Source organism: Chelonia mydas, chromosome 3 (genome assembly GCF_015237465.2).
Source record: "Chelonia mydas isolate rCheMyd1 chromosome 3, rCheMyd1.pri.v2, whole genome shotgun sequence".
NCBI classification, from domain to species: Eukaryota; Metazoa; Chordata; order Testudines; family Cheloniidae; genus Chelonia; species Chelonia mydas.
The window spans coordinates 167137149-167265577 of NC_057851.1; the positions used below are offsets into that span (position 1 = coordinate 167137149).

General features: G+C 43.3%; 1 long non-coding RNA gene across 3 annotated transcripts; it reads right to left on the reverse strand.

Annotated features, from left to right (window-relative positions):
* Positions 1–4138: 4138 nt before the first annotated feature.
* Positions 4139–73951, reverse strand: LOC119565847. Of its 3 annotated transcripts, none has more exons than XR_006289876.1 (3): positions 73831–73951; positions 36410–36480; positions 4139–5190 (listed from the first exon to the last, which is right to left on the reverse strand). It is a non-coding gene; the product is annotated as an uncharacterized LOC119565847 (long non-coding RNA). The 3 variants fall into 3 exon arrangements; XR_005224898.2 differs by lacking the exon at positions 73831–73951 and adding an exon at positions 63644–64062; XR_005224897.2 differs by lacking the exon at positions 73831–73951 and adding an exon at positions 63533–64062.
* Between the last annotated feature and the right edge of the window lie 54478 nt (positions 73952–128429).

Here is a 128429-nt window from a genome sequence, read left to right on the forward strand (position 1 = left end):
CTGTTTTGTGGGATCCTGGGCCAGAGCAAGTGGGGGCCCCTACCCCACCACTTCTGCCTGCAGTGTCTCCCCCCCCCCCACACACACACACGTTCCTGGGGAAATGGGGTCCAGGCGCAGGGGCTTGCCCTACTCTCCCCCCTCCCCACCCCCGGAAACAGTCCTCCTCTGGAGCGGGGTTGGGATGCAGGGGCTTTCAGGCGGAGTGCCGGGTGGGCGGAGAGGGTCAGGGCATGGGGGTGCCCATTTTTCTGGGGCCCCCCAATTGGCTGGGGGCCCTGGGCATGGGCCCAGTGGCTAATCCGCCACTGATTCTTACCCTTTATTTCCTCTCTTTTAACCAGTTATTGATCCATGAGAGGACCTTCCCTGTTATCCCATGACTGCTTACTTGCTTAAAAGCCTTTGGTGAGGGATCTTGTCAAAGGCTTTCTGACAGTCCAAGTACACTTTGATGGTTTGGAGACAAAGGTTTTTCTGCACTGTTCTATTTAATGTGAGCTTTTCTTTAGAGGATAAACTTCTCAAAGGGGAAGGAGATCATGCTTCCAGGTTCCACAGATACAGTTCCTTCTACATACATCTTTAACCCTTGTGCCTGTTTCCCTGGCACCAACCACCTTTGTCCCTGGACCTGCAGAAGGCTTCAAATGAGCTATTTGGGCACATAAGCCAACCTGAGCAGCAAAGCATGGAACTGAGTGTCATCTCTTAGCTGGGCCCATGGAAAATGGTTCCCAGAATGATGGTAATCCTGCACAGAATGCAGGCTATGCTTACACAACGTAACAATGCTATTTATAGTAAGACAGATATTGACATCTGAGTTTTAGTCCAGAAACCGTGCTTGTATCTCTCTCCATTTACATTAGTGCACCTTTGAAAATCAGGGTCAAGAAGGTGAACTTTTCTTTAAATGATCTCAAACAATATAATGCAACCAGCCTGATACCACTTTATGGCTTTTAAAAGAAATAATGTACCATGTATAATCAAAAACAATGAGATAAGGTGTTCTTGTGAATAGACTTACAGATATATGCAGACTATGGGCTTGGTTTTCAGCGGTGCTGGGCACCAACAGCTGCCATTGGTTGATCAGGCCTTATGTATATAGATACTCTAGCCCTTGATTTTGTGCGTGTAATCTGGTCCTAATCCAAAACCCATCAAAGTCAATGGGAACCTTTCAGGAGTTGATTCAAGCCTTTTGTGCGTACAATTACTTGTTGATGGAATTTTGCACCTGCATTTGAGAGTTAAACTCAGTGTATATCATTTTGATTTCTAACTAGATGACCGCACCTACAAATCAGGGACTTAGGCTTTGTCTACACTACACAGCTTTTAGCGACATGGCCGCGTCACTACAAGTTGGGCAGTGTAAACACTTTTTGTCGGCACCTTTGCCAGCAAAATACTTCCACCCCCTACAAGCAGGGTTCACGCTGTCGACAGGAGAGCCCTTCTGCCGACAACACGGGCATTCACACAGGCACTTGCCGCAGCAAAAGACTTTTGTCTTTCGGCGGGAGGGGGGCTTTTTTAAGCATCTGTGAACGACAAAAGTTTTGTCATTCAATTGGCAGTGCAGACAAAGTCTTAGAGATCTCAATGAACTCAGCTGTGCCCCAAAATAATGGCAAATCCAATTCACAAGTGAAAAAATTAAGGCCAGCTTTTCCAAATGATCCCACACTGCACCCTGTAATTAATATATGCATTTCACTTACACTTTTCTGTTGTGTACAAATATGCAAGAAGTAGAACAGAGGGAAGTCTGGTATTTTACAACACGATAGAAGACAGAGCATACACAAAGTGGTACACTAGCTTAGAAAGCTTCACAGATCAGGTGGGTATCCTATTCCTTGTGATTTATTGTTAGACCAATTCAAACAGACACCAGAACTTCGCTTTCAGGAGTTAATTTGCTCCTGCTGCTTATTCCTTAGCTGGTGTCATTCTTAGCATCAAAATTTCCAAAGCAACCAATCATGCTGGCACTAATTAAACACAATGGGCCTGATTCTGATCTCATTTATGTCAGTGTAAAATGGGATTAACTCTGCTGACGTAAAGAAGTAACACAGTGCAAGTTACATCTCAGGCCCTACGCTATGGTCAAGATTTTCAAAAGTAACTAAAAATTATTCATGTCTCCATTTTTTTTAGTGCTGAACTTGAGCCACCTTAAATTGGCCTGAAGACAGGGCCAAGCACTCATCATCTGAAAATCAACCCCTTTTAGGTTTCTTGAGTTGGGCATCCAAAAATCAAGGCAACCAAAATCAGTAGTCACTTTTTTAAATCTACACCATATATGATTACAAGCAAAGAACAGCCAGCTTGGACACCTAATACTGAAGCCTCTGAACAACAGAGTTTATGGGCCTCATTCTGACCTTCCTACCAGAGTTTCTCATGTTCACACAAGTATAGGTAAGATTATTCATAGATGTTTAAGGCCATTAAGATCATCCAATTTGATGCTTAAATAGCACAAGCCGTACAACTTCACCTGATGGTTCATACCTCAAGATCAAGAACAGGACCTGTTTTCATGCAAATATTTCTATGGAGAAAAACTGAAGAGAACACAAAATTGTAAAACACATCTGAATAGAATGTTCTTTAAACTTTCCCATGAAGTATCAGGGATTCTTTAAGATGAAATAAAAAGGTCAGTGACTCTTTATGATCATTCCCTAGCAACAGGTTCTAGTCTACAGATGAACAGCTCTTGATTGGGGCGGGGCAGGGGTGGGGGGAGAGATATGTGCACACCCTGCAAATCCCAACAGAGCACCTCTACTACAGTTAGCAAGCTGTTCCATCATGCATTATAGACTGATTGTGCTTCTATTCAAGTGCTACCACAAAAAAAAATAATCAAGTGTGGTAGAAGGAATGTAGAGCTCTCAGCAGAGGGAGGTATTGACACAGTGTATAACTGCAGGATGGGGGAATCACTGACTTGACTGTTTCAGTGCTTTGATGCAGTCAGGAGCTATATTCTTATCCACCTCCTCCTGTCTTCATTAAATAAATAAATAAATAAATAAATAGATAAATAAATAAGCAAGCTAGCTCTTGAAACAACTTTGCTGATGTAGTCTGCCTGCTTGCAGATGTTTGGTTTATATTACACTGGCAGTGAAAAGAAGGAAAAAAATGAGAGGGGAAAGGAAATAGAGATGTAAACTTTAAGGCCTTTGGTCACCAAAAATAGGCAGAGTAGCAGAAACTTGCCTAGTGTCCACGCTGCCAGTGCAACAGCACAGGGCAAAGTTACATAATATTTTCCACATTTATTTCAAGCAGGGCTACTAGCCAGCTTAATATTGTTCTTGGGAAAGCAGGGGAAGGCGGTTTGATTCTCTACGTTTTGCTATAAGATGAGGGAGAAATTCAAATGTATTGTAAAGAAATGTGTGTGTGATTACAGCTCACCCAACAGTCTTTGCTTTCACCTCCTTCATAATTTACTTTTAAAGGGCTACAGTCAGCTGCCGCAGCACAATCCGGATTGGGTAGTGTTTTACCTTCTACCTCCCGGTGAAAAATTGCTAGCTTTTAAAGCCATCTTCTCTTCTTCTTCTTCTCCTTTTTTACAGTGCTGACATGTACCAATTTGGAAAACATTTACCCTTCAGAAAACTATCTACCATATATACGCAAAACATGTACAATAAAAGAAAGATGCTTGAAAAGGGGGCATCAGGAGCTGTTTCAATTAGTGCAGTAAGGAGACTCTCTTTTGTCCAAAAATAGAAATTCTGAGGAAAAAAGGTTTACACAGATTTAGTAGACAAATGTTTTCACATTTTGTTTTTTTAGTTTAATAAAAGCTGCTTGTTTAAATTAGAAATGCGCTGAAATCTCAGATGTCCATCTGAACTTTGCCATAATTCTGGGTTACTTTGATCTAGGATTAGGGTGACCTAACAGCCCATGTTTTAAGGGACACCAGTCATTTGCTGTCTAACTGGCTGTGACCCATACCCAATATGGAGTTACTACAAAGGATACGATAAAAAAAAAAGTATGCTTTTCTGAAGTAAAAGTGCAAAGGATTAAATCTTTGATTTTGTACTATGAGTAAAGCATTATCTGCGGATGTCCCATGGAAATAAGTGTTGGCCACTATTTTTCATGGCATTGTCCTTTATTTCCTTGAAATGTAGCTGGTCACCCTAGTTGGACTTACCTGTACATCTAATTTAGATTTGATCATTGCATTTCAGGACTGCATCAGAATCAGCAGCAGCTGACACTGACTAGAAGAATGAATACAAACATAAAAGAAACCATTGGCCAACGTGGAGGACGTAAAAATGGGAAAAAAGAGCAAAGTCAAAAGTTGAAAGAAAACCTTTTGTTTAATAAAACTAAGGTGTTAGTAGTAAAACACAAGCAAATATATATTCATACATTCATTTCCTGTGCATCCTACCTCACCTTTCTACCCCTCTGCCAAGGGCCACACATCATCTGGCCCTCTTGGCATATCTGAATGGGAACTATTTGAGAAATGAGCTGAGACCAGCAAAAGTCAGACTGAAACCTTTCTATCTAACATAGGGATTTCTAATGCATCAGTCAACATAGCATCAAAGTATCAATACCATATCATTTACCAGTCAAACTAAACCTCCAAAGGGGACTACTCAGTACATAATGTTAAATAAACAAAGACAAAAGGATGCCAGCTGAACTCCAGCGTTTGTCATAATGTTAACCTGAGAAGTGAAGATTCTTTTAAACCAGGGCAGAGTTAAAACTCAAGCCCAGTTCATAAAACACGGCAGCGATATAAAGTGAAGTGTAAGGTATACACTTGATTGTGTGGGGTTTGTAATGTCTGTGGCAGTTCACTCTGATCCTCCAGACCACACTCTCTCCTTTCAGTGTCAGTCTCACCAATGGTTTACAGCTGTAGTTTATTGACCTTGTTTCAGTGAACTATTTTAATACTCCCATAAGGTAGTATTAATAGTGTAGCTGCGTAAAAGTTGATTTTCCTCTCCAGAGCCAAGCTTCGTGGCAACCACTCAAATGTTATCTGAGGTGAGGTTTTCCCATTTCCACTTCCAAAATTTTCAGTCCCAGCATGGGGCGATTTCACTAGAGACAAAACAGTGAATTTCCTTTCATTTGTCCCAAGGAAAAGTTTTGTCTCCTTTTTTCCTACAAAAAGGAACTTAATTTTAAAATAGAAAGTGAACATAAATGGATTAACAATGGTCAATTGTGACCAAACAAAGACACACTCCAACTTTGGAAGAGAGAATAAATATCCTGTTCATAAGCAATAAACTATCTGTAATACAATAAACAAGGTGATTATGTTCCATCACACAACTGTTACTGTGCATTCTTTATTGCTGTTTGGTGAGTCATTTTAATTGGATATTTAAGGATTAAACATTAAGAGTGACAAGAAGGAGGAAAGGAGAAGAGAAAGGAAAGCTGAGGGAGAGAACAGTAAGACAGAAAAAGTGGATAAATGAAAATAAAGGTGTTTGAGAAGAGAGGTTGTTTTGGCAGCCCTGGAAGGATATTTAGACTAGATAGGTCACCATGAGGAAAAAGGCTATTAATGAATGATTGTGAAGTACTAGGATTATGAGAATCACATACGTACCTAGATAGAGAAAGGGACATTTGTGATTAAAATACACTTTGTAGAAGCTCCCAAGGGATTGAAGAATTCATCTCGACAAGGGTTCCAGAGACAACTCAAAAAAGTCTCACGTAAACAGGTAAATGTCTTTACCTATGTTGTTAGTAACCTTACTAGAAGTGGGGGAAAAAATCAAATCTCACTATTTATGCTACCTTAGAGACTAACCAATTTATTTGAGCATAAGCTTTCGTGAGCTACAGCTCACTTCATCGGATGCATACTGTGGAAAGTGTAGAAGATCTTTTTATATACACACAAAGCATGAAAAAATACCTCCTCCCACCCCACTCTCCTGCTGGTAATAGCTTATCTAAAGTGATTATCATAGTAATCACTTTAGATAAGCTATTACCAGCAGGAGAGTGGGGTGGGAGGAGGTATTTTTTCATGCTTTGTGTGTATATAAAAAGATCTTCTACACTTTCCACAGTATGCATCCGATGAAGTGAGCTGTAGCTCACGAAAGCTTATATATATTAATAAATAAATAAATTAATAAATTGGTTAGTCTCTAAGGTGCCACAAGTACTCCTTTTCTTTTTGCGAATACAGACTAACATGGCTGTTACTCTGAACCCTGTCACTATTTATGCTCTGAGTTTAGAATTTTCATTTCTCACTGTTTAGGTAATGACACTCAGCGAAGACTATTCCACTGTTGTATATAGTCATTTTCATTGCCTGTTTCTCAGTGCTCTAATGTTTGGGTTTCCAACACTGCTGGGGAATGTCTATTTCTTTAAATATAACTGTTTTCATTAGTGAGTTGTTGTCATTGTGGGTTTTTGTTTTGGTTTGTTTGTTTGTTTGTTTTGGTTTTTTAATTGTGGAAACATTTAGTGCTGAAAGCTATTACAAAATTTAACTTATGGGCCAAATTTAAGTAAACAATGTCTTTAATTATTTCCCAGATTATTGTTGACAGTACCTCCTGCCTTCATTTATTGAAAGAAAAATGAGCTTGGCCTTCCCAATGGTGTGGGAAAGTTCTTTTAAAGGGTGCACCTTGGTACTCAGGTTGTGTTTCTGTTATACATATTGTTATTATTATATCATAATATTGTTATAAGAATTATCACTTACACAGCACCACAGATGTGCATGATACTCTAACAGCGATAAAACTGATAGACCCAAGAAGCTCCTAATTTACAGAACCAACCCTATCAATTGGTAAGGGCCCTCAACTTCTGTTGAAAAAGGGAGATGAGAGTACTCAGAGTCTTTCAGGCAACAAAGAGTGTGTGTGTATATACATACTCTGTGATGTACTGGAACAGGCCTAATAGATGTTGATAGGCCAACAGAGTGAAGGGGAAAGTAATAAGTTAATAAGCAAGATTACAGACTCCCTCACAGAAGGGATGCTCAGAGGGCACAGCCAGGACCAAGGTATGTGCAGTAAGGATGTTCAGGAGTTTGATGCCTCCAGCATTTTGTAGAATGTTCTTAGTTTAGCTCAAAAGACCTTGCAGGAGCCTAACAATATCTGTTTAAGGTTTTGTTATAGGGTAAGCAAAAAGAGGGTACTGGGGATGAGTGAGACAGGGGACAAGCTCCCCAAGGGACTTAGGTGCCTAAAGCCCAGTTTTAGGTGCTATTGTGATCCACAAAACACAAGCTCAGCTGCCACCTAATCTTGTAGGTTCCTAAACTCACTCAGCACCTTTATTTTGCTGAAAAAGTTCCCTACATACCTAAGTTTCTGCCTCTGGGCATTCACTCTTCTGTCTCAGGCAGGCATCCAGATGCCAATTTCTTGCCTAAGTCCCAGCATGATCCTCAGACCCAGTGAAGACAGGCATTCCTCTGCCCATTTCATCTGCAGGGCCCAATCTAGCAGGTGTGCTGGGCACACTAACTCCAGGCACAGAGGGCAGAAGAAAGGATGAGGCAGCCATAGCAGCAGCCTATCTCCTAAACTATGGGAGGCACCAGTTCAATTTTCCCTCTGCCTGATGTTATAAGGTAGGCCACCACCTCGTCCTTAGCCATTTTGTGTGCAGTTAGACATGTGCCGTCATTCTTGTAAGTAACCGCCTGGACACCCTTCCAGGAGCGGGGTTCCTCACTGTGGATCACAACCACACATGTACACCTCTCTCCCCAGCTTGGACTTAGGCATTGACCTCTCTGAGGGAGTGGGGCTTAGGAAACACCTCTCTCATTGGCATCTCCATTGGCTAGTTCACCTAGCATGCTGGATTTGTGGATCCGAGGCTTAGGTGCCCATCTCCCCCCATGCATTGTACAGGGAGCCTAAGTGCCTAACCCAGAGTTTGTGGATTCCTAGGCACCAGGGCACTGAAAAGTTAGGCACAGCAACACTCTGCATTGCCATGCCTTAGTCCCTTTGTGGATCTGGGCCGTGGTCTTTTTCACTCCTGGCATGAGGGAAGGTGAGTGCCCTACCTCTGCACTATGCTTCTAGCCCGAGCAAGCTCAGGAAGCAAGACACTTGGACCAGTCAGACTCATTAAAGACCACTCCCATCTAAGTGAGAAAAAGAGCAGAATCCACTATGGGCAATACCATGCAGTGATCAGATGTTTGCTGTAGAAATATGACAGATAGATACTATCAGGTTAGCGCAGTACCTCAGAACAACACATGTATGTTCCTGAGGCTACATTAAAGAACAAAACAGGGTAGGGACATTGACAAATATTTCACGTTATTATAGATGACTAAATTTAGTTTATTAAACTTTCTTAGACTTTTCTTCATGCTCTGGGCCCTGCCCTTGGCATCAGCACGGCCAAAACTTTCAATACCCAATTCACTTTCAGATGCACACATTTTAGTTTTCATTAAAAAATATAGTAAAGTCAGTAAATGTTTTATACTCACTTTGTTTTGCTCTTTTTTAAATTGAAAACCAAGAGTTAAAGCAAGTGCTATTGAAAGTTGCATCCACGTCGCCAGTCTCAGTTTCAAAACCATTTTTTTAATTTTAACCATAATATGTTTATTGTGGTAGATAGCAATCCTCCAGTCATCATAAAACATACCATAAAGACATCGCCACGTGCCTTAGAAATCAGCAGCTTTTATTTATGCCGACCCTCCATAAAAATCAAAGTCTCATTACAAAACCTCTTTCACTGTGTTTAGGTTGAAGAATTTTAGCTTGAACTTAATTTTGCAGCATCCAGAATTTTGCAGCACCTGTGCATTTGGTCTGTCCTCACAGAAGTTATCAACAGCCAGCCATTCTTCTGCTAGCATTTTTAAATGAAAGCAGACACAGGTCTACCTCTCAACTGTCTCTCTTTTTTAAGGACTGGCATTCATTTTGCTCACAAAGCCTGCACATATTCGGTTTACCATCAATTTTATTGTTGTGAATTATTTCCATCGGAAATGAAAGAGCATGAAATTGATCACATAGAAAGAGTCGTTGTAGCCATGCTGTTCCCAGGACATTAGGGAGACAAGGTGGGTGAGGTAATATCTTCTATTAAACCAGCATCTGTTGATGAAAGAGAGTTTTCAAGCTACACAGAGCTTTCGTTCTGTAGCTCCAAAGCTTGTCTCTTTCACCAACAGAAGTTGGTTCAATAAAAGATATTACCTCACCCACCTATTCTCTCTTATAGAAGGAATAAATCCCAATATCATTTTAAGTTTCCTGCATGAATAATTATTCTGTGTCCTCCACTTTGGGTCTTTGTCACTCTTTCTGTGGGAGATCCTGACCAAAGGGGTGGTCAGCCAACTTGCTGGAAAGTAGATTGGTCAGGAAACTACCTTTAATACAAAGGCAGTAGCTTGTTTTATTAAGTCTTAGCCTCTAGAAAGCATTTTTTTATTTGCTTTTAACCATTTCTAACTCAAACCTTTATACCTGAACTCACTTAAAATCTTGTCGCCTTTTGTTAAGAAAATTGTTTTAACTTTTAATCTAAGCCAACCCAGTGCTCAGTTTGATTTAAAGTGAATGTCAACTCCATTTAATGTGGCAAGCTGCTGAATCCTATATCTTTAAAGGAACAAGCAAACCTTAATATCTCCCTGAATGGCCCAGTACAGCCCTGGACATTGCAGAGCACACAACTTTGGGAAAGTCTGGGACTCGGGGGTGCTGGGGACCTCTTGCTAGGTGTAACTGAGGCCAGAGTGTGGCACTGGTATAGCAAGCAGGCTGCTGGAATCAGAATTGCTGCACCAGAGCTGCTTCACGCTGACACACCACGCACGCCCGTATGCTGGCTGGACGCATCCAGACAAGAGCGCTACGGCAGCAGAGGCACTCAGGGTTACAGGGCAGGCAGTGACACAACCCCTAACTGGTCTGGATTGTACCCCAGAACACCACCATGGCCCATGAGGATGGGTATCTCAGGAACAAAACTGCTCTCGCCAGATGGAAACAGCTCATGAGATTCTGGTGTCTTTGAACCCACATGTCACTCTGGCTTCACATCTAGACCTTAGGCAACATCCAATCCAGAGCCAAATCTGGATACTAGTGTTGCCTCTGTCCTGACCTGGAAAGATCATCTTCAGGGAGGAGAAAGGAGTTCAGTTTCCAGGACAAATTCAGAGGTGAGTCTAAGCTGTCTAAGGGAGTCAAGGTTGGGTGTGAGCTGCTCCTTCTTATGACTCCTCTCGGCAGGTGGTGACATCACTCTAGGGCAGCAGTTCTCAAACTAGAGTCCTGGGACCCCCAGGGGTCCTTAGAGACTGCACAGGGGGCCTTCAAACTTCCAACCCTCACACCAAGGATAGATAGGCTCTGCAGTAAGAAGCAGGCACACCCCTTTCACTGGTATCTGTAAGTATTCTTATACTCTTTTTCTTAAAGCATTACTAACCAGATGTGTTTATATGAAGTACACATATACCTTTGCCAATCAGTTTCTCAGCTGGGGGTTTGTGATTAACATTGCATTTAAAAAGGAGTCAGTCACAAAAAAAAAGTTTGACAACCTCTGCTCTAGGGCCACATCGTGACTGGGCCCTGTGTGGGTGTACAGGGGAGGAATCAAGGACCCTTCTTCCCTTTGTGTACCTCTTAACGGGCCCCTATGGGCACACATTGCCTCAAAGGGAAAAGAGGCAATGTACCATGCCAGTTCACAGGTCAAGCCAGCCAAACCATGGAAAAGACATTGTGTATGTCTACCCCTTCCACTTCCCCACACACTGGGCCGTTCTGCAAATGATTATGCGTCCCTGCAGCATAGCATCCCCCTTCATCCCTTAATCAGGCCCAATCTAGCCTTAGGCTCACATCCATTTATGACACATAAATTACACAACCATATACATCACCTCTGAATTGGGCCCACTGTGTCTGATGGCGTCTAACTCGTGTGCTGAGGGGCCAGAAGAGAGGAATGTAGCAGGAAAAACAACTGACAACAGAATAAAAGTGTAAGTTAAAGCAGACAACTTCTGCTCTAACTTACATTTCCCATCATTTCTTCATCTGTAAAAGCACTCCAGTTTAGACTCCCTTACACCAGGCTAAGGGCTGATGGATTTCATGCAGTTAACACCGGAAGAGATTATGTTCAAAAAGCTATTGGCCTTTTTTAAAAAACAAAACAAAAAACAAAAAAAAGAGAGAGAGAAATCTGAATGTTTGTTGTTCTTCACATCCATGCAATTGTGTTGTCAGAAGAAACTAAAAAAATTGAATTTTAAAAATATTGTGCCATACTCCATACTTTAATGTAATAAAAAGTTGGTCGAAAATTATTCATGATTTACTTTTTGCTGCTGATTTACACTCTACAAGTGCTTGATAACGTGCAAAGAAAGAACAGAATCCCTCTCCCAGAGAGTAGACATTCTAGGGCCCCATCTCAATTCATTAACAGCCACATCAGGGAACTCAAGTACAACATTTCTGTCCTGCAATATAGTTAAAACACAATTGCTTCTTGTCGCGTAGACGAGATCTTGCCATTCTCCTACACCAAGCAACAGACACGGACAGTTGGGTTGTATCATAGTATTGGGGAGGGAACACAGAACATGGTTAGGCCCTATCTGCACTAAAGAGGGAACCATATTTTCAACGTGTCAGATTGTGACAGCGTTGTAGTCAGGTTCTCTGACTCGGTTCTTATTATGACTAAGACGAGTGGTAACAGGCACGAGTAGGAGTACAGAATAATGCTGTGTACAAATTAAACACAGAGGACCCGATTTTCCTGTCACTTACACTGATGTAAATCATGAGTCAGCAGAGCCACCGCAGTGTGATGTCGGCTGCATTACACCACAGTAGAACTAGTGCAAATGAGAGGGGAATCGGGCCCCCAATCTCTAGTGGATGTTACAGCCAGAGACAGAAGGTGTCAAAATAGGGCAAAGTGCAAAAAAAAAAAAAAACCAACATGAGCAAAACCCAGCAGCGTCTCAGGAGTAGTCAGTAGCACACTTCCAATATATTAATTGTCCAGCTTGTGGAGGTCCAATTTCCACCCACCTACACCCCTACTCACAGATCCAGTTAGACTCAGTGGTATTCAGAGTGGCTCTTATCCCGTCTGCTCCAGTCCAGAGAAGGCTGCACCATCTACTTCTGTTCTGATCTAGAGCTACCTAGTCCACTGTGAAATTGGCTGTGTGCCTCCATCATCTGTGGGGGGAGGGGGTGTGAAGTCATCTCCACACCACCACTGCGAGTCCCATCAGGCCTTGCTGTATCTAATGACCCTGCTGGACCAATGAGCTCTGCCAATTCCTTCACATTCTCTGAGTGAGGAAGCCAGAGCAAAATAAAACCCATGGATAGAGTCCCTCAGACAGAACCTTCTGTGCTCTCCTTATTGAGCTTGAATCCTATTTCCAAACCAGAGTCCACTGCCTGTAGAGTCAGAGGAACTCACTCACTCCAGGGAATATCCTGCTCAAGTCCTAGGCCCTTTCATGAGTACAGTCACACTAACAATCAATTATTATCATTTATACCAGGGGTGGCCAACCTGAGCCTGAGAAGGAACCAGAATTTACCAATGTACATTGCCAAAGAGCCACAGTAATATGTCAGCAGCCCCCCGATCAGCTCCCCACCCTGCTCCCAGCGCCTCCCACCCACCGGCAGCTGCACCGATCAGCGACTCCCCCTCCCTCCCGGTCACCTGTTTCATGGCGTGAAGGAGGTTCGGGGGGGGGGGGGAGAGAGGAGGAGGAGCGAGGGCACTGCAGGCTCAGGGGAGGAGGCAGGAAGGGGTGGAGTGGGGGCAGGGCCTGTGGCAGAGCCAGGGGCTGAGCAGTGAGCACCCCCCCAGCACATGGGAAAGTTGGCGCCTGTAGCTCCAGCCCCAGAGTTGGTGACTGTACAAGGAGCTGCCTATTAACTTCTGAAGAGCCGCATGTGGCTCCGGAGCCACAGGTTGGCCACCCCTGATTTGTACTATCAAAACAGACAAATTCCAGCTAAAGCAACAAAACACTGTGGGTAAGCAACATAATAATATATGTACATGCGACTGCCTAGAGCTAGCTTTTCCCTTATATAGGGAGCACAGACTTCCATCCCTCTCAGCCTTCTAGCTCTGGGGCTTCCGCATACATACAGATATAATATTTTCCCTAAGCATATATATAGCTCTGCTAAGATACCTGGTGGTTTTGTCCTCTAAACCTTTACAGAAAGCCAGCATTGTGACAAAGTACTGAAATCACTATAACTTTAGATAGTAGCAAGGGGATGAGGCAGGAAAAGATCTGCAGAAGACATAACTCTTGTCGAGCAAAAGCTAACCAGAAAGAAATGCTGGGAAGGAAATGCACACCTGACAGAGAATGCTATGTGTCCTCATCAGAACCTGTGGGCAGCAATTCCTTTGTATATGGAGTCAGGCCCCTTGGAGAACAGCTATTATACATTGAGGTGGTGACTGAAATAAGTGTATTTCAGTTTGCATATACTCAACTCAGCTACGGAGATGAAGCAACCGTAGATGCTAATCATGCAACGTGCTTTAAGTGTGCTACGGATCAAGGCTCAGGTGCTAAAGGAACATAATGTACTCTAGAGCTGATCATCACATGCTGCCATTGGCTGTCTGCAGGTATCAGATGGAAACATCACACCACAGCTCAACCAAAGTTGCACCGATTCTTTCACAGCAACAGACACTTATGGCTCACAATCAGCATCAGTTATGTCCCCCAATCAAAGAACAGGAGTGTGATCATCTTCCTGCACTTGCAAAGTGCCTTATCTAGAATGCATGCTTTGTTGTGGGTCCTGTAAGGCAACCTTAATTCTGGCGTTTCCTAACTTTGCAACCTTAATAATGTTCTATTAATGTAGGGGGTTTTGTGTGTAATTTCCTAGGCTTTTAAAAAATGCAAACTAAAAAAACCAGAAATTCCATCACGTGGTATCATACTGACACTCTCACAGTTCACTAGCAGGGTTGGCACCTTTAGATCTATCCCACAGGCTTCTGCCACTTCAGCTAACAGAGTAACTGATAGCAGTGGAGGGTTACCAGCCTCTATGTGGACCAGCACTAGATGGGAGTGAGACACTTTGCCAGTGAGTTTCACAGATATCGGCTGACAACGGAGGAATGGTGAGACCCAGAAATCCTGGGTTCTAGTCTGGATTCTGGAGGGGACTGTGCTCTTGTGGACACAAACTTCTGCCTGTTCCCCCCAGTGTTGATCCCTTCTGCCTATCTTGTCCAACCTGTCCCTGTTCAAGTCCTGCCTGTTCCCCACCCCTGGCTTCTCATTCCAGTCCCAGTGTCTTTGCCCAGCCAGTCCTGGTCTTCCTACCTCCCAGTCCCACTCTCCCCATTGTTCCCAATCTTCTTACCCTCCCAGTCCCCGCCTATATCTCTGACTCCTTGTCTCCAGTCTCTTTTCCAGCCTAACCAAGACTTTCCCACTCCCAGCTCCTTGCCTGATTTCTGTCTCTTCCCGCTCCCAGCCTTCTGTACCCAGCCCCTGCCCCCATCTACATTTCCATCCTCACTGGCTCAGAGTCCCAATCTCCTGCCCTGGATTCCTCTTTGGTGTCAGCATCACACACACATATACACACGTACGTAACTACTTGTCTCAGTCTCTTTGTTTAACCAGTCTCAGTTCTCCCCTGTGCCCAGAAATGTCTCCCTTCCTCCTATCCTCATCCTCAATGGTTTCCAGTCCCAATCTCCCTTCCTGGCTCCGTCTCGGATCTCAGTATCCCCCATCCACTGGCTCCAGCCACACCCAGGCTAAGCTTCCCAACAGAGAGTCTGCGCAGGGCGCCGTGAAGCTCTTGTTGTTATACACAGACAGTTGGAGCCAGACCCAGAATAAAGCAGTTCTTGCAAGCATGGAGTGATGACTGAACACCACATGGTCTCAGGAGTAGCAAAGGAACTAGGAAAAGACACTGAGTGGTAGAATTGAGCAGTTAAAAGCCCCACCAGAATTTCAACTGTGGAAATGTGGAAAGCGAGTAGATGTTTAAACAACATTTCTTGTTGTACCTGCAAGCAAAAAGGAAGACATCCAGAAGATAGCCTTTTCTCTGACAGTAACCAGTTCTGAAGCACTGGATGTGTTTAACAGTTTTCAGTTGACTCAGACAGGAGTCCGGCAATGAAACTGTATTACAGAAATTTGAGCAGTACTGCACTCCACATAAAAATGAGACAAATTAGAGAGATGTTTTTAAATAGAGCATACAAAAAGAAGGTGAAACCACAGAACAGTGTGCGACTGATCTGAGGCTGAAAAGCCAATCTTGCTCTTTTGGGAGGCCATCAGAGTCCCTGATAAGACATGAGATTGTGATTGGCATCTGGAACAAAAAAATCAGTCTACTGGACAATTCAGAATTAACCCTTGACAAAACACTTAGAATTTGTCAAGCAAAGGAACTCCCCCAGTCCAGAATGAAGCTTATGAAGGGTGGAATGTGCTCTGACATTGTGGACATAAATGAGTATCCAAAATACTATAAGAAAAGAGATCTGAAGCAGAAAGGCTCAGAGCTCAAAGCTGGAGTCCAACAAAAAACAGCAAATGGGCCTGCAAACACCACAAGGCAAGACAATGCCCAGCACATAGGAAAAGATGCAAGAAAGGCAATGGATTACATCACTTTGCAAAAGTTTGTAAGCACTAGAAGAGTGTGTACAGCTTGAACAAAAAGCGTGATGATAGTACTACCAGCTGAGATCAGTTATTCATCGGAGCACTGGACAACGTTGCAACAGAAGATGATTGGACTATTAATCTGAATGCAAATGGGATGTTTATTACTTTTAAATTGGACACAGGTGCACAATGCAAGGAGTTGCCAGACCCAGTGTTATTAGTGCGAATGGAAAAACCACAGATATTGGAGGGTAACTGAGTAAAACCCAGGGCTTTCAGTGGTGAGGTTATGCCCTCTAAAGGCATATGTGAACTAAATATATGGGTAAATGACAACTTGGAAAAGATACAATTTGTAATAGTACCAGGGAAGAGTTCACGCAATACTGAGTGAAAAGCATGTCAAGCCCTTGGTCTCATCAAGAGGGTGCACTCTTTGGAGAGGCAGGGGTGAAAACAATTGAGGACGAGTTTGAGGACATCTTCCAGGGGATAGGGAAGCTCTCAGAGCATGGGACAGAGCTGAAAGGCACAACCACCCCAAAATGCATGTCTCCCAAGGAAAATTCTCCTCACTCTACTGCAGAGGCTGAAACGGGAGCTGGAGAGGTTCCTTATTCTGAGAATCATAGAGAGCAGAGAAGAACCAACAGAGTGGGTACGCTCAGTCATTGTAGGAAAAAAGACAGAATCCTTCACTTATGTAAAAAAGGAATATTTTCCACTACCTACAAGGGGAGAAATTCTGGGGGATATGGCTGATATCAAATATTTTTCTATGCTAGATGCATCACATTTGTGCGCATTCATTACCCCCTTTGGGAGACACAGTTTCCATAGATTGCCACTGGGGTTATGTTCAGCACCCAAGGTGTTTCACTGGAAAATACAATACATTCGAGGGTATAGAGGGTACTAAGGATTACTTGGGTGACATTCTGATGTGGGGAAAAACAGTAGAAGAGCATTGCCAGAGGCTCCACCAAGCAACTTTGGAAAGAACCAGAACTGCTGGCCTAAAGCAAAAGGAACAAAATTTCTGTTTAACAGAAGTAACGTGCCTGTGAGGCAGGTTAACACATCACGGTGAATAGACAGATTACAGGAAGGTTGAGGCCATCACCCACATGCCTGCCCCAACAGACAAGGAAAGGGTGAAAAGATTCCTTGGAGCGTTGAACGAAGTAGGGAAATTTGTGCCTAACATAGCCACCCAAACCAGCAATCTGAGAGAACTATACTGCAAACATGTCCAATGGACATGTGATGCCAATCTTAATAAAGAGTCTCAGAACCATGGAGTTAATTAAAGAGACCCTAGTCCTGAAGCACTGTGACGGTAAGAGCAAAACTAAGTTGCCCACAGATACCTCCAAGGAGAGTATTGGTAAAATCCTCTTACAACAGTAATGTTCAAAACTGGAGACCAATGGCTTCTGAGTCACAGGTGCTAACAAAAACTAAGTGTCAATCTGCTCAAACAGAGAAGGGGGCTTTGGCCTTAGTCCACGGGTGTAAAACATTTCATGTCTTTATTTATGGGAGGCCTGTGTTAGCTGAAACTGACCATAAACCACTTGCTGCCCAAAAGGGCCTGGCCAACCCCAAAGCCCCCCAAGTAATGAGGGGTGAGGGGTTCAGCTATAAATGAGAGCACACAGAAGACAGGCCCCCTGCTTTAAGTTCAGGTGCCTGACCCAGCCTGCAGCAGTCTTGAGCTACAATTGCAGGGAAGGCCCCAGGCTAGAGTATACTCAACACAGAGAGAATCTTTGGAGATTTTAACTGTGATGCTCTAGCTGGTCTCTACAGAGCATGTGTGAACTGAGATTTTTCAAAGTCTTATAACTTGGCCAAATTTGGGGTAATTTTCCCAAGGATGGCAAAAGGCACATCCCTGATGCAGTGAGCGTTCCCGTCCCAATTCATGGGGACACTAAAGCTTCTTAAAGAAAAGGTTGCCAGAATTTTTTAACATGGGCAAAACACATTTTTTTTACTAGTCTCATCCATGGAACTGACTGAACCATTTTAGCTGAAATTTTCTAAAAACAAAGCAGCCTGAAGCAGACACCTGGCATGGAAAATTCCAGCCCCAGTAGTTAAGGTCTGGCAAAGTTATAAGCAGCTGAAAACAAGGTCTTATAATGGGAAATGTCAGGCATCCTTAATAATAGCACCGCCTATAATGTCTCTCCCACACACACACACACACAAATACTACTTCCTGTATAGAGAATGGCTATACATATATATACACGAGAATAGCCACCTCTTCAGAAATAAGAAAGAGAAAAGTAAGAAAATCCATAAAAAAAGAAACTAAGAATACTTACCACCTGGAAGAGAGGGAGAGGCAGTAAGCAGAAGCCAGCTCCAAAATGGCTTCTTTACAGCTGCAGTTGCATATCTAAAAGGCCAGCCTCAGAAAATACAAGCAAAGCATACTGGGAAAAAGTTCTTCTAAGAAGGCAACTCTACACTAAGCGTTAGTAGTGACCAGGATTTGATCAAGGAAGGTGCTCCTACAGAGGGGGCTACTTTTGTGTTGTGGGTATCACCAAGGGCCAGATTTTCACAATTAAGTGTCACAAAATGACTTGTTAGGTTCTGAGCACTGTCAAAAATCGGTCTCTTATATAGGTGCCTAAATGGGAGCTGGGCTCTTTGAAAATCTGGCCCTGAGTTCATTTGAAAAATCTATCCTGCATTTTAATATATGTATATGAGAGACAGAGACAGGTAGGAAACACATGCTCAAGTGGTGAGGATCTGGCTGAATGAGTTTGCAAAGTCTGTAATGCTCATAGGTGGCAAAGGCACACATGTGTAAGGCAGGTCACTTCAGAGGAATGCAAAGCTTTATACCACTTCAACCATGCATTCCATACACATCAGCTATTTAAGAAAACATCATTTTAGAAATGTCTGCATTTAAAAAAAAAGGGGGGAGGGGGGACTGTATTGTGTCCTTTTTACCTGTGCAGCCAGGATCTCTTACTACCATGCCCTGAGATCCTGTATTTCTGAGGGAGAGTGAAAATATAACTAATACATTTTAAAAACTTTAATTTTTACCTTATAATAGCTTTTCTATTGTAACCTTTCTGCCAGGTGGTGTTGACAGCAACAAGAGCTGGGTACCATATCTAAAAGTTCCTCTTAAAATTACAAAACAAAACGGGCTCAAGCCCCCACTCATAAATCTGAGAAAACTAAACACCACACCTGGGCTCCTCTCCCCACTCAGGAGCACTGAATCTATGTCTAGTGTGGGGGGTGGAGGAAGCTTTTATCAGGGGAGAGGGAACTGGGAAATCACAACTACAATGACTCAAAGAATGTAAACAATAAGTAAACACTCACATCGGAGTATCTGGGTCATTGTCCTTTGCCTCAGTTTCCCACCTTGCGGTGTGAAAGTCCATGGAGGAATGTCCTTCTATCACACCACTCCTTCTTTCCCCCACTGCATCCCACTCACGATTTGCTGTCCAAGAACAGCAAAGTCACAAAATCCAGCTGTGTATTGAGGTGGGTTCACTCCCAGACCCTGGGGGTGGAGAGAGGTGAGTCCTGTCCTCTGTTGCCACTCATTGCTGCTGCCTCTGTCACTGCTGTGTCCTTGGTCCAGTCCAGTCCCACAGCATTACAACCACCTACCACAGCTATTAGTAATTACAGCTTTAGCTAGGATACCATGTCTGGCGGTTCCACCATCTAGCCCAGTTCTTAGTGATTTCACAGGTAGTGAGGAACCTCATTGCTACTACCTCCTCTATATTGTCTTTCACTAGAACAGTACCTCCCCATGAGAATGAAGGCTCAACCCATAAACCAGCTTATCAGTGACTTCAGCTCTAGTGATCACTGAAAAAAGACAAGGAGTCTCAAATGAGTCTGGTCTAGTCAGCTCTCTCTATAGCTTCATCTCTACCCCACCCTTGGCTTTACTTCACTTCCTCCTGCTTACCAAGTGAAGTTGAAGTTAGAGTGACCCCCGCAATTAGGGCACATTAAGTCCAGTTCTGCCACCCCTTAGTCATTCAATACGAGTAACAACACTTCATTACCCCTGTATCCAAGACTTAAGTGAATTTTTATCCCAAACAGCCAGAATTGATCACTTTGGAAAAATAGGTATGTCTATTGATCATCTAGACAAAGTAGGTGTGTCTATGCAAATAGAGTCTGCTCCTCAGGTGTTTTTCCCCAGATGGCAGGAGAGAGTTTATTCAGACCGCTGGCTTACATGATACCTTAAGGAGTTATAATCTTAACATTTGATACCTTGAGACATTCTATGGCTAGAAGCCAATGTTATGTGTCTCACTGGAAAGCTGGGAATCTCTCCTTTCTATTGGAAAAAGCCCTGTCATTTCTAATCCTGCAAGTTCCTGAGAGACCAGCCCTGAAATCTGTCACTGGTCTAGACTCGAGTAAAGTGCGTCCAGGGCATTGGACCAGTGTAGTTTAGGTAGGAACACTTCTCTGGCAGATGTATTTAGAGAATAAATGGCAGATGACTGTTTAGAATTTGGAATGTTTGAAATAGTCTCAGAGCACATGGATTAGTGGGCAGAGTGCAAGTGAGGCAGTCAAAGGCGCATGATAAATATAAGTTTTGGCCCTGCAATCTACTATATGGATATTACCAATGCATAAGTGCCTAGTATAAATAGATTAGATTGTCAGCGACAGGATATATAAACTTACACCCAAACACAAACTGTACAGGTTTTAAGCTATGGCCAAAACTGAAGGACATTTAGGCAGGCTTCACAGTAGCTGGAGCTGTAATGGGAGTTCTGTCAGATTCTTCGTGGGGCTCTGGAAGAGTGGCATGCTTCTACACCTTTTGAAGGGTGTGAGTTGGCCTTGCCCACACTCTACCCTTCTCTTCCCTTTTCAGATGGCTACGTCAACATGCAGACCTATGGATGTCATTTGGGCTTTTGAGTGCTCATTAGCTCTGAGAAACCAGACCCCCAAGGTCATAGCCTCCACTCCCAAGCCCCTGTGTGCCTCTCCCTTGTGCAAAAATGCAAGGACAGGGAGTTTCTTTGCATCCTCTCCCTCCACCCCACCTCTCATACATTCACATAGAACCAGGCACAGGCTGACCTTATATCTCTAGATGTGTTTTGTTGACTTAGTACATTCATAGTACAGATTGCATATATCTGTAAATATGCAATGCCATAAAAAGTTTGTTCTCAGCCCTTTTTCTGGAATGAAAAAAATGTTGAAGATGCCTTGACTGATAACATTTAGCAGTTTTATCTATTGCTTTGCGCAAATCATGATTTGTTAAGTCTTGTGACATGCACGGAACAGCAAGTCGGCAGGATGCTGAAAGATATGCTCAGCATCAGAAATTTCCCTTGATGAATGTGGAGCAGTAGGGAGCCAGAAATTAAGCAAACAAGATGCTCAAAAATATTTTGCATTTAACAATTAAAAATACTCAAAGCCCCTAATGATTTTGCTTTTCCAGGCCACATTTTGCCTTTGGAGATACTCTGCAGCATCTCAACTGTATTTCATTCTTAAACATTCTGTAGCCATTGTATTCCAGATGGATACAATTTGACTCATTATTCATATCTCCATAACTGTTTTCTGTGGCTCTCTGGTAGCAAGCTGACAAGGAGAAATGAGGTACTTGCCCAGAGTGGAAGTCACAAAATTAACATGCGTATTTTGGCATTAAAAATGTCTTTGCAGAGAGTTCACCCTTAAAATCTGACAAGCAATTTGCCCATTGGATCTATTTCCAAAAGTCCTGTAAGGTGCTGAGTACCTCCTGCAAAGTGATTAGCACCCTCACCTGCGTTGATATGAAGAGGAGTTGCAGTTGCTTAGCAACCATTAGGATGGGACCAAGGTCAGTTTTTAGGACTTCTGACCACCCTAAGTAGGTCCCTACCAAATTCACGGTCCATTTTGATAAATTTCATGATCAAAGGATCTTTAAAAGCTTAAATTTCACGGCTTCAAGTATTTAAATCTGAAATTTCATGATGTTATATCCGTGGGGGTCCCGACTGAAAAGAGGGTTGTGGGGGTGGTCAGAAGGCTACTTGGGGGGGATGCGGTATTGCCACCCTTATTTCTGTGCTGCTGCAGCCCTAACCATAAAGTATTGGCTTTTCTTACTACAGACCAGAGTTTCAGTGCCTCTGTAAAACAGGCAGCTAACAGGAGCTTTTAGAACTATCACTGGCCAAAGGGAGACTGGCTCCCTTTTGATCCTGTAGTTCCATCCTATTCTCAATAGATACTTGTAGCACCCTCATCTGCTGTAGAATCAAAGTGCCTTCCACTAGTGCATTAGCAACATGACTAATCTGTTATGTATGGTTTATTCTCTCTCTCGTCATCTCCTCAGGGAGGGACTCACATGTGCAGTGGATTGTAGGGTTGGTTTGGGTTTGTTTGGGGTGGGGGCTCTTATATATACTCTGATACATGTTTATATGAAGAGAAGGAAAAGTCAAGAACTGCTCCTTGCACTTGGTGCAGAAGGTGGTGAGTCCTTAGTTCCTGGTCCTTAGTTCCTGGGGGAGTTCATTCCATAGTCTCTTACTGATCCCTGGCCTCTCTTTCCCACCAGACAAGATCTATCTTTATGATAATAAGTGCCATTGTGCCTGAGAAACAGAAATGCTGACCATGGTCTTCATCCCAGAGCTTTAGGTGATTTTTAAATGTCCTGGCCATAGCAGAGCAGTTACATATGGAACATGAGTCTCCCAGTTTACCTAGCTATGATCATTTGAAAAGTTAGGGCTACTGCTGATTGAATAAGTCTGCTTTAATATTAGGTCATCAACAGACAGAAACATCTGACATAACCCATCATGTGAAGAGTTTGCTTTTCTCACACTCCCTCCAGTGCTGCAGAAAAGAAGGGAGAAGTCCAGATCCATCTGACCAGTATATGTAAAGGTACATGCTGTTGCCAAGTTAACTGCAGAGGAAAATGCTGTACCTTACAGGCCAAGTGAAGAAGCTACAGAACACGAAGAGGTGGCTAGATATCCTGCATGACTAGCTCTTTTTATCAAATGTATTTGAGGCATGTTGGGTGTTATACACATCATACTCTCAAGCCATGATTTATGTAGCTTGTAAAGACACTAAACTAGCACATGCAAATTTCTTCCCCCCTCTCTCAAATCAAGACTCAAAGTTAATCCTAGGTTGGGAGATGCTTTGTGTCCACCTCCTAGACAGTTTATATTGCAGCCAGCACTGTAAGGGGCCAGAGCCTTACAGACCTCTTATGTAACATATCTCTTTCACACCATAGTGCAGAGGTGGGCAAACTATGGCCCGCGGGCCACATCCGGCCCGCGGGACCCTCTTGCCTGGCCCCTGAGCTCCTGGCCCAGGAGGCTAGCCCCCGGCCCCTCCCGTGCTGTCGCCTCTCCCCCACAGCCTCAGCACGCCGCACCGCCGGTGCAACGCTCTGGGCGGCCGGGCAGCGCAGTTGCAGAACCACGGCCTGACCCGGTGCTCTGGGCTGCGTGGCTGTAGCGCCGCCAGCCATCGGTGCTCCAGGCAGCGCGGTAAGGGGGCAGGGGGAGTTGGATAGAGGGCAGGGGAGTTCGGGGGTGTGGTCAGGGGTCGGGGATGTGGATAGGGGTTGGGGCAGTCAGAGGGCGGGGAACAGGGGGGTTGCATGGGGCAGGGGTCCCAGGGGGGCAGTCAGAAAGGAGAGGGGGGGTTGGATGGGGCGGCGGAGAGCAGTCAGGGGCAGGGGTTCCGGGGGCAGTCAGGGGACAGGGAGAAGGGGTGGTTGGATGGGGCAGGGATCCTGGGGGGCAAGTCAGGAATGAGAGCGGGGGTTGGGGTGGCAGGGGGCAGTCAGGGGTGGGAGGTCTGGGGGTCGTCAGGGGACAGGGAGCAGGAGGTGGTGGATGGGGTAGGAGTCACGGGGGGGCCGTCAGGGGATGGGGGGGGGGGCGTTGGATGGTGCAGGAGTCCCGGGGGAGCCGTCAGGGGACGAGAAGCGTGGGGGTCAGATAGGAGGTGGGGGCCGGGCCACACATGGCTGTTTGGGGAGACACAGCCTCCCCTAACTGGCCCTCCATACAATTTTGGAAACCCAATGTGGCCCTCCGGCCAAAAAGTTTGCCCACCCCTGCCATAGTGTGTACTTTGCTTAGGCACTTAATGTGCATTGAAAACCATATCAGACAGAGATATATAAGGGAGATATTGAAGCAAAAGCATATGGAATGTCGCCTACCCTTAGCAAAATGCTGTATGTTGGACAGGAAAATTTGTTGAACTAATGCATGAAGGGACAGAAGATGATGCATTCCATGTGAGGTTATGTTGTTGTTGTTTCTAAGCCAATAGCAAAAAAAGAAACTAAGCAGCTATTTACTGTAATAGAAAAAAATCCACCATTATCTGTGGCCTACAGACCCAATTACTTCAGAACAAAGCCTCTATAGCAGGGTAGTCAATGGGCGGACTGCAGGCCAAATCTGGACTGCCAGATACTTTTGAAAGGACCGCAAAAGCTTTTTATTTACTTATTATCATTATTGGGGGGGGGGGATTATTTTCTCTGGAGTCTGAACCTTGACTATATATTGACCAAGAAATTTGGACCTTGACAAAAAAAAATTGACCACCCCTACATTATAGTATGTCTCTTATGCCTCTTTAGACACTGCAAAGTATAATTTAGAGATGGGGCCAGGCCAAACCAAAAATCCAGTTGCAAAGACCCCTAGATTTTTGGGAAACTTGGACCTGCATCCATATCTAGCATAAAGTTATGGCAGCTGGGTGCTAACCTCTGGATCCAGAGGCAATGCCTCATGCCACAACAAAGGTAGGTAGTATACTAGAATCCACCGAGTTTCCATTTCTAGTATTTATAGATTGAATCAGTCCTGGTTTCTGATAGCCCATGCGCTAGCCATATTCTCTGTGAGTACACTCATTTGAAAATGATTTGTGTGAATCCCTTTTTCTCGGGTTCCCATAACAGCAGGGTAGTATGACCTGCTGCTTTGCAAGAACCAATGGGGTGGTTGCCCAAGCTCGAAATACTCTGCTCTCCAGCTACAAGGTCTCTGTGTTGTAGGAGTAGGTGCATCCTTCTGTGCCAACAACCGAAGCAGCAGAGCTCGGACGCAGTGGTGAGCACCAAGCCATTAGTGCTGACTGGTGTTCTCCATTTTTAAAATAAAAACATTAGCCAAGTTATTTTTTTGAAGTACTATGCTTTTGGGCAGTGAGCAGAAGCTTTTCATGGGGTCTCAGACACAGCCAGGAACCCTGACAATAACACATTGTAGTGAAATAAACACTTTTGGTCCTACAGACCCAAGATAATTTGAATGGAAGTATCTTGAGGAAGGTCCATAACTTCCTGCTTTCTAAGGGGAACCATTGTCTAGTGAAACCGTAGGGTCTGGGAGCAAGGATCCCTTGACTTTATTCCTCAGTCTTCCACTGACATTCTGTGTCCACATACAAATGAGACAGAATCCCAGATGCAGGCAGACTTCTGTGCCTATTGAAGTCAATAGGACACCATAGGGGGCTCAAAGATCCAGCCTCATAGATCAGGACTTCAGCTGTAACCTCCTCAGAGTAGGGATCTGTCATTTTTTATTTGTCTATAGAATGCCATGTACCCCGACTGATGTGCAGTAATTAAATAACAGCAGCATCTACAAAACTCTAGAGCCTAAGATAGCTATAAAATCATCCCATAAAAATCCTCCACTGCCTCCAGTAAACATACAGAATGGATAACAGCTGGGACTCGATCCAATGAGCTACTGAGCACCTTCACCTCCCATTCGGTTAAACAGCTTCAGTGGCAAGGAAGGGTGCTCAGCACCTCACAGGGTCAGGCTCTTGGAAACATGACAAACCTTTGTTTTGTTACTATAATAAAAAAATGAAGAATTATTCAAGGTAAACAGTAACGACTACCATCTGTGATATACAAGCACAGACTGTGTGGAACCTGGAAGATGGAGCGTGTTAGAGGGATTGATTGATTGATTGATTGATTTACAGTGGCTTCCATTTTTGTGGGTGTGAGTGGTACTATTTAGACATTTGGAGCCAGATGTTCAAATGATCCCCCCACTACCTGGTTGTGCCCACAAATCAGGCAAACACCCAAATCCTAACATTTTCACCTGAAATTAATTGAGAGTTCAAAACCACAGCCTTAAAAATAGAGAGCAGGCCAAGCACCCTTTCAAAATTTAGCCCAGAAGGTTCCCTCTTAAAAACCCCCCTTATCTGACGTTAAGTGAGACCAAATTTAGTAAGACTCTCTTCTATGCTATGTTCGAATAGACGGCCTTAACGTGCACCACATGTTGAGAATGAGTGAGCAACTCTTATGCAGCATTTTGTTTAATTGCCCGCAGTACCCAGGCGGACTTGGAGTGATTTCTCCTCTTCCCCGTTGCCCTCCTATTAGCCTTTTCATCTGTAAGCCAAAGCGTTGCCCAAATCTTCGGTAGCACATTACTCAATAATTTGGGAGATTCTCAGCTATTGTTTTTAAAAGTTCATTTCATGTAGGGGAAATCCATGGCTCTCCCCGCTCCACCTAATCACCCCGTTCACACCCCGTCCTCTGCACATATTGTGGAGTAGTTACTCCACATTCTGCCTGTCTATATATCCCCCAGAGATAGATATTTTATTCCTTTTCGCATCCTGTCCTACCCTGTTGTGTTGCTGCACGCTGTTTACCAGTTTCCGCATTCCACCTTGTAGGTGTGAAGAATTTCTCCCAGGGTCAGTAAGTGATTCTGGTTTGTTCAGTACTTTTAGAATAAAAAGCTTTATAAATAAACATGTCAGATGTTATTTTAGAATCCTCGTGATGATCCTGAGGTGCAGAGACAGATGTATCTTTTATATGTAATTTAACTTTGTGGATAAAAGGCCAGGTGCTCATTTGGTGTAAATTGGCAGAAAATCTGGCCCAAAAATTATATACAAAAACAAAAATGATCACAATCCATGTCTGGGATGGAGGAGGAGAGTTAATAAATACTCCCAACAAATGTAAGGAATTGCACAATGTTTCATAAAATCAGACCAGCAGAATAAACACTGCACTTTCCCAGAGGACTTTACCCTGTCCCAGCATTCTTCATTGTAGTACGTAACATACAATGCTGAATGTCCACCTTCTTCCATCCCTGGAACAAACAGCATTCTAAATCTGCTCTGGTAATCTGCTAGGACTCAATACATTTCACACCATAGTTTTATATAATACACAATTACAAATTACTTAAAGATGTGCAACTTCTGCAGTGCCCACAAAAAATTTTCAGAAAGCTCCTCAGCTTCAAAGTTTTATGAACATCTCACTTATTTGTAGCCTAGCCAGACCAACATAGCATTGTTCCCTTTCTAAATTGAGTACATCAGGAAGGGTGGGCAATGATACCCAGAGCTAGAGCCTCTACTGGTGTACAGCAGTACACTTCCATTGACCTCAGTGGAACCCTGCAGACTTCCTCAGCTGATGATATGGCCCATAGTGTGTACAGGAATTCACTTTGTGCAGAGAGGGTGTATGGAAAACAATTCCATTCATGGTACAGGAAAACACCAGTGGATGTTGAAGCAGCATGGATCTGCTTCACTGCCCCCACTAACGACAAATGATTTGGGACTAAAAACATTCTCCCACCTTCCCCACTTTTATTCTGGTTCTATAAAGCTTTCCCTGGCCTCTTTGAAAGATGGTGTCTTCATAGCTCTCGCAGGAAGCTCAGACCTTTGTCTGACAGCTGCACTAGTAGAGGATCCAAAAGATTGTTTTCCCCCCCTCAGTACTGATCCAGCTACAGTAATGGTGTGGCAGATGCAGCTGGCTAACTTGGGTTGAAAGCCAGTATCTCTTCCCCCCTCCCACAACATGCACACACATACTCACTGTAACTTTGGATAACTGGGGAAGCTGACATCATCTCCTACCCCATTCTATTTTTTCCCTAATACAAGCCCATAGGACCACAAAACAAACCCACTGTGTGAAGCATTGTTGCGGTAGCAGAGGGTTGGGGAAGGGAAGCTCAGATTTTTCTCCAAATACTTTTCAGACCTTGATTTTATAAATCCACAACAGCTCATATCTGAGGGGTTGCTCAGGACAAACGTGTGTTTTTAAAAGCAACCCACGATTTCTTTACATTGTTCTGCCTTGAGAATTACAGCTACAAGTACTGTCGTGGAGCTCTGTTGACTCCTTGCAGGCAAAGATGTCTGGGAGACAAATTAACTGAGGCTCCATTTTCTGAGCAGATTAATTATACATAAAGCACACACCTGGTTTAAGTGATGCATCCAAGTATCCATTTCAAGTAGGGAAATGGGAAGGCAAAGATATATGGAGTGAACATGAATGTATTTTACAAATTAGAGTCCATTTAAAAATCCTGCCTCATAACTGTATTTCTATGGACTCTGTATTTAATCAGTTGTGCAGTCAGGGGCTCCAGAGACATGGTTGTTTGAGAGATGACTGTTGCAAGCGGCTGAAAGCAGGAGGGTGGTTTTCCATTAAAACATACATCTGCTGGCTATTTGTAAAGGACCCTTCCTCACCAGAAATGCAGGCAATTATCGTGGAGACAGGGCCAGTTCAAGCAAATTCCCTGCCCTGCCCCCATCCCCCCAAAACAATGTCAATTATGGGGACCTCCCCTCTTCCAGCTGCAACCTTGAGGTTCCATGTGCATCGTTATCTCCAATCTCTTAGCCATGTCAGCCAAGGGCGGTTGAAGGGAGTATAACCAATAGGCCTGAGTGATTCTCCAAAGCTTTGCATCTCCAGCAGTTATTTATACTGGTGTGAAATGAGTGCAAAATGCATCCAGTTCCAACTGGCAGCATTTTATACCCATTGTGCTCTCATGTAATGACCGCACAAGGGTCTAGTCTCCGCGGCCCACACCACTATGTCCAAAACTTCGGCTGATTTGCTTATGCAGCGAATTTGGGGGAAGAGAGAATGGAGGTTTCCTCTTAAGCAGCAGTGGATGAAATCTGTGCTGTGTCCCAGCCAGGACAATGACACCCTGAATCACTACAAGGATCCAGTTATTGCCCCCAGAGCTCTGTCAGCACAAAGCAGCTTCCACTACCCAGCACTGGGGCGATTTCAACTTGTTCCTGCTAACTAGAGCCCCCAAACACCTAGTAGCATCCTAGGGTTGTAGGTCTAGCTCCTCACCTGAGCCAGCACTGTCCTGGGAGCTCCATTCAGAGGAAGATGGAACCTTACGGGGGGTTTTTTAATGAAAAAAACCAGCATTGCCCAGTCCTTGGACTTCTTATTTCTTTTCTTTTATTTATTTTAGAAATATATAGCATCCAGGGTTTCCGGCTCTCATGCGTATGGCCCTGTGACTCATTCACCTCATCAGCTCAGTTCCCCTCCCCACCTTCAGAGCTGCAGTAGCACTGAGTCCTCATGCACAGTATGCTTATAACACTATGGATACATGAGGCTTCAGTGCCGTCTTCTCCAGATGTCCATATTACACCGAGACCTTTTTAGAGATTTTATTTGGGTTGGACCAAACCCAACAGACCAGAAGGAAATAACCAAAGGAAGTCAATGACTGAGACATGCCAAGGAGTCTAGAAGGAAGGGCATGGGAAAGACAAAGAAAGGAAAAATAGTAGGGGACTACAGAGATAAAAATCAGAAGGGAGATTGCAGCAGGGGATGAGAGGCAGAGGACTGGTGAGAATGGGCACTGGAAATCAGGTGGGCAAAAAGGAAAGATGTTCTCTCATAATACACCACAACCACACACTCCTGTAATGCAACTGCCTTCCATCAACTTGAGGGAAGACCATGGTGCATCATGGGAGATGTAGTCCAAACAAGAAGCCTGGTCTATTGAGAAAAATGGGAATATGAGACAGCCAAATTACAACTCCCATGAGCCACCAAAGCAGGATTTCTTACGAGAAATATTTCAGTTTTCAAACAAAATATTTCACTTTTTTTGCCAAAACCTCAATATTTTCTACGGGGAAAAGTACATTTTCTAACCAGCTCTGCTATTGAAGTGTTGAGATTTTTTTATTTTTGTTTCTAGAAATCTATTTAGTACATACAATCCCTCCCTTCTGTTTCAATTTTTTGAGGCCCCATAGTCCCCTCTCCTCCACAGCCATCTTTATGGAGCCATATCTGCAGGCAGAAAGAGCAGGCCAGGATGCCCCTTCACTGAGATCATTCCAAGATTCAGTTGATAAAGGCTTGAAAAAAACAGTGCGTCTTTCACCTTCCCTGGAACCCAAGCCCATCTGATCTCAGTAGAAAAATGTGATGAATCTCATTCTGCATTCAGACTCCATGAGCAAATAGTCCCACTGGAGCGGTATTGAGAAGAATACATAGCTCTGAACAGGTGCCACAAGCATCCTCCTTATTGTGACATTGCTGTCAAGGAGATAAAGTGCAAATTTTCTATATTCTGAATGGCATATTACTGGGAGGTAGTGTGGTCTAGTGGCTACAGCACTGGACCAGGGCTCAGGAGACTTGGGTTTTATTCCCATCTCTGCTGCTGGCCTGCTGGGCAGCTTTAGGCAAGTCACTTCACCTCTGTGCCTCGGTTATAATTTGTAAAGTGCTTGGAGCTCCTCAGCTGAAAAGTATTGTATAAAAGTTTGGATTTATTATCTTACATATTATGCTACGATATAGAAACGGAAAAGACCTATTTGTTATTCAGTCCATCTCTCACTGGTCCCTTTCAGTACACATTCTGGTGCTTTGTCCACTCAAGTTTCAACAGTTCCAAGAAACAGGGCTTCCTCCACTTCTCATGGGAAATAATTCCCAAGCCTCAATGTCCCCTTTCTAAGGGCAGGTCTACACTATGGCAGGGATCAACACTCTGAGATCGATCCACCGGCGGTCGATTTAGCATGTCTCATAAAGACCCGCCAAATCGACTGCAGATGACTCTCCAGTCGACTCCTGCACTCCATCTCCTACGAGAAGTGTAAGGTAAGTCGACAGGAGATTTTCTCCCGTTGACCCCTTGCGGTGTAGACCCCACGGTAATTTGACCTAAGGTATGTCAACTCCACCTACGTTATTCACGTAACTGGAGTTGCGTAGTGTAGGTTGACTTACCGTGGTAGTGTAGACATAGCCTTAGATTCATCCTATTAGGGCTAGTTACACTCTGCATCCCTCCCATGTTCCACACACAGAAATCCTTCTTCCTCCTTGCTGCTAATGGTCTTCAGATACCACTTTTGGGAGCTTATGCTGCTCGCCCTTAGATCAATCTTTCCAACCCTCTGGATCATTTTTGTTGCTCTTTTAAGAATTTCCTTGCGTGTGCTAATATCTTTCGGGTGCTTTTCATCCATAGATCTCGAAGAGCTTTGAACTGAATACAACACTTCAGGGAAAGCAAGTAGGCCTGATTCTGACCCCCACTTTAACCAGTTTTACACTCATATGATTCAACTGAGTTCTGTTACTCCTGATTTACAACAGTCTAACCAAGAGAATGTTTCCTATTTGAAGTGGACTGCTGTACCTACCATACAGGAAGACTGTGCAGGTTTATTCTCTGTAAAGCACTTGGGGACTTTCTAGATAACAAGTGCTATATGTCCAAATATTGTTATTATACATTGCATTTGGCTGCTGTGGAAGCAGTTGCGATATGATCAATTTGCCATTTGGACTCTAGCCACAAGATTTTGTAGGCAGAGCTGTTGGGCAGTCAGGGGGTGGAGGGGCAAAAGAACAGAAGACTCCTGCCAGTACAAACAGATTTTATAATTAATAGAAGTGGCAAAGAAAAGTATTAAAAGCAGATGCAAGGGAAATTAACCTATGTTTTAATGAAGCTACCCTTGCACATTTTCCATAGGATGAAAGCCCCTCTTTAAGGGCAGTCAAGCTTTTTCAGAAACCATATAACTGTTTCACAGCGTGTAGAATAACCTTTCTCCTGACTTTTCCCCCCTTTCCATATGCCAGTCCCATTTGAGAGAGCTGTGCAGACCACAAGGCTAATGTTTAGAACATAAAGAGAAATTCATCTGGGATGAAAGGAGGTTATCCACGGCTCTGTTTCCTGTGCCTTTCACCCCAACCCCCCTATCTTAATATCAAATGTCTACAGAGTTTTTAGAGGAGATTGGGGGTATATTATGATTAAGCTTTTTTATTATTACCTGAATTTCAGCCAAAAAAATCACTAACCACAATGTTCATAAAATGTAGTCCCAGATCCAATTCATACTGCTCACTGTGGCACTAAAACCGAAGCTAAAAGTAAAAGAAACATAATGTTTGTTAACGCACATGAGGTCTCTTTATTGCTTTGTACAGCCCAAGAAGGAATTTCCTGTGTGTGAAGCCAAATGCTGAGTGCTCAAAAATGTCGTCCCAGCTTTGTACAATGCAACAAATAGACCTGTTCAATATACTCATTTATTTTTAGACTAGAAAAAATGTGCTCTGTGTGTGCAAATGTGTATAACTGAGAGGTGCATATGTTATGGAAAACGCTCAGGATAAAAATCAGCCATTAGGATTTAGGTAAATAGCCATACACAAAGAGACTTCGAAAGGACCCTTACAAGAAGATCCTGTCGTAACCAAAATTCTGCTACCTGCCTTTATTTGTCAATAGCACAAGCAGAAGCACAAAAAGGTAGATTCATATACTGTCTAAAATGCAGATTGATTTGATTGATTTTAACTGACTCAATCTGGTAAATCTATATTTAGGAACTGCGACATCACAGTCTACAGTGTCAAGAGTCAGACCTATTGGAGCTCTTAGTACATGGTCTCCTGACATGACAGACTAATGGCTGGTTCGGAGCTGCTAGGCTTTATTGTGTCAAGGGTTACTGAAAGGCTTTTTAGTTTTCACTTTACTGACGTAACAGTCAGGCGCACATCTGAGCAGCTGATGTGTCAATGCAGCTAACATCTTTATGATGGGAAGAGGAAATTAGTACTCATGCAGAAATTGGTTTCCTAAATAAGATAATTTGTTCTTTTCCATTTTATTTAGCTGTTGAAACAAAGGCCCCATTCTACACACACTCACCCACAAGAGTAACTTTACACATAGGAGTTAGTCTTATTGGATTCAAGGGAACAGCTCATGTGCATGATTGTTTACAGGATCAGGGGCTAAACAAAGATATAAACCCCTAAGCCAAGCTTGGTGGCATAACTGAGCATGAGAGAGACCTGTGGGCAGTTTCCAGTCTTGAGACCTGATCCAGCCAAAGCAGACCACATACACAGAAGTCCAAGAGCTACAAAGGACTTCTCAGCTGGAAGGATAACAATGATAGATTGAGGGCCAGGATGTGTGTTAGGAGGGAAAACCTGGAATTCATTTGATTAGCAATAGGTACATGGCAGACCCACAGAGGAAAAATAAAGCCATTTGAATTTTGAAAGTGTAGAGTGTGTCTGAAACTGAACCCACTAATATTTATTTTGTTTTAAAATCAACTTGTTTGGGGTTTTGGTGGGCGGGGAATAAGGTTGGTTTTTAGTTTGTTTTACATGTCAGGGGGAAGGAAGCAGACCGGTGCTGCAGCCTGAAGTCAGTTATCACGTTGTCTCCTATGCTAGTTTTGATATGCTCAAATTATACATGTGATTTGGGGCGGACCAATGGTTCAACACTAAGCTGGCACATATACAGTAAGAGCCTGATCCTGAAAGATAAACAGCACCTTCAACTCCCACGGAACACGAATGAAGTTGAAAAAGCTCAGCACCTCACAAGATAAAGCTCTAAAGGCCCAAGTCAGCTGCTATTGAAATCAACAATGCCACAACAACAACTATGTAGGTGAAACCACACTCTCAAATGAGCTCACACAGGAAAATGATAAAAGACAAAAACACCCTGCCATCTGTGAGTGTACGCTTTTCACAATGCGATCACTTGCTAGCAAGACTTGAAAGCTCAAATGTTCAGGGAGTGTGAACATAACTGCCCCCCATTGTGGCCAAACTGAATTCTGCTAAAAAAAAACCCAGTTATTTAGAACTGTGTGCAAAATTGGTCAAGCTCTGTTCACTTATGAGGCTACAGATTCTCCAGCCACTAGCTGTGTCCTTTCATAATGCTAATTTCTTAATGAGACAGAGGATGGAAAGTTCAGGGATAGAAAGATCTAATTCTTTGTAGAGGGAATCATATTAGTGATATACATACAACTTTGTACACAGCATAGTTTCTGAGACCAGAAGGGATCATTTTGATTATATAGTCTGACCTCCTGTATAACACAGGCTTTCCCAAAATAAATAAGGGAAGTACTAATCCGATCAAGCAAGAGAAGCAATGCTATATAACTTATTTGACAAATCACAACTAAGCAACAGAATTTAGAATAGGCATGATCAATCCACAAAGTAAAAAGCTTTCAAAGAGATACTGGTAAAATCCATTCAAGTTATAAATAAATTTCCAAGTATTGCAATCTGATGGCAGATACTCCACAGTCAAAAAAAAAGCTAAATTCTTTGGACACTTTGTCACAGACTGTCCAGTGAGCTCTATCAGCTGGCTAGTTTACTGGAGATGGAGGGGCACAGGAAGGTGAGTAGATTCACACTGCAAGTAGAAGTATACTAGATTTGTATAGGGGCTCATGCAAGGGCTCATGCAAATATTTTCAGTTGGGATCTTTGTAAAGTCACACACTCCTCCCTGAGTTTTGCCTTCAGGTATGTGTTCAAATGACCCCAAAATCTCCAAGCAAACACTAATTTGAAACCTCCAAATGTCAAGCTCATTGTTTCAGAGTAACAGCCGTGTTAGTCTTTATTCGCAAAAAGAAAAGGAGTACTTGTGGCACCTTAGAGACTGAAACAGGGGGAGTTTCAGGATCCACTGTGATCACTGAGCTCTAGAATGTATTCGCCCTAAATTAATACCCACATACATGAATGGGCAAGAGACTAGGAGGAAGAGATTGACTTGCTCAGCTCAAAATCCCCTCAAAAAGTTTAGAGGTTTATTTAAAATACCTGACCCTCTTGCAGCTGCACATCTGAGCTGGAAATCTCAAGGAGTAGCGCCTCAAGAGATTTTCAGCAGTTCTGACTTTGCCCTGGTAGCAAGCTAGAAAAACACTGACTAAGGCTATGTCTACATGAGCACTTTTGTCGGCAAAACTTTTGTCGGTCAAGGGTGTGAAAAAAACACCCCCTGGCTGACATAAGTTTCACTGACAAGAGCACCTGTGTGGACAGCCCCATGTCAGTGGGAGACGCTCTCCTGCCAACATAGCTACCGCGCTGGCTGGGGGTGGTTTAATTATGCTGACGGGAGACCTCTCTCCTGTTGGCACCGAGCGGCTACACAGGAGACCTTGCAGCAGCGCGGCTGCAGTGGTACAGCATTGCCGCTGTAAGGTCCATAGTGTAGACACAGGCTAAATGAGCAGGGTTTTCCCAAGGCTAAGGCACTGGAGTGGAAGTGAGGAGAGAGGTTTCATTCCCAGCCCCATAATTATCTCTGTATGGCCATGGCCATGACAGTTAACCTTTCCCTGCTTCCATTCATCAAATGGGTATAATGATACTTACCCACTTCTGTAAATCAATTTGAGATCCTCAGACAAAAAGCACTACGTTTTCCATCTATTATATGTACTATATCACAGAACCTAAAAAGTGTTTAGTTCAAAAAAGCATGAGTAAAGACTCAAATCACTTCATTTTACCCAAACTAGCTCCCTTATCCCTAGGGAACATATTCTAGATATTCATTTATTTTCCCCCAAAGATAACACTACAGGTGCACTTGAAATGGCATTTGTATCTTTTAACCTCCATCTGTGTCACTGACAAGAGTTTTGATAACACTGCTGCAAGCTTCCACTCCCATCCCCATGGAAACTGGCTCTGAACTGCCAAAAACGGGATAGGGTGCTTTAAACTAATCACTGTTTCAAAACAGGAAGGCTCTTTTTTTTAAGATCCGTTTCCATGGGATCGGAAGCAGTGCCGGCCTCCCAATTGTTTGAAATCTTGTCAATTGCACAGGCACAGGCTGAGCCATTGCAAATGCCATTTTTCCACCACATTTCTAAAGAAGTGAGAAATTGTGGGCCTGATTCTTCTCTCATGTACATGGGTGTAAATCAGCAATAACTCAGCTGACGTCAGTATTACACCAGTGTAAAATCAGCATCAGAGGAGAATCAGACCATATGTGTTGACGTTGGGGGAAGATTTTATTTTTTTAAATGGAGAGAGGAAAAGAGAGAAGGGATGATTACCTTCACTTACAACTTTTACCCAACCTTATTATAAAAGCAAGAAATACAGATCATTCAGTAGCCTTATTATGTATTTGAAGGCAGTAGTCAGGAATCTGAAACAAGGTACCCATGCTGTGCACCTATCTGTATAACCACTTGCCTGGTCAATGCATATCTACTGGAATAATAGGAGGGTGCTAGTTGTTTCCAGTGAATAAAGGCGGGACTGGGAGTTGGGAGGTTGAGGCTTGATTCATGTATCTGACACTGATCTGAAGAAGCGCTCTGTATAAGATCAAAAAGCTTGTCTGTTTCACCAGCAGAAGTTGGTCCAAGAAAAGATCTCACCTCTTGTCCCACTGACTTGTTTTGTGACTTCGGGAAAGTTACTTAACCCACCTGTTACTCAGCTTCCCCACCTGCAAAAGAAAAATAATAGTTGGGTTGCTTACTTCATATGAAACCCTCAGATAGGGAACTGCAAAGTATTATTGTCGTGCAACTCATGTCACCTCATGAGGTAAGAAGTTCTACCAAATCTGAAGTGATATTTTGATGTATAATTCCTTTGACAAAAGCTTCAGACCAAATCCCAAAGTCCTCACTCAATTTTTAGTTCAGCCCTTCATAAGGAAAATTCCCTAGCAGAGAATATTTCCTGCAAAATGGCTTCAGGCATGGCATGGGCGGTGGGTGAACACGTAGTTGGAGCAGGCTAGTCCCTGGCCCATCCCCCTCTGCCTGAGGCCCTGCCCCACCTTTTCCTCTCCTTCCCCCGCCCCCCTCCAGAGACCGGCACACACACACCCCCGTATGATCAGAGCACCCCAATCCCAGCTCACCAGGTGGGCGGCGCAGCCAGAGCACCCCCAGCCCTGGAGTGCCAGGCAGGCAGCAAGGCCAGAGTACCCTCAGCCCTGGAGCGCTAGGCGGGTGGCTCGGTCCCAGCGCTGGGTGGAGGGGTGGCAAGGCGTGGTCCCAGCCCCAGTGCCCTCATCCCCGGGACTTGTGCGCACCAGCCCCAGCCTGCCTGCCCCCCAGCCTCTTGGCCACAGAAGAGTGGGAAGGGAACTGGAAGCAGGCAGGAGGGCATCTGGAGGTGGAGCATGGGTGGGGCCACACCAGGCTCTTTGGGGAGGCACAACCTTCCCCTGCCTATGCTACCCGCTGCCCGTGGGTCTTGGCCTTTTCTTTTGGTATTAAACAGCTAGACATAGTTCTCTTACGGTATTTCAAGCAGCCACATTAAGATGATATGCAGTAGCCGATATAGGAGTATACAATTGCCTCTAATCTTTTCAGAACATCAGGTTCTGTGTACCTGTAATTATTCAAACTGCTAACAAGACAACCAAACATGACCACAACCATGGATGTAAATTCAGATTGTTCCCAAATGTAAGCAGCATAAGGAAAAGTCAAAATTTGCTGCAATATTTGACAAGGAAAATATTACAGTGATAAATATGAATTACAGTGATAAGTACAAATTTTAAGATTAACCGGAATAAATATTTATTCATTTGGATCCTTCGTTCTCATAATGATGGTTATTTCAGTGTATGGTAACTAAGTATATGAGGGTATGAATAGGAGTACCTGTGGCACCTAGAGACTAACAAATTTATTTGAGCATAAGCTTTCGTGAGCTACAGCTCACTTCATCGGATGCATCGGTGCCACAAGTACTCCTTTTCTTTTTGTGAATACAGACTAACACGGCTGCTACTCTGTAACATGAGGGTATGAGCTTCCCACGACAAGTCTGCACTGTCTTTATTGCAATGCCTGAAGGAGAAGGAGGTTTGAAAGTAATAAAACTGGTGACAACCTGCAGGTTATGGGGATTGATTCCTTCCTGAAGAAAACTCAGAAAGAAAAAATTAGAGCTCTACATGTGTAATCCACTGGTCAGTGGGTCTTACATGTCCCTTCTGTGCCCAGTCCACAGAGAGGATGTGAGCCGATTACTGCTCTCAGCTGCAGAGAGGCCAGCTGCATAGCTCAAGCTTCCAGACTCACATGTTAAGCTGTGGTGGTTCCTGATTTTGGCCAAGGTGGCAGCCATCACAACCCTGGCTAAAAAGCAAGGGAGAAGCTGAGAATTTGGGTCCAGACGATTTAGGGTCCAAACAAACAGGGTGCTGAGAGTTTCATAAGAGGATGAGCACCCTCAACTTCCACTGTTGTAAACTGGAGCATCACCTCACAGAATCAGACCAGGGAGTTCCTGGGTGGAGGTGGTAGTTACAGGCTTGATATTCAAAAGTGTTGAGCATCTGCAAGTCCAGTTGAAATCACTAGGCACTGTGGTACCTTAGAAAAGAAAACCACAGACCCACATGTTTTCTCATAGGGGATGTCCGCAAGGCAAAAAAAGGTCTAACTCTTGTTAGCTAACCTGTATTAGCTAACTCAGTTTAACACAGCAGTGAAGACACTGCAACTCTGCTTTTAACTTGAGTTAAAATTTGAACTTGAGCCACTAACCCAAGTTAAAAGCTGAGTTGCTCTGTCTTCACTGCTATTTTAACCCACATTAGCAATATGCCGTTTTTTTCCCAGTGTAAACATATCCCCAGTGAGAAATCATTTCACAAGCCTCACCTACAGTCGGAAGTGGATCTGTGTTTGACAGCAAGTGTCAAATATGGCTCCCATCTGATCCCCTCACAACAACAGGCATTGAAAGTAGTTTGTTCTCTGAGTGTAAACATGGTTACCAGACTCAAAAAGCTGTTGCATGAAAGTTGAGTCTTATTAGGACTAAGGTGTTAGAAAAGAGGTTGACCATGGTGTTTTGCAATGAGTAAGAAACAATAAGTTAAACATTGTGAGAAGCTATGCTTAGGGTGAGTGAATAATGACCAGTCACTCTCTTCCCCAGCCCGTGTTCTTCTCCCATCCTCTCTTCTAGGCCTTCTTTCACATGTCCCAACTCTGCTTGGAACTTCCTTCCTGACCCAATCCAGCATGCCTCCACCCCTATGCCTACATGTCCCTGCTTACAGCATTCCATATAGATGGTCCATTCACCTTGGCTCAGGCTAGAAAAAAACATTAACAAAATTAGACACCAGAAAACCTTACCCAAAACAAAATCCCACACAGAAATCCTGGAAGTGAGTGAAACATATCGAATGCCACTGTTTAATCACACTGCATTTTGTGGCCTCTCATCTCTAACCTTGCCTTCAGATGTTGACGGTTTACATGACAAGCTCTTTAGGGAAGGGGCCTGTTTGTAAGGTGCTATGCGCACCATTTCTGATATATAAATAATAAATGGCCGGAAAAATAGCCTCCTTGTACCTCCCCTATCAGTTTGATTAACTGGTAAACAAAATGCAAATATAGACAATTTTATCTCGGCTATATTTAAAAATGGATCAATACTGGAGTCCTTACTCTTCTTTTGAATTGTCCTTCTGGTAAAAATCACATTGACTTCAATGAGACTTTTGCTCCAGGATTTGGCCCCATAAGACTATCCCTTTACAATTGACGGTGTTGGTCTGTATCCTCTCAGCAAGGATTCTGGCATCTGGCTACAGAAGTCACTTTTCTGGGTCTCTTTGACGTGGGTCTTTTTGTACAATGTGAGAAATATTTGACATTGTTTTTTATTAACCAGTAATCAGTATACATCAATGTCTTGCTCACCTGTTCTTTCTAGGAGATGGTTTCTGTCATTCCCATTTACTTGAATGGGAGCCTTTTACACACCTTCCTGAGTGTGGTATGTTGTTTTATTTTTCTTCTCCAAAAACCAAATAAAAAAAAAAAGACACACAGGGGAAAATAAATTGTAACTAAATAACAAAAAAAAAAAAGGGGCTGTTTTGGGCCATGTTTCCTGTCAACATAAAGAAGAAATTGGATGAATAGTGAAAAGGAAAGGCTCTCTGTAATTGGAATCCCGCTGTTTTATGTAGGCCTGCACATCTGGAAGAGGGAGGGGGGAAAATAAGAAAAAGAGAAGTAGAAAATGCTCAAGTCGCCTCGCTGGAGAAAACTGTGGAGTCAGGAAAGCACACTGTCTGGTTTCTTAAGTTACAGAGAAAGTGAGCACTCAGCAAAGAAAAAGCTCAGCAATGCCACCTTTCTTACCACATCCCCTCAGTTCAGAAACCATCTTACCTCTTTTAAGCTGCCCCTCAACCTCCTATGTTAGTTACTTTCTATAGAGGTATATGCTGCTCTTCTTCTCTACCAACCCCAACAAAAACAACAGCAGAGCTTCTGTGGCGAGGTGGCTTTCTTCCAGCCAACCTGCTAGTTGCAGATTAATAGGAATAGGTCTGAGACTACAGAGCAAGCCAGAGGGACAAACACACTCATTCACCTGTTTGACAAAGAAGTGCATTTGTTTTTTGTTAAAGAATCTATGAATGCTTTTTCTAACATTGACATTGAAAAACAAGTTATGGAGGTGTCATTAGTAAGAAGCAAATCCTGTCCCTTGGCAAGGACCATGGAGGACCCTGGCCTAGCACAGCCACTGTGATGTCATGAGGAAAGGATTTGGAGACCTCGCCCAAATGGCCTCACCCACTGGGCTTTGGAACTCGGTGGGGGCTTCTACTTTATCTCAGCCCCCAGGTAACTTGGGGAACAGGAGCAGTGCTGGTTTATCTGCAGCTATGCAGATCACTACCTATTCTCCCCCCATGAATTGGTAGTGCACCAGCCCAGAGCTTGCATCTCTGCTGCCCCTCCACAGTCTGTGTAGGACTTCTTCCCTCTTCTACCTCTCCAAAGAGTCCTCAGCACAGCCAAGCCACCTGGTAGTGCAGTCCAAGACAACGGCAACAGATACAGTCCGTAGAATATATACCATTGTATAGCAGGAACAAATTAGAAGAGAGCACTGGCATTCAAGTTGGAGTCCTAAACAAAGAGGTTACAGTATGTTGGACCTACACTGTAAGGAAGTATTGTATACCTCAAGCACTATTATTCTTATTACCATTATTTTGTCATCCCAGACTTATTCAGCGACCCAGTTACAGCCTCAAATTCCATTCCACAGAGTAATTATGTTCAATCTTCAATGTAAAAAGCTGAATTAGCTCTCAAGTTACATTACAGAAAGCAAGTCATTCTTAGAAGTTTCTCAACTGAATCGCAGGCAATTAAAACATCTAAGAGTACTCCAGTTAATTTTCTTTAACAGGAGGAAGTCTTGGAGGTAGGTATAAGTAATTTCCTTTGCAGAGGTCCTGTGAATGCATATGAGACTATATGAATAATATATTGTTTGATTTAAAACATCTGAAGAACCAGTATGGTCTGTCACAAGCTGGTTGTAATGGCAATATAGCACAGGAGTGACAAAGTGCTGTCAGTGGGCCAAATGCAACCCATGCAATGCTACCATGAAGCATGCAACTTTTCTCACTAATACAGGGAGCCCTCAGCATAGGAGACTTAACCTTATTCTGAGCACAAGGCTGCTTGGATCATGATAGAGCATTGCTGGGACCCATAGTGTCCCCAGGTGGCACCCCTATGGCTACGTCTACATTGCACACTCCTTATGGCGGCATGGTGAGTACGTACACTGCACGCCCCCCTAGCACAGGTATAACAATTATAGACAGTAAGGCACTGCTTAGGTGAGCAGACTAAATACACGCCTGAACCGTTAGGGTATGTGCCCTACACGGCTCTCTACATGCCCAAACAGTGCCTCCCACATCTACACTACTATTGTTAGCAGTGTAGTGTCCTCCTGCCTCCTTGAAGGGAAAGGCTCTAGCAGTGGGGAAGGGCTCCCACAGTGGGAGGAAGCGAGAAAAGGCTCTGGCAGCTCCCCTCTGCCTCCCCACAGACAGCGCCTTTCACTGCCATGTGTAGCTACATGCTGCAGTGTGGACACAGCCTCCTTTCACTGCCATGTGTAGCTCCACATACCCCTACATGCCACTATCACCATGGTGTGCAGTATAGACGTACACTATCATGAGGATCAGGGGAAAGTTAGGTGCGTTCCTCCGTGGTCAACTGGGTAAAGTTTAGGAACCCCAAATAGAGAACACAGACCTTTTCACCAAATCATCTCTCCATCACTAATGCCACTGCAGCAGTACATTTATCAGTTCAATACTGGAAGATTTTGCAACTAAGAATCCTTTTGGATCCTGACGTTTTCTCATATCTACATTATAATTGCCAATCCATCAGCCTCTTTGGTGCAGCAGGAATCTCAGTAATTCTGATTGTACAGCCCTGCCATCAGCACCAAAAAGTGAGAAACAATAAACCCTGTTCTACCTGATTGTTTTAAATGCATTTAGAGAACAAGATAGCTTGGAAACATGGTGTGTGGGTTGGCTTGGGATTTGAGCTAGGTTTTGATTTCTTCCCCTCCCTATCCCCTCTTCTGATTAATGACATACTTGAAAACAAAATGCAGGTTCCAATCTGAAAGCAAAAACTTCGCTTTGCATTAATGTTTGCTCAGACAGGACTGACTCACTCTCTTATTTTGCTACATTGGCTAAGCTGGGTGTTTTCAACATAAAAATATAAACAACCCTGGCAAGACAACTAGACAAAACATTCTTTGTGTTCTGTGGAACCCAGAACACTACATACAATAAATATTTGAGTTGAAGGTGTGGGGCTGATATGCTTGTATTCACTATCGCTATTTTATCCTGCTGGTTTTGTTAGTTTACAACCTCCGTTGTGGCATGGTAAAGTCATCCAGACAATTGCTTGGCAAGCTGCAGTGCAAAGCATTAACCTGCTCCATAACATACACATTGCATCAGATGATTGCCACCTCAGACACTCTGATAAAAATTTCACTACATTTTTAGTAGCTGAAGTAGAATATGTAATGCATTACAATGGCTTCCAGGACTCTCTTCGAATTCCAGTACCCATTATCGTCACCTTTAACTCCACCTGGAGGAGGGGCTTACCATTCAGAAAGCAGCACACTCCTCTTGTTTGGAAATTAAGGACCAGATTCTGCCACACATAGTTATGTTCAGTAGTACATTACTGAAAAGGTCCTTTACTACCAGTAGAATAAGGTACTACTCAACATAAGTAAATGTGGTGGAATCTGGCCCTCCATTAAAAGCTTAGAGGAACTAATTCCCTTATGTAGTATAGAACAAAGTTAAATATTAATTAGATTCTGCCACTGTGACTCAAGTCGTACTTTACTCCAAGAGTACTCCAAGTGTGAGCTGTATGGGGTTAATTGAGAAGTAAGGTACTTTTTCATGTGAGTAGAGCTGGCAGAATTTGCCCACATGATTTAATCCTATTCTTTTTAAACTATCACACAAAACTGTCTCCCATCATGTCAATCTTGCTACCATTCAATTAGATGTCCGGAACAGCCAAGGAGCTTCAAAATCTGCCTCCTCTCGTTCATGCCTGTGCAAATTATAAACATTACTGAAATCTTACTGGGAACTAAATACTGAACAATGGTATGTTATAACACATCCAAATATAAACTAATAATGCTTTTGGCTTTCTAGCACTCATCTATCCCCCAAAGAGTCCAAACACAAGTCCTTAAGTAACAATGTTATTTAGTTTCCTTTTGCAATTTGCAGTTTCATCACAAAATATAACAGTTTTCTAAGACTCAAGACCATATGGACATCTGAATCAGACCCTTAGAATTTTCAGCCACAGTGCACGGGATGTTCCAATTATAACTCTCGTGGATCTGAACCCTTAGAAGGCAAGCAAACATGGCCAGGCAAACGTACTCTTGGACTGACATGTACAGCATATAGGCCACAATGGGTGAATCTACACAATGAGTGGCAGCTCATGGTAGTGAGTCTCAGAATCCAGGTCAACAGACATGAGCTTTTGGAGCGCGTGCTAACGTATTAAACATAGCTGTGTAGACACGGCTGCTAGGTGAAGCTCAGGCCCTGCAGTCTACCCGCAATATCTGCTCAGCTATTTTTAATGCGGTGGTCTAAGCCCCATGAGTGCGAGTCTATTGACCCAACCTCTGAGGCTTGCTGTCACAGGCTGCGATTTGCTGTGTTGCTGTATCCACTTAGTCCTTCCCCAGCAAGCCTCACACTGACTTGGCTGAATTTTGTTTGAATAAGGACTATAGAAATTGTCCCTGTTAAGGACGAGTGAATCAAGCAAGTTAAAAGTGAACCCAAATCTTGGGCCAAAACTCAAATATTTTTGGAAATTCAAATAATTTGGTTAACTTGGGGGATTTATTTATTCTTTCACTTTGAGTCTCTGCCCATTCCAGTTCCCACTTGGAATGAAACAACCACTAAGAATTCTGAGCTAGACAGTAGCCCAGAGCATGAAAAAACTTAAGAAGATTTTAAGTGTAATTAACTATTAGAACAATTTGCCTGGGCACATAATGGATTCTCCATCACTTGAAGCCTTTAAATCAAGGCTGAATATGTTTTTAAGAGACATATATGCTATAGCTCAAATGGACTTTATAGGCTTTTTGCATAATTACTGGGTGAGGTTCTATGGCCTCTATTAAGTAGGAGCTCAAACTTGATGATCATAGTCGTGCCCTGTGGCCTTAAAATCTGTAAATTTGAAAGAGGAATTGGACATTTATATGTGTAACAAGAATATCTAGAGTTACAACATTTAACGTTAACCAAAAGAGTTTTGGAAGGCAAATAAAACCATGTTTCAGAACTCGAGCCAAATTCTACCTGTTAGCGCAGTGTTTCCCAAACTTCGGACACTGCTTGTGTAGGGAAAGCCCCTGGTGGGCTGGGCCGGTTTGTTTACCTGCCGCGTCTGCAGGTTCGGCCGATCACGACTCCCACTGGCCGTGGTTCGCTGTGCCCGGCCAATGGGAGCTGCAGGAAGCGGCGGCCAGTACGTCCCTCAGCGCACGCTGCTTCCCACAGCCCCCATTGGCCTGGAGTGGCGAACCGCGGCGAGTGGGAGTGGCGATCGGCGGAACCTGTGGGTGCAGCAGGTAAACAAACCGGCCCGGCCCGCCAGGGGCTTTCCCTGAGCAAGCGGCAGAACAAGTTTCGGAAACACTGTATTAGAGATTAGGAGGAGACCTTATAGGGGGCTAATAACCCCATGTCTGCCCTCTGTGGGGACTGTTTACTTTCTTCTGAAGTGTCTGGTGCTGTCACTGTCAGATACAAGGTACTGGACAAGTTGCAACTCAGTATGGCAATTCCTCTGGGCAGCCACACAGGGACACAAGACCTCCTGCCCCGTATAGCATGCCTCTGCATAGGCCTGCTGAACCTTGAATGTGGTGCCCAGGGTGAGAGGTGCTGCACACCCACTTACTGCCAGCTCAGCAAATGGACGGGGAGCAGCTGTTAATGCATGGAGCCTTAGCTCTGTTCCCCATCTCCAATATTCACAGCATGGCAGCCACCAGAGCCAAACCAGTGCGGGAGGCAGAGGGGGCAGTTATTTGTTGGTATAACCCAGCAGCAAATTACTATGCCCCTGGTGCAAGTGAAATGTGCAGTGGGTCCTGTCCTCAGGATACAATCTTGCCCTCCATTTGGCTGCTGAGGTTCACGCATCCCCACAGCAGCATCCAAAGGGTTAAAGGAGGCTGTACTTTTAAGTCCCCCATACCAGTGTGTATTTCTTGATAGTTACAAATGGAAAGACTTGTCTCAGAATAAAAAGACCAAGACAATTCTCCCCACTACCATCACCAGCTCCCAGAGACACATATGGCTCCAGCATTTCTGAAAGTGACTGTTGCATGATCTAGATACCAAGATGAGAAAAGGAATTTGTCTTCCCAGCAAGCTCAACAGGCAGCTAACTTTGCTTTGCCTCTCAGGAGCTATGAGGGTGAGGGGAGGGGGAATTGATTAGTTGTTTATGGCTTTGAGAACAAACTTTCATTCTCCTTTCTTAAATTGTTAGCTCTTTAAAGCAGGGATCATGTCTTAATAAATATTTGGACAGTGCCTAGCACAAAGCAGCGCCAATCATGACTGGGACCTCTGGGCACCACTATGACCCAAAGAAGAAGAATGCAAAGAATGGGAGACATAACATGGGGCAATTTTGCAGCAAGTCCATGATTTGTAATACAGACATAGAACTCTGCACTGTACTGCCCTCCGTCCACCCACACAACTCCCACTGACATCAATGAGAGCTCCAAACAAGGATTAAGAGCAAGGAATGACCCAAATTCCAATCTGTTTGGCTCCCTCAAAGAGACAGCCTGGACTAGACAAATGAGCATGGGATTAAGAGTCAGAACCTCCTGAGATTTAATCCCAGCTCTTTTGACCTGATTCGCTGCAACATCAGGCAATTCACTGTTTCAAGCACATTGAGGATTAATGATTCTATAGAGCTATTGTAAAAAGTGTCAACATTACTGTGGTTCTAAGAGCAGCATATTAATTACACAGAGAACCAATGAGTATGTCTACACTACATCTGGGAGTGAGCTACCCAGCACAGGTCCACAGACTATGTTACCAGGGTTCAGACTAGCATGCTAAAAATAACTGTGTGTACATTGTGACTCAGGCTGGAGCTCAGGTTCTCGAGCATTACTAAGCAGTGCAAATCCTTCTAACATGTAGCACCACATTACAGAATAATTATCATAGCTCCTTAGTCAGGTTTCCTGGAACTAAGCTAGTGGATTCTGTCCATTTTAAAGCAAACTTTGTCTTTCAGTACCTGGTTCTTTTATTTTGCCAGGGCTAATATATATCAATTTAGATGAGTCACTGAATGTAGGTCCTTTATTTCCAGAGCTGGCCTTATAAATGTGCAGGGTCCCAGCTTCTGAGGAGTTTATCAGTGGTCTTCTACTCAAGAAGAAGAACATAAGAAACAGCCATCCTGCGTCAGACCAAAGGTCGATCTAGCCCAGTGTCCTGTCTTCCAACAGTGGCTAATGCCAAGTGCTTCAGAGGGAATGAACAGAAGAAGAGTTCTATGTAAGCTCAAAAGCTTGTCTCTCTCTGACAGAAGTTGGTCCAATAAAAGATATTACTTCACCCACCTTGCAGTTGCCTCTCTAATACCCTGGAACCAACAAGGCTACACACCACTGTATTCTACTCAAGGAAGACTGCTAGAGTGCAGTATCTTTCAGTGTTTCCTTCTCCCCCTCCCCGCCTAAATGCCAGTGAGGTAATCAAGATCAGAGGGTTTGTAAGTACAATGCCAACACACTACACTGTACCGACTGGGTTTCAGGAACCCAAGAAGAGTTCATGAGTCCCAATACTTATTTACACCAGTGAAGAAAATCACAAGGATTTATTAACTATATATTTGTATTGCTGTAGAATCTATGGGTCCCAATCAGACACCAGGGCCCCATTTGCTAGGCACTGCATGAACACAGAAGCCCTGAGAAGCTTACAGTCAAAGACAAGCTATGGATAACAGCACATAACCATAGCATAACATAAGCATGACACCAAAGTGGTTAGCATCTTGAGATTTAGGCAGTGGACTGGGACTTAGAAAACCTAGGTTCAAGTCCCATCTCTGACATACTTTTCATATGTACCCTTAGTCGAGCCATTTAATCTCTCTGTGCATTAGTTCCCCTCGGAAAGATAAGTATTATACTTTTCTCCCACCCTTTCCCTGCTTTGTCCGTTTAGACTGTTAACCCTTTGCAGCAGGAATTGTCAGTGCCTCGCATAACTGGGCCCTGATTTCAACTGGGACCTCTAGGCATTACTGTAATACCAACAATAATATTTGCTGTGCCTGGAACAAGATTAATTTAAAATCATAGGATATAGTCTGTACAGTGACCATATACATTTTTGGTAAAATGAACTATATATTTTCTAGCCTTCCAGCATTATACTGATCATCTCATGAGAGGAAAGAAAATTTTTAAATGTTATGGGCATTCATAAAACCAACTCTATTGTTTAGGGCACTTTCTATTACGAATATGAAATAAAAAAAAAGTCACTTTGCAGCAGCATTTGGAAAGAATGTAATGAACAATGAAAGGCAGCAACAGGAGTGGAGTTTGCCAAAGTACAGTGGTTGGCACCGTTTGGATAGCCTGTCTATGCATTAAGAAAACAGAATTTAGCAGGCAAAGGCAATTAAAATTTAAGCCAGACTCTTTGCTGGTTTAAATCAGTTATGCCAGTTTACACAAGCTGAGGATCTTGCCCCGAAAGTAATTTACACTGCTGCTGTATTATCTATTAGCGTCTATTCTCCTCTCCTGCACACAAGCGGCTTGAAAGGAAGCGACCCATGGAGTCCAAGCCAAAATCCACAAGACATATCTCATCACACTTCCTCATCACATCCCCTCTGCCTCTGACCTATGGCCCCTTCCTTCCATAATCTTCTGCTGTCCCGATACCGCCTACTGCACAAGCATGGTTACCTACTTCCTCCAGAAACAAACTTTACCCAGTAACCATAGCCATAATTTACCTAGTCAGGAAAAGATACAAAACAACTGTCCATTGTGAAAAAATGAGAACTCAGTTCCCAGTCATTGACCCCATCTCCACTGATACCAGAGTGGTGATTTTTCTTATCTGAGGAAACATGACCATGTGTGAGAAGATTACGGGCTGGAATATTGCCATCATATTGGGTAATGCCGCCCCCACAACCCGGAATCACAGAATTGGAGAATAGATCTGACAGGATTTTATTGACACAGACTTTTTATAGCTCCAGTTAAAAGGTCCCCAGATACCCATTCTGCTTTCAGATGGCTCATTTGGAAGAACACTTAGTACAAAGGAATTGCTAAATCGTGGTTAGTGAAAGTATGTTTTGCACTGAAGGGGGCTTTTCCAAAGATCCCGAGACATCAATGCAGCACATCTTCCTACCTGAATGTTCTCATGTATCAGCTGAGTACCAGCATCCCACAAATAAAGTGAATAAATAGTAAATAATTCATCCCAGGTGTATGGGATGAGATTTGTCAGAACCAATTCACAAAGAAAGGATGTGTGCGCTCCATAAATACAGAAGATTCTCCACACTGTAACACAACGTTAGGCATTGTGGAATGGGACCAGGACTCCTATGTTATTTCCTGGCTTTGTGTCTGACTTACTTCATAGCCTTAAGGAAAGTCAGGGCTTGTCTACACTTGAAACACAACAGCAGCATGGCTGCACCGCGGTAGCGCGTCAGTGTAGCCACTCACTACATCACTACAGTGATGGAAGGAGTTCTCCCAGTGGCACGGTTAATCTACCTGCCTGAGAAGAAGTAGGTAGGTTCACAGAAGTTGGCCTAGCACTGTCTGCACGGGGGGTTAGGTTGACTTAACTACATCACTCAAGGGTGTGGATTTTCACACTCCTGAGCAACATAGCTGGGTCTACTTAATTTTTGAATGTAGACCTGACCTTAGATACAGCAATATGGGTTGAGGTACCTAAGTAAAAGGCAGCTTGCTTTTTAGAGGTCCTGAGCACCCACAGCTCCCACTGAAGTCAAGAGGAGAATTTCTAGTGTAAAAACCATAGGGAAGAGTTTTTCTAGTCTTCTTTATACTTCTATAAAAATCAAAGTTCCCCTCCCGGTCTTTTAAGAGGAAGGCTGATCCTGTTGTTAACTAACTCCCAAGATTTTGTCTCAGTTCCTGGATTTACTCTGTGTGCTCTTTAGCAAGTGTCTCTTCAACTCATTTCCCATCTTTAAAATGGAAACAGTACCCACCCTTTCTTTGTCTTGTCAAATTAGACTAAGTTCTTGAGGGCAGCAACTCTCTCTTACGATTTACACATACACTCTAGTCCTTTTACACCTCAGAACTGCATCGAGGGCCCGTAAAAGCCCCCCTATCCATCCAGGGGAAGTTCCTTCAGTGCAGGCACAACAGAATAAAGATGTAAAGCTGCCTCCTGAGGACCTTGTCATAGGCCTCCGCATAGCAGAATAAGGACCTGATCTCAGCTGGACCTTTTAGGTCGGGGTGAGCACAACGCGGCTCGGCCCCACTCCCGCTGGGGAGCTGGGTCGGGGACTGCACCAGCGGCTCGGTCCCGCTCCGGCGCGCCAGCTAGGGTGCTGGGTCGGGGGCTGGACCATGCGGCTCGGCTGGGGCGCAGGGTCAGCAGCCACACCACACAACCCAGCACCGCTCCAGCATTGCAGCCGGGGCGCTGGGTCGGGGCCGCACGACACAGCTCCTGGAAGCCGCAGCATGGCCCTGCTCTGGCTCCTACATGCTTCAATAGGAGCTGCAGGGGCAGTGCCTGTGGATGGGGCAGGGTGCAGAACTGCCTGGCCAAGCTTCTGCATAGGAGCTGGAGAAGGTACATGCCACTGCTTCCGGGAGCTGCTTGAGGTAAGTGACGCTGAGAGCCTGCACCCCCTGAGCCTCTCCCCATGCCCCAACCCCCTGCCCCAGCCCTGATCCCCCTCCCGCTCTCCAAACCCCTCGATATCAGCCTGGAGCACCCTCCTGCACCCCAAACCTCTCATCCCCAGCCCCACCCCTGAGCCCGCACCCCCTCCTACACCCCAATTTTGTGAGCATTCATGGTCCGCCATACAATTTCTATTTCCCGATGTGATCCTCAGGCCAAAAAGTTTGCCCACCCCTGTCTTAGGTGCTATTTGTGACGCACTCTATATAATTTTATAAAAATATGCTAATGAGTGTGAATATAATGTAACTGGAATATGCTTCACGCAAAAGGTCTCTTGTAAGGTATCATTACAAAGCTTATAATCTACTGAGTGTGGTCTTCCTATTTGAATAAATGTATCACTCTTGTATCTGAAACTAGAAATATAAAATATAACTCTGAGGGCCTATTGTAATTATGCAAAGTGTGGGCCATTAATGGTGGTTTGGAATCTTGATGGCTCCCATTAACTAGGACAATTGTCTGTAGATGGCTCTGTTTCACTTGTAAGTCTTCCAGTATACATGTGTGCTGGCAAGTGGGTAATGAAGTCTTACAGTGATGTGATCATATCACCTGAACTGGAATCCATCTTTAACCTGGTGCTTTCCATTGAGAAGGAGGGGGTGGGAACCCAGAGAGGGACAAAGGATTCCCGCCTTATGCAAAAGATATATAAGTGGGTGGAACAGAACAAAGAGAGGCAGCCAACATGAGGAATCCCCTAGCTACCACCTGAACTGGAACAAGGGCTGTACCAGGGGAAAGGATTGTGCCCAGACTAGGAAGGTGTCCAGTCTGTGAAAGAAACTTAATGAAACAGCTCTAAGGGTGAGATTTTATCTGTATTCAGTTTTATTACGGTACTAGACATAGACTTGCGTGTTTTATTTTATTTTGCCTGGTAATTCACTTTGTTCTGTCTGTTCCTACATGGAACCACTTAAATCCTACTTTCTGTATTTAATAAAATCACTTTTTACTTATTAATTAACCCAGAGTATGTATTAATACTTGGGGGGGGGGGGCAAACAGCTGTGCATATCTCTCTATCAGTGTTATAGAGAGCGAACAATTTATGAGTTTACCCTGTAAACGCTTTATACAGGGTAAAACAGATTTATTTAGGGTTTGGACCCCATTGGGAGTTGGGCATCTGAGTGTTAAAGACAGGAATACTTTGGTAAGCTGCTTTCAGTTAAGCCTACAGCTGTAAGGGGACGTGGTTCAGACCTGGGTCTGGGTTTCCAACAGGCTAGCGGGTCTGGCTCAAACCGGGCGGGGCACTGAACTCCTAAGCTGACAGGGCAGAAAACAGGAGCAGAAGTAGTCTTGGCACATCAGTTGGCAACCCTCAGGGGGTTTCTGTGATCCAACCCATCACACTACTGTAATCCAAATAATAATGCCACCTTTAATTTAGATGTACTTTGAGATCCTCAGATGAAGACTACAGCAAAGAATTTCAGTGGTTAGTAGTGTCAGCAACTATAGTTAAAGTTGCAAAATAGTTTCCATTATAGCCCCTTGTGTTCATAACTTTCCAAAACATTGTTGAGGCTGAATTTCTCTATGCTTGACCTCTGCTTGAAGGTTAAAAAAAAAACTTGCTGAAAATGTGAACAAAATCCCTACAGCTGTTTTTGTGCTGTGGGACAGTGGGAAACAAACACATACACACACTTTTCCCATTGTAATGCATTTCTAACCACACTTGTTTTTGAGCAGGCCTACAACAGAAACAGCTGAAGTTTGAAATGTGAAACTCAGCATTGGCATTGTTTTTAATAAGGGGTGCATGCAAGGCTGTGTTAGGGGAAGTCAGATTTTTTTAAAAGTTATAATTGATTGAAAAGTCCCTTCTCACAATGCTCAGAAGCATCTGCTATGATTTTAACAGGGCTTAGTGAAGCCATCCCTTTCTGACATCACTACGGTTTCTCTCTGCCCAAACTGGCAGGCCCACGGGATTCAGCTGAGGCTGCTGCTATGACTATTTGCATGAGGGAGATTTTCAGAGATATTTATGCACTTAGCCTTGTTCAACACTGCAAAGTGCTGAGCATCTTCTGTTGCCTCCCATTGAACTCAGTGGAGCAAGTGAGCGTGCAGCTGTTAGCAGAACTGGGCCCATTATCAGGACAGAGCTGAAGAGCAAAATTATGTTTCAGCTACATCACTTTCAAACATTGTTGTTTCCTACAGGGTTCTGGCACAGTTTCGACAGGGTTCCAGTCAGAGTCCCTTGGTAGGCCTGAGGCTGTAGAAGGGGCATCCCCCTCCACACCCACCTTCAATTTGTAGTACACCAGGACCACTGGTGCCAATTGAGATCCCCATTTGATCAACCCTGGCAGGTAGATGGGGTCATTTCCCCTGTTAAGTAAACGTTTTAGGTAAAGTTGCCGCTTCCACGTATTGTGTCCATCACATTGCTTCTATGTCCATAACAAAATACCTTATCATAAGTTTATGTGAGTCTTGTTGGTCTTTAGAATAAGGCAGCTAACCAAAAGTAATACTAATTAGAGATGGTTATGAGCTGTAAGGTTTGGCTCTAGCTATGGATTACCCCAGAAGGTGGGGATATTTGAATCAGGTATCTTGACTAGGCCTATCTCTACTGCTAAGGTACCATCTACTTTAAGGAACTAGGGCAGAAAAGAACTGAAAGTGCAAGTTCTTTTCTCACAGTTATAAGCTGTGTTTCATTTCAGATCACAATAAATTGTCTTCTCAGCCCCAGTGAATCCCGCGCGCCAGATCTTCAACTGGTGGAAACTGGCATAGCTCCATGGTTACCAGTTTATAACAGTTGAAGACTGGGTCCATTTTCTGCTTTTCTTTAGAATTAGCATGGAGTTGAAATGAAGTAGACATCCCTTTCTCAACAGGCTTTTCTTCAGGGGGGGGCAGATATTTTTGTCTGAAAACTTAAATTCATTAAACTCATAAGAAGAAACCTCATCTTTGATGCCCCTTTGACCACAGCCTTTTGAATCACTCAGCAAGAGCTGTAAAGGGTATTGAGAAATGTGCAGGCTCCTGTAAGAATTGTATTTTGGAAGGCAAATAGCTCACGGTGACTCAAGTTTAAAAAAAATAACTAGCCCAGTACAATGGGATGTTTACACTATTTTAGTTTCCTTTTTAATATCAATCCAGGCCTCATTTCTCTTATTAAAATACCAGTATGTACATCATAGGTTATCATTCTAAAGAGGTACTGTACATACCACACATGCAACTCTCTGGAAGTGTCCCAAAGAAGAAAAATATCAATAGTAAAGATACAGCCCAGCTCTAGAAAACTCTTAAGATTCCTTTTTATCTGAAGTGCATCTTTCCTAAGCACACCAAGACAGTACCTTAGGGCTTGTCTACACAGTGCATTAGGACATACCAAAGAGGTGCAAATTCTAGTGCCCATGTGGACCTGCTGGCACACATTAAACATTCCTTAGTGCATGTTATTATAGTCCTATTTGAAACAGTACTACATTAATGTGCACTAGGGAACTTTTAATGCGTGTCAGCCATGTCCACACAGGCCTCTTAGTGCATGACGTGCTAACACCCACTAGAATTTACACCCCTCTGGCGTAGACTAATACCCCATGTAGACAAGCTCTCAGTGTTCTTTTATTGGTGAACCTCTTGTATGTCTTTATATGCCATTGACAGCACAATGCATTGCAATGCAGAGACCTAGCCTCTCAGCCATTAGGTCTTTCCCATAGCCTGTGAGAGTGAAACTTAAGTGCATGTTGGAACTGAAGTGCAGGTCTCTGAGGAACAGCTGTCCATCTAATCTATGTTAGCGTACAGCTGCTGACTTTTGTATATCACTCGGGCATGTGCACACCCGGCTGCTTGTGTTGGTGGTGCGCAAGCTCACACAAGTGGTTGCACTAATAGAAACTGAGGTGCATCACACATAGGTATCCTAGCGCGCCTCCTGCTGCTATCTGGTGCAATGCTTTGTGGGACATTTTCACAGTGCTTTCTGCGTTACCTGGACAAATTGCAGGTATTTCTGGCAAGTAGGGGGTCAAGTTCAAACAATGCCACTTTCTCTATTCCATAATGCTTGTTCCATCCCACAATTTTTTCGCACCTTTTTAAAACTCCCACAGTGCTATGCATGTGCCTGCAAAGCTGAGCACATTCCTAATGACTATTTGCTAATACTGGATGTATGATTTTCCTGTATTTGCATAATTTGAATGAGCAGTACTACAAATGGGAATGCAATGAGGAAGAGGAGGAAATGTTTAAACACAACAACTAGATGCTGATGGACACAGCGAATAAAAATGCCAAATTGCCGCTAGTATTCACAAAGCAGCTCCACATGGTGGATTGCCATGTCAGGGTCCAAGAACTAAGCACTGATTTGGGGGATCACATCATAATGCACGTTTGGGATGACAAGCAATGGCTGCAGAACTTTCGGCTGGAAAAGGCCACACTCCTAGATCTGCATGCCACGCTCACCTCAGCCCTCCAACACAGGGACATAAGAATGAGAGCTGGGCTGACAGTGGAAAAGCAAATGGCGACCACACTCTGGAAGCTTGCAATGCTGGATTGCTATTGGTCAGTGGTCAATCTGTTAGGAATTGGAAAATCCACAGTGGGGGTTATCATCATCCAACTGGGCAAGGCCATGCTGAGAATTACAGTCCTGTGCAGCAATGTGCAGGAAATGATGGATGGATTTGCAGCAATGGGATTCCCAAAGTGCGTGGGGTGGTAGTCAGCATGCATGTCCCTATTTTGATATCACTCCAGTGAGTACACAAACAGAAAAGGATATTTTTCCATGGTTAGGCAAATGCTAGTGGATCACAGGGGTGCTTCTTTGATATCAGTGTGGGTTGGCCAGGGAAGGTGCATGACACTTGCATCTCTAAGAACACAGGTCTTTTCCATGCTAAGAGGTGACCCATATTATAAACACCCAAATAAAAACCCAAATAAACAATAAACATTTATGTTTATTTATTACAAACATATTGCAACGTTTTGGTCACATTAGAAAACATCCAATGAAGTGAGCTGTAGCTCATGAAAGCTTATGCTCAAATAAATTTGTTAGTCTCTAAGGCGCCACGAGTCCTCCTTTTCTTTTTATGTAGTGCACTGTGACTGACCCTGTGGTTTTCAAAGGACAATACAGGTGTACCTCAGGTTCTCCTTGTTTTCCCTTGGCATGGAATGAGGATATAGGAAGCAGTGACCGTGGAGCTTTCCATGGATTAGAAAGGCAGCTGAGTCTGGGGTCTTTGAGCATATAGGTTGATAATGTACTGAAACAAGTTTGTTGCCTGCGCAAACCCATGATGTCCTGGTGCACTTACGAATGTACCTTTCAGGCTTTTTGCCTCTCCTGTAGCAACTACTCTCTCCATTCTTGGTCTTTTTCCATGGTCACAGTCATCTGGCCCCTCCAAGCCCTGTGTTCACAATCAGTGGCTGCAGAGGACTGTGGGATAACACGGGACATATCCCCCCAATTCTGCTTCTTTCTCCTCCAGATCAAGGTCAGACATTCAGCAGGCATGGAAGGGGCACCTCTCAAGGCCTACACACCAGAGGCTGGTGATTAAAATACAGAGATGCACCATTAGATTTACAGTCACAATGAAAATGGAAAGATAAGTCTCAAAACTCCTGTCCATTATTCTCATAAATACCTTCAATAAGAAATGTTAATTGTCACTTTAGCTTTGGAGTGCCTCGTTACAGCGCTGCTCTTACATCTCAAGACATGGTGAGTATGGCCTGGTGGAGAGGAGGAACGGGTGTCTGTTGTACGGAAGGTATAGGTACTGGGGCCCTGGATATGAGTACAGGAAAAGTGCAGTGAATATTGCCAATATTTTCACAGGTGGTGGTGATTTGGGCTGATATCTCACTCCTGAGGGTGACACAGGGACAAAGAACCCAGCAGCTGGTGGCATCCCAAAGCTCCCTTGGCCCATGTGCTGCTAGTCTGTGTACTGCAATGGTGCCTGCCATCGCAGAGCAGCATGGGAATGTGTCCTACCATGGGGGAAGAAACAAGGCTGCCATCCCTTAAAACATCCAGAAGAGGATTACAAAGTACCTCAGTGAAAGTTTTACCAAGATCTCTCAAGAGGATAAAAGGGACATCCCTATTCAGATAAAAGAAAAGTACTCTGCATGCCCCCCCCCTCGTTTGGGGAGGTGGTGTTATTGTGACGTTGTAACAGGGTGAAACAAATTTAGGTGTAGACACATTAACAAGTAGGTCAACACAAGTCAGCTTAGGTTGGCCTACCCTTGTAGTATGCCGCAGGCCTGAGAAAGTCCAGAAGGAGGTATCTAAAATGCAATGTACCCCTTCCAGCGAGTGGGCATGTCCAAGTTCAGATACTAAGCTGATGAACACAGAATAAAAACCTATACAAAACAGAATAGAATAGTCTACATGGGAAAACCAACTGTCACAGCTATAGTAGAATAACTATGGGCATTATTCCAAAATAAGAGTTAGAATAATTACATTCTGAAGAAAAGCTATTTCCAAAACAGAGTAATTATTCTGGAATAGAGTCACTTATATTCTGAAAGTGTCCACATCTGGGAATTATCCCATAATAATGTTGTTGCTGGAAAAAAACCGTTGTTGCTGGAAAAAAGCTTCTCATATCATGTTGATCAGCAAAGCTCTGGATCTCCATGGCCTTTGCTTGCCACCACTGATTCTTGATGTCATGCAACCTCCTTTGAACTTCAACTTTAAGCCGACGATAAGTCTTTCGTTTTTGCTGGTTAGAGGATTCATTTTGCCAAGTGCAAAATGTGCTTCTCTTCTGATGAATAAGTGCTAGATTTCCTCGTTCTCACCAAACAAATCCTGCTGGTGGTGAATGGAGCATCCAATTGATTCAGCACATGTGTTTGAATATCATTGTTGTTGTCACGTAGGTCAGACAGCCTCTCAATGAGGCGTTGCTGAAAGGTCTCATGACAAGCATAATTTGGAGTGTCCTGATGTTAAATCACTTCTGTATTCCTTTTGGTCGTTTACAGTGTTGCGGTGCAAGCCACATGTTCACGACTTAGCTGATCAAACAATGGTCTGTCCAGCAGTCATCCGTACCTCTCATGGCTCGTGTAATATGGATATCAATACGATCACAGACTCTGATGATGACATAGTCAAAAAGATTGCCAGAACGTGGGAGTTTCCAGATGGTCTTATATTTGTCCCTGTGTCTAATGATGGTATTTGTGATAACCACCTGCTCTTTAATTTCTGTGGCCACAGTCCAGAAAAAATAGAAAAAATGCCATCTCAGAGTATAGCCATCATAACCTCATATTTTTCTTTTCAGTTCAGAGCTGTCAAATTGGCTTTCTGGTGGGCGGGGGAAGATACTTGGATTTCTTTCCCCTCTTTTCCACAATATGCATAACAGTCTACCTCTCCTAAATCCAAAATCAGTCTTCTCTTCTTCCAAGTCATTATGAAATGCTTCCCTTCATAGGCACCAACTCCATGGGTGCTTTGGTGCTGGAGCACCCACACAAAAATAGTGGATGCTCAGCTCCCACCGGCAGGCCCCCCCAATCAGCTTCTCCCTCTACCCCCAGCGTCTCCCGCCTGCCAGCAGCCCCATCAGTCAGCTCCTCCCCATCCCTCCCAGTGTCTCCAGCCCGCTACGGATCAGCTGTTCAGCAGTGTAAGAAGGCGCTGCAGGGGGAGTGGGAGGAGCAAGGACGAGGCGTGCTCGGGGGAGGGCAGGATGGGGCGGGGCAGGGACGGGAAGAGGGTGAGAAGAGGGGGGTGGGGGTTGGAGCATGGGGAAGGAGCTTGGGGTGGAACAGAGGTCAAGTACCCCCCCAGCTACTTAGAAAAACAGCTCCTCTGCTTCCCTTGATAGTTGCTTGAGTCTGGTTCCTGAGCGGCCTTGTAGGAATTTAAGACCCAGGCAGGAGCCAAAGAATGCTGCAGTCAGGTCAGCACAAACCTATGGTAACAAGCATTTTTGTTCGAATCAGAACAGTTTTAGGAGTAGAGCTGGGCAGAAAATAGTTCTCCCATCATGGGGAAACTTCCAAACTTTGAAAAATTTTCCTGTCCCAAATTGGAATGAAAAATGAAAGATCTCAAAAGTTTGAGAACTAACAATCTGAAAAAAGAATTCCACTTGGGTCAATAGAACTTTTTCCTTTCAGTATTGACCTTTTTAAAAAAATATTGCTTTATTATAATTACTTAAATTTCAAAACAAAATAATTTTGAACTGAAAAAAGTGAATTTTGTTTTGAAACTATCAATTTTGACAATTTGAACATTAAAAAATTTGCCTGCAAACAGTTGCATTTTTGACGAATTGGCGTTTTTCAAAGAAAAAAATGTCACCAACAAAATCCTGCCCAGCTTTATTTAGAAGTCCCACTGAGTAGTCATGTCAGTTTGGAGGCTGTGCTCCTGGGGGGAGCGGGGAGGATCATCCTTCAGGCATTAAAAAATGTGACTTCATAATGGAAAGGCTTCACTTTCAGTACATGAACATAGATCGGCTCTGGGAATAGGCATAGTGTCATTACTGCCTCATATAGAGTAAAGAAGAGCATTGCAAGTAAATGCCTTTATTATGGCATTGCTTGCCAACATTGCTTTCCTCCTTTAAACCATGAAAATCTTTTTTTTTCCCCCCTTAGGGAAGCCAACCATAGAGGTCCAGAGTTTCTATTTTATTGTAGTGATGAATAAATTAAGACTAGACACATGACATTTTTCAGCATGGCACCTTCTTCTGGTGTGTGTTCAATCAAGAACTCAATCCTGCGTGTAATTGTACTCAAGGAACTAAACTTTCATTTTTTTAAGCAAATGACTTCTCTGGCTCACATGGTTGCGAAGAAAGCCATGGAGTGAAATTTGAACTGATGTAGTGATGTCTGCCGGTGTCAGCAAACAGCCTGAAAATGGTGTCAAAGTGTTCATGCTGAAATCTGATGTTAATTTAAATGTCAACATTAATAATTCCTCTACTCATCAGTTTAGCAGAGCCATCAAGCTGATCTGCTGATTTGTCAGTTTGGACATAAAAGGTAGATATCGGCAAAGAGGCGGGCAGTTATTGCCGAGGGTTGCTGAGATGGGGCACAAGAAATTCGAACTCCTCTCCCCTCAAGTTTAGAGTCACCTCTGCCCAAGTCCAAAAAGAAGAGTTAAATAAGAGGTGCGTTCCTTCCCAGTATCAAGAGCCATAGCAGCCTCTGGGATTCCAAACACCAACGCCAGCACCATGAGAGACATAGTCCCAGCAGCTGCTTACTCAGCTGCGCAGATCTCCCCCCACAGCTCCTACAATGCATTTACTCATGTCAGCGCAAAAATATTGGTGGCACAACAGAATTTAGGATTTGGGACATTGGAAAATAAATTGAATTTAGTATCAAAAGCAGTACATTACTGGGGAATGAACTGCATACATCCGGGTTCCCTGCCACATTATTAAGGTCTAACATGCCACTTAGAACACTTGTCCGTGGTAATAAATATTGTTACTGTAGCACACCACGGGCTGCTTCTCTGTATGTAATAAGATGTAGGAACAGCCCATATAATGTACTGCAAAAAATTTTTACTACAGTAATATACTGGATTCTCCTCTCACTGACAGCAGCTTTAAATCTTTGCAAAGCTAGAGACTTCAACAGTGTTATTCTTCATTTAGTGCCAGGGGAGCTTTCCCTATTGACTTCTGTGGGAGCTGGATTGGGCCCTTAAACTGGTATAAACAAGAGCAAAATCAAACCCATGCCTCTACCTCCCTGGACAAGGAGCGTTGCAAGAGTCAGGTGCTCAGCCAAGAGGTGAGACAAGGAGGTATCACGAAGCATTCCCTCTGGAGACCAAGGAGCGGTGCTGATGGCTCTGTAGAGAGTCCAGTTACATTCCCCCTGCTCAGAAGGATTGCACCCACAAGATATGGCCTCAAGAGTGGAGCACTGAAGGGGAGAAAATGGGCATGTCCTCAACTCTCTGGCAGGAGCAATGAGGACCCCTCTCTCCCCCAGAGACAGAGTAATATGTGGTTACTGCATGGACCCTAGTTTATCTGCTACTGCTCAGCAAAAAAAGATGAGGTAAAAAAGTGTAGTCTGAATTACACAGTCCACGTCAGATCCGTGTCCTGTGCTGGGACAGAGGTAGAAAAAAAGAGGTAGCAGCAACATCTGCTTTTTCATTCTTTGTCTAGATTCACTGGCTCTCAGCTGGGGTTCAGATTCAACTGTGCCAGCAACTCATGACATTTGGAACACAATGGAAATCTCATTAAATCCGCTTTTCCCACAAAATTGTCCCCATTTTGGATTGAAACCTTGCAACATCAGCTATTCTGCTCTGATAAATCTCTTCTGGTTCTGAATCCAATCTAAAACCAAAATTCTAGTTTGGGTTTTGATCTAGAGAGTACAATATGAACACACACACACCATTTTAATTCAAAAGATTTCAGGTCCAAAATTCCAGATTTAGTCCAGCTCTAATAACATGCCATCATACTTTAAAGGATGTATTACTGTAACATTAAATGATAGGCAAACATTTCCCAGGGTTACTTTAATCTGTAGGTTGATGTCATTTCTGTGAACAGTCTGTAATATGTTTGCCATGGGAAATGTTTTCCTACTGGTTTCAATACAATAATCTTAGTTAAACAATGCATTAGAATAGTAGATTCCTAGAAACATACGCACATGCTGTATTTGCTCATTTGCATGGATATGCTAAGAATAGTCCTACAGAGAGACCTTGTGCAGTATGGACTTGGAACTAATTCTGAAGTTGTGCCCATTCTTAGTGTCTTCAGAAACATAACTGAGTCTTAGAACCATGGGAATTTTTTAAAAACAGGTTTTTAAAGTACACCCCAACTGCAGAGCTGAGGTTTTTATTATACAAAACTTTGGTATTTTAATAATCAGAAGGGGAACAAAATATACTTGGTAAATGTGTGCATATTGTATTACACTCCTTACTTGGAAAACAGAGAAAGAGAAGGGCTACTCTTCGAATCAAAAGCAGAGGCTTCTCCCATTTTCACTGCCTAAAATCACACCTGTTCTCAGATCTCTGGACTCTGATTTTCTTCTCACACTGTGAGAATCAGGAATAAATCCATTAAGACAATGGAATCTGTAACAGGTTCTTAAGTTTCTGGCATCACTTCCTCAGCTTCCTCATTGGTGCCTCCTTGCATTTCACCCTGGAGGCTGTCTCCTTCTAAAAGTAAGGTAATTTGTGCATCAGTTTCTCTTCTGGTATAGTAGTTTGGCCATTCAGCCAAACCATAAAGTCCCTCATTTCCAGGGCAATGTAAAAAGCCAAACAAGACAATATTTCAGCCCTACTGAGGCAGGGTTTCCTCAGTAGTCCTTCATTCCACCCAGGGGTACAGCTTTCACCTCACACACAGGGATGCTCAGTAATGATAGTAGTTTGCCCTCCACAGGCTAAACAGTTTCTACCATTGTCTTCCCCTGACCTTCTAGTTCACTCTCTCTACCTGGCCTTATCCTGGTCTCAGGAAACCCTGGTCATGGGCCCACAAACGAGATGCTAATGCTACACTACCATCCCAACCAAGCCTTTGCCCATGGCCTCTTGCATCACTCACACACCAGGATCTTTCTGCAACCCGCTTAACTGTATGCCTCCTCCTACGCCCCTTTGCAGGGTTCCACCCAAGCCTTCCATCTCATGGACAATGCCTCACACAATTTAAACCTCCCTGGGATTCCTGTTTCTTCCCAGAACCATTTCCATAGCCTCTCCTGAGATGCTTGCCTCCCGACCCACACATTGATCAAGAGGACCTCATTCCTGGTCTGCTTGTTGAGAAGGAACTTGCTCTATATTAGTCCCAGCTCACAGTCATATCATTACTGGACTACATTTCCAATCAGCCCCTCTAGACTAAATCCCCCAGAATGCCCTGGTTCTCTGCTAAACTCAGGATTAGGGTATACTTGGCCTTTAGCCAAAGTCCACATACACCTCTATAGAGTTAGACATGTGTAAAATCATTGCAAAGACTAGGAGAAACAGGCACAATGGTTTAGTTATTGATTTCTAGCACACATGAAACTGGTGACATGTAGTTGCATATTGCCTGTATATCCAAGGGCTATTTTGTATTTTACACTTTTGAAGACGAAAAAAAAGAATACAAAAAATAGCAACAGTCATGTCACAAGTGCACAAAATCAAGAGGAGTCTGAGTTAAGACTGCCACAAAACTCTTGTTATTGCCTTATTATACCAATGCATATGGAGCCTGACCCAAAGCCCATGCTTCACAATATGGCAGTAGTAAGGGTAATGGAGCAGTTTAACCTCAAACTTTCCTTCGTGAAAATATTGAAAGCCTAAATTCTCTATGTGTCCACACAACAAACAGAACATGCAGGTAGCACAAGCTTCCCCACACTCCCCTTCTATTGAGGCTCAACAGTGAACTTGAAGGACCATGACTGTGGGTGAGACCATAGTCTGGTCTCTAGATCCATTCAAATTCTTGACCTTTCCTTATTTTTAGAGGAAGCGCGGTGGAATGTTTGGGGCAGGGGGACTTTTGTTTGGTTGGTTGTTTTTTTTTAAGTTATGTGACTTTTAAAAACAGGTATGTTTCAGCCAAGTCAGCACAGACTGAGGCCTGCAGATATTCCTGAAATCAAAAGTATTGTATGAGTACTTGTACTTGACTATAGCCTCAATGTGACAAAAAGACTTTTGATGATGAAGCCAATGTGACAGAATGGTTTAAAAAAAAAAGAGAGAGAGAAGGGAAAACATGTAAAAGATTTAAGGATAGACAGGAACAACTATCTTTTCAGCATCCAGCTTGAATATCTTTTTTCAGTCATGCTTTCTCAATATGAAGAAGAACAGTCGTAAAACAAGATTACCACTTCATTAGAATCTGCCCAGGTCATAGATTCATAGAGTTTAAGGTAAGAAGGGAGCATCTGATCATCTATTCAAACCTATTATATAACATAGGCCATAGAATTTCACCCAGTTCCTGTCAGTCAACCAGGATGAGGACAGTCTAACCTTGTGGGCAGCGCGGGCAGCAGACCTTGTGGCCGGCGGCTGGGGTCAGAGCCGTAGTCAGTCATCGGGAGCCAAGGCCAAGCATAAAACTAGAAGGCCGAAACTGAGTACCTGAGCCAAGGGTCGAATCAGTGTGTGTGGAACCAGAGCCAGTCAGGAACCAGAGCCGAGGGTCAAACCAGAGGTCAAGAACTGGAGCGAGCACGATAGCAGGTAAGCAGGGCCGGCTCTACCTTTTTGGCCGTCCCAACCGGAGAAGGAAAATGCCGCCAAACAGGGAAGTGGAGGAGCTGCCGTAGGTGTGCTGCCGAACAGAAACCGGGAGGAGGGGCTGCTGCACGCACGCCGCCGAAGAGGGAAGCGGAGGAGCTGCCACCGGCATGCCACCGAAAGCTGCCGCAGTGCTGCCCTTTCCCGTTTGCTGCCCCAGGCATCTGCTTGCTAGGCTGGTGCCTAGGGCCGGCCCTCCAGATAAGGAAAGGGGCAGTGCAGAGGCAAGGCTGGGTGCCAGGCCGGAGCAGCAGGAACAAGATAACACGGCAGCAGGCTCAACGGTGGGCATGAACATTGAGAAGCCAGGAAGCTGCTGTTGCTGCTGGCTGGCTGGCTTAAGAGCCAGGCTGCTGGCTTCTGCAGCCAATCAGGTTGTGCGGCTAATCAGGCAGCCTGCTGCAGGCCCTGATTCCTGACAGTTACCCCTACACTGAGCGCAGTAACTTGTGTTTGATTAAAGCATATCTTCCAGAAAGGCAGCCAGTCTTGGTCTGAAGACCTCAAGTGATAAAGAATCCACCACTTCCCTTGGTAGTTTGTTCCCATGGCTAATCACAACTATTACTCATAGTTAATGAATGAGTATAACGCAAATCAAAAGTGACAACATTTTACAAAAATAACTTATTGACCAACATGTGAGATCAAAAATATATTAAGCATGCCTGTAAATCTTCACATTTTGATGCTTTGGATTATAACAGTACATACTTACATCCTTTTCTATGGCTCTATTTGTCCTAACAGCAACAATCATTTTTAGCCGGTTGGGGGGGCTTGGTGGTGGTTTTTTTGTTTTTGGTTGGTTGTGCCCTTTTCAATTTATTTATTTACTTATTTTAAGCAGCCATTCCTTTTGTGAACTTTTGTACATTTGCTTCTCATCATTTGGATCTTTAGGAACATATCAAATTTGGATGTAAAAATCCCTATTCTGGTTTCCATCTCTAGCGGACCCACAGTGCTGTCAAACAATGACTTCAGCACTTTCTTCTTACGCATTCCATGATTTTCATTCTGCCCTCTCTCCTAGTAGAGGGGAAGGCTTCTTCTCACAATGAAATCATTCCCAGATGGATGCATTCACAAGTACTCCTGCACGTGCACAAAAAAGGAATCAAAACTGCAAAACAAACAGTTCTGTGTGAGTAATTCCTGGGATGCCACAAATCACATTTGTAGATATAATGATAGATAGCACTTTTATAGCACTTTGCAGCTTCAAGGCACTGAAAATGCATTACATATGCAGATGAATAATATATGTAATAAATATTAATGATGTTATCTTTACTAATGCTCAACTATCTCAGAGTTGGGGTCCTCAAAGACAGACAGAATAAAAGAATGGGTGGAGATATTCGGAAAACTATCAATACCTTGTTTGTGAAGGAGGATGGTCTTGTGGCTAAGTCACTGGCCTGGCACCCAAGAGACCTAGGTTCACTCACAACTGTATCATAGACTCTCTGTGTGACCCTGAGCAAGTCTCTTTATGCCTCCATTCCCTATCGACAAAGTGGGTATAAATAATAGAGTGGCTAAAAAAATCAGTAAAAAATGTGGGTTTGATCAAATGAACACTTCCATGGAAAATTTTTAATTTGGGTAGAAATTTTTTGAAACTGAAAAATGTACACTTTAGGAAATGAAAAATAATTGGCCCTCTCCGGCCACCTCAAATAAATCTTACAACCTAAATTGACAAGACAAACAGTGGGAGAAAAGCAAGGTTTTAGCAAAAGGGACTGTCTCATACAATGCTATGGGTATATGGATCGGGCCCAGTACAATGGGGCCCCAGTCTCAATTGGGGCAAGTAGACACTAATGGAATATAAATAATTACATTATAATTATGAATGATAGATTTAGAATATTGTAGTTCATCCAATTTCCACAAGACTTTGTTACTGAGATTCTTGGAAGTCCCACTCTCTGAAGCAGTGACCGTAGAGTGCCATTTAAAGTGGGGGACCACAGATTTACTCCCTACAGTACACATGCCCCCAGTCGCCGGACACTCCTCTTCCCCAGTCTCAGCTGCCACCCTCCACCACCAGCCTGACCCCTCAGACCAGCAGCAGAGCAGGACCCCAGAGCTGCACTGGCAATGCTTCCAGCCCTGTGACCTGCATGCTATAGTTAAAAGATTGCTGCACAGCCACTGGGACCACCACGCATGCACACAGCTTATTGTTGCTAGTTGCAATGTGCCAGGGTTGGGGGGGCGTTTTGTGAAACAGAAAAAAACCAGCCCTTTGCAACTGGCAATCAGCAAGGCAGTAACAAAACCAGCCGGCCAGGTGGCAACCCTAGCTGCTTAAAACTGCTTGGGCTGTGACACCCCCGCACCAGCTCCGCAGCCTGAGCTCTGGATCTTGATCCTGCCAGGTGCTGAGCCCTTCGCTGGGAGTTGTGTCTGCTCCGCAGCGCACAGGATCAGACTCTATTGTCTCGTTCATTGCTGATCTGCATGGCAGTGAGCAGGCCCAGTCCTGCGAGCCGTATTCGTGTGCGGGATGGTGATTCCCTGTGAGGGTCAGGCTCATGGAACCATAGTCGCCGACTCCATGGGTGCTCTGGGGCTGGAGCACCCACGAGGAAAAATTAGTGGGTGCTCTGCACCCACCAGCAGCCAAGCTCCCCACTCCCCCTGCCCCACCTCACCTCACCTCCTCCTCCACCTCCGCCTCCTCCCCAGAGCACGCCACATCCCCGCTCCTCCGCCTACCTCCCAGCGCTTGCCGCTGCCAAACAGCTGTAGCAAGCTCCAAGAGGGAGGGGGGAGGAGCGGAATGTGGCACGCTCAGGGAGGAGGCGGGGCCGGGGCGGGGATTTGGGGAAGGGTTGGAATGGGGGTGGGAGGGGGCGGAGTAGGGGTGGGGACTTTGGGGAAGGAGTTGGAATGGGGGCGGGAGGGGTGGGACGGGGTGGAGTTAGGGCGGGGCCGGGGGAGAGGCGGGTCGAGCACCCACCAGCGCCAGTAGGCACCGGCGCCTATGTATGGAACTGTGTCTCACGCCCTGTTTTTTACAGTAACATCAACACTTACTAAATAAACAATAATACTAAACAATATCAAGAAAGCAACTAATATTTTTACATTTCGCACACATCTCTTGGTACCATTATGATGTGGAGAGGGGAAAAAAACAAAACAGTTTCTCTGATGAGATCCGACTAAACAATTTGAGTAACTTCTTTATAGGCCTGGACTCCTTACCCCACATGTTCCAAAGAACCAGCCTGCATGAATACAGTATAGGACAAATTAAGTCCCCTGCCTGTGTAGACAGGCTTAGAGCTGGGGAGAGGCCGGGGCTGTGAATTCTCTACCCTAGAATGTGGAAGCTACTCCAGCCCACTGGGTGCAGTAGCCTACACAGGGCCCTCCCTTATGCATACCCCTCTAACTTGTGTCGTGAGAGGTTGCAGCAGATTTGCACCCTCTTCATGCCTTACCCACCACTGCCACATACAAACTAATCTACTAAGAAAAAATTCTTCGTAATTTTAGACAATGCGAAACAAAAAATTCAACAATGCAGAAGTAGTTGATAAACTGAAAGCAGAATGAAAGCTTAGTCCAGACCTTTGGACTATATTGCTATTAAAACATCTTCAGCAGAGGTGCACTATATTTTATAATGTCTGTATGATGCTCTCTTGTGCTTCAGAAGCTGTAAGAGTTTAGTCATCTATCAAACGTCCACTTAACATTTTCCTGTAGCCAAGGGTTCAATGTGTTATTTGTTACCCGCAGACTCCTGGATGGATCAAGCCCAAATCTTCGCTTTTGGAGATAAACCACTCACTTACAAGCTGAATTCATGCAGAGAGACTTCTGGCATAATATTTTACTTCTGACTTATGACACGTGACTTTTTTAACACAATATTTAAAACAGAAACTGTAATATTCCAAACACAGACTGCATTTTTTTTGAAAGCTGACACCAAACATAACAGTAAATGAACCCTTCTGAAAGGTTGCAGTTGCTTTCATATAAAACATTTTCTACCAGGAAATGGAAGCAGAAAGTTGAACTAAGCATTAACTTGAAAGAACTATGCACAGATTCCAATGGCTGCATTATCCTTTAAAACAAAAAAGCAAAGCTTTTTATGAGAGTGCATAGCTCTAGTTTCATAAGAAGGGTATTATGGTGACATGGAAAAATGAATCCAAGCCCATATTTTGGATACTCCTCTTAACCCCTTTTTAGCTCCCACACTCTGACACAGCAATTTTAGTGAGGCAACCATTCCAATTAATGGTTGTGTGTTATTTGTATTATAGGAACACAGAGAGGCCTCAACTGAGATTGTAGTCCCATTTTGCTAGGCACTGTATAAACATAGTGAGAGAGAGTCTCTGTGCCAAAGAGTTTACACTCTAAAGAAAGCCAAGACAGACAAAGGGCAGGGAGGTGAAATGACTTGTCCAAAGTCACACAATAGATTAGTGACAGAGTCAAGAAGACTGTACTGAGTACAGTGCTCTAGCCCAACAGTTCTCAAGCTTTCTAGACTACTGTACCCCTTTCAGGAGTCTGATTTCTCTCGCGTATCCCCAAGTTTCACCTCACTTAAAAACTACTTGCTTGCAAAATCTGACATAAAAATGCAAAAGTGTCACAGCGCACTGTTACTGAAAAATTGTTTATTTTCTCATGTTACTATATTATTATAAAATAAATCAATTGGAATATAAATATTGTACTTACATTTTAGTGTATAGCATACAAAGCAAAATAAACAAATCATTGACTGTGTGAAATTTTAGTTTGTACTGACTTCGCTAATGCTTTTTATGTAGCCTGTTGTAAAAGTAGGCAAATATCTAGATGAGTTAATGTATCTCCTGGAAGACCTCCGTGTACCCCTAGGGGTATGCATACCCCTGATTGAGAACCAGTGCTCTAGCCTATGCTTCCTCCTAATCAACAAGTGCCCATGTTCTGGGCACGTTTGCTTTGCTTGGAAGTACTGAAAGGGTTACATTACACATTGTCCTCTGTGTTCAGCCTGATTCTTTCATCACCAAATATAAAAAACAAGGCTATAAAAATGAACTTGGCATATAGTGCTATTTGCTGGTTTGCCAGCTTCCAGTGTCATCAAGCATGACACGGCATTATTACTAAACATCCTGCATATAAAATCAGAGGTGATTTAATCTGGCTCTCTGCCATCCCACCGGCTGTCTTCTTGACACCATGTAAATAATACATCACTTTATGGCCAAACTACTTTTGTGCCCCATGCTGAGAGAGAAAAGGACAACACATGGTATTATTATTAGCCACATCTTAGCCACCTTGGAAATGTGTGAGATGAACATTGACATTAATCCAAAAGTGCTGTGATCTCCAATTTCAAATACTTCATTAGGCTGAAAAGAAAACCACGCATCCACAGTGATTAAAATCAGTGATGTGCCGATTTACATCTCACTCCCATTAAATGTCAGCTTCCTAATTAAGACTGTTGCTTAATAACAGAGTTTTTAGATTGATGCAAGATTTTTAAACATCAGGGTCTTCTCAGAATGTTGTTGTTTGAAAAAGGCAGCAGCTTTGCAGGAAACTAGTAGACCAGCAAAAACAAAAATCACAACTCCAGCCTGCAAAAAATACAACTACCTAATTAATATCCCCTGCTAAGATTACACTGGTTGCTCTCCTGTCCCAATCATGTAAAGGTGTACATCTATTGATGTCATCAGGGCATGCTCATTAAACCAAAGCTAATTTGCGGTTTTCACTGGGGAACAAAGACAGTGCAGCTGACACGATATGGCACCTCTTTCTTGCACTATTTGTCTTTTTCATCTAAATGTCACATACCCTCAGTTGAACTGAAAACAGGCAGCAACATCTTATGCATTCTGTTTTCATAGCACCTTAACAGGGTTATGTCTTTAAAACAGTGGTTCCCGACCACTGGTGCAAGTACTAGTATTTCAGAATCTTCTGACTGGTATTCTGGTTCCATATTAGGGGAAGTGGCTAGAGCGGGATACATTTCCCCTTCCCACAGGGCACGGCAGCAGAAACCCTGCTTGTCTCTCTCCTGCTAATTAGTGCTGCTCCCCCTGTATTATTAGAACAGTGTCAGCAACCCTGGCTTTTCATCAGAAAGTAAAGCAATGGCTTCGAAATAAGGAGAGACAATATAAAAATAACCAGATTAATGAAAAAATAAATGGGGATTTCCAGTGACTAAGGTTTAAGTTTTGAAAAGGCTATGTTATGGGTGAGAGCTCCCTTTAAGCCCCATTTTGTTCTGATACAGTATGTCTATATAAGGTGTTTGCACCAATATGGGTGAAAAGTTTCCGAATCTAGACAAGCCCATACTTTTAAATTTTGGTTCCAGCCTTTTACATTCCCAAAGGTTTTAAAAAAATAAATCACTTTACTCAAATACCTAAACTTTGCACACAGCTCATCCATTTTCAAGGTGAATCCCCTGCCCCTCACAAACTCTTTAGAAAACCACCAAAAATCAAAGGGGAAAGAAAGTTTTGTTCTATCTCTGGAGTGACTGTTAATTCTGAAGAAAGCAAACACAGATTTGTTTTACTGATGCTATAAGAGGAATACACTGTAGAATATTCCTGCACACTCCTACTTTACCCACAAGGATCACCATTTCAAGGGGACCTATATTGTCTGGTTTATCCTTTAATAAAAGAGTGAACCTTGGGGTCTCTTTGCAAGGATCTTAAAAATCACGCTAAGAGACTGCATTTGCAATATGTAATTTTTGGGTTTGTCTTCACTGAGAAAACATAAGATGGTCACACTGGGTCAGACGAATGGTCCATCTAGCCCAGTATCCTGTCTTGCGACAGCGGCCAATGCCAGGTGCTTCAGAGGGAATGAACAGAACAGGCAATCATCAAGTGATCTATCCCCTCTCATCCACTCCCAGCTTCTGGCACACAGAGGCTAGGGACACTTCAGGGCATGGTTTTGCATCCCATCCCATCCTGGCTAATAGCCATTGATGGACGTATCCTCATCTAGTTCTTTTTTGAACCCTGTTATCGTTTTGACCTTCACAACATCCTCTATCAAAGAGTTCCACAGATTGACTATGTGTTGCGTGAAGAAATACTTCCTTTTGTTTGTTTTAAACCTGCTGCCTATTAATTTCATATGGTGACCCCTAGTTCTTGTGTTATGAGAAGGAGTAAATAACACTTCCTTATTTACTTTCTCCACACCATTCATGATTTTATAGACCTCTAGCATATCCCCCCTTAGTTGTCTCCTTTCCAAGCTGAAAAGTCCAAGTCTTATTAATCTCTCTTCATATGAAGCTGTTCCATACCCCTAATCATTTTTGTTGCCCTTTTCTGCACCTTTTCCAATTCCAATATATATTTTTTGAGATGGGGAGACAAGATCTGCAGGCAGATTTATATCGAGGATATTTGATACAGAATAAGATATTTTCTCCTATATTATCTATCCCTTTCTGAATGATTCCCAACACTATTTTAGCTTTTTTTGACTGCCGCTGCACATTGAGTGAATGTTTTCGGAGAACTATCCACAATGACTCCAAGATCTCTTTCTTGAGCCGTGACAGCTAATTTATCATGCAAGTGAAAGATATCAAGCTATAAAATACATTGTGTAAATGTTTCTGAGGGGTAAGCTGGAATTTAATTTTAAAGATTCTTTCTAAAAATGTGTTTGCTTAGAATCTGGCAGTCCTTTGATTTCCAGGGGATGTATTATTACTAACAGAGACACAACCAGCAACATTTGTGATTCCTGGCACCCATTCTTATGGTCAGTCCATTAGTCTCTCCATATAACAGACTCTCCCTTTTTATTTTTAGTGGAGATTCATCAAGTGGATAGGAAAATTAAAATGGAGTTAATATTAGAGGTTCAAAAATCTAGCATAATTTTTTACTAAAGATATTAAAGTACTATATATCTGGGTGTATATAACATATATCCCCACACAAAAAGTGTACTTTGTATATCAGTTAAGACTGGACTGTAAGTAACATACCTAACACATGGCCTCAGAAACAAGGAAATGAAAAGTTAAGCTGTCATTCTGCTCCTCCACCCACAGATACACACATCTCACCATTACCACAACCACCACAGACAATGCAGGGTATCTCTTGCCCCAGTAGGAATGCCAGTCATCCAGCACCTCCTTTCTCAGACTGCCCTCCCAACCATCATCAGACCAGGCTCTGGCTCCGCATTGCCTTTCCTCCTGTCCCCCTCTGCCAGTGTCCCTGCTGCACAGCTCTGGGAAAAGCCACATTCCCTGAAGTTCATAAATATATATGTCAAATACAATGCAGGAAGGTATTTGACTTTAAAAACCAGAGAGTTTGTTTCAGAAAGTGACAGAGACCTCTTTTTTTTTTCAGCTAAAGGAAACCACCATGACAGGAAGAATGTACCATTTCCTCTCGAATAGACTCATTGTCAGTGTCAGCAGCTCACGTTTATCCAGACATGACTGTTGCTATGTTGACACACTTTCATGTGCACACACAGATACATGCTGTGAAATGGACCTGTAAGTTTTAAGTAGCATAAATAGGACACTGTGGTACTGACGACAGGGAAGTCAGGCTATCATATAATGAGGGCTTTTTATAATAAACCAGTAAGTCAGTGCGGGTGGCTGCTGATCTTGGCTCCTTTTGAAGATTAGTAAGAATTTGCCAGTTGTTCTGTTTGTATGTTACACTTGTCTAGGGTTGAATTTGTTTGGAATAGTTCCCCTACCTCTGAACATATGAATGTATATCCACCAACAAGTAATTCAGAGAGACACGGTGGGTGAGGTAATATCTTTTACTGGACCAACCTCTGTTGGTAAGAGAGACAAGCTTTCAAACTTACACAGAGCTCTTCTTCAGGTCTTCTTGGTGTCAGCTCGAAAGCTTGTTTCTCTCATACGTTGGTCCAGTAAAAGATATTACCTCACTCAGCTTGTCTCTCTAAGATCCTAGGACCAACACAGCTACAACATCACTACATACACCAAGTAATTCAGGCAATTTTCTGAAGCTAACGCTAACAGAACTTCCACTGAGGAGGAGAGAGAAAGAGCCTTGCTGTAAAAAGAAAAGGAGGACTTGTGGCACCTTAGAGACTAACCAATTTATTTGAGCATAAGCTTTCGTGAGCTACAGCTCACTTCATCGGATGCAGTGAGCTGTAGCTCACGAAAGCTTATGCTCAAATAAATTGGTTAGTCTCTAAGGTGCCACAAGTCCTCCTTTTCTTTTTGCGGACACAGACTAACACGGCTGCTACTCTGAAACCTTGCTGTAAAGAAGCTTTGACAGACCCTTGAAAAAGGCTCCCAAATACATTTGACATTCCTCTTACAATACTCACATTTTCACTTGAGGCGAGCACACTTCATTACCCTTGTCATGCATCATAACTTCTTGTTAACTTTTCTCATTTTACCCACCTGTCTACTGTGGTGTTTTCCCCTCTAGATTTTTAGCTACCATTCTTCCGCCATTATCGACTCTTTCGAACCCCATGTACAGATGACATCTGGCTTTCCTATTTTGGGGCAATGTATCTGGGTTGAGGAAATTAAAGCCAAGTCAGCACAAGGCCCATGCCAAATGTAGTCCTTTGCAGAGTTTGTTTTCCACCTTATGTAACCTCCTCACTTTTTTATAATTCTTTTTTGCATTATAGTAGCATCTAGAAGCCACATTTAAGAGTGGAGCTCCATTCTGCTAGACACTGTACAAACACATGGATTATGACTATATTAGGAAAAAATATGTTAATGTGGGTGAGCTAACACTGTTAAAATCCTAATATAGAGAAGTCAATTTTAGTTTTAGCAGGTATGTGACATAGAGGTCCAATGGTGCCAAATGGCAACAGGTTCACCATTCTGTGTCAGCAACTCCTATCAGGCTGCCAAATTCATTACATCCGACACACTGCTTTCATTGTACTTTTCCAAAAAGTATCTCGTAAGTTATCAAATGAAAGCTTACCTTATACTGGTCATAATAAGCACTGCGAGATGAATGTGCGGTTGGTGTGCAAAGAGTTATGTGTGCCCACCAAATATGTTTTAAACGGTGTAACCAGGCAGAGTTGACGAACAGGTTTTTGTCAGACAGGAGATGCAATGTATATCTCTATCATGTGTAAATCAAGCCAACACAGTGGAAGCTCCATTTGCATGTGAAGTCAACAGGAAAAACAGGTTGACGGCGGGGGGTGGGGTGTGAAACCAACCGGGGGAGCACACTGGAGAACAAGCAATGGGGGAGAAGAGTCTCATCTGGGGGTGCACTTCAAAATGGAGCATTTCAGAGGCTTAGCAGATTAACGAGGATGGAAAAAGGCCCCTTTCTTATCCTTCACTAAACAAGCAAAAAAGACAGCACAGATTGCATTCATAAAAAAGCTGGATCTGGCACTGCAGGTTAGCGACGCTGGGAGGTTGCTTTGGGTGAGAAATTGCTTTAGACAAGGATTTTAGCCTGTTACAGTTAACTTTACACTCTGAGAAGTGAGTTATCCCTTTTGTTTTACATCTAACTGTTGTTCTTATTATCTTTGCTCACTATCTCTGTTAATCTTTGTAAGTAAACATAATTTGTTTTCACTGTAAGTAGATTCCAGTGCTGTGTTGTTATAAAGGGCCTTATCCTGAGTTGTACCACTCAAGCTCTGTGTACATTGTGTCTTCAAAAACACTTTACCTGGTTATTTCTATGAGTGTCTAGTGACAGAGGCTAGATACTACAGAGAGGGGTGCTGGCAGAAGTTCTTGGGTGTTGGTGCGTATTTGTCGCTAGCCTGTACAAGATGGGGTGAGGTCTGCAGAGACAAATCCGTGCTTGTCTGTGGCCAGAGGCTGTTAGTTTCAGGGAGCTGTGCTGCAGCAAGCACCAGGGAAGCCTTCTTCCCTCTAAGGATAGGTGGTGGTGAGGAGCCTCACAACCCTGAGTACCCCTGGAAAGCGTCACAAGATACTAGCTGGGGTAGCCTAGTGTTTATCATCACTTTAACGTGTGTTAAAGCTACAACTTGCCTAGGATTTCAACACATGGTACTAATGTGTTAACAACACACAGTTTTAAATCATTTAAATCAGCTTCTGTACCAGATGACTGGAGGATAGCTAATGTGATGCCAATTTTTAAAAAAGGCTCCAGAGGAGATCCCAGCAATTACAGGCCAGCAAGTCCAATTTCAGTACCAGGCAAATTGATTGAAACTATAGTAAAGAACAGAATTATCAGACACACATCATCAGATGAACACCATTTGTCGGGGAAGAGTCAACATGGTTTTTGTAAGGGGAAATCATACCTCTCCAATCTACTAGAATTCTTTGAGGGAATCAACAAGCATGTGGATAAGGGTGTTCCGGTGGATATAATGTACTTAGATTTTCAGAAAGCTATTTCATTCATCTCCACCTCCACAATATGCATTGATATAAACATACAAAAGAGAAGACTATTGAGACTTGGTCAGTACTAGAAGTGGGTCGGAGTTTCATGCAAACTTTTCAGATGACTCAGGGACAGATTTTTAAAGGTATTTAGGTTCCTAAAGATGCAGATAGCCACCTAGTTGCCTAACTCCCATTTATCTCATTGGGATTTAGATGTCTAGGTGCTTTTAAAAAAATCACACTAGGCACCTTTAAAAATTTGGCCAGAAGTACCTTGCTGCATCTTTCCACACCTAAACACCATTAAAAATCTGGACCCCAGTCCTTCCCACTGACCCTCTCCCCACAGGCCCAAATCTGCCATGTCACTCCAGTGAAATAACCAGAATAGTACCAGCTAGGATGATGCCACTTATCCTCCAGGAACTGAACTACAATCAGCCAACTCATTTTGTAAAGATGATGGTGAGTGAGAAACATCCATCTTGGCCTGTATTTGAACCTCTAATATACAGGAGAAAGGCTGTGTATACCATTACTAATCTCTAACTTGAGGTATGCAAAAAATAAAGTGTCTCTATGTCACAGTTTTCCTCAGGTCTAATATAAATGATCTGAAGTAGTATGGGGCACACTTGGGAAAATATATTGTGTTAGGTAAAGGGGGTTTTCATTTTCAGAGCTATTTATAATTTTTTATTATTTTCCTTTGGGGTGGTTTTCATATTATTTTTATCTCTTTCAATAGTTTGCATTTTTAGTTCTAGAACAATTTAAAATATTCTAAGTCATGGATGGAAGCTGCTAAGAATTTTACAAATCAGTGTTGCAAATAAGTAACTTTAAAAAAATCTATTAACAATAAGCTTAAAAATGTCAAATGAAAGCCTGCCTTTATGATTACAGTATATAGTGAAAGGTTTGGCAAGTGAAAATTCCTGGTTTTTCCATTCTAACAATCACAGAATCATTTGGGTTGGAACTTGGCAGGGAACTCTGGTGGCTCATCTAGTCTCTCCCCTTACTTTGTGGCTGGATTGGTTTCAGTATCCCTTCCCTGATAGAGGAACGTCTAATCTAGCCTTAAATATTTTCAGTGATGAAGATTCCAAAAATCTCCCTTGGCAGCTTATTCCATTGCCTAAGTGTTCATGTAGCAATAAACTCTCCCCTAACATTTAATCTAAATTTTTCCCTGACACGGCTTAATACCATTCTTTTTTCTTTCTTCTGCCATAACTAATGAGAATATTTGATCTCTATCCTCTTTATAACTTCCCTTTAGGTAGCTGTAGTTAGTATCATGGTCCCCATGGTCTCTTCTTTTTCTGTAGAGTGAACATGCTCAGTTTGCTCAACTGTGGTCATACAGTGGGTCTTATTTTGCAAACTTCCCATAACTTCTGTTACTTTCTCCCCAGACTGTTTGCCCCTTTTTGTGACAGGACTGCTGACTAATATGAACCACCTGCTATCTCACTGGTGAGCCCTGTGTTAACCCCCAGTCCAATATCCAGCTAGCAGAGGACTCCAAAACCTCTGAAGTACAGGAAAGGGAAATAATGCCAGAGGTTAGAGTGGACTGGGCTCCAACAGAAGCCAAAGGCTGCAGAGAACAGGCGCATCAGGCTGGAGACAGCAGCTTGGGAAGGATAGATAGGAAGTCTATGACAAAGCTGAGATTAGAACCCTGTCTGTTAGACCCAGCAATTCTCCAATTTCAGTCAGGAGACTAGTCAGCTCCCCCTGGGAAGGCTAAGTAGCTGGCAACCTGGGAGGCAGGATTAGAAAGATGGGAGCACAGGAACTGGGGTCTGGGAAAGGACAGCTGAAAGGGAGGCGTGGCAGAGCCCAGGAAGGGCCTAGACACAGGCTACAGCAGGGTCCTGGGTGGGGTTGTGTAATGGGAAGCTACAGAAGAAGTTTTCCAGAAAAGGTTTGTTCCTGCCAGCTCTTTCCCTGCTGGGACCAAGATGCCTCTTATACTTCCCAGCAGGCCTAGCTCTCTTGGTTATATGATCTGAATTGCAGGAAAACCACAAACTGGCCAGAGCTGCGACTTCAACTCCTTAAAAGCCCAGCTCCCTCTGGGACACTCATGGTGAGTCTGAGCAAGTCACTTAAACTCGCTGTGCCTCAGTTAGCACATATGTAAAATAGGGATAGCTATATCTGCCCATAGTTGTAAAGCATTTGGAGAACTATGGATGAAAAGTCCTATAGAAATGTCCAGTGCTTTTCTTTTAAGCAATATCTTGATATTCATCTTGGTTCTTGCATTAACACATTCAGGGCACTCAAAGTGAAACTAGAATCTGATCTGACAGCAAAGCAACACGCATCAAGGACAAAGACGCAGTGAGGCAGAGGTAGAACCTCAGGCACCAGAAGAAGAACTTGGCACCAGATTGCAACAAGGAACAGAGATGGGAGGCAAAACTAAGAAAAAGACCCAGATGTTTCTGTTCCCTATTCCTCTTAAGGAAATTTCCCTTTGGTTATAGGTATGTACCAAACATTGCAGAGAGCCAGGCAAAGTCATTTTAGTCATCACCGGGAACTGAACCTATGACTTCCACAAGCTGAGCTGAAGGACTAAAAGGCCAGATTTTTAAAGTTATGTAGGTCTCTAAAGATGCAGCTAGGAGATTAGTAGGATTTTCAACAGTGCTTAGTCCCCTAATTCCCATTGAAATTAATGGCATTTAGACACCTAGGTGCTTTTGAAAATCCCATTAGGTGCCTACCTGCACTTTTAGGTAGTCCCCTAACTGGTAGCTGTAGTTTTCTGGCTCAGACACAGAAGGTGATGTGTAACTGAACAGTGGGCTACAAAAGCAGAGTACTTTTTATTAACTGTATGAGCAGTCCGCTCAGATTGTGTTTGCTCAGGCTTCTGGAAACATCTAGTTCACACTGAACATGCTCAGTGGCTTAACACATGCATTAACAGAGTCACTCCCATGCTCACATTACATCATCCCACTTGCAGAGTCACTCGTGCTAATAACTTGATATCTATCCTTACAGTTACCAAGTAATCGCTTGTGCTTTGTAAATAGTTAACAGTACGAGAAGGCCCAGGATACCTAACAATCAAAAATGTTTTTGACCATTTTATCAAATCACTTCCAACCACCAGAAGTAATTTAGCCAGTTCAAATAACAAGAGACCTGCTTCTATCTGGCCATTCATCCCTTGTGGTGACAATTAACAGTTATTTCATATTAGTAATGTAATGGCCAGTGAGTAGATGAGCTCACACAAACCTCAGAACTGGCAGCCACAGCAGTTTTCAGTCCAGGTCCCATTTTCTCTCCATTGGCTGAGCTGTGAACAAGGTAAGCTTTGCACATATCTCTGCACCAATATGTTCTAGAGACATTTCCTTGTGCCAACCCAATGTGACAAGTGTATCACGCTGTTTTCTATCACCATGCGTGGATTACAGAGTTTGCCTTTTCACTAAAATACTATCACTTTTAACGCATGGGCTGTAATTTCTTTTTGTAAATAAAGGAAGTCTAACTAATTGTGCAAAGCCTCTGGAGCCAGTATTTACACACACATACACACACACACCCCAACCTGTATCAGTGTAACACTCCTCAGTGACTGCAGCAGTTTTGAAACCAGAATATCAGCTTGGTTACAGAAAAAATACAAAGCCTTTAAACACTGTGCCCTACTTGGGGGATTGTTTTCTGAAGCAGAGGGCTGAGATTCAGAGAAGAATACTGGCAAAATCTCAACGCTCCAGTCTGAAAGTTTTCTTGAAACTGTAAGGATTCCTTGTGGTCCCTCAGTCAACCTTATCCAAGGCGGCAGCACCAAAGCACAATAATGGGCTGAGCATGCACATTACATACAGGCCACTTGGTAACAGAGGAAGCAGTAGTCATTGCTTTCAGGAAATGGGAGCCAGAGGTTTAGCCCTCCAGAGAAAACTTCTCTGTTGCTGTAACACCTACCTTAGCATGTAGATTTTCCTGCTGTAATGTGGTGTTCCTTTTTGCATTTGTGACATAACTAGCCCCCCAGCTAGAGCGTGGTACTGCAGACGTAGGCAATAGTAGACCCTCAGGGCTGCTCTTCAGTAGCTTTGTCCTCTGCTCTCACAGAGGTTGCAATGGGTAGTTGTGGGCTCCTCTTCCCGAAGAGCTCTCAAGTGTGGGGTCCCCCTATTCCGCCTCCTGGGCAAAGGGCATATGGGGCAATTAGGAGGGGTGGGAAGGAGGCATGCTGTATTCAGTATGCTGATGACACCCAACTGTCATTGTACTCGGACAGTGCAGTTCAGTGCTTTACCCAGTGTCTAGATGAGATTGGGGGCATCGCTGAGAAAGAGCTGGCTAAACCTCAACCTGATAAGACTGAGGTGATGGCGATGAGTTGGAGGAAGCAGCAGAGGAGATGGTGCAAGTAATATCAGCTCCTTTGATTAAAGGAGTGTATCCACCATTAGTTACCAAGCCCCCACAGTCTAGGGCTGCTGTTGGACCCCAGCTGCTGTTTTGTGACCATATTGCAGCAGTATCCCACTCAGGATGTTACCATCTCAATCTCACTAAGAGGTTGCAAACCTCCCTTTCGGATGCAGACGTGGTCACTGTTACCCATGCTTTTGTTCCTCAAGATTAGGCTAATGCAGTGCACTCTTCATCTGACTAAAACCATTTAGAGAAGGTGCAGAACAGAGAGGCTCAGTTACTGAGTGGGACATCTCTCTGGGAGCATGACACCAGTGCACTGCAACCTGCACTGGCTGCCTATTAGTCTCCAGGTGGAATTTAAACAGTTATGATCCATCAAGGTCTCTGATCTCCCTAGTATCAGGGAGACTAGAGACACTGTAAATTTAAGTAAATTAATAAAGTAAATAAACTAGCAGGGTAATGCTAGTACAAATGAGAACAGACTCAGGATCTCACTCACTCATACGAATACTTTATGCATGGGATTTTCAACCTCAGCTTTGGCCTCTCTCTGCACCTATTGAAGTCAATTGTAAAACTCCCTCTGACATCAATGGGAGCAGACTTAGGTCAGTGTTGAGCGCTTTTGAAAATTCCCACCCCAGATGTTTAAAGAACTGTGCAAACATTAATCCTCAAAACACCCCTGTAAGGTAGGCACAGGTTATCCCCATTTTATCAATGGGACACTAAAGCACACAGAGGTTAAGAGATTTATCCTAGGCCATGGAAGAAATCAGTGTCAGAGCTGGGACTAGAACTCCAAGAATTCCTGGCTCCCAACCCTGTACTTAGACCTCTCTCTCTTATGGAGAGTCCTCCGCTATGCCAAACAATGGAAGAAGAGATTTCTTCACCTCAACCTCAGAAACCTGCAGGGAGGAAGTGACACTATCTGTAAGCAGTTTTATTTATAACCCTCATAACTGTTTGAGTTGTTTATGAAGAAATGTGGATGCAGTAGGGTGGTATCACTCTCCACTCTGCAGTCTTCACTGCCTTACCACAAAAATGGAGGACAAAGCCTAATTGGAAACAAGCACTCGTGTTTAATCAAGCTAGATTTCAATCAATTGATGCAAATTGCATAGGCCTTATTTAAAGGGTAACAGGTTAAATGCAAGTTGCATCGGATCCTTTTCAATTGCTACATGCAAATTTTGTAAGGCTAGAGCAAATAGACACTGTAGACAGACACAGATAAAATTTAAAGTGAATTCAGGTTTCCTTAGTCCCTCAATCCCACAGAAATCAGGAAGACAAACTGATTCTTCTTCTTCCAAGAATTCTGATAGTCCCTTTGTAATATACGGAGTATATGCAACTATGAAGCAGCTTTCTGGCATGTGCCCTCTGATAAATTTCAGCGTCTTTGGCAAAAGGGGAGCTGTCTGGAAAAGCAGAAGTTAGACAAAATTGCGTTGAAGTAGTTTCCAGGAAATACATTTCTTTTTCCACTGAAAAATTCCAAGATATTTTTACAACAGATCTCTATAAAATTCTTAATAATTTTTGTTTCTTTCCACCTTTGTCTCCGAAGTTAGTAGTTCCTGAGTCCTGCCCTGTGGCAAAGACATAACCTTTGTAACCTGTACCCATGTCATATGACTGGGGACAGGAATTAAAGACAAGTCTCTGACCAGCATTCCTTCATTATACCCTCTGCTAATTTAGTAGTATTTGGTCCTTCATCAGTACATGGATGTGTGGGGAGAGAGTTCTATCACTCTATTTTCTGATAGTAACAACAATGTAATAATTAACATCTAGCTCCTTTCATGCATAGATCTCAAAATTCCCTACTATCATTATCCCCCCATTTTTCACATGGTCACTCATGGTCCAGGGTCACCCAGCAGGCTATCTGCAGGTCCTGAAATAGAACCCAGGGCTTCTGAGGCCTGGTCCATCCCTAAAACCTAGGGCATGGCTACACTGGAAACTTCAAAGCGCTGTCATGGGAGTGCTCCCACGGCACTGTTTTGAAGTGCGAGTGTGGTCGCGTGCAAGCACTGGGAGAGAGCTCTCCCAGCGCTCCTGGTAATCCATCTCCATGAGGGGATTAGCTCCCAGTGCTCGGAGCCTGTCTACACTAGCTCTTTAAAGAGCTCAGACTTGCTGCGCTGAGGGGGGGGATTTTTCACCCCCCTGAGCCAGCAAGTTAGAGCGCTATAAAATGTAAGTGTAGACAGATTGACCAAGGTGAGAGACATAATTCAGGCCCGGTATAGACACAGTAGGTGCACGGAAGAAGTCTTCCGTTGACCTAGCTGTCACCTCTCTAGGGGATGGATTAATTACAGCAATGGAAAAACCCCTTTCTTAAGTGCCCACAGCACTGTGGCATAGCTGCAGTGCCATAGCTGTGCCTCTGTAGTGTAGAGAAGCCCTGAGTCCCAGTCCAGTGAGATATCCACTAGGTCACACTCCCTAAACGCCCAGGCTTGGAGGTAAATGGCTTGTGTGTTTCATGTGTAAAGCATAAAAAGCACTTCACATCAGTGAGACAGTGACTCATAATTTCTGCAAAAGGGTTATTTAGGGAAAGGTATTACTTGTCCAAAATACATGTTGTGGAAACAAACAAATGCCTGATTTCTTTAATTTCATGAGCACAAGAGGTACTCTGCCCAAAATTAAAACTTTCAGAGGTGAATAGGGCATTAAAGGGCCAATATTACAATGGAGGAACCTGGAAGATCCACTGACATAACAACTTTAAGAAGAGACAGATGTTTTCACTGAATGGGCTAGAGACATATTCTCAAAGGGGCTTATGAAAACATTCCTATCAGACTTTAAGGCATATCCATTTGCACGCACAATAACCCACATTGCAGCATACAGGCATTTTTATATTCAGTTATTCACATAGGAAACCTGCTTGTTTGTGGGAAGACGTATGCAATTTTTGCAGGCTGAGGTTTGCCGCAATTTTCAATGGCACTTTTTTAAAGAAGATCCTTTGAAAAATTAGCTCTTACAAAATAAACTAGAAGAGTAGATTCCTACATACAAAAATTCAAAACAAACAGCACTATCTTCTGTGCAGGATATATTTAATGACACAGAAGTAGCAGCAAATGTTGGAAGACACATTGGTGTTACAACAATACAAGTTATGCTGGCTTTTTGTTATAGCTATTAGACATCCACAGCTTTCTCTTCAAACACTTATTCCCTGAATGTAGAGGTTACAACATACAATTGCAATCTCAACAAAAAATAGGAAAGGGCCCATTAGGATTAATAATCCCTCACTGTCCCCTATGAAAATAAATTCAAAGAAAGACAATAAAACAATGGGTAACAAAGTTCAACCATACCAAATGCAAATGCTAGAGGGAGACTAAAGCATTTTGAAATCAGCTTCTCACAACAGTGATTCACTCAACTTCAAATCAAATTTTAATTTTAGTCTAGAACAGCAATTTCTAAGGAGCAGAAAAGGTACCCACCAATTTCTCTCTTGATTAAAAATCAGATTAATTGAGATAATCCAACATGGGGCCAAATTCTACCATCAGAGCCACAAAGGTGCAATTAAGAGAAGAATTTGACACATCATTTTCTTGTATATCCTTTAAGAAATTCACATAAGAACTATAGTGTGAAACAATCACTAAACTGTCAAGGATAGGAGGTATTTTTGCCCATGCAAAGTACACTGATGGTCTGTCAGACTTGGTGTGACGTTTCACTCCATATTCTTTATGAAAATATGCTTATGATATGAATATGATATAACTGAGAAGTACTTTATGCAAGATGGGTCTTGTAAGGTATCATTGGCAAGGTTATAATTTACTGAATGTGGTTATCGAATTTGTATGCCTGTATTATTTCTGTATCTGAAGTTAGAAATATTGACTATGTATCTATATTTCAACTATGCTACTTTGGGTGACGCCCACTGCTAACACTTCAGGTACAACAATGGAAAAGTCAGACAGGGCGGATGGCCCATCAGCAAGGACAATGGACTGTAAAAAGGCTTGGCCTTCCTGCGGATGCTCCATACTCCCACTGACTCATGGATGCTGTGATACTAGAGAGTCAGGTGGTCTTGTCACCTGATACTAAACATTACCTGGGACTTCTTGTAACCTTCCACTGGAAAGGAAGGGGGGTCACATTTCGGAAACAAAGGATTCCTGCCTTAGTATGTAAATCCTAATTAAGGGCAGGGAGGAAGGCAAATGGGACTCCGCCTCTCCATGGCCTGTCTGCCCAAGAAGAAAGACTGCTAAAGCCACCTGAAGTGAAGGCAGGGGGGCAGTTCAGACTGATACAGGGGTCCAGTCTGAAAAGAAATATAACTGGAACTCTAAACTATAGAAACTTTGCAACCTGCCTAAAATAACGTTTAGGATAAGAAATTACATTTTGTAACCTGTTTCTTAAGTATACTGAGCCTAGCTGGCATACTTTGTTTTATTTGCTCAGTAATCTGCTTTGTTCTGTCTGTTATCTCTTATATTCACTTAAAATCCACCTTTGATAGTTAATAAACTTATTTCTTATTTATAATAAAACCCAGTTTATGCAATTTCAAATTGGGTGGGGGGGAGGGGAAGAAGTTGTGCATATCTCCCTCCACATTAAGGGAGGGGGTAGCTTTCATAAAACAACCTTTGGGTTTGTACCCCTTTAAGGAAGTGGGCACCAGGGTGTTGGGGCAAGCTCCTAAGGCTGAATCTTTCCAGAGCGGATCTCTGTCTCTCTGTGCAGCTGGGTGTGGCCCTGTCTGTGTGCTTGGTTGGAAGAGGCTTGTGAGCCTAACCCAGCAAGACCAGGGAAAGGGGACCCAGGCTGGCAGAATAGGCTGACTCAGTGGCATCCCAGCACATCAGGTGACACCCCAAAGGGCCCAAACCCATCACACTTGGTGCAACAGATTCCTCATAATGACATATAGCCTGCTAGGTTTTGAGGTTTCTTTTGAACCAGCTTTGATTGACAATTGCTTCTCCATCACAAAGTCACTAATAGCTTAAAAATGACATAGCGGGTGCCAGACAGTTGTTATTCCTAAAGAAGAAGAGGGAATGAAAAAAACCACAGACTAATGGTTTCCCCAAAAGAACATAAAGAATTATTTTCGTATTGAATCTATCACAGGCATCAGGAAAAGAAGTAGAAGTGGCTAAGTTTGATTCAGTGACTATTACAGCAGGTAAAAGGAGTATAGAATGGAATTAATATGCAATAATCATACCCTGTTTCTGACATGCAAGCTATTTGATTAAACTGCAGTATAGAGTTTCTTTATAGGAAAGCAGGTGAGGCCTTATATACCAGCACAGTTAAATGACTTGTGTCTGAAGTATTGTTGCTGACTCAGGCCCAGACAATAAAATTAAGTGCACATCATCCTGGGATTTGCATCAAGCATTCAAATCAGGGAAGAACCAGGAGGGAGAGACAAAGAGGCAGTAGGCACTCAGGCCTTGTCTATGCTAGAGACAAATTAGTACCTGTATTATGGCAATAGCCACAAAGCATGCAGCTGTAGTAGGGATAGGAAGAGTGTCAGCAAGCAGTGTTGACAAGGCTCAGTATTCTTATCACCATGTCACAGAAATGGGCTCAAGACGATTTTAAGGCACAGCAGTTAAAATGCTTTAGCCCTGTATCCACTAGCAGCTTAGCACCATCATCGCTGCATACTGATTTTTCTGGCGTTGGCAAATTCTTCAAAGGAGATGGAGAGAAAACAGAAGGATGCAGGGGCTTCAAAGGAGGAGCTGTAGGAGGAGAAGGGAGGGATGGTATGGGAGCACCAAAGGTTGGGACATTGCCCAGCCTTTGAATTGGGGATAATGAAAAGAGCAGGGATCACTGAGGCAGAGGGCGGTGACATGGCATAGGGAGAGAGGAGGGCATGAGGAGATGGAAAGAGCAGAAGATAAAGAGGTCATGTATCAAGGTGAATTTCTGGAGTTGAAGATGGAAGAGAAGAAGTAAAGGGGATGGGAATAATGTTAAAATACATCTCACAATAGGAACCAGGTGACAAGGGAGGAATGGATGAAGAGAGCCTTGAGAAATATTATGTGCCCTCAACACCCAGGATTGGGCCCAAGAAGATTTATGCCGGTGATGAGAGGAAGTTGAGGAGGTTGTGGTGATGATGGGAGAGAAGTCAGTAGAGCTTATGGGACCAGTGGTAGGGAACTGGGCCAGCCTACACTGTACACCATGGAAGAGTCAATATTAGTAGCTATTTCCACACAGTTATGGAGATTGCCTTTTCTGACTTTCAGATGGGAAGCAGTGTATCTACTGGTGCATCCTAAGCGAACATTCCAGTTCTGAGACAAATCAGGTCCCTAAGGTCTTTGCTGCTAGTACTTCTAATTAAGACCAGAGGTTCACAACTCGCTGCAGTCTGGGCCCTGAGAAATTCAGCACCTTGATATCTTGCCACGAATGTAACAGTAACTGCATCTAGGTAGATGGAATCTTACTGACTGCATCGGAGTTCATTAGCACCAACCGCCACTGAACGTTCAGTGGTTGGAGTACTGGGCCAAACCTTTCACAGTAATTTTTTAAATTTATTTTTAGGGCCCTACCAAGTTCCCGGCCATGAAAAACGCGTAACAGACCATGAAATCTAGTCTGCCCCCAGGAAATCTGGTCTTTTGTGTGCTTTTACCCCATACAATACAGATTTCACGGGGGGAGACCAGCGTTTCTCAAATTGGGGGTCCTGACCCAAAAGGGAGTTGCAGGGGGGTTGCAAGATTATTTTAGGGTGGGTGTGGTGTCCCCAGCCTTACTTCTGCGCTGCCTTCAGAGCGGGTGGCTGGAGAGCAGCAGCTGTTGGCTGGGCACCCAGCTCTGAAGGCAGCGCCCCGCCAGCAATAACGCAGAAGGTTGGCAATACCATACCATGCCGCCCTTATTTCTGTGCTGCTGCCTTCAGAGCTGGGCAGCCGGAGAGTGGTGGCTGCTGACTGAGGGCCCAGCTCTGCAGGCAGCAGCGTAGAAGTAAGTGTTGAAATACCAGACCAGGCCATCCTTACTTCTGCACTGCTGCTGGCGGCGGCTCTGCCTTCAGAGCTGGGCTCCTGGCCAGCAGCCGCCGCACTCTGGCTACCCAGCTGAGGGCAGCACCATCACCAGCAGCAGCGCAGAAGTAAGGGTAGCAGTACCACAACCCCCACTACAATAACCTTGTGACACACACACACACACACACACACACACCACCTTTTTGGGTCAGGACCCTTACAATTAGAACACCATGAAATTTCATATTTAAATAGCTGAAATCATGAAATTTATTATTTTTAAAATCCTGTGACTGTGAAATTGACCAAAATGGACTGTGAATTTGGTAGGGCCCTCATTATTTTTAAACATGAGAAGATTTAGGACTAGCTTTTGTCACTATTCTCCTGGTCTTTGTTGTTGTTTTCAATGCCAGTGTTTCTTCTCTCCAGGGCAGGCTATTCCCACATCGAGGTGACTAGGTCAATAGTGTAAAACTTTAAATCCAGGTATTTAAATACAAAATGGGACTGAGTCTACACTGTAGAGTTTGGTCAGCTGTAACTTTACACATTTTAAATACATTTTGAGTAAATATTAAGAGATTTATATTCCAGTTTGCAACTTGCACTTCTTTTTTTCACAGGTTTGGGGATAATAGGGAGAATCTAGGAGAACTCAGCTGGATTCTCACTTTTTCAGTTTCATCCTCTGCAAGCTTTATGGAGAAGAAACTTCACAGAAGCCCTTTTGTTCCGAAAAAAAAAAAAATTTTTTTTTTTTTGCTTTTGCCAGATACAGCAAAACAAGTTGGCTTGTTCATCAACAATGGGACACACAAAATACCTGGCTATCAATGTTCCAAAAGCAACCATCAGAGTAGACAGAGAAACAAGTACATCATATTACCTACCGGAGGAGTAAGATGTGTAGTGATGGTGACACCATGCTAGAAGTCAAGCAACAAATATCAAAAGCAGCAAATAATTTTCACAAACTAGAAAAAAAATTGAAAAGTAGCATGATCAGCAATATCTGAACAGAGGCATGCAAATCCATAACAGCAATTTATAAGAAGATCAACTCATTTCAAAGTAAATGCCTGTGGAAGATTTTCAGAGTCCATTGGAAAGTGTTTATTACAACAATATTAGAAATTCTAAGTAGAGCTTAAAGCATTGAACAACGATGGACCTATTTAGGACACGCTTGAAGGATGTCACCAACATGTCTTCCATGTCAAGTGATAAAGTGAAGACTCGCCGCAAAGAGAAAAAGAGGGTGACCTAGAGAATCATTACATAGATTAATAAAGACACTAAATCAATCAATATGACACTCGAAAGCCTGAACAGACCAGTGCAAAACCAAAATAAAAGGCAGAAACTGGTGGATGTCCTATGCACCTGAGCGTGTGGGAGGATAAAGAAAGAAGAAAAAGAAGGGAAAAGAGTGTGAGATGCATACTGCAGAGTTAGAACTCCCCTATTCATTGGTCAAAGACTCCCCCTAAACTCCTGGACATGAGGAGGAGCAGGGGATCCAGAACTTAGACGCACAAATATTCCATGACCCCTGCAAACTGTGAACTGAAGAGTAAAACTCAAGAGTCTAGCAGTTGGCACAACGGGTTAAGGCACTAGCTTTTCATTCTTGGTTACCTGTCTTGAAATTCTGCTTTAAGTCACATGTGAAAACAATTACCCTGGTGAAAAAAATAAACATCCCTGACCCTAAATACCCACATCACAATTCCACACAATCTCCCCTCAAAAAGTCATAAGACAAAACCAGCAAGGGCATTAACAGTAGCTCAGGATTGACGTGCATTAGCCAAAGCGCACGAGGGAATGTGTATCACACACCAACTTTTTTCATTGGTGCCTTGTCAAGCTTATGCTCACACAATCCTGAAAGTTTGGAAACAGAGAACAATAACAAAGTGGGCTTATTCAAAGAAATATATATACATATGTTAACATGTCTCTAGGCACATGCTAGGTCAAGGAATGACGCAGGGAGGAATGTGTAACAGGGTTTTATGATGGCTAGGATTAAAGAAGTTAGGATAACTGCTCTGTGTAAACTGATCTGAGATAAAAGAAGGAAATGATCTCCTTTGATGAAACATTATGGCCCAGTTTAGAATAGGTACAGCTGCATTGTTCAGGAACAGGAACTTGGATAATAAAAGTATTTTGATGTGGTGTTTACCCCAAAACATTAGCGAACAAAAATAAATATGTGAACACAGAGCTAGCCAGTAAGTGCAATGACGCTATTCCTGGTGTTAGTCTAAACACTTTACAGCATCATGGCAAGATTTCAGCTAGCTGGAAATTGAGTTTTCATTAGAATTCTACTGATTATTTAGGGTTGCCACAACTAAGCTTTTCACATCTTCTGTGTCGCTATAACATGACTAGGAGGCAGAAACAAGGGGAGTATGGAATGTTTTGTATTATAAACCAGTCAGTTAAAGAAAAATCCATGCCCTGAACCAGTAGCCATATCACACACAGTCTTTGTCAAGTCTGCTCATGAACATGGTTTGTATGGATTGTTACTATCCTAAAGTCACACAAGCTGAAGCCCTCTTGTTCTCACTCATTTAGGTTACTTTTTCCAGTCCACTACAGCTGTCAGTCAGGGTGTGATCTCTTTGAGAGCAACAAATGAGCCAAATGCACAGTTCAATGGCCAGACACTTCAAGTCATAACAAGCTAGTGAAGCGAGCTAATTCTGCTTGCAAAAGAATTAGCCTTTATTAGCCACTAATACCAGTTTTTACCCTGCATAGCCCTTTAACCAGCTGCAGCTCCATTGACTTCATATATTGGAAAGATTACAATTGGCATGTCTGGTTATGGAGAGCTTACAGAGTTTTCTAGTTAGTTACCTTACTAGGATAGGAAAGAAATTAGGTTAATGAAGTGACCACAATTTAGACACCCAGATATGACATTTCTTGTGACTAAGGCCCCAAATCAAGCAAGGTTCTTAAGCATGTGCCTAACTTTAAACATATGCTGAAAGATAGGCATGCACCTAAATATCTTAATGAATTGAGCCCTGAGCTGGTAAGGAACTTGTGGACAATGATAGGTATCCCTATTCCGGGTGATGGACTCTTGACCTTGGTCTTGTGAAGGTATCATCCAATAAGGTGTATTCCTCTGTCTTCTCTGTTTCTACAGAGTTGAGAAGAGAGTAATCTTGCATTGGAGGGTGATGACACAGTTGTCCTAATAGAAATTATAACTGGAAAAAGACCTAAGAGTGAAATCCTGGCCCTCAGAAGTCAATGTGAGTTTTCCCATTGACTTAAAACGGGGCCAGAATTGCACCCAGTAAGTTTATAGTTCTATATGGGTACTGCTGGGTAACTAGAACCTTATGATATTATAGTAGATCACAGCTCTAAAAGCATGCTGGAGCTATGAATGATTAGGGAAGAGAACAAATTAATTTTAATGGTCTCTGGCACTTACTACACAGAAAGGCCGCTCACGGAACTCTTAATGTCCTCAGTAACTACAGATGGGCATATTTACTTGGTCTAATTTCAAATATGTGGGTTCAAAGTTCACCTCAGATTCAAATATGTTCAGATTTTTATTCTACTTTAGAGACTGGAAAAAGAAACGTAAATACAGGGAAACTGTTGGCAGTGGGAGTAGTAGGGGAATAGAGCACAGTGGAGAAAAAAAGAAAAATTCTAATGAGAAAAAATCAATACAATATATATACCACACACAGACTTCCAATTTGTTCCAGCCTAACTTTGGGGCTGGCTGGTTATACCACTGGCTTTCCTTTAACCTTTGTTGGTCATTTGGTGGATGAGTTCCTACTCCAATTTCTAGTGGCCGTTGCAAAAACTACCAACAAAACTGGTTAAGAGAGCAGAGAGGCCAAGGACGGAGGGCCAGGCTGAATCTTCCTCTCACTATCAGAGTCATTCCCTTAATTGGCAAAGCGGTGTAGTTAAATTAACCCTGTCATTCCCTGTGTTGTGACTGTTCTATGAAGACAATAGTCTCTAGGACCATCAAGCTTGTTCCTTTCACAAGTATTAGCTTTTAAGGGGGAGAAACAAAAAATGTTTTCTCTCCCACAACACAAAGCAGTCTCCTAACCGCCAGAACAGAATTCCATCTACATATGAATTTTTCTAGAGAAAAGGCAGTGAGTAGGGCATTTCTCCTGGAAGATGCATTTCTTCTACAATATAATATTACTGATGTACAGCAGCAAGCAGCTTACCAGCTAAGGTGTAGAATTCAAAATCCAAACTGAGGGGTACATAAAAAGAACAGCAGAAGAGGAAAGAATGACATTGTGTTTAAATTTCTTTAACAAAAATAATATTTCCTATGGGGTTAGACACTGATGTCTGTGGTTTATCATTTAAAAATTCCAAAACAACTTCTGCTTGGGAATTGAAGAAAATGTGGGCTGAAAACAATAGATGGGCATTTTAGTGAGGGGACAGCTGAGGTGCCCAGGCCTAAATCATGCCTCTGCTTGCATGGGTGAGATAAAGGGGAGAAAAAGGGGGCCTTTCTCCCCAGTAGTACCCATGCAGGGAAGACACAATCAGATTCCAAGTTCTGGGGGGTACAAAGGGGCAGAGGCTAGCTAGCACTGCCAACACAATTACTAAATTCAGAGTTGTTTCTGGGTGGGAGGAAGATGGGGTTACATCTCCCCCACCTCCTCCCATGTGCTCGAATGACTGTGCTGGGGAGAACACTATGTATATCTGTTTTACTCTGACAGTAAGGAATGTTCCTCCCAGCACTTCCCCAAATTTCTAGAGGATTTCCAAAGACATCAAAGATGGATTCTCAACCTGGAGGTCACAAACAGGTCCAAGGGGGTTCTTACCAACCTCCCTTTCTTTATAGCTAGATTGGAGATGACCCTGGACGTATTGGTCGTGGTCCTGAAAATTTCTCCTGTTGTAACATGGGATCGTGACATAGAAAAGGTTAAGAGCATCTGGCATAACATCTGAAGGCTCTGACCTTAGCGAATGCACTCCCTCTCCCTCCCTAGCATGGCTAAGGCTCATAAGAGCCATAAATGATACCACTAGATACCACTGTATTTACAGTAGCATTGTTCTTAGACTGTCTCATCATTGCACCACCACCACTGTGCAGCTTTGCCAGGGTACTAACAGTGGAAGTAGTAACACAGACAACGTGCTGGCACTTTAACCACTCCACTGTTAATTCAGCAGATCTAAATGACATGGCAGCCTATCTCTAGTAGCCCTCGGCCAATGTTGCTAGCATCAGTGGAGATGTACGGAGGGCAGTGGAGTGACAGGAAGAGTTTAATGTCGTTGAGGCCATAGGGAAGCATCTGAAACATCAGAACCCCCTTGCAAAAGAACAGCAGCCATTAAAAAGATACAGCTGTTTTACCAGAGTACACCAGCAAAAGAATGGTGGATGGTACATCTGCTTCAGAAAAGCTAGCAAAGATTCCTGGGGCCCATTCTCACCCTTCCCGGTAGCCAGTGGAATGGCTCCCATTGACTTCAATGGAGCTCGATCAGGGCCCTGATGCAAAAACAAAAAATCCTCATAAAAGGAAAAAACTTACCCCAGCTTGACACTGAGGTAAAACTAGACATGTTAAGGCCCCATTTTGTACTGGTGCAATGCATGTACGCTGTGGGTTTGGGACCAAGATAGTAGTGTGGCTACACTGGTATATCCTCTGTATACACAGACCCTGAGAATAGATTGCTATTTATTACAGTCAAATAAGTATGATCTCCATTGCGTGATGCTGCCAGGGATAGTGACAGTCTCAGCAAATTTCTGGATTTGATGCATCAGGGATGGGGTTGCTGCTGATCCATGGGGAAAGGGCAAACTTGAAAGGAGGGATTATGAGCTGCACAGAACAACTTAGATTAAATCTGTTTCATGATGAAAATCAGGCTCAGATTTATGCTTCTATTTTTCCCACCTAATACTCCCTGTTTAACAGTTGAGAACGGTGTCAGATCTTTCACAGAGAGATTCACTGTTCCATAAAAAGGAAACTGGGAAAGTCCTCTCTAAGTCTTCCTTGATTACACCAAAACAGAATTTTACTGATATTTGTGATCGTTTGCCAGAAAACTCAGACGCCTCACTTGATTTTTGTTATATTGGGTTGGGAAGAGAATTTTCTTAGGAGACATAAGGATTTGGATATGGATGGATCATATGAAATATGATCAACATGAAAATATGTAATGCTCCTGGAAACTTCTTCGCAACTGTAAATTAAATATTTCTAGGGACTATTCCCCCACCACCACAGGGTTATGAATATTTGGAATTCCTTTCCTCAACTGATATTAGCAGAATCACTGGCCTATCAATACCAGTGATTTTGGGGGAAACGGATTACAAAATACTTGAGTATCATTATTCTTCATCAAGCATTAGTGTCTTCAAGCTCACTCCAATCACCACACCTGGAGTCAGAAAAAAATTTACCCCTGTAGCATAGATTGGAACTTCAGAGACATAGAGGCAGTGGTGAGCTGTAGCCGGTTCGCACTGGTTCGCTAGAACCGGTTGTTAAATTTAGAAGCCCTTTTAGAACCGGTTGTTCCACGATGGACAACCAGCTCTAAAAGGGCTTCTAAATTTAACCGGCCAAAAGTGGCACCTTAGGTGCCGACTCCATGGGTGCTCCAGCCCTGGAGCACCCCAGGGGAAAATTTGGTGGGTGCAGAGCACCCACCGGCAGCTCCCCACCCCACCCCCGGCCCCAGCTCACCTCCGCTCCGCCTCTGCTTCCGCCTCCTCCCCTGAACGCGCCGCCCCACTCTGCTTCTCTGCCCCCCCAGGCTTCCCGCGAATCAGCTGTTCGCGTGGGAAGCTGGGTCAGGCTGAGAAGCAGGCCGCGGCTTCCCACTCAGGCCCAGGGAGGTGGAGGTGAGCTGGGGCGGGGGGGGGGGGGCACGAGGAGGGCCGCCCGCGCCGCAGCAGGCAACCCGGGGGGGTGGGGCCGCGCAGGGGTACCGCTCCCCGCCACTTTTAATGCTTCCTGGGAGCTGCCCCAGGTAAGCATCTCCGGGACTCCCCACTTCGCCCCCTGGCAGGTTCCTCTGGCTCTTAGGGGTGGGGTGGACACCCACTACGGTGGCCCACGAGACCCTCCTGCCCGGTTCTGGGGGCAGTCAGGGGACAGGGGAGGAGGGTGGATGGGGCAGGGGTACTGGGGGGGGGGGCGTCAAGGAACGCGGGGGGTTGGATGGGGCAGGAGTCCTGGGGGCGGGGGTGGGCAACGACCCCCTCGTGGGGTGAGGAGGGAACCCGTTGTTAAGATTTTGGCAGCTCATCACTGCATAGAGGTGCCTCCTTAGAGAACACTGTGCAGAGGGCACCTTTCAGGAACAAGTGACATAGCCCACGTGCTGGATTACCTGCCATAGGCACCAGCTCCGGAGCTGGAGCACCCACGGGAAAAAAAGAGTAGTTCCTCCCTGCCCCCCCAGCACTTCCCATCTGCCAGTGGGCACCACCAATCAGCTCCTCCCGCCCACCAGTGATCAGCTGTTCAGCAGTGTACAGGAGGTGCTGGGGAGAGGGAGAGGGGGAGGAGTGGAGGCAGGAAGAGGTGGACGGAGGGCGGGGCTCACTCAGGGAAGGGGGCAGAACAGGGCAGAAAGAGGCAGGGTGGGACAGAGAAGGGGCAGGAAGAGGTGGGATGAGGGGGTCTTGGGGAAGTGGTGGAGTGGGGGCAGGGCCTGGGCCGAAGTGGGGGTCGAGCACCCCCGGGGAAACCAGAAAGTTATTGCCTCTGTAATACCTGCAATTTCACTGATGCATCCGTCTCTTCTTCCCAGCTGTTGCTGGTGTTTGGCCTACCTGCGTAGGCTCTTATACCATGCTCATCATCATATTTTCTTAGTGCCTATATGATGCAGGATCTTTCTTAAACTGTTTACTAGGAGATATTGTTAATCCCTTCATTTTACAGGATTCCTTTTTATCTCCCCTGCTGCCTCCTTAGGCCCCATCCACCCATTCCTTGAAACTATTAAGTGTCTTTTCCTCCAGCTAAGAGGGAAGGCTGTGCAGTCTGTTTTTTAGCTATTCTTTAGCCCTTAACAATTAAGTCTTCACAACTTCTACTTTATTTTTTCTCCTTGAATCCAAAGTTAGTTCTTTAAAGGGACCTTGTCAGATCACATCTGGCCCTAAAAATAAGCTTCTGCAAAAGCTAACATCAATAGAAATCTCTCCATGATTATTCTTTTAACTTCAATATTTTTTAAGGAAACATTTCTCTGCAACCCAAATAATGTATCTGTGCGTGAGCACTTGAAGATCTGACAGTGAAGTTAACTCTAAACTGACTGTGCTTGTGGTTCCCTTGTTCATATTGCAGCTCACTTTTTAAGATAGAAATCTATGTTCTCCCCTCTCTTCTTCCCTATTCTGGGCCAGATTCACCCACATTGTGGCCACGTGGGGTACAGTTTGCTGGAGATTCATCTTGGAGAATAGCAGGTGTTGATATCACCACTGCCTTTCACCAGAGAAAGACATTTTGTAAACCCCATTGAGTCTACTCCAGAACCCTACCTGAAAGAATGTCCAACAGAGGCACTGTATCAGTGCATCTCCTGCTTGCCTGGCCCTACTCCATTCTGATCTGGATCCACCCTAACTAAGCAGCTCAAGGCCCCAGTGGAAAAGGGCTGAAGATAGCTTGCATCGCAGCACCTGGCACTCTTTCCATCACTGAGGCCCAGATTTTCAAAATGACTAGTGATTTTGAATGCCTCCATTTCTGAATGGCCAAACAGGCACCTTAACAGGGCTCAATTTTTCAGAGGGTGGCTGCTAAGAACTTCTTTTAAAAAATCATTCTCCCTTGGGGTGTCTCAAGTTTGACCACCTAAAAAACTGAGGCACCTAAAATAATTAATCACTTTTGAAAATCTTGGCCTATGTTCCACCAGTGAGTAAATCTAGTCACTTGTACCATCCTTTTCAGAGGCAACTATTGTGTTTAATTACATGAAAAGATAGTATTACGACATGTAAATAAACCCAGTGTCATGTGATGGGCACTGTTTGGCTCTATCCGCCTCTGTGATTATAACAAGTTATTTGTTATTTATATTGTGGCAGCACTTAGAAACCCTACTCTCGGACCAGGATCCCCTTGTGCTAGGCACTATACAAACACAGAATAAAAAGATGGTCCCTATGCCAAAGAGCTTACAAGCTAATTAATCTATTTTGTATCTGTGCTGTTTATTTCCTCTCCCTTTATGCATGAATTTATATGTACTAGGCTTAAATTGGGACAAAGTTGAAAAATCAACATTTTTCACAGAATAAAACATTTCAGTTCGGAAATGGCAAAGTGGATTGTTTTGCATTTTCTGTCGAAATGAAACATTTTAATATTCCCAAATCAAAATGTTTCATGTTAGTTTCTTGAACTGACATGAAACATTTCATTTCATGTTAGTTCGACGTTAAGCTGAATTTCCCTATCCTGGCACATTGCATCATAGGAGCTATAATTCAGGTCTGATACCTCTATTTCCCCCTGTGGGAGAGCAATTCCCATGGTGCACAGTGCTGTTCAGTCACAGAAGAGACTGGGTTGCATCGTAAGTGATCTAATCCAGTCAGAGACCCAAGCCCATAGAAAGGAATGTGGATACCAGGCACTCCAAACTACAAGTCCCATGAGGCAATGCACCATAATAGGGAAATACAATTTAATGCCAAACTGACTGGAAACTAAACATTTTTGGTCAGTCCAACAAACTGAAATATATCAATTGAACCAATCCAAAACAAAAAAAAAATGGCTGCCAGTACAAAACCCAGTGGAAAACCCAAAAACTTTACAAAATCAAGATTTTCCCCACAGAAAATTTCACTGTTAAGAAAACTGCATTTTCCGTCAAAAAATCATTCCAACAGAAAATTCCCGCCCGGCTCTAATCATGACGTTTTAAGCTTCTAGTGGTTTATATTTCCCAGGGAATTACTCTGTTATCAATATCACTTTCATCTAATATATGAGGGAGGTACCTGAAGGTAGGGCACCAGAACCCTGTATATCATGATTTTCACCTTCAAGTTGCACTTACTCTCCACTGTTCAAATGGTGGGATTTCTGGTTCCTAACTCATTCACATCATGTACTGTTGGCTGTTTCATGTTTTTGCCATTCAATAAAAACAGTTAGTTGTTTTCTCATATGAATTGAAAAGAAAAAAGACCACCATATACAAAACTGCATCGGGGGAAAAAAAGAATAGTTACCCTCTTCCTATATGCGTTCTAGTGCATGCAGGTGTTTTCAAGTTCTTATATTGCTGTGAAAAACTATTTTCCCCATCCACACACCCTCTTGGCCTATAAAAAGACACTCCACACTGGAGTGAAAAACTATTTCACTAGGAGGGTGGTGAAGCACTGGAATGGGTTACCTAGGGAGGTGGTGGAATCTCCATCCTTAGAGGGCTTTAAGGCGCGGCTTGACAAAGCCCTGGCTGGGATGATTAGTTGGGGTTGGTTCTGCTTTGAGCAGGGGATTGGACTAGATGACCTCCTGAGGTCTCTTCCAACCCTAATCTTCTATGATTCTATGGTTTGCTTACTAAAAGGTGAGAGTGCCATAATACATTCATCATACAGGAAGTGCAGTCTGATGGTTAGTATAGGGGACTGGTCAACTAGGTTCTATTTCTAGCTCTGCTGTTGACTAAGTGTGATGTTGGAGAAGTCACCTTAGCCATATTTTAAAAGAGTAACAGAATATCTACCTACTTCAAATAGGGTTTGTGAGTCTTAATTAACATTTGCACAGTGCTTTGAGATCCTTGGAGAAAGGGACCAGAGAATCATAAAGTGTAAATGAATCCAACAAATGTATCTTTGATTCTCTTCTCTAGCCCATTATTTGTTTAAACAACACACCTTTCCTCTGGCTTTGGTATTGAGTGTTCTTACTGCACACTGCAGGGGTTCCATTACATTTTAATTGCTTTTTTTCCCCAAGTATGTATTATCAATATTTTCATTTTGAGGTGATGTTTTTAAATGGGAGGTTTAAATAAACCCATAAGAGCAGCTTTCAAAATAAATACTGCTCTTGGGTTTCCTCTTTTTCTTTTCACACAGTGCAAATCCATTATGATCCCACTCTGCCCCACTTATCCAAGGCAAGAAACGGAGTGGGGGTGGGGAACAAGAGGGAAAGGTGACTCCAAGCAACTGTAATGCCTCCCATATTCTCAGCTGTCCATGGGCCTATTCTCCAGGGTGGGTAGTGACAATGGTACCATGGGAGGGCCCGATTCTCATCTCATACCGAGTAAATCAGATTTCACTGTACTGAACTCAATACAGTTGTACCGTCAGAAAATCAGTATGAGAGAAGAATTTGTCCCAGAAGGCCAATACTGCACCGATTTAGGCAATCCCAAGGAGTCTAATGGGATTTCATGGTATGATCAAGAAAAGGATTTGGCACTTTCTACAATAATAGTGACTTCAAAAAACAGTCGCTTAAGCAAAATCTTCACTGATCACAAAATTGGCTGCGACAGCATGAAAAAAAAATTGACTTGCACCCTTGTTTGATTCTTCAGGATCTATAAAGAAGGCCCCAAAGATTTTTTCCCCCTGCTTGTTTTTTATCCTAGCATCATCAGAAGTACTAAGTCTTGCTAGAGAGCTTGAGTGGGAGCTTTCTCAGCTGTTTATTAAAGGGTTAGTTATGCTGAGTATTGCACAAAATGAGCCTTCCTTCCCACTGCTTTTCCAGTGTTTTTTCATAGATTCATAGGTTGCAACACCGGAAGGGACCATTTTGATTATCTTGTCTGACCTCCTGTATAACACAGGCTACAGAACTTTCCCAGAATAATTCCTGGTGCGTATCTTTTAGGCAAAAAAAAATCCTATCTTGATTTTAAAATGGTCAATGATGGAGAATCCACCACGACCTTGGTAAATTGTTCTAATGGTAAAGTACTCTCACCATTAAAAATTTACGCCTTATTTCCAGTTGATTTGTCCAGCTTCATCTTTCAGCCACTGGATGATGTTATACCCGTCTCTGCTAGACTGAAAAGCCCATTATTAAATCTTTGCTCTTCAAGTAGATACTTCTAGACTATTCTCCAATTAGCAACATCATTCTTGAATTGTGGGCACCAGAACTGGACACAATATTTCAGCAGCGGTAGCACCAGTGCTAAATAAAGAGGTAAAATAACTCTCTGCTCCTACTCAAGATTCCCTTGTTATGCCTCCCCGGACTGCATCAGCATATTGTTTGCTTGCACCCAGTTTACCAAGCGATCCAGATCACTCTGAATCAGTTGACCTGTCCTCTTCATTACTTACCACTCCCAATTGTGTCATCTGCAGACCTGATCAGTAATGATTTTATGTCATTCATAAAAATGTTGAACAGCAAAAAAGGCCAAGAACCAATCCCTGTGAGACCCCACAGGAAACACCCCTGCTCGATGACCTGTCAGTTTTTAATCAATGTAACCTGTGCTGCATTCATTTTATATCGTTCTACCTTTTAAATCAAAATGTTGTGCGGTACCAAGTCAAAGGCCTTAGAGAAATCTAAGTGTATTAAGTCAACACAACTACCCCTATCAACCAAATCTGTAATCTCATCAAAAAAAGATATCAAATTAATTTGACAGGATCTCTTTTCCATCAACCCACGTTTATTTGAATTAATTACATTACTCTGCTTTAATTCTTTATTAATCAAGACCATATAAGACTCTCCATTATCTTGCCCTGGATCAATGTCAGGCTGACAGGCCTATAATTACCTGTTTGAATAAATAAAGACATTAAGAAAACAATAAATAATTTAAATAGTTCAAGTAAAACTCCCTTTTGACTTTCCAGGTCCATGTGACATCATAGTCCTACTAGTTCTCTAGTCACCTACAGGGTCTACCAGGAAAGACAGGTTAGGTAAATCCTGCATTTCTAATGGAAAAAAAAAAAAATCAAGCAGAACAATAATCTTTCAACCCTTACTGATATGCCATAAATTAACACAAAGGCCCAACCAATTTTTTTTTATTCTGCAAGTCACCTTTAATTTAAAAGCCTGAGAGAAAGCTGAGATTGGTTATGGGTAAGAGACAAAAATTGATCAAAAAAATCTTAAGTGCTGGTGTTAGAAGGACCCTCCTGGGCCACCCAAACCACACTGCAGAGAATTATTTTTATTATACTCATCTAACCTTTGCTGCAATGCCTCTAATGATTAAGCTTTATATTACATGTACATCACAGACAGACATGTTTGAACTGCAAAGAAAACTTGGGGAGATGGAGAAATATTTTCCCTTGCTAAAAAGCAGTGACTGCTTTAAGGCTCCCTCTGTTATCCCAGCATGAACTGTGATGCTAGCACTGACAGCTGGTATCATCATCCTTATTTGTGTCTGTGCAAAAAGACAGGTTTCAGAGTAGCAGCCGTGTTAGTCTGTATTCGCAAAAAGAAAAGGAGTACTTGTGGCACCTTAGTTAGTCTCTAAGCCACTAGTACTCCTTTTCTTTGTGCAAAAAGAGTCTCTCTGGGGCATCTCCCTAGCTGGGTTAAGGCCCCCTTGCCACTCCCAGTTACCACCAGGGGCTCAGCCCAGTTCAGACCAAGGCCTTTTAGCCCTTGCAGTGGGCCCCACCCTTGAAGGCCTGCTTACTTTGTTTAGACGTGGGGGAACAGCAAAAGTTCAGACTCAGAGAGAGCATAAGCCCCACCCAGAGTTTAAAAAAAAAAGGAAAGAAGGTCAGTGGCAGTGCACCAGTGGTGGCTGGGTGGCAAATTTCCTGGAGTCCTTATGGCCAGGTAGCCAAGTCAGTCTCTCCCTACCGGGCTTGCCCCTGGGGTTTGCTGGACTCCTTGAAGAGCTTGGGGGTCTCTGGCATGGTGATTCCTCCTACTGCTTCATGAGCCACTCCAGCTGTTCTCTTCTCAGGGCTTCCACTTTGCTGACTGCAGCTTCTTCCTTTTTAGAGCCCTCTTCCCTAACATGCATGACTGGCAGGCCCAGATGGGCACAGCTACCTTAGGACTTAGAGCCCCCCTCGCTCCTTGTCTGTCAGAGCAGGGTTATACACCCTGTCGTAGGCTGTTCCTTACCTCTAACAGATTCCACCTTCTGCCCCTGAGTCTTCCAAAGGGGCAGGGACACAAGACAAGCAGCTCCCGTTCCAAAGTGCTCTGAGCAACTCACACTCTTCCTGAGGGATCCCCCATCTGATACTGCTCCTAAGCCACTACTCTGTCGCCAGCCTCAAGCATTCAAAAATGAGGAGACTGGCTTAAACATCATGAGATTTAAAATAATAATAAATCACATTTTTCACCTGCTCTGGGGGGGTTTCGCATTCAGGAGAAAGCACCTTCACCTTGTGTGTGATCCTTCCAGGGTCAAAATTCAGCCTTCAGTACACACACAAATTTGATCTCATTGTTCACTGCTCAGAGGGGATACCACTTACTCCTTCATATCCCTTGGCGTGTGGGGAGCTACCTTCTATCCTTTTCCTCCCCCTTCCATAACCAGACAGGATCGGTAGCCACCCTACTCACATTATCACTCCATGCTGCCCCTCAGTCTCCTAGCAGCCACCCGCTCTCTACACTTACTTGTGCCCCCTCTTTTCTGCCTTAGTTCTCCATCAGAACTTCCAACACACCACATTCCCACTTATCCCACCCAGTCCGCCTCCTACCCCACATAATTCCCCTGTACTCCCCCCACCCAGTCTACCTCCTACCCCCCAATTCCCCTGTACTCCCCCACCCATTCTGCCTCCTGCCCCCCCTTTTCCCCTGTACTTCCCACACCCAGTCTGCCTCCTGCCCCCCCTTTTCCCCTGTACTTTCCCCACCCAATCCGCCTCCTGGCCCCCCATTCTGCTGTACTCCTCCCACCTAGTCTGCCTCCTGCCCCCCATTCCCCTGTACTCCCCCCACCCAGTCCGCTTCCTGCCCCCCTTTTCCCCTGTACTCCCCCTACCCAGTCCGCCTCCTGTCCCCCTTTTCCCCTGTACTCCCCCCACCCAGTCCGCTTCATGCCCCCCTTTTCCCCTGTACTCCCCCCCACCCACATTGCTTCCTGTTCCCCCACATTCCTGTCTCTTCATAGTGTCTTGTCCAGTTTCCCAACAAATTTCCCTTCCCTGCTGCCTCTATGATTCCACTCCTGGGGCCTTGGCATACTCATGTCCCTTGCCTGTCTCTCACATGGTGATGAAAGGGCCACCATTGTCCCTTAGGACAGTCTAGCTTCAGCTCCACTGGAAACAATGGGAGATGGTGGTCAGCTTGCCAGGGGCAGACTGTGGTTTCAGTCCCTCCCTTCAGGAATGGGAGATGGCAGCCATTTTGGATAAGGCAAAACTTCACTTGTAAGTCAGAAATCAGAAAATTCATTAAACCCCTTTTAAAATCTCAAATATTATGAGTCACAAAACAAAAATAATGATTTCTGGCAACACAATTGATATTTCCTCTGGGAAAACCACCTGCCTGTAGTTGGCATTTGTCTACTGCACCTATAACTGGGACTGTCCCTGGAGAGGGAAAGCGGTGAAACCTCCAGCCTGACATGATCCTGGAGTCCCTACCACCAAGCTTGATATTATTCCTTGGCCCTCCGGACAAGCAGAAATATGACACATCCCCGTAAAACCCATATAACAGGGACCAACACAAACCACAGTGGGTTTTTCCAGTGACTTACTGTGGTTTGCAGATACACTTGTTTTCATGGTATTATTTACAAAGTGGTATATGATGATTAAATGTTCCTGTTTTACAGCCAGTTAGTTGCTGCGGGCAAACTCACAAAAAGCCTGCCCCCTGCTCCCTTCTACTTTCTGTAGCCAGAGAAGAGCTGAACACCACAGATCAAGCCAGCAGAGGTGCAACAGCACAGGGGTCAGGGAAAGAGCCAGCTTCATAACATGTTCCACACCTTCTCCTTAGTCCCACAGAATCCCCACCACAGAGACTCTGCAGGAGGCAGTGAGAGGGAAAGGAGGCCCACCACATTTCACCAACTCCCCCCACAAAACCAGAAGGCAAACACAGGAGGAAGATGTCAACAGTAAATTGTGCAGGTTCGCGCTCCATGTCATGAAAACCCTCCAGTTGTGGAGCTGGAGACACTGTCAGTAAATGTAGCCCCTGGTGTCACTGCTCCAGCAGGACCTGTGTAGTCAAGGAGCAACAGAGAGACATAGACACTGGATGTCAATGTAGAAACATGGACCGTTGCACAGTGGCCCTTACCACAGGATGATCTCTGGGATGTGCAGACTTTGCCCAAAGAACCTACTGTCTCTTCAGAAGAGATAGAGATCAACCTCCCACACTGTCAAAAACATGACAAGGAAACTCTATTGGACAGACCTTCAGCTGGTATAAACAGATTTAGTTCCACTGACTTCAGATTTACACAAGCTGGGAATCTGTTCCTTTGAGTTGAAATGAGTGAAGTTTCCATTCCTTTATACGAGCGTAACCTCTGAAGAAAAACATGAGGCACTGTGTTAAAACGCAAACATCTCATTTCATTTGGACAAAGAAGAATTGAGTCTTACTATAGAAAAGGCTTTGGAATATCTCCTGGGCCTGTAGACTTGCTTTTGTATAAAAAAAGATGCTTTGGCCAAGACATGGGATTTGTCCTCCTTCTAAAAGGGCTCATTTATAGAACTAGTCTTGTTAAAATGAATGTGAAGGTCCAACAAGAGCCATCAACGAACATCTTGCCATCTCTACAAGCAGTGAAAGAACCGGACTAGGTTCAGAGCCGGACATACTAGCTTCCACCAGCATAACCCATGGTTCCAGGCTCTATGTAACAGAAAGTCCAAAGAGAGGGGGTTTCAGTGGCACAACGTGCTGCTGCTTACCATCTTTCAAGGGGTACACATGGGCCAGAACAGCTGTAAAAGTGGGGGATGTTGGCTGAGAAAGGAGCTGGCCAGGACAGCTGGGGAAGTGCACTGGCTGAGCATATGCAGTGGGAAGTCTTCACACAGAAGCTTATATGGAGCTCGGCCTCTGACTGCTGTTGAGTGCAGCTCACCACTCAGCAGAAACCCTCAGGTTGGGCAGAGAGAGCAATGAACTACTGGGGGGTTGTGGAAATAGAGACCATCCACCACATTTACTGACAAATTCTGGCTTCACTTCAATCCATTCCTGCCCCTGCAATCCTACTAAAGTCAGTCATGGGATTGCACCACATGTAAATGAAGGCAGGCTTTGGCCCGCCTGTCTTGTTAAATAAAACAGCAAGGAAATATTTTAAGACTTACCTTTCAATGGTTAGATTTCTTCTTAACTTACGTACAGGAGAAGTGATTTCACTGATTCTACTCATGTGAGCCACAGAGAGCAGCATCTGGACCCAAACATTTTCAGGTGAAACCGTGGCTGGCCCCTTTGAAGTCAGTGGGAGTTTAGCCATTGACTTCAGTGGAACCATAAGTTCACCCTTCATCTATAGGCTCTCCTTTTATCTATGAAGAGAGGAAAAATCTGAACTTCCCCATATTTAGAAAAATTATAAGTTAAGACCTTGCTTTGAGGTTGTTGCATGTATGAAATGTTGTTCCCCCCAGGGCTTTATTGCCTTGAGCTGAGACAATAGAGAGTTGCAGGCAAGGGCATGGGGTGGGGCTCTGTAATTCACAAAGATTTAGAGTCTTCTTCCTACAGACACCCCATGGATTTTGTTGTATTTTCCAAAATCTAAGCTTCCATTTAAAACAATGAAGCTTTTAACACATCTGGGTCTGCGGAAGCAGAATGTAAATAGATGTACTGTTGTCTTATTTTAGAATCTGTAGTAAGCCAGACTGAAACAATAGCACTAAGAAATGTAAACTACTCCCATTTATCTCAGTGGGATGGGGTGTTAACTTTGAAGCCTAATTGTGACCATTTAAATGCCAACATTGTTAACTATTTCACTGATGTCAACACACCAGAAAATCCAGGGTAATGAACTTATCTAGTGTGGGTGTTTGTACTAGTCACTTCCTGATTTTCTACTCATTTGAAAAGGACACTGCATTACAATAAGGTTACTTTGAATATTCTCTCACTTAATCAGGTAGCTGAGATGTTTGCTGCTGTCTTTCAAAATTATCTTAAAGGAAAGTCCGGGTAAAAGGTTAGCTTAATTATTTGTATTCTCTATTGTGTGGCTTGTGGGATTTTATGATTTTGTTATTAACTTTGATCAAGGTGCATGGAAGGCAATCCAGTTTAAATAACTGAAAAACAGGTTTGAACAAACCTCCCTGAGCCTTAAAATAGCTAGTACTCAAATATAAACAGGGCGAATTAAAATAGAAACCAAAACTAATGATAGATATTCTATGTATGTGAAGCAAGTGGGAGGGGAAAAGGGTTTAAAAGGGCCTGTGTTTTCAAAAGTGACTTGTGATCTTGCATGCCTGAAGTTTTTGGGTGCCTGACCTGAAATACCTAAAAGGGACCTGATTGTCAACAGGTGGGTACACAGCTTTTTCTGAAAATCAGGCCTCTTTAAGAAATCTTAAATTAAGCACCTTAAAATTGAAGTATCCAAAATCACTTGACACTTCTGAAAATTTAAGCCAAACTGTGTATTTGGTTTTCAAATTTTGCAAGAGGATTGATGGTCCAAGATTGGCGGCACTACCCATAAATACTTGGAATCCTGAATTCAAATGCTAAAGTAGATCACCATTGAAAATCAATACTGCAATATTACTCTAGCCCACATTTGTCAATACCAAAAAGCCACCACCAAAGAGTTTAGCATGATTGATTTTGATCACTCAGGAGGGGCCCCCGGCTTCAGTAGTACTCGTGTTGTAGGTCATGATTGAGGGGCACTGGCAGACCTATAAGGAGGTTTGCATAGTGCCTGTCCACACTACAGCTCTTATCAGAGTTTGTGCCTACTTAGGGTATGTTTACACTGCAGTCAGGAGGTGTGAGTGCAGCATGTGTAGACATACCAGAGCTAGCTTTGATCAAAGCTAGCTCAAGTAATAATAGCAGTGTAGCCACAGCAGCAGGCCTCCCAGGTACATAGTGGAAGAGCTAGCCCATGCCACTGCCCTTACTGCCATGGCTACACTGCTATAATTACTCAAGCTACCTCTGATCTAGCTAGATCAAAGCTAGCTCAGGTATGTCTAAACATGCTCCAATCACACCTTCCATTGCACACATACCCTGAGTGCCATGGTTGGCTCAAACAATGTTTTGTGTCCTCAGCCCACCTGGTTAATATGCAATTACACTGCAGCAGCTAACAGTGACCCACCTCTATCAGAGGCCTAGACTGTTGCGTGACTGCTCAGCACACAGGGTTTTTTGTTGTTGGGCAGACAGGGCCCCCTAACCCTAACATTCCTGTGTAACATCTTTGATTGCTCTTCCTAGCTCTGTGAATTGCCCTGCACTGGTGCAGCTCCACTGGGTCTAGCAATGGCAGGAACGTAGGTACTGATCACTCACAAGCATTTTTACCACTGTGTTATGTAACCTAACTCTTAGCAAACCTAGAAGGCACAGCAGTTAAAATCCCCCATATCTCTGCACCAATGCTAGCACTAGTGGACCTACCCCAATGCAAAGGCAATGCTAGGAGGATTTAAGAAAATCCTAAGTGTACACACAGTCACAGAGAGGACAGATCTTCTTTTTACAGGTGACTCTTAAGATGACCTTAAATGAAATAGATTAGAGAAATTTTTTCAGGCTGTTTATGGATTTACCAGCACTTTATACATAGTCAGTTTAACCCAGTTCCCCTATATAGTCAGATCATCTGTTCCCCCTTTTGTTTGTGTAGGTCTTTCACACAGCAGTAGGGGAGAGAAAACACCTCAGTGTGTATTCCTTATCACCATCCAAGATTCACATCCATATAGGAGGGACCGGGACCAATCTAGTTCCTACGGACACTTACACACGTATTTATCTTTCCTCATATGACGAGTTACATTGAAGTCAACATTCTGTTCATGCATTTAAAGTTACACTTGTGCCTAAGGCCTTGTCTATACAGGAAACATTTTACAATATAACCTCGGGTATAAATTTTAATCACCATAGTTACACCAATATAATTCCCCACTGGGACACTCATGCTGGTATAACAGTGTTTTTATTCAATTTAGTTTATGTTACTTGGAAGGGATTTAAACAAAAAAAAGCCACTTTTATACTGGAATAAGAGTGTCTACACAGAGGGTTATACTGGTATAACTATGTTGACATAACTGGTAAAACTTTCTTGTGTGAACAAGGGTGTTTCCAGGAACAGGGCCCTATTTCATGTAGTTCATTCTCTTGTGCAAGCAGAAATAAAAGCTCTGAAGTTGGCACTTGTTCTTTATGAACTCAAAATTGCTCAATACGCAACCTCCATTTGAAGTTGGGAGTTAGGATGCTTGTTGTTTTCATCAACTAGGGTAACTGGGCTTCAGCCCTCTAAAAGTTTCCGGTATCAAAGACTGAGATTTCGTGGATCTGTAACACATCACAGCAGCATATTTGTAAAAGAAAATTATGTTTAAAGTAATAAACATCTGTTTTCTTTTTAAAATTTAGAGCAGTCAGCTACAAGTGCAGAGGACCCAATCCGGCAAAGTACCCAGCCAACTCCTCTTCCACTGACCTCAATCAGCTGAAGGGTGCTCAGTGCTTTTAGGACAGAGGTACTCAGCACTTCACTAGCACTAAGCCTCTAGGTACCACTGAATATCTTTTGCAGATGCCCAGAGGCACAAGACAAAAGCAACTGAAGACACATTTGATTTGTTAAATTTAAAGTTTTATTGCTGTATTAATTTCCTATCTCACCATCAATAAAGCACATCCTTGTTACAGAAAGAATAAACAATGTAATAAAAATTACTTGAGCCCACCCTTTTGCTAGGCCTTCTTTTCAACAGTTAACATGAAGAAGAAAATAAAAACCCTGACAGCTGGATGTGTGTTAATTTAGAAGCCTTTGCCTGAGGTGTCACAATCTGAAGTTATGTTGCAGGCATGAGCATGTAGAAGCCTGGAATGCTGACGTTAGCAAGGCTGTCGTTGAGTTTACTTAACACTCATTTCTCTCAGTCTGCTTCAGAGCAGAAATGCAGACAATGAAAACTTATTCAACCTTTGACAACTTCAATTGTAGTACGATAAAGATTCTAGTTAGCAGAGTCCTGTCTTTGCTGGTACACGAAAGAGGTATTCAGAAGACACTTTTGCTCAGAAAACATGGAAAGGTAGCCCAAAAATGTCTCTGGTTTCCTTTTATTTACATGAAAAGGTGGGAAAGTTTCAGCACAAACCAAAGCTAGCTTTCCAAGATCTACCATTCAACTTCAAAATAAAAGCTTTGTGATTTCAAACTAAAGGAGCCTTTTTAGATTTCTGTCATTTAGGTAGTTTATTATACTCAAAAGCATCAAAAAGCACTTTTCAATCCAAACTAACATGGAGTGGATAAAAATATACACAATGATCTGATATGATTTCTCAGTCAGAAATAAGCATGCAGCATGCAGATGGGAAAATGTAGGTTACTAGTAAGTATCCAAGAATCTTTGTAATAAAAATATATACATCCCAATAATATCTGGACAAACAAACTGCTCTTGAAGCATTATGTTTTCACAGTTTAGCAGAAGAAATAATCAACAAACTTTATTATGCTGCCATTTTAGGGAAGCTGAATGCTGACTAAAGGTAACAACCATAAATTAAAAGTGATTTTCTTTGTAGAATCCTCCTCAAAAATGTTTAAACAGCAGCTGCTTTCTGTTCACAGCTGAATTCAGATTTGTAAACAGACACACAGAACTGCTTCACAGCATTTTCACAATGAAACTCCGTTTTCCAAAAGTTTTAGAATACAGAATAAAATCAAACAACATGAGCAATGCACTGAACATTATAGATATAGACCCTATAGACCCTGATCCTGCAATGAGCCTCTTTCATGTGCACCTGGAACTACTTTGTAAGAGAAAAAGGATGGTCCAGCACTAGCCTAGGCCTTAGGAGACTCAAGTCCTCACATGGACCCTGACTCCCTGTGTGGGCCAGTCACAGTCTCTCTCTGCCTCAACTCTGTATTTTTTTAGATTGGGATAATAGTATATCCCCACCTCAGAGGGGTGCTGAGAGGACAAATACATTAAATGTTTGTGAGGCATGTACATATTATAGTAATGGGGGCCATATAAAACCTTTGACAGAAGATCAGGGTCCAGCAAGGGAGCCGTGAAAGCGGTCAACAGATACTTCAGTCTGGAAAAATAAATAAATAATTGGCCATGCCTACGTTGAGTCTTGTAACAGTGTGAGCACTAACTCAGGGTCCCTTGTAAAATGAGATGACATTTGCGGGGTTTCTTGAGTCTGAGAATGCCTTAGCCCACAAGCAATTTTATATTTTAAAACTGTACAGAACCCAATGGCAGTGCATGTAGTGTATGTGTAATCTGCCAAATTGTAACTCCATACAGAATTTTCTGGAATATGCAGACACAGATTTGCCTTCTTACTAGTTTATCTGGTTGTAGAACATTAATCTGGATCATTGCACACTGAGCTGTCATCCCAAGAGTGGAATGAAATACATGTAGGCTGAAGAGTTTATTTGGAGTGGACTGCAAGAAGTATTGTTAGAAGAAATTCCCAGCAGTTTATATAATTCCTTCAATCTACAAAGACATGAAGCTAGTAATTTAGGGCCTGATTTTATAAACAATTCTGTACAAGAATAACTTTACTCACAAGATGACAGGTTTCAGAGTAACAGCCGTGTTAGTCTGTATTCGCAAAAAGAAAAGGAGTACTTGTGGCACCTTAGAGACTAACCAATTTATTTGAGCATAAGCTTTCGTGAGCTACAGCTCACTTCATCAGATGCATACTGTGGAAACTGCAGAAGACATTATATACACAGAGACCATGAAACAATACCTCCTCCCACCCCACTCTCCGGCTGGTAATAGCTTATCTAAAATGATCACTCTCCTTACAATGTGTATGATAATCAAGTTGGGCCATTTCCAGCACAAATCCAGGCTTTCTCACCCTCCGCCCCGCCACACACAAACTCACTTCCTGCTGGTAATAGGCCATCCAAAGTGACCACTCTCTTTACAATGTGTATGATAATCAAGTTGGGCCATTTCAAATCCAGGTTTTCCCACCCCTCCCCCTTTTTTTCAAAAACCACACACACAAACTCACTCTAGAGTGAGTTTGTGTGTGTGGTTTTTGAAAAAAAAAGGGGGGGGTGAGAAAATCTGGATTTGAAATGGCCCAACTTGATTATCATACACATTGTAAAGAGAGTGGTCACTTTGGATGGCCTATTACCAGCAGGAGAGTGAGTTTGGGGGGGGGGGGGCCGGAGGGTGAGAAAGCCTGGATTTGTGCTGGAAATGGCCCAACTTGATTATCATACACATTGTAAGGAGAGTGATCACTTTAGATAAGCTATTACCAGCCGGAGAGTGGGGTGGGAGGAGGTATTGTTTCATGGTCTCTGTGTATATAATGTCTTCTGCAGTTTCCACAGTATGCATCTGATGAAGTGAGCTGTAGCTCACGAAAGCTTATGCTCAAATAAATTGGTTAGTCTCTAAGGTGCCACAAGTACTCCTTTTCTTTTTATTCACAAGAGTAACTTTTTTGTGCACCAGCTCCTTAAACTTGTTAGCATGTTTTCCAGGCAAACCTAGCCTGCTAAATAGTTTAATCAGCTCAGTTTCTCAGCTATAATAGCTCTCACAGGGGCTCACATCCAAATAGCTTGTTGCATAGTCTAGGAACACTAATATGAATACTAGGGCTGTCCATTAATCACAGTTAACTCACCCAACTAACTCAAAAAAATTAACTGTGATTACAAAAATTAATTGCAATTAATCGCACTGTTAATAGAATACCAATTGAAACATATTAAATATTTTTGGATGTTTTTCTACATTTTCAAATATATTGATTTCTATTACAACACAGAATACAAAGTGTACAGTGCTCACTTTATATTATTATTTTGTATTACAAATATTTGCACTGTAAAAATGATAAACAAAAGAAATAGTATTTTTCAGTTCATCTCATACAAATACTGTAGTGCAATCTCTTTATCATGAAAATGTAACTTACAAATGTAGATTTTTTTGTTACATGACTAACATCAAAAACAAAACAATGTAAAACTTTAGAGCCTACAAGTCCACTCAGTCCTACTTCTTGGTCAGCCAATTGCTAAAACAAACAAGTTTGTTTACATTTACCGGAGATACTGCTGACTGCTTCTTATTTACAGTGCCACCTCAAAGTGAGAACATGGCACTTTTGTAGCCAACGTTGCAAGGTATTTATGTGCCAGATATACGAAACATTCATATGCCCCTTCACCCACCATTCCAGAGGATGTGCTTCCATGCTGACGATGCTTGTTAAAAAAATAATGCATTAATTAAATTTGGGACTGAACTCCTTGGGGGAGAATTGTATGTCCCCTATTCTGTTTTACCTGCATTCAGCCATATATTTCATGTTATAGCAGTCTCAGATGATGACCTAGAACATGTTCATTTTAAGAACACTTTCACTGCAGATTTGACAAAACACAAAAAAGGTACCAATGTGAGATTTCTAAGGATAGATACAGCACTCGACCCAAGGTTTAAGAATCTGAAGTGCCTTCCAAAATCTGAGAGGGATGAGGTATGGAAAATGCTTCCAGATGTCTTAAAAGAGCAACACTCTGATGAGGAAACTACAGAACCTGAACCACCAAACTAGAAAAGCAACCTTCTGCTGGTGGCATCTGACTCAGATGATGAAAATGAACATGCGGCAGTCAGCTCTGCTTTGGATCGTTATCGAGCAGAACCAGTCATTAGCATGGACACATGTCTTCTGGAATGGTGGTTGAAGCATGAAGGGACATATGAATATTTAGCGCATCTGGCACATAAATATCTTGTGATGTCAGCTACAACAGTGCCATGCGAACGCCTGTTCTCACTTTCAGGTGACATTGTAAATAAGACGTGGGCAGCATTATTTCCTGCAAATTGTAACCAAACTTGTTTGTCTGAGCAATTAGCTGAAGTAGGACTGAGTGGACTTGTAGGTTCTAAAGTTTTACATTGTTTTATTTTTGAATGCAGTTATTTTTTGTACAGAATTCTACATTAGTAAGTTTAACTTTCATTATAAAGAGATTGTACTACAGTACTTGCATTAGGTGAATTGAAATATACTATTTCTTCTGGTTTTTACAGTGCAAATATTTGTAATCAAAAATAAATAGAAAGTGAGCAGTGTACACTTTGTATTCTGTGATGTAATTGAAATCAATATATTTGAAAATGTAGAAAACATCCAAAAATACTTAAATAAATGGTATTCTATTATTGTTTAACAGTGCGATTAATCATGATTAATTTTTTTAATCGCTTGACAGCCCTAATGAACACATAACCTAAGGGAGCGTATGGCAAGACCTATATAATATTCACTGTTTGCTACTCTAGGTCTTAATGGTAGGGACCACGGGACAAATTTAGCTGTGATACAAAAGGTAGTGCACATTATACTTTTGTAAGTGGATGTAAATTAGAGCTGAGCAAATAATTGATTTTTCAGTTTGGCTAGATCCTAAAAAAAAACCAACTGGTTAGTTTCAAATCAAAACTGATTTATTTATTTTTTTCAGTTTCTTACCAAAACAAAACACTGAACAAATTTCAGTGAGCTTAAACGAACTGTTTCATTTTCCAGTTCAAATTGACTTTTTTAAAACAAAATATTGATTTGAATACATATTTAATGTACAAAATGTTGTTTAACAACAAAATGTCAAAACAGTTCATTTCTAAACTGTTGAAACGAAATATTTTGACATTCCAAAATGTTTTTTGCAGGATTTTTTTCCCCAAAAACTATTCACCAAATTCAGCTTGAATTTTGTGCCCTGAAAAATGCATTTTTTTTTTGAAAAATTACTATTTGCTGAAAAAAATATACTAGAATTTAGTGTAAGGGGGCTAGATTCCACTCCCATGTATTAGTGTAAATCCAAAACAACCCTGCTGAAACTCTGGGTTTACTTCAGTATTAAAACTGGTGTTACTGAGCACATAGGCAACTGGGCTCAGCTGGGGCATTGCCATAGTTGGGCCATGTCCCACCCAAATCTGAGCACCAGCCACAATCCTTAAAGTGACGAGGATCACAGGCCAATTTTTTTTAAAGGTTCAGCCAGGTCGCTGAGGGGTGCAATCTTTTAGTAAAGCTGCTGCTTCGTACACTCCATGGGGCTCTGCTTCCCCAATAATACAGGCTCAGACCCTCTCTGACACTACCCACCTCCAGTTACTGCTCCCCGTTGACTAATTGGCTCTCAGTTCCAAAGAAACAATCAGGTTCTGGCTGGGACCCCCCAGCAGTGGGTGGAGGCAGGGCACACCCCCATCAATGCGGAGAAAGTCATCAGATCTGGGTGGCGTGTGACAGAGCTAGAGACTGTGTCAATGGGGAATGAGGACTTTCCATGCACCAGCTCTCAATGCCACTCTTTGGCCCAGCCACCCCTCCATCACAGGGGAGAGGGCTCCACCTCATGCCACCCAGCTCTCGTTACTGTCTTCCCATTGCCTCCTAGCTCAGCCAACAGATTGTGACCAGCCTGCCACCCCCACCCTGGTCATGGGTGAGTCAGGGTACACCTCCGCTAATGGGAAGGCAGTAACCAGAGCTGGGTGTCATTATGGCAGAGCCCCTTCACTGCTGAAGTAACAAAGAGGCAGCCAGGCCACATCTGAGTGGCATTGCGACCTGGCACACTAGGTCCTGCTTCTCCTAGTCACTGCTACCACTCTGCTCCCCATACAGGCTCAGCCACAGGGAATCTGGGATTGGGAGCAGGAGCTGATGTGCCAGCAGGGAAGTGCTTTACCTGGCAGGGATTGATTTGGGGATGCTGAACCCCCTCTAGCGCTAGCTACCCCCTGCCTATGACTGAGAGCAGAGTATGGGCAAGGGTGTTCCGATCCAGATTTCACTGAAGTCAATGGAAGTCTTTCCACTGACTCAGTGGATGCTGGTTAAGCCTTAAGCAAGTCTATACTGGCATACACTGAGGAGCCAGAGCAAGTCATAAGTACACCATTTTATTATCCCTTAGACTCAAGGCTGAATTTAGACCTTTGTCTGCAAGACACCTACAACACCTTCGGCACTATATAAACAAATCAATAATAATTACTACTGCTACTTTACAAAAAAAGAATATTTATAAGTGGAATTGAGACCTAAGGCAGCATCCTTTTATCTCTCCCCAGGATATATGTTGGTAGCTAATCTTGCCAGAGGTGTGATAGAATACTGCAGGAGACACCTGTTAAACACAACACAATCGTATTATATTAATAAAGACTCATTCTTTCTCATGTCATTTATATTCACAGGAGAGGACTCCATTACTTTGTGTGGTGTTCTGGTTTAGCTGGTACCATCCATATATACTGTAATCAATAACCAGATCAACTTTCATTCAAATCTTTCTCATCCACTTGGCTGCCCTTCTGAGCTCTTTTAAACTATGGCCCTGTCTACACTGGCAAGTAAAGCAGCTTTCTGCCTTGTAACTCCCGAGGGGTACACACTGCCAAGCCACTTTGCGCGCGGAAACTGCGCAGTTGCAGTGCTGTAAAAAAACCCACCCCAACGAGAGGCCTACAGCTTTGTGCGCCGGGGGTACAGTGCCATGGTGCCAGTGTGGACACCCTCGTCGATTACAGCACTGCGATTGGCCTCCGGGAGGTGTCCCACAATGCCTGTTCTCGCCTCTCTGGTCATCAGTGTGAACTCTACTGTCCTGCCCTCAGGTGACCAACCATCATTCCCCACCCTGTAAATTCCTTTGGAATTTTGAAAGTCCCCTTCCTGTTTGCTCGGTGACGCGTGCAGTGGTCTCAGCGCACCTTTCCAGGTGGCCAGGCCTGTTCCATGCACCAGGCGATCCCCCGCTTGGATCAATGCCGAGCTGCTGGATCTCATCAGCATTTGGGGAGAGGAGGCTGTCCAGTCCCAGCTGTGCTCCAGCCGTAGGAATTATGATACCTACGGACAGAATTCATGATGCATGACAGAAAGGGGCCATGACCAGGACACACTGCAGTGCAGGGTCAAAGTGAAGGAGCTGCGGAATGCCTACCACAAGGCACAGGAGGCAAACCACCACTCCGGTGCTGCGCCCACGAGCTGCCAGTTCTACAAAGAGCTGGACGCAATATTTGGTGGCGACCCCACCTCCACTGCGAAGGTCACTGTGAATACTTCTGTGGCTCACATGCCAGTCAAGAGTGGACTGAGCTAGGAGGAGGAAATCTTGTACGAGGATGGGGAGGGGCAGGGGGACCTAGAGGCAGAGGATGACTCAGAGGTCAGAGATGCATGCAGCCAGGAGCTCTTTTCTATCCTGAAGGAAGCTAGCCAGTCACAGCTGTTGGATCTTGGTGAAGCACAAACAGGAGAGGAAGCCCCTGGTAAGTGGCTTTGATTTGGGAAATTGCTGAAGTGCTTTGTTGGGGGCAGGAGGGTTGCAGAAAGCAGGCTTGTGCCTGTATGATGCACTTACCACCACACGCCTAGTCTGAGTGGCGGAACAGGCTGTTGATTGACTCCCTCACTTTATGGGAATCTGCCTCAGAGATCTCCAGGAAACTCTCATGGAGATACTGGGCAATCCGCTGCCTCAGTTTCTTTGGCAGAGCTGCTTTGTTTCTTGCCCCATTAACGATAACTTTCCCATGCCATTCTGCCATCATGGGGCAGGACCATTGCTGCACACAAGCAAGCCACATAAGCGCCAGGGTGGAAGCCACAGTCTTGGAGAACACCCTCCCTTGATTCCCTGCTCACCCTCAGCAGCGAGATATCTTCCATAATGAACACAGCCTGTGGAAAATGTGGGGACAGGAATGATTATCAGGTCCCCCTACAGCGCTGGCTTTCCCCAAGAGCCATGTGCCCAGTATACAGTGAGGCTCCGGGAACACTGATTTACCTTGCCCCTGCAGCTACTCACCATTTTGGGGGTCTTGTGGCTTATGTGTGCTTGCCTGGGGTCAGCCAGTTAGTGACAGGTATGTGAATACTGGCTCTGTTTTAAATCACTGAATCAGTGTTCTGTGTGTTGCAAACAATACTGCTTCTGTAAAATGTTGCATTTTGGCTTCACAGAGATGACCTTGGGAGCCCAGCGTCCCTCTTTGTTATCGCCGGCTGAACGGCTGTGCAGAATTAGAAAGCAGCCACGAAGAACTAAGGAGGACTTTCTGTGTCATGTCATGATGCTGGTTATGCATCCAACGAAGTGGGTATTCACCCATGAAAGCTTATGCTCCAATACATCTGTTAGTCTATAAGGTGCCACAGGACTGCTTTGCTTTTACAGATCCAGACTAACACGGCTACCCCTCTGATACATGATGCTGGTTAGTGACCGATCGGTAGCAGTCTGGAATGGCCAGCTTCCACAGTGCAATCGCCATGCGCTTCTGCAATGGCAGGGCAGCTCTTATTCTCATGTCCTTGCACCGCAAGGCTGGGGGAGCTCATCACACAGTTCCATTGTGACAGGTTGGATCACAGAAATCCCCTTGGGCCTGCCAACTGATGTGCCAAGACTACTTCTGCCCCTGCTTTCCTGCCCTGGCTGCTTGGGACTCCAGTGCCCTGCCTGGTTTGAGCCAGACCCGCTAGCCTGCTGGAAACCCAGATCCAGGTCTGAACCACATCCCCTAACAGCTGTAGCCTTAATTGAAAACAGCTTAAGAAGTGTTCCTGTCTTTAACAGTCAGATGCCCAACTCCCAGTGGGGTTCAAACCCCAGATAAATCCGTTTATAAAGTTTATACAGGGTAAACTCATAAATTGTTCACCCTCTATAACACTGATAGAGAGATATGCACAGCTGTCTGTCCCCCCCCCCGCCCCGTATTAATACATACTCTGGGTTAAATAATAAGTAAAAAGTGAGTTTATTAAATGCAGAAAGTAGGATTTAAGTGGTTCCAAGTAGTAACAGACAGAACAAAGTGAATTACCAAGTAAAATAAAATAAAACCCGCAAGTCTATGCCTAATACAGTAAGAAAACTGAATACAGATAAAACTTCACTCTCAGAGGAGTTCCAGTAAGCTTCCTTTTACAGACTAGTCTCCTCTTAGTCTGGGTCCAGCAATCTCTCACACCCCCTGTGGTTACTGTCCTTTGTTCCAGTTTTTTTCAGGTATCCTTTTGGGGTGGGGAGACTATCTCTTGAGCCAGCTGAAGACCAAATGGAGGGGTCTCCCAGGGGTTTAAATAGACTTTATCTTGTGGGTGGTACCCCTTCTTCCCCCTGTGTAGAATTCCACCTATAAGATGGAGTTTTGAAGTCACATGGGCAAGTCACATGTCCATGCATGACTCAGAACTTACAAGTAGTAGCCATGGTTCACATGCTACCTTGAAAGTCCTCATGTAGACTTCTTATGTGGATTGGAGCCTTCCAAGATCCATTGTCCGTTAAGTGCTTCTTGACTGGGCACTTAACTTGCACATTCCTTTCTCAAGAAGCTGACAAAATGCCTTACTAAAGCTATTTAAAATCAAACAAGTATACAGTCAATATTCATAATTTTGAATACAAAAATGACACATTCATACAAATAGGATGAATATATTCAGTCGATCCTAACCTTTACATAGATATGTTACATGGCATATGTAGCATAAAATATATTCCAGCTGTGTCATATATACATTCATAAGCATATTTCCATAAAGTCTTGTGGGGTGCAGCGTCACACCCATGATGTGGCTTTCCTCATCCGAAAGTTCTGCAGCCACTGCTCGTCATCCCAGACGTGCATGAGGATGTGATCCCACCACTCAGTGCTTGTTTCCCAAGCCCAAAAACATCATTCCCCTGTGGTCAGCACCTCCAAGAATGCCACAAGCAATCTCGTGTCGTAGCTACTATGCGTGGCGAGATCAATGTCACACTCCTCTTGCCTTTGTAGTTTAAGGAATAACTCCACCTCCACTCATGACGTGTTAGTGAGCGTAAGCAGCAAACTGGTCAACAGTGCGGGATCCATTCCTGCAGACCGAAGAGGCAGAGTACGTAGTACACATACTGTTGAAAGATGGCACCAAATGTGGATGGAAGCACAGGGATTGCTGAGATACAAAGCAATGCATCACGGGGCATTGGGACAGGACCCAGGATGCCCCACGATCCCCTCCGCCTTCCCACAACTCTTAGCGGCAGAAGAGGAAGAGATAATCTGTGGGATAGCTGCCCAGAGTGCACCGCTCCGAATACCGCTGCAAGTGCCACAAGTGTGAACATGCTATTGTGCAGGCAGCTGACAGTGTGAACACACAACAGCGGTTTCCCTTGGGAGAAGGTGTGGAGACAGCTGTGCAGTAAGCAAACAAACAGGGCATTGATAAATGCCTTATAAACGTTAAGGTGTTTACTTGAATGCATGTAGTCTCCTTTGACTTGGAAATCAGTTTAGAAATTTTATAGGAACAAGCTGTCTCCTGTCAAACCAGAAATACCCTGTGAACAACCCCTCCCACAGCATCTTAGCTCTTTCAATTCACTTCTGTATGAAACCAGGAAATGTAGGGCAGCTATGCAATAATAGAAAAATATAACAATCTTTACAAATCTCAGGAAATTTCAACTTCGGGTCAGTTCTATTTTATTCAAACCAGTTTACCCATCCCCACTGCACTAACTTCTGTGAATATAATGCAAAACATTGTATGACAGAGAATTCACAAAATTAATCCAGCTCTATAAAGAATGATGCACCCCTTCATAAAGTTATTTGTTAGGTAATTACCAGCGACTAGAGGTGGGAAACATCTGCCTGGTTTTTATTTATGGTTCTGCAAAACGACATTGGAAGATGCAAAGCCACAGCCATGGGGGGGAGGGGGGGGGCTTTCAGATAAATTATCACTCGCTCTGAATCTTGCCTACACAGGAGACATGAACAGTTTGTAACTGAATCTGTTGTACTGAACTTGTATGAACACGATTCATCAATACATGCTGGTTGGTTTGTTTTACCCTACATCCACACTAGTACTCATCTACACCATTTCATTTGCAATGCCCTCTCGGTACTTGTCTCACAATTCCCAGCAGTCGTGCATTCTGCAAGAGTCCACAAGGATTAGTGCACAGTGGGCAAATAGTGGGAGGATTAGTTGAATCATTTTAGTGTCTGTGTTACACTGGCACTGAACTGATTCAGTCTGAAATGGTTCAGGTTTAACCAGTTATTAAACCTGCTGAAAGGCAGTCTGCTCTAACCAGTGATCAGACCCTTCATATGCTGTTTAGGGCATTTTAGTGTTGCTTGCAGAATGTTTCACAGATGTCCTAGGTGCTTTAATTGGTTTTATTTCTCCAGCAAAGACCAGGCCTAAAAGTAATACATGCAGATGTAATATTCAGGTTCTCCAACCTGTTGCATGAGGAAACAACTCAGTGCAATTCCCTGCTTGAAGAAACTCTGTCAAGGCAATGGGCTGAAAAATTGACCTCCCTTGACGGTTGTCCCCATATACTATAGCCATTCATTTTTTAAAAACTGGCTGTGCTTCTATCCAGCTGTTTTTAATACCAAATTCAAGACTTGAAGTCAGACTAGTAATAAAAACACTGATACATTAATTCCCTCTCTCATATGTCACAAAACTACTAGTCTGTTTAATGTGAAGCTCACTGCAAATCCCAGCTCTGTTTTTTTCATTCTTAAACTAGTATTATTACTCAGAGCAGCATTGTAGATAGTGTTCCAGAAAAAATTATTTGGACACCGCAGGGTAAAAACTTCCCAGATGGCACCGGCGTCAAACGAAAGTAAGCCAATTTTTAGGCTAACAAATCTTGACATAGCTTTTAAAAATATCTTAGGGTTATATTCTCTCCTATTCTTCCTGCGTCAGTTTAAGTTCCAGAACGAGGAGATTTGCTGGGTATGGAAGCTCTCTGGCTTCCCCTATATGTGAAAGTGGAAAATTAAGGAGGTGTTCTCACCTCCTGCCAAGTTTAAGTTACACATTGAGCTCTCTGGCTCCTCCTGTAAGTAAAAAGGGGAAATTGAGAGAGTTCCTATCTGCTGCCGGGTTTATTTTCAATACCGTACATGTATATATATGCTCCACTGTAGTTTCTTAAACTGCTCCCAGAAAGCTTCCTAGCTCTGGAGTTTACATAGGGATAAGTATCACATCAGTCGTATGGAAGTAGCTGTGCTAGTGAAGCTTGGTCTACATTAGCAAATTAATGTAATCTCTAAGGTGCCACAAGTACTCCTCGCTCTATTAGCAAATTATGTCAGTGTAACTACGTCACTCAGGGGTGTGGAAAATCCAGTTATACCACCCTAACTCCCAGTGTAGACCACACCATGTGAACAGAAGGACTTCTCCCATCGACATAGCTACTGCCTACTGGGGAGGTGGAGTACCTACACTCATCGGAGAAGCCCTCCCACCGGCAAAGGTAGTGTCTTCACTGAAGTGCTACAGCAGCGCAGCTGCACCAAAGTAGCATTTTAAATGTAGGAAGAAAAGGAGTACTTGTGGCACCTTAGAGACTAACCAGTTTATTTGAGCATGAGCTTTCGTGAGCTACAGCTCACTTCATCGGATGCATAGCATATCGATATGCTATGCATCCAATGAAGTGAGCTGTAGCTCACGAAAGCTCATGCTCAAATAAACTGGTTAGTCTCTAAGGTGCCACAAGTACTCCTTTTCTTTTTACGAATACAGACTAACACGGCTGTTACTCTGAAACCTTTAAATGTAGGCAAGCCCTGAGATGACAAAATGTTAACGACTATGCCAAAGCCTATGTTAAGTTTCTGAAGATGCTCAGTGTAAACGAGATGTTTCCAGATGCCTGTGTATATTCAGTTCAAAGAGAGTGCTCAGAACATTAAAAGTTCTGCATCTTCTCCCCAACGTAGCAGACTCCTGAGTGCTGATTAAACATTAAAAGGGAACTAGATCAATTGAATCCTGATGGAGGCCATGGAAGGAAGGCAGTGCCAGCTTCACAGTGTACTTCTCCCAATTGCAATTTCACAGAACCCCTTTTGATGGATACACCAACGGACTGGTCTTCACATGGATTTAGGGGTATAAACAGGGAGCCACTGCTCTGCAGAGCATGCCTATCTCCAGGCCCTATGGTATCCATTTGGCTATTTGATCCGAAGTCTATCCCTACTCAGCTGCTTCTGTAGTTGTGGGGTAAGGCATCCAATCGCACCATGGCTCCTTCAGGAGCTATACATCTTGGGGGGCTGTGTGAAAACACTAGGCATCAGTAGCTCTGGTATAAGGAGACAAATTCACTGCCCAGTGGGGGAATTCCCTCTTCTTCTCCTCCATGGAGTGAGAAGGAAGAAACTTCCTGAGCTGAACCTTTCCTGTACCCTACATGTTTGTTTTTATTCTGTAAAGAGAAGACTAGGACTTTTAATGGCTTTTTCAATTAACGTACAGTGTCTCTGTTCAGTCCATGATTGTTAGTGTCTAGCAGAGTAATGACAGGTTTCAGAGTAGCAGCCGTGTTAGTCTGTATTCACAAAAAGAAAAGGAGGACTTGTGGCACCTTAGAGACTAACCAATTTATCTGAGCATAAGCTTTCGTGAGCTACAGCTCACTTCATCCGTAGCTTATGCTCAAATAAATTTGTTAGCAGAGTAATGAAGTCAAGTTCCCAGGCTCATCTTTTGAAAGTGTTGTGCAGGTTTCCTTTGAGGATGAGGACTGATAGGTCACATATAGAGTGATCGCTTTGTGAAAAGTATTCACCCATAGGTGATAGGGTGCTTTTGCCTTTTATCATTATCCCATGTGACTCCACTGAGAGCGATTCACTATGAGACACAGTATTTATGGCTTATTACAGCAAACTGTAACCCACTGACCCCCTCTTTTTGTCCTATGAGGGCAGAAGTGTTAATGGGCCACTCTACCTTGAATGGTCCCTTACAATATGTGCTAACTACTTATGCTAAACAATCTGATCCACCTTGCATTTTGGTGTGACTCTGGGAGTACCTTTCCCAGACCTGAAGAAGAGCTTGGTGTGGCTCAAAAGCTTGTCTCCCAACAGAAGTTGTTCCAATTAAAGATCTTATCTCACCCACAGTGTCTCCATAACATCCTGGGACCAACACAGCTAGAACTACACTGTATAGGTAGATTTCAGAGTAACAGCCGTGTTAGTCTGTATCCGCAAAAAGAAAAGGAGGACTTGTGGCGCCTTAGAGACTAACAACTTTATTTGAGCATAAGCTTTCGTGAGCTGTTTCCAATGAAGTGAGCTGTAGCTCACGGAAGCTTATGCTCAAATAAATTTTTTTTTACTGCATAGGTAGACTCCTGTGCATTGGTACAACTCAACCGGCACCCTTATATTTAAGTAACTGCTGGCTTATATTATCATTTGATTTATGACTCACCATGTCAGCACCACAGGCAAAAGGAGTAGGAAAATACTCACGTACTCACAACAAGTTCTGACTCGATCTGGTGCCCAAGACATACACTCTGCACTCTGAACCAGCTCACACATTCGTAACTATGATTAAATATGATAAGCGCATGCAAAGTGAGAAATTATAATGCTGAAAGGAATAGTCAGGAAAATAACTTTGGGACATTGGAATAGAATTTTCAACACATCCTCAAATTTCAGCAAGATGCTAATCTGCTATCGATAGAAATGTGCTGCCGTTATGAAAGCTCAGGGTTTCTCCCAACATGCATTTACTTTCTCTCAGTGAAACATAAGCCCTTCAGAAAGAGAGGGAATAATCACTGGGCCAAAATCTGATTTAATTTAGAGTGGAATCATTCAAAGTGAAGGCCTTCCCTCATGGGCCCAGTCCTGAGAGGCGCTGAGCATCTCACACTGCCACTGACTTCAGAAGCACACAAGATCAAACTCTATATGGAGGTCTTGTTAACGTAGCCAATAAGCCAGGGGTTCAGTTCAGACACAGCAAGCAATCCCAGACTCAGCTTGGATGTATTATGCTCATCTCAGCTAGCACATAAGGCTTCTTTTGCTCCTGTGTGTCACTGTAACAAGAGTTGCATGACTGACTGTACTGATAAAATTGTCCCTCAGAGAATCTGAGTCAGCCTCTCTTATCTCAATACTAAAATTAAATCATTCTATGAAATTTAGCCTTGACTTGTGTTGCACAAAGTAAACATAACTCCATTTCATTTCTTAACTAGTGATTGCAGGTCTCAGAAGAGAGCAGAAGGAAGGTAATGGAAAATTTTACAGTCCAGTACTAAGGAATCCATTATATTTAATCTATGATACACTTGGAAATGATTTTGTATCATGCTGTACTGTAGCTACAGCATTTTCTAACACCAGTTATCATTTTCACTCCCTAAGCCATGTGCACCAAGAAATTTCAGACTTATTTTAATGAGTTTAGATCCTGCTGGCAGTTTTCTGTAAATACAAGAAGTAATGATTGTTTTTCTTTTCAACTGCATCTTTTATCAAAAGTGTACAGTCTGCTTTGAAAGGCAGCCACACACACATTGGGCCAAATTATGAGGAAAATAGCACCAGAAGAGTGTCCTGAGTAATGCACCCAGGGAACAAGTCATACAGCACAAGGGTAGCAAATGGAAACTTTTAGCTAAAAACAAACATTTTACCAATGGGGAACTGAGGCACAGAAAGGCTAAGTGACTTGCCCACAGTCACACAGGAAGTCTGTGGCAGAGAAGGAAACTGAATCCATGTCTCCGAAATCCTAGGTTAATAACCCAACCACTGGATAACACTTCTTCTCTTCATACAAAACTATGAATCATGATTGTAACTTCTTCTGTCTCTATGATTTGCTCTTAACTGGTTTAGAGGACACTTGTTTAAAAACTATTTTTAAAACATTTCAACACCTTTTATGTTATATTGACAATGATGAGCGCTCGTCTGTACCAGAAATGCACTCATCCCTGGCTTAAACAAGGAAAGGGAGAGCAAACCTGTCACCCAGGAAGGAAAGAGTTAAACACACAGTGGCTAAAAAAGCTGCGTTTCTTTAGGAACTCCTGTGGTTTAACACTTATTTATAGCAGGATTGAGATTTCTAAAGGAGGCTTCTCTATTTTTTCCTCCTGCTGGAGCTCTACATTTTCCCAGCTGATTCTGATGAGAAGCGTCCTCCACTGCCCCCAAGGAACCAACGCTGATGTCATCCTCTTATTCCTTTACACCTTGCAGACCCTCAGAGGCCTCTATGTGGCAGTCTTGCTGAGGACTCCATTTCTTATTGTCTCCTTTCCCCCTTTGCTGTGGAGGCCAATTTTTCCCAGCATTCCCTCTCATACAATGTTAGTCAAAATGGCTTACCCTGGATTTCAGTTGATGATAATCCAAAAAGTGTAAATAATGTGGCATCCTCAAACACTCAATTCTTTGTTAACATTTTTTGTTTCAAAATATTTGTTTCTGTGGGAATTTTTACCAAAATCAATGTTTTTTCAAAGTGTGTCCAGTTAAACAAAAAGACATTTTTCATCCAAAAAACATTTAGAGGAAAAATTTAGAGCTCTACTGCCAAGATGATGTGGTAAGGCGATGTGGTCCCCTAAAGAGAGGCCAGTGCCCCATTGCAGCATCAGAGAGGCACTGTACCTGCCAGGTCAGCTGGGGAAGAGCCCCAGGCTGTGCTTGTGGGAAGATGGAGGAATTGGGTGGCTATAAACTGTATTCAGCTGTCTTTAGATGAATGCATCTTTCTTACTCACCAGTAGGAGTAGCTCCAGGAGCCACAGAAGCCTCAGGCTCTATGATCAGGGATGCAACCCCACAGTCTGAGTGTCCCTAGCCTCTGTTTGCCAGAAGCTGGGAATGAGCAACAGGGGATAGATCACTCAATGATTGCCTGTTCTGATCATTCCCTCTGAAGCACCTGGCATTGGCCACTGTGAGAAGACAGGATACTGGGCTAGATGGACCTTACTGGGCTAGATGGACCTTTGGTCTGACCCCGTATGGCTGTTCTTATGCTCCATGTCAGGGAAGCTGGAGTGCGCAGGATGGGGCCATTGTTGACAGTTTTCTGCAAGACTGGGTTATCAGGGCAGGTATCTACTCAGCCTGTTGCTACTGATACTACAAAAGGAACAGAGAAACAGGGGATCTTACATTTATCAGTTCTCTGCAGTACAGAGCTCCTCTCTGAATAATGAGTCACCTTCCAGTATTATTGGGTCACTGCAACACAGTATTCTCCCATCAGTTCAGCTTAACTGAATTTGTAATACTCATAATGATGCTAATGAGTCAAGAAATATAGGGAAGCACTCAGTGGCACAGTACAATAGAAATTAACAAGTGAGGAGAAAATAATTACAATAAGCCCAATTGACCTTGGGCTTAACCCACTTAACCTCTCTGCATCAGTTTTCCCTGCTGTAAAATGGGAATAACAATACTGCCTCATCACAAAGGTATCATGAGGCACTGAATTCATTCATGTCTGCAAAACATTGGGATCTCAGCTGGAAGGTGCTATAAATGCACAACGTATTATTGTTCATCATCATTAATATTCAACCACAACAGCTTGGAAACATCGTTCAAAAATATTCCAGTCCTCCAACCACCTCCTTCTGCTTAAATCTTTTAGGTCAGACCATGTCTACACTATGAGGACCATAGTGGCATATCTACAGCGTCATAGCTGTGCCAGCATAACCCCTAGTGCAGACGCAGCCTACAGCGATGGAAAGGGTTTCTCCATCACTGTAGGAACACAACCTCCCTAAGTAATGGTAGCTAGGTTGACAGAAGCATTATTCTGTCGATCTACCCTACCCAGGGGTTACATCAGCATAGCTACAGCACTCGGGGGGTGGATTTTTCACGCCACTGAGTGCTCTGGCTATGTTGACCTAAATCTTCAATGTAGACTAGGCCCAAGGAAAGCTTGTGCCTCAGACCTTGTCTACTCTACAGCTGCTTTGCCAGTACAGCTACAATGGCTGTGCTCCCTAGTATAGACGCAGCATAAGCCAACAGAAGGAGTTTTTCTGCCAGCATGTTAACACCACCTCCCTGGGCAATATTAGCCATGTTGACATAAGCACTCTTCTCTCAGCCTTGCTCCGTCTACACTGGCTGTTTTACCATGTCAGCTAAGGGGTATGGTCTATTCACATCCTGACCGACACAGCTATGGCAACAAAACTTTGTAGTGTAGATCTGGCCTTAGCTACAAGAAGATAGGTGTTCCCCAGGTTCAGACTTAACATCAATATACAGTCTATCTAACATAGTTCCATTCTTTCACCATTAATTGTGCCTCTTTCTAAGTTTGACCTTAATGCAAAGCTAATCAACACTGCAAAAGTAGATTAAATGCAAATGGATAGCAGAGCCACCCCAAAATTTCAAACTCCCAACATTTTATCCTCCAATCCCAGCCACCAATACTCTCCCTCCCAGTCACTATCCTTCTCCGTGGATAAAATGCAGAGTTCCTATTAATGCACAGGCCCCTTCACACCACCAGGCCTGGAGCCCAAACATCTTGTCTCAACTGAGTGACTGATCCTACTTTTGCAAGTATTAGGTTGTTGGGTTTTTTTATAATGAAATACTAACTGCAGAGAAGGAGAGAAAGACAGAATGAGGCACACTAAAGAAGCGATATGTGTATTACTGACTCAGCAAGAGGTAGTGGCATACATGAACTATGGGTGAAGCTATGGCTGTTCCTAGTCTACAATTCTAGCTTCCTGATAAAAGATGTGCTTTGGCAGGTGGTTACATTTTTGCAAGCACTGTATTTGTGGAGGTACTGCTATCTCAAGCAAACTCAGTCATGAATGCAACTTGTGAAACATTAGTTTATAATCTTCCAAGACTTTCCATTACAAATTCAGGCATTAACATGGAGGTTAAATTACAGGAATCGTTGTGGCCTAGAAATGAAACCATTTACACACAGTCCTGCGTTCAAGCTGCACCTGGGAAGCTTTGCGGCCTGAGAGTTCCCAGGTTTGCAGACTGCTTCCTCCTTTAAAATGGTATATTCCAGTCCCCTGCCCTCTACATGCTGTTCTGGAAGAATTAGGGCCACCTCCGCGCCTGCTCCCCATTACCTGTGGGGCCACTGGCTGCACTTCCCCATGCACATGAACTGTTATTGTCCACAGTTTTGTACAATAGGCCCTGTACAATAGGCCCTGAACAAACGCAAAGTAAATATCTTGTGCCTGTCTAATTCCTTGGACCCCTGCACACTCATGCCTGGGTCAGGGACAGTCTGGCCCCATTAGTGAGAGGAGGAGAAAGATGCTTGGTAGTTAGAGTTCCAACTTCAGTTTAAACTCCCTTTTTCAGTTACACAAAAATGTGTTAAATTAATTTTTAGGGAGAAAGTGTTTGTGTTTTATCTCAACCCAGAGGTGATTCTTGCGGTGATTGTTCTTGAAAGTTTGAGTGCAATCCGTTCCAACTATTTGCCAGTTATGTGTGCCAGAAGAACACCCCATTCTCTCCCATATGTTCCAAACAAACATTTTTGCACATGGTAACTCCACAATGGCAGAATCATCAGTGTTGGCTTGATTTGTAGACCTTATTGAGAAAATAAGCATGTCAAGTTACGAGCATTCAAAATGGGGAAATTTCCCAAACAAGTGCACTATCCACTTTTATTTTTAAATCAATCTTAAAAGCTTAGAACACTGGGGCTGCTGAACCATTTAGGTTTGAGATGATTGAAGATTTTGAGACAGCTAAGGTTTCAGATGGTTAAGACCTGGAAAGCTCTTTTTCTCTCTGGTATTCATATAGTTCCAATCAATGTAGTATTCAGGGCTCCATTAAGGATGATTGCATTCCAGATGTGTCAAGCTGAAAAACTCCAGATTCAGTAAATTCCTGGGATCCTAAAAGCTGGCGTTGCGAGTGGTTTTCTTTAAATTTAATTTTTAAAGAAAATTCCATGCCAAAATAGTGTTCTACAATGTTCAGGTTGATTTATTAAATCCTCAACAGTCAGGAAATTTGAAAAGTTAAGGTTGAGTGCTTACCCCTAACTCTGCCCCCTTTTGTGTATTCCTTAAGTTATCTCTTTCTATATCTTTGTTTTACTTGCTGAATAATAAAATATGATATAATATAAACTGGAATTTCTTATACAACCTTGACAATACAACGAGAGTTTTGACTACATACAGGATGCAGTGTCACAATCAAAATGGTCATTGGCTAAATATGACACAGTCATCGTGGCGAAATGAGTGATTTAGGCAACAGTAACTGTGGTTTGTCAGGTCCATTATTCTCTCTCTCTCTCTCTCTCCCTCTCAAAGCTGTTGTTTCATGTAAAAATAAGCATTTATCTGTCTTCCAAAGCATTAGAACTATAAATACTTTGAGTGACAAATACTTTTGTCACAGCATTCAGGATATGTTCAGAAGTGTAATCTCAGGCATTGTGTAGAACTAACCATAGTGGGGCAG